Source organism: Ranitomeya variabilis, chromosome 1 (assembly GCF_051348905.1).
Source record: "Ranitomeya variabilis isolate aRanVar5 chromosome 1, aRanVar5.hap1, whole genome shotgun sequence".
NCBI classification, from domain to species: domain Eukaryota; kingdom Metazoa; phylum Chordata; class Amphibia; order Anura; family Dendrobatidae; genus Ranitomeya; species Ranitomeya variabilis.
The window spans coordinates 743,723,303-743,867,481 of NC_135232.1; the positions used below are offsets into that span (position 1 = coordinate 743,723,303).

The 144,179-nt window shown below is 46.1% G+C and overlaps 1 protein-coding gene across 2 annotated transcripts; it reads right to left on the minus strand.

The window, feature by feature from the left end:
* Positions 1–47,988: 47,988 nt before the first annotated feature.
* On the minus strand, positions 47,989–101,636 carry DDHD1 (DDHD domain containing 1). 2 transcript variants are annotated; one of them, XM_077269801.1, is made up of 14 exons: positions 100,864–101,636; positions 78,540–78,713; positions 76,053–76,154; positions 68,506–68,634; positions 67,543–67,690; positions 67,100–67,209; positions 62,272–62,378; positions 60,691–60,944; positions 59,447–59,513; positions 59,149–59,298; positions 51,097–51,340; positions 49,790–49,978; positions 48,613–48,782; positions 47,989–48,380 (listed from the first exon to the last, which is right to left on the minus strand). In XM_077269801.1, exons 1-14 carry the CDS (start codon positions 101,459–101,461, stop codon positions 48,279–48,281), a joined length of 2,544 nt encoding a protein of 847 aa, XP_077125916.1. In that variant the 5' UTR covers positions 101,462–101,636; the 3' UTR covers positions 47,989–48,278. The 2 variants fall into 2 exon arrangements, with proteins under 2 accessions (XP_077125916.1, XP_077125920.1); XM_077269805.1 differs by lacking the exon at positions 76,053–76,154 and having other exon boundaries at positions 47,989–48,782; positions 100,864–101,633.
* Between the last annotated feature and the right edge of the window lie 42,543 nt (positions 101,637–144,179).

Consider the following 144,179-nt stretch of genomic DNA (forward strand, 5'->3'; position numbering starts at 1 on the left):
GTGAAGTTTCAATATAAATGTTTCTATTTCTTCAAACTGACTCATCAAGTCTATTTTAGCACCGGGGCTGACACCCACAATATGAACTGCACATTGGGAACGGGAGACATTCATGTGACTGGTCGTGTTACGCAGCAGAACTTTCATCACATAGGAAAGCTTAATCATGGCTTACAAGGGGCGGAGGTCTTAGCTGTAACTAAGGGGAACATAACATCAGGGCAGATAACCAATGTACACCCCTGCCAGACTGATACACTTGTGCTCAAAAGTTTACATACCCCAGCAGAATAGTTTTTTTTTCTTTGCTCTTTTTTCAAAGAACATGAATAACACCAAAACTTTTTCTCCACTCATGGTTAGTGGTTGGGTGAAGCCATTTATTGTCAAACTACTGTTTTCTTTTTTTAAATCATCAAAACCCAAAACATCCAAATGACCCAGATCAAAAGTTCACATACCCCATTTCTTAGTACCATGTATTGCCCCCTCTAACATCAATGACAGCTTGAAGTCTTTTGTGGTAGTTGTGGATGAGGTTATTTATTTTCTCCGTTAGTAATGCTGCCCACTCTTCTTGGCAAAAAACCTCCAGTTCCTGTAAATTCCTGGGCTGTCTAGCATGGACTGTGCACTTGAGATCTCCCCAGAGTGGCTCATTGATATTGAGATCAGGAGACTGAGATGGCCACTCCAGAACCTTTACTTTGTTCTGCTGTAGCCAATAACAGGTCGACTTGGCCTTGTGTTTTGGATCGTTGTCATGTTGGAATGTCCAAGTACGTCCCATGCGCAGCTTCCATGCGGATTGCAAATTTGCCTCCAGTATTTGCTGATAACATGCTGCATTCACCTTTCCTTCAACTGTGACGAAGTTTCCTGTTCTTTTTTAATTCACACATCCCCAAAACATCAGCGATCCACCTCCATGCTTTACAGTAGGAAAGGTGTTCCTTTCATCATAATCCTTGTTGACCTCTCTCCAAATGGAACATTCATGGTTGGGGCCAAAAAGTTCAATTTTGGTTTCATCACTCCAAATTGCCTTGTTCCAGAAGTTTTGAGGCTTGTCTCTGTGCTGTTTTGCATATTGTAGGCTAGATACTTTTTGGCATTTGCACAGCAATGGCTTTCTTCTGGCGACTCAACCATGCAGCCCATTTTTCTTCAAGTGCCTCCTTATTATCCATCTTGAAACAGCCACACCCCTAGTTTTCAGAGTCCTGTATTTCAGTTGATGTTATTTGTGGCTTTTCCTAGTAGTCGTGGACGACATTTTTGTTGGTCTACCTGATCGTGGTTTTGTTTTTATAGAGCCCCTGATTTTCCATTTGTTAATCACAGTTTCAACGCTGCTGACTGGCATTATCAATTCCTTGGATATCTTTTTGTATCTCTTTCCTGTTTTATACAGTTCAACTATCTTTTCCCGTAGATCCATTGACAATTCTTTAAATGTCAGTGGCTGGATGAAACATGCAAGAGTCTGTCTGAATCCCAGAAACTCACTCAGCTTTTATGCACACAGATTACACGAAAACAGATCACAGGTGAGGATGGTACCTTTAGTAGCCATTCAAACCAATTTGTGTCAACTTCTGTGCATGTTATCAGGCCAAAATCACCAGGGTATGTGAACCTTTGATCAGGGTCATTTGGATGTTTTGGGTTGTCATTATGATTTAAAAAGAGAAAACAGTCGTTTGACAATAAATGGCCTCACCCAACCACTAACCATGAGTGGAGAAAAAGTTCTGGCGCTATCATTCATATTCTCTGAAAGAAGGCCAAGAAAGTAAAAATTCTGCTGGGGTATGAAAACTTTTGAGCACAACTGTATGTCATGTTCATTACTATCTGTGATCAGTCTGTTAGATCAGACTCCGATGCTTCTCACAGGCAGGAAACAATGTTATCTTTGCCGAATTCAGAGTCACAAGATAGATACAAATATTGTTATATAACGCAGGAAAAATATTCCTGATGTGGAGATAACATGACACCTCAGGGCTTTTGCCATTGAGAAACTGTAAGTGAAACCATTGGGACTTATAAAAGATAAAGATGGTTGCAAAAGTAACTTAATAAAAACAATCTACCTACCTTTTTGTTAACCGCTCCTCTGCAGTCGTGCCTCCATGGTAACAGACTACAAACTCTGTGTAGTCTGAACTGTAATTTTGTGGTATTTAAATGTTTGTCTTTGTCAATCCACTGGCAACAAAACGATGCACATGGAAGAAATTACAGGGGTTGTCCAGGACTGACATAATCATGACCTATGCAAGGATGATATGTCATCAATATCGGATCAGTCGGGCTCCAACAACTATTACTCACCCTATATGCCGAGGAAGTATCAAGTGCCTCCACAGCTCCAACCATACACAGCAATACCTAATAAAGGTCAATATACAGTGGTCTTGGCTTTACAAAGGGGTAAGATATAGATGATGTGGGGATGCTGTGCGGGGGACCACCACTAATCAAATATTGATGAGCTTGGGATAGTTCAAAAATAGAGGGGTTGTCTAGGACTTAGTTCACATTTAGAAGATCTGACAGCACACAGTTGTAGTATGTAACCATAAGACAAGTAGGTTTGCCTGGAGTTATTCAGGTAGAATATTTTCAATTAAGACCAAGTTTCTTCATTTTATTATGTTTCGATTGAAGCCTGCTACATGTATGTGTCAGTATTACGCAGTGAAGAATATCCTGTGTGCAGCATCCACTAGAGGCAATGCCAGCGCCTGATCTATATGTTGTCATCACACATACTTTGCTGCCTTGTAATCAGAATACATTTGATCCCCGAGTGGAGCTGATGTGCTCATCAGTAACCTTCCTAAAGGTACCGTCACATTAAGCGACGCTGCAGCGATAGCGACAGCGATGCCGATCGCTGCAGCGTCGCTGTTTGGTCGCTGGAGAGCTGTCACACAGACCGCTCTCCAGCGACCAACGATGCCGAGGTCCCCGGGTAACCAGGGTAAGCATCGGGTTGCTAAGCGCAGGGCCGCGCTTAGTAACCCGATGTTTACCCTGGTTACCAGCGTAAAAGTTAAAAAAACAAACAGTACATACTCACCTGCACGTCCCCCAGCGTCTGCTTCCTGACACTGACTGAGCTCCGGCCCTAACAGCACAGCGGTGACGTCACCGCTGTGCTTTCACTTTCAGTTTAGGGCCGGCGCTCAGTCAGTGTCAGGAAGCAGAGGCTGGGGGACGCGCTGGTGAGTATGTGCTGTTTGTTTTTTTAACTTTTACGCTGGTAACCAGGGTAAACATCGGGTTACTAAGCGCGGCCCTGCGCTTAGTAACCCGATGTTTACCCTGGTTACCAGTGTAAAATATCGCTGGTATCCTTGCTTTTGCTGTCAAACACGGCGATACACGGCGACCTAGCGACCAAATAAAGTGCAGACCTTCTAGCAGCGACCAGCAATTTCACAGCGGGATCCAGATCGCTGCTGCGTGTCAAATACAGCGATATCGCTATCCAGGTCGCTGCAACGTCACGGATCGCTGGCGATATCGCCTAGTGTGACGGTACCTTAACACTGAAACCACACAATGATGAACTGAATCTTATTGAACTTGTAGACTTAGGAGGTTAAATGTATTTATTAACATAATAGTTGTAACAAATCTGCTTTGCAAGGAGATACAGTTGTGCTTAAAAGTTTACATACCCAGGCAGAATTTTTGCCTTTTTGGCTTTTTTTCAGAGAATATGAATAACACCAAAACTTTTTCTCAACTCAAATTTAGCGGTTGGGTGAAGCCATTTATTGTCAAACTACTGTTTTCGCTTTTTAAATCATAATGACAACCCAAAACATCCAAATGGCCCTGATCAAAAGTTCACATACTCCATTTCTTAATACCGTGCATTGCCCCCTCTAACATCAATGACAGCTTGAAGTCTTTTGTGGTAGTTGTGGATGAGGTTCTATATTTTCTCAGACAGTAAAGCTGCCCACTCTTCTTGGGAAAAAGCCTCCAGTTCCCGTACATTCCTGGGCTGTCTAGCATGAACTGTGCACTTGAGATCTCCCCAGAGTGGCTTATTGATATTGAGGTCAGGAGACAGATGGCCACTCCAGAACCTTCACTTTGTTCTGCTGTAGCCAATGACAGGTCGACTTGGCCTTGTGTTTTGATCATTGTCATGTTGGAATGTCCCAGTACTTCCCATGCGCAGCTCGTGGGCTGAGTGCAAATTTGCCTCCAGTATTTGCTGATAAGGTGCTGCATTCATCTTTCCTTCAACTTTGACCAAGTTTCCTGTGCCTTTGTAGCTCACACATCCCCAAAACATCAGCGATTGACCTCCGTGCATTACAGTAGGAATGGTGTTCCTTTCATCATAGACCTCTCTCCAAATGTAACGTTTATGGTTGTGGCCAAAAAAATTCAATTTTAGCCTCATTGCAACAAATTACCTTGTTCCAGAAGTTTTGAGGCTTGTCTCTGTGCTGTTTTGCGTATTGTAGGCGACATACTTTGTGGCATTTTTGTGCAATAATGGCTTTCTTCTGGCGACTCGCTCATGCAGCCCATTTTTCTTCAAGTGCCTCCTAATTGTGCACCTTGAAACAGCCACACAACTGGTTTTCAGAGTCCAGTATTTCTGATAATTTTATTTGTGAGTTTTTCTTTGCATCCTGAACAATTCTCCTGGCAGTTGTGGACAACATTTTTTTGGTCTATCTGACTGTGTTTTGTTTTCACAGAGCCTCTGATTTTTCAATTGTTAATCACAGTTTGAACGCTGCTGACTAACATCAATTCCTTGGATATCTTTTTGTATCCCTTTCCGGTTTTATACAGTTCAACTACTTTTTCCCGAAGATCCATTGACAATTCTTTTGCTTTCCCCATGACTGAATCCAGAAACATCAGTGGCTGGATGAAAGATCTCAAGAGTGTGTCTGGATCCCACAAACTCACTCAGCTTTTATGCACACACACTGATTACAAGCAAACATGCCACAGGTGAGGATGTTACCTTTAGTAGCCATTCAAACTAATTTGTGTCAACTTCTGAACATGTTATCAGGCCAAAATCACCAGGGTATGTGAACTTTTGATCAGGGTCATTTGGATGTTTTGGGTTGTCATTATGATTTAGTTTCAAAAAGTTTTATTGAAATTTCAACTTCAACAATTATAAAACGAAATTTAAATGTGAGTGTGCTACCCCCTCGCAGGGGAGTCTATAACTGAAAAATATAAGAACACATACTTATTATGGACGCAAGGGGGAACAATACAAAGACAACATAAGGAAAGAACATGAAGAGAAAGGGGAACTGTATTTACATTTTAATGTATAACAAACATTATCCCCACAGAATCGGGTCACTATGGGGATAAACATAGAGTCTGACTCAAGAGTAAATTAGGCTGCAGATCCATCCATGGGCTCCATATCTTAAAGAACTGATCCCACATATCATTTCTAGAAGCCTCAATGCGTTCATATAGCATGATGTTAGTCATCCTTTCCTTAACCATTCGTATCGACAACGTGGGGGACCTCCATTTCGAAGCAATGTGTATTTTAGTAGCCATAAAAAGAAAAGTAACCAACTTAAATAGGTTTTTAGGAAGAGTCAGTTGTCTCGCCCCAAGGAGAAAAACAGAGGCATCCAAATTGGTTTTTCCCCCAGCCAATTGGTCTACTATCAGATTTATCTTTTGCCATAAGTTGGACACCACTGGGCATGTCCACCATATATGTTTCATATCCCCGGGTAAGTTACATCCCCGAAAGCATAAGTTTGAGACATTCGGGAATATGCTATGGAGTTTAGTTGGCACCAGATATGTCCTGTGAAGGACTTTGATCGAGGTCTCTACTAATGATGATTGGTGACTGCAGTTGGATAGCGTGTCGCAGCACCTCAACCAAGCCTCCACCGGCAGCTCGACACCCAACTCCTCCTCCCATCGTCTCATGAATCCCAATTTCTCCTGATCGTGGGGTGGGTTTATAATTGAATAAAGCAAAGATATTGTCCCTCTTCCCATTGGATCAGAAAGGCACTTTTGTTCATAGCTGGAGACAGGAACGGGGCGCCTACCCTGGGTCAGACTACCCGCAAAGTGTAAAACCTGATTAACGTGCATTGTTTCTCTAATCGGGGGTTCAAACTTCCTTACAAATTCTACCCTGTCCATCAGGACACCGAAAGGGTCACACAAATGTTTTATTGTGGTAATCCCTCTCAATATCCACCATGCGAACAAATGTGAATCTAGACCAGGGGCGAACATCGGGTTACCTAATATAGAGATCAATGGTGAGGGATCGGATTGCAGTGAGTGTTTGAATCTAACTCTTCTCCACAAACTGAAAGAGTGGGCTGTATAAGGTGCTGTTATAAAAAGTTGTTTAGGGATTTTTCCCGTAGACCACATTAGGCCTGGTAATGAGAGCGGCTTAATAAGATGTGATTCTAAGTGAACCCACCTTGGTTTGTTATTTTGGGCGCAGATATTTGTTAGTTGTGCTATTTGTGCCGCTTTATAATATAGGGATAGATTTGGGAGCGAAACTCCACCATGTCTTCTGTGGAAGAACATAAATTTTTGGGGGATTCTGGCCCTTTTGTTTTGCCATACAAATTTAGAGATCGTAGCGTGGAGGCCTGAGAACGTTTTAGCTGAAATCGGTATTGGGAGGGATCTAAAAAGGTACAAAAACCGTGGAAGAGTCACCATTTTTATTGTATGGATCCTACCCAGCCAAGACAGATTCAGTGATGCCCATCTAGATAAGTCAGTGTGGAGGTTCTGGATAAGTGGCGTGTAGTTCCACTTGTAAAGGTTCGCTCTGTTTGTTGTAATATTTATTCCCAAGTAGGTTAGACAATTGTCCCTCTTTGTAAATTTAAATTGGGAAGTGATATTGTCCTGCATAGCTTTACTAGTATTGATAAAGAGTGCTTCTGATTTATCTATATTAATTTTAAGTCCCGAAATGTCTTCAAATGTATTGAGCAGAGAAAGGAGATTGGGAATTGTTGTATGGGGGTTGGTAATAGCCAAAAGGAGGTCATCTGCAAACAGGCTTACCGTGTATTGTTCACCTAGGTTAGTTAATCCAGTAATGTTCTGGTTTGTTCTAATGGCTTCTGCCAAAGGCTCCATGGCTAGAGCAAATAGCGCCGGGGAGAGTGGGCATCCCTGTCTGGTACCACGCTGGATAGATATGGGCGAAGGGTTTAACGTCGGGAGTTTTAAAAATGCTGTGGGATAGTCATAAAGTAATTTAATACACTCTACGAACTCCTGGGAGAAACCAAATTTAGATAGGACATGGAAGAGGTAATTCCAGGAGAGTGAGTCGAATGCCTTCTCAATGTCTAAGGCTAATATTAAAAGTTGTTCCTTGCGGGAATTTGCTGTGTGGATAAGGTTAATATTGCGTCTGATATTGTCCGGGGCCTGCCTAGACGGTATGAACCCCACCTGGTCTCTGTGAATAAGAGAGGGCAATATGCGATTTATTCTACTTGTAATAATTGCAGTGAATATTTTGAAATCCATGTTTAGTAAGGAAATAGGCCTAAAGTTCTTGGTCAATAAATGGTCTTTTTTTTGGCTTGGGTAGAACTGTAACATGGGAAACCAGGAACTCTGGGGGCATTTTTGAGCCATGAAGGAGAGCATCTCCAAATTTTTTGATATGGGGTGAGAGAATTTCAACAAATTTTTGGTAATAAATGGCCGTGAGTCCATCAGGGCCAGGGGCCTTCCCGTTTTTCAGCGTTTTAATAACTGATTGAATCTCTATAGATATTTCGGAGTGGAGTTGTTTAGCTAATGTGTCTGTGATTTTAGGTAGGTGGAGGTTTTGTAAAAATTGTTGTATCGGGTGAGGAGATAAGGGTCTGGGCGTATAAATTTTGATAATATTCATGGAATGTCCTATATATATTATCTGGATGGGATGAAATCCTCCCCGAGCCATCTTTTATCGAAAAAATCGTTTTGATCATTTCCCTAGAACGTAACTTGCGGGCTAATAATTTACTCGGCTTATTAGCGAATTTATAAAATTTGGCTTGTGTCCACATCAATGCCTTCTCAGTCCTATTGATGAGGACGGCATCTAATTGTGTTTTAGTTTCTTGAATTTGTTTGGAGAGGTAGAGTGAAGTGGACATTTGGTTGGCCTGCTCTAATTTTGCTAATTTGTTTTCTAATCTAGTTTGAAGTTCGGTTCTTGCTTTTTTCCTTTGAGCTGCCAGCTTAATAAGTGAGCCCGTTATGTATTTCTTGTGTGCCATCCAGACAATTCCGGGGGATACGTCTCCTGAACTGTTAAATTTAAAATATTCAATTAATTCATCCTTAATTGTATTTGTGATCACAAGATCGGTAAGAAGTGATTCGTTAAGTCTCCATTTGTATAAGCTAGAGGTGGACACATTGAATTTAAATACTGAGAGTACAGCATCATGGTCAGACCATGCTGAATGTACGTGGCGTGAGAATAGGACTGTGGGAAGTGAGGTGGTTTTTGTCAGCTGAAGATCTATCCTAGAGTATGTTTTGTGTGCGGGGGAGTAGTACGTATAACCTCTATTATTGCCATTCATCTCTCTCCACAAGTCTGCTAGATGATGGTCCTTCAGTAATCAGAGAACTTTTTTCCTCTCATTTTTAGTGATGTCAGTGCATCTTATGGCGTTGCTGTCTAATGTTGGATTTATCGTGAAATTGAAATCCCCGCACCAGATCAGGTGCTGGAATGAGTAGGTATCTAGCTTGTTTAAAATGGATGTAAAAACCAGAACCTGAGAGGAGGCCGGGAAATACCTATGTACTATACAAAGTTTTTGCCCTTGTAATGTGCCTAGAAGAATTAAGAACCTACCCTCATCATCTGATAGAGAACTTGTAATCTGTATTGGAAAATTGTTTTTGAGGAGAATTGCTACTCCTTTTGTCTTGTTTGGGCCTGAAGATGTAAATACGCGGGAATAGTTCTGGTCAAAGTATCTTGGGCATGATGAGGTGGAGAAATGCGTTTACTGGAGACAAAGAACATCAGGATTTTTTTTTTGTAGTCCAGGAAGGCCTTTTTACGCTTGATGGGGGAATTAAACCCCCTCACCAGGGCCGTATTTAGAGTTTCTGCTGCCCTAGGCACTTTTAGCGCTGCCCCCCCATTGGTGAGTATGACACTATCGGCAGTGACTTTGGCAAGAATCGCTGTTGCGAAAATAGCCTTTTGCAGCAGATCGGGCAGTTTTTTTGCATCTGCCACGTAACGGATCACTTACAACGGATCACTTACGGCAACACTGCGCTTGGCTTCATTCATTCCCTATGGGATTTGTGGCACTTGCTGTGATCTGGCAAATGCGGTACCATACCTCCCAACTCTTGAAGGGAAAGAGGTATAAAAGGTTGCGGCGCACGTAGTGCGCCGCGGCAAATTTTAGGCCACACCTCTGACCACACCCATTTCACAACTAGTCACACCCATATCCAAGTCCCAACCACACCCATTTAGCACTGCTGATCACAACTGTTTCATATACAATAATTATAACCAAAAAAATATGGCCACACATGATGCTCCATACTGTATAATGACCGCACATGATGCTCCATACACTGTATAATGACCGCACATGATGCTCCATACACTGTATAATGACCGCACATGATGCTCCATACACTGTATAATGACCGCACATGATGCTCCATACACTGTATAATGACCGCACATGATGCTCCATACACTGTATAATGACCGCACATGATGCTCCATACACTGTATAATGACCGCACATGATGCTCCATACACTGTATAATGACCGCACATGATGCTCCATACTGTATAATGACCCCACATGATGCTCCATACACTGTATAATGACCGCACATGATGCTCCATACACTGTATAATGACCGCACATGATGCTCCATACACTGTATAATGACCGCACATGATGCTCCATACACTGTATAATGACCGCACATGATGCTCCATACACTGTATAATGACCGCACATGATGCTCCATACACTGTATAATGACCGCACATGATGCTCCATACACTGTATAATGACCGCACATGATGCTCCATACACTGTATAATGACCGCACATGATGCTCCATACACTGTATAATGACCGCACATGATGCTCCATACACTGTATAATGACCGCACATGATGCTCCATACTGTATAATGACCCCACATGATGCTCCATACACTGTATAATGACCGCACATGATGCTCCATACACTGTATAATGACCGCACATGATGCTCCATACACTGTATAATGACCGCACATGATGCTCCATACACTGTATAATGACCGCACATGATGCTCCATACTGTATAATGACCGCACATGATGCTCCATACTGTATAATGACCGCACATGATGCTCCATACACTGTATAATGACCGCACATGATGCTCCATACACTGTATAATGACCGCACATGATGCTCCATACACTGTATAATGACCGCACATGATGCTCCATACACTGTATAATGACCGCACATGATGCTCCATACACTGTATAATGACCGCACATGATGCTCCATACACTGTATAATGACCGCACATGATGCTCCATACACTGTATAATGACCGCACATGATGCTCCATACTGTATAATGACCCCACATGATGCTCCATACACTGTATAATGACCGCACATGATGCTCCATACACTGTATAATGACCGCACATGATGCTCCATACACTGTATAATGACCGCACATGATGCTCCATACACTGTATAATGACCGCACATGATGCTCCATACACTGTATAATGACCGCACATGATGCTCCATACACTGTATAATGACCGCACATGATGCTCCATACACTGTATAATGACCGCACATGATGCTCCATACACTGTATAATGACCGCACATGATGCTCCATACACTGTATAATGACCGCACATGATGCTCCATACACTGTATAATGACCGCACATGATGCTCTATACACTGTATAATGACCGCACATGATGCTCCATACTGTATAATGACCCCACATGATGCTCCATACACTGTATAATGACCGCACATGATGCTCCATACACTGTATAATGACCGCACATGATGCTCCATACACTGTATAATGACCGCACATGATGCTCCATACACTGTATAATGACCGCACATGATGCTCCATACACTGTATAATGACCGCACATGATGCTCCATACACTGTATAATGACCGCACATGATGCTCCATACACTGTATAATGACCGCACATGATGCTCCATACACTGTATAATGACCGCACATGATGCTCCATACACTGTATAATGACCGCACATGATGCTCCATACACTGTATAATGACCGCACATGATGCTCCATACACTGTATAATGACCGCACATGATGCTCCATACACTGTATAATGACCGCACATGATGCTCCATACACTGTATAATGACCGCACATGATGCTCCATACACTGTATAATGACCGCACATGATGCTCCATACACTGTATAATGACCGCACATGATGCTCCATACACTGTATAATGACCGCACATGATGCTCCATACACTGTATAATGACCGCACATGATGCTCCATACACTGTATAATGACCGCACATGATGCTCCATACACTGTATAATGACCGCACATGATGCTCCATACACTGTATAATGACCGCACATGATGCTCCATACACTGTATAATGACCGCACATGATGCTCCATACACTGTATAATGACCGCACATGATGCTCCATACACTGTATAATGACCGCACATGATGCTCCATACACTGTATAATGACCGCACATGATGCTCCATACTGTATAATGACCCCACATGATGCTCCATACACTGTATAATGACCGCACATGATGCTCCATACACTGTATAATGACCGCACATGATGCTCCATACTGTATAATGACCGCACATGATGCTCCATACACTGTATAATGACCGCACATGATGCTCCATACACTGTATAATGACCGCACATGATGCTCCATACACTGTATAATGACCGCAGATGATGCTCCATACACTGTATAATGACCGCACATGATGCTCCATACACTGTATAATGACCGCACATGATGCTCCATACACTGTATAATGACCGCACATGATGCTCCATGCACTGTATAATGACCGCACATGATGCTCCATACACTGTATAATGACCGCACATGATGCTCCATACACTGTATAATGACCGCACATGATGCTCCATACACTGTATAATGACCGCACATGATGCTCCATACACTGTATAATGACCGCACATGATGCTCCATACACTGTATAATGACCGCACATGATGCTCCATACACTGTATAATGACCGCACATGATGCTCCATACACTGTATAATGACCGCACATGATGCTCCATACACTGTATAATGACCGCACATGATGCTCCATACTGTATAATGACCGCACATGATGCTCCATACACTGTATAATGACCGCACATGATGCTCCATACACTGTATAATGACCGCACATGATGCTCCATACACTGTATAATGACCGCACATGATGCTCCATACACTGTATAATGACCGCACATGATGCTCCATACACTGTATAATGACCGCACATGATGCTCCATACACTGTATAATGACCGCACATGATGCTCCATACACTGTATAATGACCGCACATGATGCTCCATACACTGTATAATGACCGCACATGATGCTCCATACTGTATAATGACCCCACATGATGCTCCATACACTGTATAATGACCGCACATGATGCTCCATACACTGTATAATGACCGCACATGATGCTCCATACTGTATAATGACCGCACATGATGCTCCATACTGTATAATGACCGCACATGATGCTCCATACACTGTATAATGACCGCACATGATGCTCCATACACTGTATAATGACCGCACATGATGCTCCATACACTGTATAATGACCGCACATGATGCTCCATACACTGTATAATGACCGCACATGATGCTCCATACACTGTATAATGACCGCACATGATGCTCCATACACTGTATAATGACCGCACATGATGCTCCATACACTGTATAATGACCGCACATGATGCTCCATACACTGTATAATGACCGCACATGATGCTCCATACACTGTATAATGACCGCACATGATGCTCCATACACTGTATAATGACCGCACATGATGCTCCATACACTGTATAATGACCGCACATGATGCTCCATACACTGTATAATGACCGCACATGATGCTCCATACTGTATAATGACCCCACATGATGCTCCATACACTGTATAATGACCGCACATGATGCTCCATACACTGTATAATGACCGCACATGATGCTCCATACACTGTATAATGACCGCACATGATGCTCCATACACTGTATAATGACCGCACATGATGCTCCATACACTGTATAATGACCGCACATGATGCTCCATACTGTATAATGGCCACACATGATGCTCCATACTGTATAATGACCGCACATGATGCTCCATATTGTATAATGACCCCACATGATGCTCCATACACTGTATAATGACCGCACATGATGCTCCATACTGTATAATGACCGCACATGATGCTCCATACTGTATAATGACCGCACATGATGCTCCATACTGTATAATGGCCACAAATTATGTTTAATACAGTATAATGACCGCACATGATGCTCCATACACTGTATAATGACCGCACATGATGCTCCATACTGTATAATGACCGCACATGATGCTCCATACTGTATAATGACCGCACATGATGCTCCATACTGTATAATGACCGCACATGATGCTCCATACTGTATAATGACCGCACATGATGCTCCATACTGTATAATGACCGCACATGATGCTCCATACTGTATATTGGCCGCACATGATGCTCCATACTGTATAATGACCCCATATGATGCTCAATAGTGTATAATGCCGCCCTCCCATCTTGTATGCATGGCTCACCTTCCTCCCATCCCATATGCATGGCTCATATCCCCCCGCGTATGCATGGCTCATAATTCCCCCCCCCGTATGCATGGCTCATATCCCCATATGCATGGCTCATAATTCCCCCCCACCTCCTGTATGCATGGCTCATAATTCCCCCCTGTATGCATGGCCGATATCCACCCCCCCGTATGCATGCCTCATATCCCCCTATGCATGGCTCATAATTCCCCCCCCTGTATGCATGGCTCATATCCGCCCCCATGTATGCATGGCTCATATCCCCCTATGCATGGCTCATATCCGCCCCCCTGTATGCATGGCTCATATCCCCCTATGCATGGCTCATAATTCCCCCCCCTGTATGCATGGCTCATATCCCCCTATGCATGGCTCATAATTCCCCCCCACCTCCTGTATGCATGGCTCATAATTCCCCCCCCCTGTATGCATGGCTCATATCCGCCCCCCCCGCCCCCCTGGCTGTATGCATGGCTCATAACCCCCCCCACCTCTTGTATGCACGACTCATATTCCCCCTATGCATGGCTCATCACTCCCCCCTCCCCCCCCATGCATGGCTCATCACTCCCCCTCCTTCCCCCCCCCATGCATGGCTCATCACTCCTCCTCCTCCCCCCCCATGCATGGCTCATCACTCCTCCTCCTCCCCCCCCCATGCATGGCTCATCACTCCTCCTCCTCCCCCCCCCATGCATGGCTCATCTCTCCCCCTCCTCCCCCCCCCCATGCATGGCTCATCACTCCCCCTCCTCCCCCCCCATGCATGGCTCATCACTCCCCCTCCTCCCCCCCCATGCATGGCTCATCACTCCCCCCTCCCCCCCCATGCATGGCTCATCACTCCCCCCTCCCCCCCCATGCATGGCTCATCACTCCCCCCTCCCCCCCCCATGCATGGCTCATCACTCCCCCCTCCGCTCCTTCTCCCATGGCACGGGCGGCTTACCGTCCTCCTTCAATCCCCCCTGTCCTCTGTCCCTCATACTCACCTGTCAGCTGTCTCACACCAAGCGGGCGCGCCGACATCCCTCCGGCTCTCTGTCCCGACTCCCGGCGCACAGGCGCAGGCTCGCAGCTCCTTCTTCCTGCGTGAGCGGTCACGTGATACCGCTTCATTAAGGGTCATGAATATGCGCATATTCATGAGCCTTAATGAGCGGTACCACATGACCGCTCACTCAGGACGCGCTACAGAAGCTGAGACCAGGCATCGCTGGAGCAAGGTGAGTATCGTCTTCAAGGAGGGCGGGGGGAGGCGGGGGGGGGCGCCGGTCGGAGGGTGGGTGGGAGGCTGGTCCCGGGGGGGGGGGGCTGGGGGGGCGGGGGTTGGGGCGGTCGGGAGGTGGGGGAAAAAAAAAACAAAAAAAAAAAACCTTGCTCACTTGCTCTGGTGCCGCCCCCCCGCATCGTCCCCGCCCTAGGCACGTGCCCTCGGGTGCCTAGTGGCAAATACGGCCCTGCCCCTCACATTGTGGGATAATACCCTACACATAAAGGGATTAAGTTGGTGTTGCATGTAAAAGCTTACCCCTGAATTTTCCCCCGACTCCACACATCTCCCGGTATCGATCCACGTGGAGTCCATGTAAAAAGAGATAAAACGTCCGGAGCAGACATCTACGAACCTGCATAAAGCAAATACAAGGGAAGGGGAAGGAAAGAGGACGAAACAGGACAACACAAAACATACATTTATATTCAAGTGGGCTAAAAGCCCAGACAACTTAGCGAACTGGTGACCCATATTATGTGGGGAAAAACCAGACTTCACCAATAATGGGCAACATGTAAGAACCCCCAACAAGCCCAACCCCTTCATATTGTTATATATCACGAGTACCCATATTAAGGTAATATTATAACTTCATAAAATTATTGGACTTCGTGAAAAGATTTACGCCGACCACCCAGATCCAATTGTATTGTGAGCAGGTGTAAAAAAAAAAAAAAAAAAAAAAAAGGAGATGTAAATGGACTCCTTGGGAGGTACCGAAGTCCTCCAACTCCATCCCGACAGCCCAGACTACACTTTCATGGGTGATACTCCATTCTCATAGGTATTGAGCGTAGAGAGAAACAGAGATTAATAAAGTTAAATAAGACCGCCGCACTGTTCATGATCTTTCAAGTGATATTCACACGTTGGCTTCTTGTCACTCTTGGGACCTCTTTCCACTCCCTACTTGGTCTGGGTTTCCTTTGAGGCAGTGGTTGTGGATCGTCTAGTATCTTGAAGCCCATCTGTTCGATCGTGCGTCTTCCCTCCTCAAATGACCGACATGTGAAGTGCTTGTTGTCATGGAAGACAGAGCGAAAGGGAAGCCCCATCTATACCTTAGACTGTGGAGACCTGGGTGTCGTAACCAGTGCCTTCCCCCCTCCCATCAATCCCGTAATGAATCACACACAGTCCTAGGTGGGTTGAACAGGTCGGTCACAGTTTATTAATTAAATAATCAGAGAAAGGCAATTACATATCGTAACGAGCGGCTCGCGCCGAGCTCCTGTCCGTGATCGACAGGGGAATTGGCCCAACGAGCGGTTACGACCTTTGCCCTCCTCCGCTTCTTCCACTGTGACTTAATAAAATTACTAAGGTTAGTTACATCCACATGCTTATATACACACTTTTTTTTTTTTTTTTTTTTTTTAAATTGCCATAGACTTTACAAATTTACATTATCCCGCGGGTTAGTATCCCCAATAGCCTTTAAAAGGGAGGGAGGATGGGACAAAAGCTTCCAGGTGTCCGCCGGGAGGAAAAGAGGAAGTTCCCGGCCGGACACCTGGATTTAACCCCTGTAGGAGTGGCCGTAGGACCCCTCCCCTCCAGTGACCACTGGCCGGCTGGGGGTCTTCCAATTAGTGCATCACTAAAGGGGAGTGATGCTAGGGGGGAACTGGCACTGACATCCTTTCTGTGCTGCTCTATCTAGGTGCTCCCCAGTCAGAGACGCGCACCTTATACAGTACCGCGTCTGCCAGACTGTGGAGACCTGGGTGTCGTAACCAGTGCCTTCCCCCCTCCCATCAATCCCGTAATGAATCACACACAGTCCTAGGTGGGTTGAACAGGTCGGTCACAGTTTATTAATTAAATAATCAGAGAAAGGCAATTACATATCGTAACGAGCGGCTCGCGCCGAGCTCCTGTCCGTGATCGACAGGGGAATTGGCCCAACGAGCGGTTACGACCTTTGCCCTCCTCCGCTTCTTCCGCCACGGAGGATCCCGTGTATTACCTACGCGGGACTCCGACCCCACCCATCAATGTTAGGGCCTGTTCAACCCCATCCTGTAAACCCAACAAGAATTATCGAGGCCAATGTCCGTTAGGTGAACTCCGTCCGGTCTTAATTGTAGCGTGTTATCCCCTTATAGGTATTGGTGACGAATCACGATACCGCCTTTTCCTCACACATTTTCCAATCCGAGCATTGAATTTACCCCTTGTCCGCTCTATGGCTCTTTTATCTCTTGCTCCTCGCCATAGGTCCCGTGGTGTTCCATCTGACCACACCAGTATCATGTTCCTGAATAGACAGCTGAACCAATCCATATCAGTTGTCTCCCATTTGTACAATTCGGCCACCTTTTGTTTGCCAAGGTCATTGCCACCCACGTGTAAGACCATTATCACCAGGTGCTCCGCCATCCTTGCTATGCCAACCATCTCCTTGAACACCTGCTTCCGCTGGAGGCCTCTGACATCCCTCCAGTTAACGTTTATGCCCGGGAGGTAAAGATTTGTTCCTCCCGGCCGCAGTTTGGCCCTCTCTTCGGCCCAGTATACGTAAGAATCTCCTACAACCCAAACTTCAACCCCTGTAAGAGACAACACATGTTAATTAAGCAAGTCGGGTCTTATGTATCTGGCGAAGCATGCGGACTTCCAAAGACCCATTCTCTGCACTTCGGCCTCTTGACACTCCTGCCTTAGCTGCCTCTGTGGCCGCCCCTATCCGGAACGAATGTGTTCCATACTCCTTTGGATCCGTTTTTTGTTTTTTTTTAAGCATAGCTTGAACTGTGCCTGGAATTGGTACTTGGTCAGAGGGGACCCGTCTGTATGAGTGAAGATTGAGTGAAGAAAAATCTACCAGCGTGTCCTATTACATCGTATCTTTTAACAATTTTCAGCGGGCAAGCTGAGCCCTCTGTAGAGTTAACCGGGACCCATGTGCCCCTACCGGTGGGATCGCATTTGGATTTTCAAACCCTGATGCGCAGGGCGTCGCTGTATATAACTATGTCCTCATTAATTAGGCCTCCTTCCGACGTGTTTTTTGACCGCGGTAGCAATTCACTAATACGCAGTGCTCCGAAAAAGACGGTCGCAAAAGCTGCCGGTATGAGGGCCGCCTCATATTGCGATGAGCAGACTGACGGGGATATCGCAATCAGGTCCTGCAATAGTCTCAGAGAAATGGGGCGGCGACATTCTTGGCTGAAGCCTTTTCCAACCTTTTATGGCTTGTCTTATGCAGAAGGACTTAGTTACATCTACCCATCCCAATAATTGAAAGAAAAAATGCTAGTCCCGTTAATAATTTCCGTTGTGCCGAGGTCCTCGAGGCCCTGCCTTCCCTCATCCGTCACCGCGCTTCGTGTTCCGACGCTTTCGTCAACTGGCCTACCCTGACTTAGTGAGCACCACTCCTCCCAAGCCTTACCATACACTAGCCCGGTAGCTGGGGAAACGGAGGCCCGGAATAAGGGCATCAATGATTGGCCACTGTGTCCCACAGGGACAGTGGACACAGAATACCCCGCGGTTGCGCGTTGGGCTGCTGGATTCTGAAAGCCTGCCAATTGGAAACTAACAGTGGGCTAATGATATTATCGTCAACTTCCGCCACCACGGTGGCTCTACACCAAATATTGTTTTCTAGGCATATCAGCGCTAGCTGGCGCAAAAGAGCGAGTATGGGCAAGGATGAAGAAGACATGTGATTTAATCTCTTTGCTGTTTTCCCATTTTTTTTTTTTTTTTTTTGGAAATGAATGTTCATGTTTCTCAACTGATCGGCCCATAACTCCAATGCCGTTACAACCGCAAACAATTCCCATAGGGCCGGGTCTTGCCCCCACTTTGTTGTCGTCCATTTCCCTGGCCAATCAGATTTGCACCATTGGTTTTTGTAGATTGCTGCAAAACCCTCTGTTTTGTTCCACCCTATTGTCAGCACTAATTCCTAGCTTGTGATCTCTCTAGCCATGACGCACGTGTGACCGTTGTACGATTGCAGGACGTCTGCCATACTAACAGAACGGCTTTTAGCGAACGAGTGAGCCTAATTCTATGGCCGGGCTGCGAAGCGCCTTTTGTTGCCAAAGAAAGTCTGCGCGAGAATGCACTGCCGACCGGCATTACGCGACAGGCGAACGTCAGTAGGCCCAATAATGCCTGCATTTGCTGTAGGGTTACCTTGTTTACTTCACGAAAGCCTTTCAACATTTGCTGGGTTTTTAAGTATTTTATCCTCTGGTAATCGGAAAACCATCGAATTGGTATCTATTTCGATGCCCAAAAAGGGGCAACGCATTACATGGTCCCTCCGTTTTCTCTGGTGACAATGGCACGCCGAATTTGTGTGCGATATATTTGAATTTTTCTAGTAAATCGGGAGCAGAGATTAGAATTTCTGGGGCCGACGAACAGGAAATCGTCGAGGTAATGAATTAGGGATTTACTGCCCGTCTCGCACCGAACTACCCAATCTAGGAAGGTGCTGAATAGCTCAAAATAGTGACATGAGATGGAACATCCCATCGGGAGGCACATGTCGAATTAGTAATGTAGGTCCTCTTTGCAGCCCAGGAAACATTCGGGGTGTGCGGGTAGTAAATGGAATGCCAATTCTATGTCGGATTTGGCTAGCAGGACGCCGGGTCCGGCTGCCCGGACTAATTCTACTGCCTTATCGAAAGACGCGTATGATACGGAAGCTTCTTCTGGTGAAATTGCAGCGTTAACCGAACCGCCCTTTGGGCGAGATAAATGATGGATTAGGCGGTAACTACAGGGTTTCATTTTTGGTATGCCTAGTGATGATATTTTAATGGTTTTGAAGGGGAGCGACTTAAAGGGGGCCTGCTATTCTACCCAGTTCTACCTCATTTTCAATTTTTTGTCTAAGCATTTGGGGAAATTCGCGAGCCGATATTAGGTTATCGGATAGGGTTGGTGTTCTTGTTAGCCTAAAGGGAATAAAAACCCGCTTTCTTATTGGGGTAGAGCTTTAGCCAGGGGGCCAACCATACGTCTGTTGCTTTAACCCCCCAGCCTAGATCGGTCTGTAGGGCCAGACGCCTGCGGAACTCCTTGTCGTACAGACGCCAGGCTGAACCGCCGTGCGACTTGTACGAACTATATATCGTGTCCTGATATATAACAATTCGGAGCAGCGTTCCGGATGTTTCTGGCCCATAATACAGCCCAATACTGCGAAGGCCTGGAGCCAATTATTCATGGCTAATGCAATTTTTTGATCTCCCCCTATCGAAATTCCTATCGTTGGCTTTATCCACTGTTTGTTGGTCCGCTGATATCAGCGACCATATGTCCACATAATCGTTGCTCCAGATTTTCTGTCTAGTTTCCTGATCTATATGTGCGCCTAGCAGGCTGATCCCGCAGAAGAAGGCGTCTTTGTGTAGATTAGCGGATTGTGGTGCTGTATTGTTCACCACTTGTGCGCTAGAGTGTGATAGTTGTAGGATTGACTCCTTTACCGCTGAGGTTAGCTCCATTTCTTGTAACATTTCCTTGCCACCCTTGGAACACTCACCGCTGTGTGACTCTGGACGAGTGTACTCCGATCCTGGAGGACCCCCCGCAGATGATGACAGGGTGATGTCGCAGGATGGGGAAACTCTGGCTCCCGCTACAGCGAGGGATTGTCCGATGTGCTGGCCGATGCACTTTGTATTGTGCGTTGGAGCCCGATTACAACCACGTAGTGGCGGATTGATGGCTCTGTCTTCAGCGACTGCGTGGTGGTTGTTGTGGCTGGAAGCCGCGGGGGATTGTGCTCCCCGGCTGAAAGCCCTAGATGGTGCCCGTGATTTAGAGGATTTGCCATGTGCGCGACTTCTATCCGGGCTCTGCGATACTTCGGACCCCTCGGATGTTGCTGATGACAGCCATCCTGAGGCCCGCGGTCTGCGGCGGCTCCTATGGGAGCTGTGTCTGCGACGGTGACGGGAGGGGTGTTTAGAGGGGTAGCGCGAATGGTGATGGGAGTTGTCCGAGGAGGATTGGGAGGACGTTTGGCGTCTACGCCTTCGTCCACCGTTGCTCAGCGGTGTAATGGGGGGGGGGTTCTAACATTATTACAAGGGGGATTAATGGCAGTGTACGGTTCCGTAGTGCTACTTAGGAGTGTGTGTGTGTGTGGGGGGGGGGTTAGGAGGTAACCGTATTCTATCCCGTTGCTGGAATTTGACAGGGCAGCGGTAAACGTATACTGTTTATTAGGATTTTGGGCAGTGGGGGGAGGTGTAAATATGTCCGTGTTTGGTGCGTTTACTGATCTTTCGCAGTGATTCCCGCTGTGCAGCTGTTGAGCGCCTTGCTCGGTTCTTTTGGACCGAACAATGCGCTCTTCAGCTGCGCTGTAACCTCCACGGCCTGACCCCTGATACCCCCGAGCAGGCATCAGTGCTGCGTCTGCCGGGGGTAGGCTGGAGGTAAGGCCAGGTAAACAATCAGCGCGCTGATCGGTCTGGTGCGACCGATCAGCGCGCTCTGGAGACCGTGTGGCGTTAATGCCAGTCTCCAGGCTACTCCTGCGGGCGGCATATATGTGCCCGCAGGGAAGGTAATGGAGGACTGGCTAGCTAGCGCTGTTTTCAGCGCTTTGATGCGGTGACCGGAAGTATGTGGGCGGGGACCGGAAGTATGTGGGCGGAGCTTGCTCGGAGCGACGGACCGAGCCCGAGGAGGGAGCCGGACGTCGCCGGCAGCTGCGAGGCGGCGAGGCCGCCCCCTCCCCGACCTGGAGCCCGCTCTGGGGCGCGGAGTAAGCGGGCGGTCCGCCCTTCCCCCTGCACCGCCCGCAGCATCACCGGAGCGGTCTGGGAATGGGGCGATGCCTCTAGCCGCCCGGCGCTGCACCTCCACGCTGCGGGGGAAAGTGGCGGCGCCGCCCCCTCCGACGGGGGACTGTGAACATTTTTACGGCGGGTGCGTCGCCCAGCCCGACCCCGCCTCCTCCGGGCAGTCGCCTGCACACCCGCAGCAGGGAGGGCCCCGGACCGCTGCGATGCCGAGAGTGGCTCCGGCGTAGGAATCCGGGCAGACCGCTGCGGTACAGAGAGGGGCTCTGGCGTAGGACACTGGGCAGCTCCGCTCTCCGGACCCCCGGCACACAGCGACCCGCAGCTGGGGTGCCGGTCGGGGGCGAGCCGGACACGCAGGGACCTGGAGGTGCAGGGGAAATGGACCGGGTGAGGGGATTGTGAGCAGGGGGGGAGGAGAGGGGACAGAAAGTTGAGCCCTGACCCTGGTAAAAATGGCCTGAAGCCAGTGCTCACCTTTCTGTGCTGCTCCCTTCAGCAGGGCCTCAACCAGGGAGTCCGACATTATTGCAGGGGTACAGACAAAAGCTTCCAGGTGTCCGCCGGGAGGAAAAGAGGAAGTTCCCGGCCGGACACCTGGATTTAACCCCTGTAGGAGTGGCCGTAGGACCCCTCCCCTCCAGTGACCACTGGCCGGCTGGGGGTCTTCCAATTAGTGCATCACTAAAGGGGAGTGATGCTAGGGGGGAACTGGCACTGACATCCTTTCTGTGCTGCTCTATCTAGGTGCTCCCCAGTCAGAGACGCGCACCTTATACAGTACCGCGTCTGCCATTTTGGCAGCTTGCAATGCTGCAGTGAGTGGTCTGAACTCCCTGCGCCTGTTCAGGGTGGCGGGAGCTATGTCAGCATATAGGTGGACTGAGTTTGGAACGCCTGGAAGATTTGGGGATTCCCGTGCTGCCGTTAAAATGAGATCTCTGGTCTCTTCATAGTGTAGCTTCAGGATTACATCCCGTGGAACATTATCAGACTCTTGGTTTACCCAATGCTCTGTGTATCCTAGTGATGTGCAGCGTGGCTGGGTCTGCCTGTGGAAGAAGGGCAGTGAATAGGCCAGATGCAGTCTCTTTCAGTGTCACTATTGATTCAGGGAGACCCCTTATGCGGAGGTTACTTCTCCTTGATCGATTTTCATAGTCCTCACATTTAATTTCCAGCTCATGTATACGCTCCATATGCTCTTATTTGTTCCTGATCTTCCTCAAGCGCATCTGTCACCGTGTCCATTTTATCCTCTAATGAGGAGGTGCGCTGCAATATTTCCTGCATTTGTACTGTGATTGATTTCACGGCTGAGGCTAGTTCCTGCCTAAACGTCTCCTGAAGGGTTTTTATAAGTACCACTGTGGGGACCACAGTGTCCTCCTGCGCCAGCCTCTCCTCGCCGTCTCCTGCAGCGTCCTGCTGCATGGTGAGGAGATTGGTGACATCTGGAGCCGGCGCCGTGGCGGCCATTTTGGAGCTGCTGGGATCGGTCAGCAGATCCGCTATCGAGCGACTTACCGTCTGAGTGGAGCCTCCTTTCTTCGGCATGGTGGTGTGCCGGTGTCCAGGACAGGTGAGAGAACCCCCGACGTCCTTTTTGTAGTGGTCGGCGTGCTGATAGGGGTGGTTATGGGCTCAACGGGGAGCGGAGCTCACTGCCGCCAAACCGCCGTCATCAAGCTCCGCGCATGTGCCCCGTCATTATGATTTAAAAAGAGAAAACACAATAGTTTGACAATAAACTGCTTCATCCAACCACTAACCATGAGTGGAGAAAAAGTTTTGGTGTCATCATCCATATTCTCTGATAAAAGCCAATAAAGCAAAAATTCTGTTGGGGTAGGTAAACTTTTGAACATAACTGTAGAGTTGATGTAATGGTTATACTAAATATTTTTTTTTAAGATTCTCTCTCATCAACCAATAACTAAGTGACTACTACTCTGACGTTCAGTCTAAAGCCATTTTCACATGTGCAGTATTTTACATCAGTATTTCTAAGTCAAAACCAGGAGTGGGAGAAAAATTCAAAAGTGGTGACATGTTTCCATTATACTTTTCCTCTGATTGTTCCACTCCTGATTTTAACTTACAAATACTCATGTAAAATACTGACCAAATACTGAACGTGTGAATGTGGCCCAAGATGAACAATATAACTACTATAATACTGCCCCTATGTACAAGAATATAACTACTATAATACTGCTCCTATGTACAAGACTATAACTAATATAATACTGCTCCTATATACAAGAATACAACTACTATAATTTTGTTCTTATGTACAAGATTATAACTACAATACTGCTCCTATGTACTAGAATATCTACTATATAATTGTCTATGGGTCACTTCCGTCTTTCTGTCCTTCTGTCTGTAACGGTTATTCGTTCGCTGATTGGTCTCGCCAGCTGCCTGTCATAGCTGCCGCGACCAATCAGCGACACGCACAGTCCGGAAGAAAATGGCCGCACTTACTCCCCGCACTCACTGTCTGGCGCCCGCATACACCCCTCCGCTCATGCAGGGTTAATGCCGGCGGTAACGGACCGCGTTATGCCGCGGGTAACGCACTCCGTTACCGCTGCTATTAACCCTGTGTGACCAAGTTTTTTACTATTGTCGCAGCCTATACAGCGCCAATAGTAAAAACATCTAATGTTAAAAATAAAAAAAAAAATAAAAAATGATTATATACTCACCTACGCCGCCTTTCCTGCTCCTCGCGATGCAACCGCCACGTTCCGTTGGCACGGATGGTCTGGCAGAAGGACCTGCCGTGACGTCACGGTCATGTGACCACGACGTCATCACAGGCCCTGCGCGCCTGCGCGAGCAGGACCTAACGTGACGTCACGATCATGTGACCACGACGTCATCACAGGCTCTGTGCGCCTAGGCGAGCAGGACCTGCCATGACGTCACGGTCATGTGACCGCGACGTCATCACAGGCCTTGCGCGCCTGCGCGAGCAGGCTGGGTCCGGAAGCTGTCGCCTGTACCTCGCACTGGCGACAGAAGTACAAGCATGGTGAGTATGTTAGAACTTCAAGGGGCCCTCGGATCGGAAGGTGAGTATGTTTATTTTTTAACCTGTGACATACGTGGCTGGGCAATATACTACGTGGCTCTGTGCTGTATACTACGTTGCTCTATGCTGTATACTACATCGCTGTGCAATATACTACGTGGCTCTGTGCTGTATGCTACGTCGCTGGGCAATATACTACGTGGCTGGGCAATATACTACGCGGCTGGGCAATATACTACGCGGCTGGGCAATATACTACGCGGCTGGGCAATATACTACGTAACTGGGCAATATACTACGTGGCTGGGCAATATACTACGTGGCTGGGCAATATACTACGTAACTGGGCAATATACTACGTGGCTCTGTGCTGTATACTACGTGGCTGGGCAATATACTACGTGGCTGGGCAATATACTACGTGGCTGGGCAATATACTACGTGGCTGGGCAATATACTACGTAGCTGGGCAATATACTACGTGGGCTGTGCAGTGTACTACGTGGCTCTGTGCTGTATACTACGTCGCTGGGCAATATACTACGTCGCTGGGCAATATACTACGTCGCTGGGCAATATACTACGTCGCTGGGCAATATACTAAGTCGCTGGGCAATATACTACGTGGCTGGGCAATATATTACGTGGCTGGGCAATATATTACGTGGCTGGGCAATATACTACGTGGCTGGCCAATATACTATGTGGACTGTGCAATATACTACGTGGACATGCATATTCTAGAATACCCGATGCGTTAGAATCGGGCCATCATCTAGTAACTACTATAATACTGGCCCTATGTACAAGATTATAACCACAATACTGCCCCTATATACAAGAATATAACTACTATAATACTGCTCCTATGTACAAGAATATAACTACTATAATACTGCCCTTATGTACAAGAATATAACTACAATACTGCTCCCTATGTGCGAGAATATAACTACTATAATACTGCCCCCTATGTTTGGGAATATATGTACTATAATACTGCCCCCTATGTACAAGAATATAACTATTATAATACTGTTCATACGTACAATATAACTACTGTAATACTGCCCCTATGTACAAGAATATAACTACTACAAAACTGACCTTATGTACAAGAATATAACTACAATAATTCTGTCCCTACGTACAATCTAACTACTATAATACTGCTCTTATGTACAAGAATACAACTACTATAATACTGACCCTATGTACAAGAATACAACTACAATAATACTGACCCTATGTACAAGAATATAACTACTATAATACCGTCCCTATGTACAAGAATATAACTACTATAATACTGCCCCCAATGTACAAGAATATAACTACTATAATACTGCTCCTATGTGCTATATGGTTGTGCATTTTATTAATTGCAATTGACCTTTACACAGATGTAAAATGTCACTAATTTCACCCCAAGGACACAACTTTACTGTCAGCCAAAATATCTCCATATTATGCAGGGTGAAATAATATCAAGACTTAGATAAAGAAATATTTCTGCTATTTCAGCACTTGACACACAGATCTCTCAATGACACGTTTCCAGCACTGGATGTGCAGAGATATAAAGCAGCTGTGTAAACGGGAGCAGCATTCCTCACTACTGGTATGTATGTGGGCACAGGAAAGCTTTCACTACAGGACCTCATACTAAACTTTCACCAGAGTGTGTGAGGAGTATTAGGGAAGGGTGGGGGGTAAGAACCTGTTAAAATGTTTATAATGAGATGAAAAAGCTGACAATGCCAAGACTCCCCCAATAGGAAAATGTGTAAACATGGCTAAGAAGGGTTTACAGTCAAATACATTCATGGTCATTTTTTTTATGGTTTAACCCCTTAGTGACAGAGCCAATTTGGTACTTAATGACCAGGCCAATTTTTACAATTCTGACCACTGTCACTTTATGAGGTTATAACTCTGGAACACTTCAACGGATCCTGCTGATTCTGAGATTGTTTTTTCGTGACATATTGTACTTCATGTTAGTGGTAACATTTCTTCGATATTACTTGCGATTATTTATGAAAAAAATGGAAATATGGCAAAAAAATTAAAAATTTAGCAATTTTCAAAATTTTGATTTTTATGCCCTTAAATCAGAGAGATATGTCACAAAAAATAGTTAATAAATAACATTTCCCACATCTCTACTTTACATCAGCACAATTTTGGAACCAAATTTTTTTTTTGTTAGGGAGTTATAAGGGTTAAAAGTTGACCAGCAATTTCTCATTTTTACAACACCATTTTTTTTTTAGGGACCACATCACATTTGAAGTCATTTTGAGGGGTCAATATGATAGAAAATAACCAAGTGTGACACCATTCTAAAAACTGCACCCCTCAAGGTGCTCAAAACCACATTCAAGAAGTTTATTAACCCTTTACGTGCTTCACAGGAACTGAAACAATGTGGAAGGCAAAAATGAACATTTAACTTTTTTTTGCAAACATTTTGCTTCAGAACCATTTTTTTTTTATTTTCACAAGTGCAAAAACAGAAATGTAACCATAAATGTTGTTGTGCAATTTCTCCTGAATACGCCGATACCCCATATGTGGGGGTAAACCACTGTTTGGGCGCACCACAGAGCTTGGAAGAGAAGGAGCGCCGTTTGACTTTTTCAATGCAGAATTGGCTGGAATTGAGATCGGATGCCATGTCACGTTTAGAGAGCCCCTGATGTGCCTAAACAGTGGAAACCCCCCACAAGTGACCCCATTTTGGAAACTAGACCCCTTAAAGGGAACCTGTCACCACGTTTTTGGAAGATGGGATAAAAATAGCGTTAAATAGGGGCAGAGGTGGGCGTTACATTAGTGTGTGTGTTATGCGTTTATTACCCACCTAAGTTGCCGAAATAACTTTGCAAAGTCTCCGTTTTCGCCTGTCAATCAGGCTGGTCAGGTCACATGGGCGTGGTGTCTTCACCCAGATTTGGCGTAGTTTTCCGTTGGTGGCGTAGTGGTGTGCGCATGCCCAAAGTCCGGAATCCTCTTCCAGGGGATTTAAAATAGCGCGGTGTTCGTTATTGCATTGGTGATCGGTGGGCGCGGCCATCTTCCTTTGGCCGCGCGTGCGCAGAAGCGGCGCTCTGCTGGCCGCGGCTTCAGGAAAATGGCCGCGGGATGCCGCGCGTGCGCAGATGGATATCGCGGCGGCCATTTTCCTGAAGCCGCGGCCAGCAGAGCGCCGCTTCTGCGCACGCGCGGCCAAAGGAAGATGGCCGCGCCCACCGATCACCAATGCAATAACGAACACCGCGCTATTTTAAATCCCCTGGAAGAGGATTCCGGACTTTGGGCATGCGCACACCACTACGCCACCAACGGAAAACTACGCCAAATCTGGGGGAAGACAACGCCCATGCGACCTGACCAGCCTGACAGGCGAAAACGGAGACTTTGCAAAGTTATTTCGGCAACTTAGGTGGGTAATAAACGCATAACACACACACTAATGTAACGCCCACCTCTGCCCCTATTTAACGCTATTTTTATCCCATCTTCCAAAAACGTGGTGACAGGTTCCCTTTAAGGAACTTAACTAGATGTGTGGTGAGCACTTTGAGCCCCCAGGTGCTTCTCAGAAGTTTATAACGTAGAGCCGTAAAAATAAAAAAATCGCATTTTTTCTACAAAAATGATCTTTTTGCCCCAAAATATTTATTTTCACAAGGGTAACAGGAGAAATTAGACCACAAAAGTTGTTGTGCAATTTCTCCTGAGTACATCGATACCCCATATGTGGGGGTAAACCACTGTTTGGGCGCACTGCAGAGCTTGGAAGAGAAGGAGTGCCGTTTTACTTTTTCGATGTAGAATTGGCTGGAATTGAGATCGGACGCCATGTCGTGTTTGGAGAGCCCCTGATGTGCCTGAACAGTGGAATCCCCCCACAAGTGACACCATTTTGGAAACTAGACCCCTTAAGGAACTTATCTAGATGTGTGGTGAGCACTTTAAACCCCCAGGTGCTTCACGGAAGGTTATAGCGTAGAGCCGTGAAAATAAAAAGTCGCATTTTTTTTTCAAAAATGATCTTTTTGCCCCCAAATTTTTATTTTGACAAGGGTAACAGGAGAAATTAGACCACAAAAGTTGTTGTGCAATTTCTCCTGAGTGTGGCGATACCCCATATGTGGGGGTAAACCACTGTTTGGGCGCACCGCAGAGCTTGGAAGAGAAGGAGTGCCGTTTTACTTTTTCAATGTAGAATTGGCTGGAATTGAGATCGGACACCATGTCGCGTTTGGAGAGCCCCTGATGTGCCTAAACAGTAGAAACCCCCCACAAGTGACCCCATTTTGGAAACTAGACCACTTAAGGAACTTATCTAGATGTGCGGTGAGCACTTTAAACCCCCAAGTTCTTCACAGAAATGTATAAAGTAGAGCCGTGAAAATAAAAAATCCTTTTTTTTTCCTCAAAAATGATTTTTTAGCCTGCAATTTTTTATTTTCTCAAGGGTAACAGGAGGAATTGGACCCCAAAATTTATTGTGCAATTTATGCTGAGTAGGCTGATACCCCATATGTTGGGGTAAACCACTGTTTGGGCGCATGGCAGAGCTCGGAAGAGAAGGAGCGCCGTTTTGGAATGCAGACTTTGATAGAATGGTCTGCGGGCGTTATGTTGCATTTGCAGAGCCCTTGATGTACCTAAACAGTAGAAACCCCCCACAAGTGACCCCATTTTGGAAACTAGACCCCCCAGGGAACTTATCTAGATGTGTGGTGAGAACTTTGAATGCCCAAGTGCTTCACAGAAGTTTATAATGCAGAGTCGTGAAAATAAAAATAATTTTTTTTTTCCACAAAAAAGATTTTTGAGCCCCCAAATTTTTATTTTGACAAGGGTAACGAGAAATTGGACCCAAAAAGTTGTTGTCCAATTTGTGCTGAGTACACTGATACCCCATGTGTGGTGGGGACCACTGTTTGAGCGCATGGCAGAGCTCGGAAGGGAAGGAACCCCATTTTGGAATGCAGACTTTGATAGAATGGTCTGCGGGCATTATGTTGCGTTTGCAGAGACCCTGATGTACCTAAACAGTAGAAACCCCCCACAAGTGACCCCATTTTGGAAACTAGAGCCCCCAAGGAACTTATCTAGATGTGTGGTGAGAACTTTGAATGCCCAAGTGCTTCACAGACGTTTATAATGCAGAGTTGTGAAAATAAAAATTTTTTTTTTTTCCACAAAAAATTTTTTTTAGCCTCCAAGTTTTTATTTTCACAAGGGTAACAGGATAAATTGGACCCCAAAAGTTGTTGTCCAATTTATCCCGAGTACGCTGATGCCCCATATGTGGGGGTAAACCACTGTTTGGGTGCACGGCAGAGCTCGGAAGGGAGGGAGCACCATTTGACTTTTTGAGCGCAAAATTGGCTGTGGCGTTTAGAGACCCCCTGATGTACCTAAACAGTGGAAACCCCCCAAATCTAACTCCAACCCTAACCCCAACACACCCCTAAGGCTTCTTTCACACTTCAGTTGTTTGGCGTCAGTCAGCTCCGACATAGTGACGGATCCGTCACAATTGTTGAGAAAACGGTATTAACGGATCCGTTTTTTTGACGGATCCGTTACTTGGGGGTTGTCTGGGAAAAGTAGCTACTTTTTGGAGCATGCGCAATTGAAAAAGCGGATTGGGGCGACGGATCCGCCGAAATGACGGTAACAACGGATCCGTCGCCCATAGGCGGCCATTCTATGGAATGACGAACGCAACGGATCCATCGCGGACCGCCACTTCAGCGCAGACAAAAAACGTTACAATAGCCGTCAATGTCTAAATGACGTCCGCCAAATCTCGACGGATCCGTCACATGGCGGATGGAACGGACGACCATCCGCCACAATCCGTTGCTAATGCATGTCTATGGGAAAATAGCGGAACCGCCCCAAAAAATGGCGGATCCGCTATTTGATGAAAATGGCCGTTTCAGACTGACGCCAAAAGACTGAAGTGTGAAAGAGGCCTAACCCTAATGCCAACCCGATCCATAATCCTAATCACAACCCTAAGGATAATCGCAACCCTAACCTCAAAACAACCATAACCCTAATCAGAACCCTAAATCCAACACACCCCTAATCCTAATCTCAACCCTAACCTTAAACCTAACCCTAATCCCAATACACCCCTAATCCCAACCCTACCCTTAACCCTAATCCCAAACCTAACCGTAATCCCAAACGTAACCCTAATGCCAACCCTAATCCAAACCCTAATCCCAACCCTAACTTTAGCCGCAACCCTAGTCCTAACTTTAGCCCCAACCCCAACCCTAACCCTAATTTTAGCCCCAACTCTTCTCTCCTGCCGGCCGATGGCCATTTTCTTTCTATAGGAAGAAGCCGGCCGGCAGGAGAAGACACAGGAGGACCCAGGGACACCGGTAAGTATGATAGGGTCCCCGAATCCCCCTATTTCTCTGTCCTCTGATGTGCGATCACATCAGAGAACAGAGAATTACACATCACTTTTTTTTTTTTTTTTTGCGGTCGCCGGTAAACAGTTAATTACCGGCGATCGCAAAACAGGGGTCGGTGAAAACCGACCCCGATCATGTTCTTTGGGGTCTCGGCTACCCCCAGCAGAGATCTCCCAGGTGCCGGCCAGCGGGCGCACTGCGCGTGCGCCCGCCATTTTTAAGATGGCGGCGCCCATGGGGAACCACGAGGAGCACCGGGGGAGACAGGTGAGTATCGGGGGGGCGACCGGGGACCCCATTTCTCTGTCCTCCGATGTGCGATCACATCGGAGGACAGAGAAATTAAATGGGAAATCGCGTTTTTGTTTTTTTTTTGCGATCGCCGGTAAACGGTTAATTACCGTGGCATGTTCTCTGGGGTCTCGGCTACCCCCGGTAACCGAGACCCCAGAGAAAATCCGACTCTGGGGGGGCGCTATTCACTTTTTCCACAGCGTCGTTAATTAACGGCGCTGTGGTTTAAGTACCCTTAGCGGCCGCCGTTAAAAGGCATATCGGCGGTCGTTAAGGGGTTAACGACTTCTCAGGGATGTATGGCACAAAGCTGCTCTCACATATTTTACAGGTTACACCTGCTTATTACTTTGTATATACTTTGCTTTACTTATTGCAAATAAGGAATAGTAAACCTGTTCGCATAATTTTATAAGTGGAACTAGTGGTATAGGTCCTAGAACAACACTAAAAATGATACTTGTTTGGCTGTAATCCGATGTGCTAAAGCTGAGAAATGAAGCTCTGAAGTATTGCTCAGATTAGAGTGGAAGTGCACTGGGGGTTACAACTCCGCCCCACTGCACTTAGGGTCACATTGCGTTAGGGCAATCCATTAAGCGCATAGCGCTAGCGGATTGCGCTAACGCAATGCTTCTCTAGGGTCTGCGTTCGGCGTCCCCGCTAGCGCAGATCCCCGATCTGCACTAGCGAGGAACGGACCTTGGGCGCGCCGCGGACGCTGCAAGCAGCATCCGAGGTCCGTCACTCAAATGACGGCACATCGCTAGCGCACGCCCAATGTGGGCGGGCGCTAGCGACGCGTTCACCATTACAGGCTATGGCGGCATTAACGGACTACGTTAACACCGCGTTATGCCGCGGTGTAACGTAGTCCGTTAAACGAGGTCACATAACGCAATGTGACCCTAGCCTAAGAGTAATCTGCATGTGGCTTTATTGTTCATGGATATTAGCCGTACCTATGCGGGCACCATACCTGCAGCTTTACAATCCCAGGTCCTGGCACTTGCTATCATTTATGTATTCCAGCAGCAACCCGACATTTTATCAAGTTTTTTGCTTTTTCACATGGTTTTTTTTTTTTATTGTTTCTGCTTGATCCCAATACTTCCCCATGACTGCTGATTTCAGGTCTATCATATCCCGTTTCTGGTGTAACCATAGCAAGAGTAAATTATACAGTAAATGATAGAATTTGAAATTTCTCTATTTTTGAGAACGGAGAGGATTTTGAATAGAAGGTCATTTGCAAAGTCGCTCCTTTTTACAAACCCTTTGAAACTTTACCTATATAACAAGAGACAACCCCTTTAAAATGGTCAGCTTAGTTACATGATCTGATAGTGATTTGCAGATATATCTCCTAACTATAGATTACTTTCCCTTACACCCAAGCAAAACTATCACTTTGAAATGTTGGCCACCGAGCACTTTGTGCAGGGTACAGTCCATGCAAAAGGCGCAGCAACCATATGCATCAGTATTTGGTGCATGAGTGAAGTGGCAGCAGTCCAAGTGCACCATGATGCAAGGAGGATGTTGCAACAGGTCTATTTATTAGCGGAGGCAGCAGGGATGCCAGTAGGCAGGTAGGAGGATTGCAAGACTCTGGTCCAGCATCCACAGACTACTGATGTGTCCGCTGAAACATCAGGCCATGGAAATCTCTGAGAAAAGTTGTGGCTAAGTAACAATAATTTGCATTTTATTACACTCTTTAGTTTATTTCTTTATATACAATATTTAAAACTTTTAATTATCTCCTGCACCATCTGATTTGCAGATATATAGGCTGCAGTCCAGTAAGTCACAGCATTGACGCGAAATGGCCGTTGTCCTTCATGTCTATTTTTCGCTCGTAAAATCCCTGCACCTGCATTGATTGCACTACCGCACTTTACACCATGTTCCAAATTATTATGCAAATTATATTTTTCTGGGATTTTCCTAAATGGTCAGTGCAAATGACAGTCAGTCTAATAAAAGTCATCACCTGTTAGAGTACACAGAATTTTATTGAAGAAACCTCCCAATGATAACAGTATAATCTCCAAAATGAATAAAAACTCAAAATGCACTGTTCCAAATTATTAGGCACAGTAGAATTTCTAAACATTTGATATGTTTTAAAGAACTGAAAATGCTCACTTGTGGAATTTGCAGCATTAGGAGGTCACATTCACTGAACAAAAAAGCTATTTAACTCCAAAACATCCTAACAGGCCAAGTTACATGTTAACATAGGACCCCTTCTTTGATATCACCTTCACAATTCTCGCATCCATTGAACTTGTGAGTTTTTGGAGAGTTTCTGCTTGTATTTCTTTGCACGAAGTCAGAATAGCCTCCCAGAGCTGCTGTTTTGATGTGAACTGCCTCCCACCCTCATAGATCTTTAGCTTTTTTTTTTTCTTAACTTAAATAAATTTTTATTAAGAATAATATTACAATTGACATGTTACATTCTTGTTTTCAATACAAAGTTTCCCCCCAAACGAACCCCCACATTCTCAACTTATCCCACCCCCTCCCTATAAGACAGCTCACCTCGTTTAATAGCTCTACCATCAAATCTATAGAATGACTATCACCTCATTTAGGATTGCAGGTCTCATGTTATGTTTACACCAATTCAGGTCCTTGACTCACCCGTCCTTTATAACAAACCTATCACATGGCAAGCCACGAAGACCACAATTTATCAAGCGTTTCGATTTTCCCTCTTTTCTGATAAAACCCCTTTTCCAGTATCAGGCCCTGTTTCACATAGTGGAGGAATTCTCTTCTTGAAGGCGGCTCATCCTTAATCCAATTTCGTGCTATTACCTTCCGGGCCATATACAGCAATCTGGCAATAGCTGTCTTCAGGTTGTCATCCACTCCAATCTTGTCCACGTATCCCAACAAGCACACCATCGGGTCCCTTGGCACCGTGCATCTGTACGCTCCTTCCACACGACTCAAAACTACCAACCAAAAAGCAGCCAGTCTCGGACACGTCCACATCATATGAAATATATTATCATCCGTAGACCCACACCTCGGGCACCCAGAATCATCATGCAAACCTGCCTTATATATTACCTTAAGAGATTTGTAAACTCTGTGTATTACATAAAGCTGTGACAGCCTATACGGTTCGCTCAGTGACAGCCGTGGAACCCACTCCAGCACCGACTCCCAAGTTTCATTCTCCATTGGGCTCAAATCGCTCTCCCACTTAGCTCTCGCCATTATCGGAAACCCTAAAAGGTAAGTATGCAGCAAGTCTTTATAAAGAGTGGAAATAACTCCCCTAGTAGTCCCTTCTCCACACACATACTCCAACACTATATCCCTTTGAATTCTGATGTCTCCGTCCCTATTCTGAGCTCCAAATGCGTGTCTCATCCGCAAATACTGATTTTCCCCCGCAGGCCCGAGACCAAATTCCACCTGCAATTGGGAAAAGGATTTCAACTCTCCCTGCTCAATTATCCGATACACGTATTGAATCCCTTTGGCCTGCCATTCTGGTAGTACCCCCAGTGCCACAAACTCCGGTAAATTATTATTATGCCATAGCGGGGAGAATCTGGTCAGACCCGTAATCCCACGTATATGTTTCAGTCTACCCCACAGCTTATATATCAATAACAGTCAGATACAATTTCCCCAAAGCCCCCAGGGAGCCATCCTCCAGACACTGTATTGCTGGCCTTCTTTTTGTCACCCTTTCCATCAATTGTTGTACCGCACTGGACGACCCCTCATGCGCCCAGCCCTTTAAATGCTGACTCTGGGCCACAAGAAAATATACTTCAGGGTTAGGCAATGCCAATCCCCCATCTTCCTTGGGTCGCTGAAGTGTCTCCAGTCTGATACGTGGATGTTGTCTCCCCCATACCAAATTCCTGAACAGGGAGTTAATCTGCCTGAATTTCCCGCGCGGTATCCAAACTGGCGCATTATGAAGAACATATAGAATTTTCGGCATCAAAATCATTTTGATGAGATTCACCCTGCCCACCACAGATAAATGCAGCTTAATCCAAGCATCCACTTTTGTCTTAAGAACGCCTAAGATCGGAGTCAGATTCCTATGTATGTAATCCGTAACAGGCATAGAGACCCATATCCCAAGGTATTTAAATTGACTTACCACCTTCGGTCGCCCATCCTCCAGCGGCTCGCTCCCCTCCTCGCCTATGTCATCCACTTGAAACAAAATAGACTTAATCCAGTTTATCGTCAGTCCTGACAATGAGCCAAATCTTTCAATAAGCCCAATGCCCCCCCCCCAAGGAAGCAACCGGGTCAGCCAGAAACAGTAAAATATTGTCCGCATACAGCGCCACCTTCTCTTCAATCATCCCATATTTAAACCCAGAAATCTTGTCATACTGTCGGAGTTTAGCAGCCTATGGCTCCACAGCCAGGGCAAACAAAAGAGGAGAGAGTGGACACCCCTGCCTCGTCCCTCTAGCTAATTGTATCGTCCGTGATAACTCCCCATTCACCCTGACTAGCCACCGGCTACAAGTACAGAAGCCGAATCCAGGACACAAACCGCGTGCCAAATCCCATACACTGCAACACCTGCCAGAGATATCCCCATTCCACGCTGTTGAATGCCTTATGGGCGTCTAAAGATGCAATAAGTCTCTGGCCACAGTTGTCGGACCTAAGCTGCAGATTCATAAATAGCCTCCGTAGGTTGACCACCGTGGATCTATCAGGCATAAAGCCAGATTGGTCTGGGTGCACCAGACTGGAGATGACACTCGTCAATATCGTCGCCAACACCTTGGCCAGAAGCTTGACATCTATAGTGAGCAAGGAGATTGGCCGGTATGATTCAGGATGCCCCAAGTCTTTCCCTTCCTTAAGAATCACCGCTATTATGGCTTCTCTCATGGATGCTGGCAGAAACCCTCTACTCTTAGCCTCCTCTAGGACCGCCTTTAATCTGGGAATTAGCACCTCCCCCATATGTTTATAAATCTCAGCAGGAAACCTATCCACTCCAGGCACCTTCCCATTACCCATAGACTGCAATGCCCGACCCAGCTCCTCCTCCGTGATGGGAGCCTCCAAGCCCTCTCTATCTGCATCACTCAACCTCGGGAGCTCCAGTCCCTCAAGGAACGCCACTGTGTCTCGCACCGACTTGTCTACCCGAGAGGAATATAGGTCCGTGTAAAAATCCGCAAAAATCTCTGAAGTTTCGGAGACACTCGTACCACTCCCGGAAACCAGAGAATGGACAAACTAAGTACTTCTCTGGGCAGAAGCCACCAGCGACAGCATGTGACCGACAGTCTCACCCTCCTGATAGTAAGCCTGCTTCAGGAATTCCCGCTTCCTCTCCGCCTTACCAAACAAATGTTTTTCCAGATTACTTTGAGCTGCCTTTAATCTCTTCCCAGCTTCAGGAGTACCCATTGTTACCATCTCATCCTCCGCCGCCCTCAGCCCGTCAATCGCTGTCTCCTCTGCCTCTCTCGTCTTCCGCTTACATCTACTAATATCTCTAAACAGCAGTCCTCTTAAGTACACCTTCATGGCTTCCCATACAGTCAGAGCATCTACCCTCCCATCATTCAGCACAAAAAAATCCGCCAGCTCCTGTTTTATCTTATCTAAATCTATACTGTGCAGCCAATTAGGGTGAAACTTCCACTCTCTCCTGTTCGCGGCCCGAATCCCCATCAGTCGAAACTCCACCTCAATTGGACTATGGTCCGAGAGGGCCCTAGGTAAATATCGCACATCCCCAACCATCGTGTCCAACAGACGATTGCCCAGTGCTAGATCAATTCTGGATAGAGTACTATGAGCCGGTGAATAACGAGTACCCCCTTTCCCCAACATGTCTAACTCTCCATAGGTCAGTCATACCTACTTCACGAATATAAGTCCCAAACGTAGTAATGTGTCCCTCTGTCCTATTTTGGGAGTTTTTATCCCAAAAGTCATCACATATATTAAGATCACCATTAGAAATGGTATCGGGCCCCAGCGTTCCACCTGTTCCAACACCTCTCTAATTTTCTTGAGTATGGGGGCGGAATATACATTGCCGCTATACACATCAACACTCCATTTATTTTACATTGCACCACCACATACTGACCATCCACATCCACCTGTACCACCACTTCCTCATACTGCACTCCCACGGGTACCAACACTGACACGCCCCTAGAGTACACAGAGAAGGTAGAATGGTATGCCTTCTGTATCCAGCGCCTATTCAATACATCCACCTTTTCCCGCACCAAATGCGTCTCCAGCAGACATATCATTGAGACTCTCTGTTCTCAAACATACTGCAGACTCGCCGCCCGCCGGGTCTTATCCGCTAGGCCTCTTACATTCCAACTCAATATTTTAATGCGGCCCCCCCATCATGTGGCTCATCATCCTTCATAGTATCCTCTTTTCCAAGTATGAGCTGTCTAATCCCTCCCACCCCCCCGCCAACCCCCAACTTGCCCCCCTAACCCACCCAATACAACACATTCAACCTCTTATCAAGAGTGGGGCTCCACCGCCCATTGCGAAAACTCTCCCTTACTTTGCCCTCTCCACTCGCCTCCCGCTGCCGTAACAATCAGAATTTCCCCCAATTTTTATTTTCCCAACATTTCAACTTATATAAACATGTAGAGAAACTACCAAACAAATTTGCAGTACCCCGCATAACCCTCCTCCCCCATACCCATGACTCAGAGGTATTCTTTGCGGCATGAGATGGTGCATTGTCATGCATGAAGATGATTTTGCTCCTGAAGGCACGTTTCTGCTTCTTAAACCATGGAAGAAAGTTGTCAGTCAGAATCTCTATATACTTTGCAGAGGTCATTTTCACACCTTCAGGAACCTTAAAGGGCCCCACCAGCTGTTTCCCCATGATTCCGGCCCAAAACATGACTCCTTCCCCTCCTTGCTGACATTGCAGCCTCGTTGGGACATGGTGGCCATCTACCAACCATCCACTACTCTATCCATCTGGACCATGCAGGGTTGTTCGACACTAATCAGTAAACAAGACTGTTTGAAAATTAGTCTTCATGTATGTCTGGGCCCACTGCAACCGTTTCTGCTTGTGAACACTGTTTAGGGGTGGCCGAATAGTAGGTTTATGAACCAAAGCAAGCATTTGAAGGATCCTACACCTTGAGGTTCGAGGGACTCCAGAGGCACCAGCAGCTTAAAATAACTGTTTGCTGCTTTGTAATGGTATTTTGGCAGCTGCTCTCTTAATCCAATGAATTTGTCTGGCAGAAACCTTCCTCATTATGCTTTTATCTGCATGAACTGTCTGTGCTCTGTTTCATTCACAAATCTCTTCACAGTATGATGATCACTCTTAGGCTATGTGCACACTTTGCGGGGTCCTCTGCGGGTTCTCCCGCAGCGGATTTGATAAATCTGCAGGGCAAAACCGCTGCGGTTATCCCTGCAGATTTATCGCGGTTTGTTTTGCGGTTTCCGCTGCGGGTTTACTCCTATACTATTGATGCTGCATATGCAGCAATATGCAGCATCAATAGTAATGTTAAAAATAATAAAAAATGGTTATACTCACCCTCTGACGTCCCGATCTCCTCGGCGCTGCATGCGGCGGTCCGGTTCCAAAGATGCTGTGCGAGAAGGACCTTCGTGACGTCACGGTCATGTGACCGCGACGTCACCGCAGGTCCTGCTCGCACACCAACCCTGATACATGACGGCCGCGTGCAGCGCTGAGAGGTGAGTATATCATTATTTTTTATTTTAATTCTTTTTTTTTTTTTTACACAAATATGGTTCCCCCCAGGGCCTGGAGGAGAGTCTCCTCTCCTCCACCCCGGGTACCATCTGCATATGATCCGCTTACTTCCTGCATCGTGGGCACAGCCCCATGCGGGAAGTTAGCGGATCAATGCATTCCTACGGGTGCAGAATCGCAGCGATTCCGCACAAAGTGACATGCTGCGGAATGTAAACCGCTGCGTTTCTGCGCGGTTTTTCCCGCAGCATGTGCACAGCGGATTGCGGTTTCCATAGGGTTTACATGTAAATGTAAACGCTATGGAAACTGCTGCTGACCCGCAGCATCAAAATCGCCGCGGATCCGCGGTAAAACCCGCAAAGTGTGAACATGGCCTTAAAGGGAATATGTCACCCCAAAATTCGCCTATAAGCTAAGGCCAATGGCATCAGGGGCTTATCTACAGCATTCTGTAATGCTGTAGATAAGCCCCTGATGTAATCTGCAAGATGAGAAAAACAGGTTAAATTATCCTCACCCAGGGGCGGTCCGGCGCCTCCCATCTTCATACAATGACGTCCTCTTCTTTTCTTCCTGCTAAGGCTCCTGTGCAGGTGTACTTTGTCTGGCCTGTTGAGGGGAGAGCAAAGTACAGCAGTGCGCAGGGAAAGGACAGAAAGGCCCGGCGCCTGCGAACTGCAGTACTTTGCTCTGTCCTCAACAGGGCAGACAAAGTACGCCTGCGCAGGAGCCACGGCAGGAAGAAGAGGACGTCATCGTATGAAGAGGGGAGGCGCCGCACCTGGACCGCGACGCCCATCGGACCGGACCGCATCTGGGTTAAGGTACCGTCACACTAAGCAACGTCGCCAGCGATCTGTGACGTTGCAGCGTCCTAGGGAGCGATATCGCTGTATTTGACACGCAGCAGCGATCAGAATCCCGCTGTGAAATTGCTGGTCGCTGCTAGAAGGTCTGCACATTATTTGGTCGCTAGGTCGCCGTGTATCGCCGTGTTTGACAGCAAAAGCAACCATACCAGCGATATTTTACACTGGTAACCAGGGTAAACATCGGGTTACTAAGCGCAGGGCCGCGCTTAGTAACCCGATGTTTACCCTGGTTACCAGCGTAAAAGTTAAAAAAACAAACAGCACATACTCACCAGCGCGTCCCCCAGCCTCTGCTTCCTGACACTGACTGAGCGCCGGCCCTAAACTGAAAGTGAAAGCACAGCAGTGACGTCACCGCTGTGCTGTTAGGGCCGGAGCTCAGTCAGTGTCAGGAAGCAGAGGCTGGGGGACGCGCTGGTGAGTATGTACTGTTTGTTTTTTTAACTTTTACGCTGGTAACCAGGGTAAACATCGGGTTACTAAGCGCGGCCCTGCGCTTAGTAACCCGATGCTTACCCTGGTTACCCGGGGACCTCGGCATCGTTGGTCGCTGGAGAGCGGTCTGTGTGACAGCTCTCCAGCGACCAAACAGCGACGCTGCAGCGATCGGCATCGCTGTCGCTATCGCTGCAGCATCGCTTAATGTGACGGTACCTTTAGTATAATATAACCTGTTTTTCTTATCTTGCAGATTACATCGGGGGCTTATCTACAGCATTACAGAATGCTGTAGATAAGCCCCTGATGCCAGTGGCCTTAGGGTACCGTCACACAGTGGCATTTTCATCGCTACGACGGCACGATTCGTGACATTCTAGCGATATAGTTACGATCTCGCAGTGTCTGACACGCAGCAGCGATCAGGGACCCTGCTGAGAATCGTACGTCGTAGCAGATCGTTTGAAACTTTCTTTCGTCGCTGGATCTCCCGCTGTCATCGCTGGATCGTTGTGTGTGACAGCGATCCAGCGATGCGTTCGCTTGTAACCAGGGTAAACATCGGGTTACTAAGCGCAGGGCCGCGCTTAGTAACCCGATGTTTACCGTGGTTACCAGCGTAAAAGTAAAAAAAAAAAAACCGTACATACTCACCATCTGATGTCCGTCAGGTCCCTTGCCGTCCGCTTCCCGCTCTGACTGTGACTGCCGGCCGGAAAGTGAGAGCAGATCACAGCGGTGACGTCACCGCTGCACTCTGCTCTCACTGTACGGCGGCACTCAGTCAGAGCGGGAAGCAGACGGCAAGGGACCTGACGGACATCAGATGGTGAGTATGTACGGTTTTTTTTTTTTTACTTTTACGCTGGTAACCACGGTAAACTTCGGGTTACTAAGCGCGGCCCTGCGCTTAGTAACCCGATGTTTACCCTGGTTACCAGCGAACCTCGGCATCGTTGGTCGCTGGAGAGCGGTCTGTGTGACAGCTCCCCAGCGACCACACAACGACTTACCAACGATCACGGCCAGGTCGTATCGCAGGTCGTGATCGTTGGTAAATCGTATAGTGAGACGGTACCCTTAGGGTACTGTCACACTCTGCAACTTTCCAACGATCACGACCAGCGATACGACCTGGCCGTGATCGTTGGAAAGTCGTTGTGTGGTCGCTGGAGAGCTGTCACACAGACCGCTCTCCAGCGCCCAACGATGCCGAAGGCCCCGGGTAACCAGGGTAAACATCGGGTTACTAAGCGCAGGGCCGCGCTTAGTAACCCGATGTTAACCCTGGTTACCATCGTAAAAGTAAAAAAAAACAAACCGTACATACTCACCTTCCGGTGTCCGTCAGGTCCCTTGCAGTCTGCTTCCCGCACTGACTGAGTGCCGCCGTAAAGTGAAAGCAGATCACAGCGGTGACGTCACCGCTGTGCTCTGCTCTTACATTCCGGCCGGCAGTCAGTCAGAGCGGGAAGCAGACTGCAAGGGACCTGACGGACACCGGAATGTGAGTATGTACGTTTTTTTTTTTTTTTTATACTTTTACGATGGTAACCAGGGTAAACATCCGGTTACTAAGCGCGGCCCTGCGCTTAGTAACCCGATGTTTACCCTGGTTACAAGCTAACGCATCGTTGGATCGGTGTCACACACACCGATCCAACGATGACAGCGGGAGATCCAGCGACGAAAGAAAGTTCCAAACGATCTGCTATGACGTACGATTCTCAGCAGGGTCCCTGATCGCTGCTGCGTGTCGGACACAGCGATATCGTATGGATATCGCTGGAACGTCACGGATCGTACCGTCGTAGAGACAAAAGTGCCACTGTGTGACAGTACCCTTAGCTTATAGGCGAATTTTGGGGTGACAGATTCCCTTTAAGTTTTCGTAAAATATCTAATGTTTTCGTACTTTATCCAAGGCATTGCACTATTTAACGCTTTTCAGCAGCAGAGATCCTTTTTATTTCCCATATTGCTTGAAACTTGTGGTCTGCTTAATAATGTGGAACATCATTTTTAAGTAGTTTTCCTTTAATTATTAGAATCACCTGGAAAACTAATTATCACATATGTTTAAGATTGATTTCAGTGATCCATTGAGCCATGAGACACAATACCATCCACGAGTTTATTTGAAAAACAAAACAATTAAATCTTTATGACACAAATCCAATTTGCATAATAATTTGGAACACAGTGTATGTGAAAATCCAAGATGAAATAAGAATAAAAATGGACTGATTTTACCTGCAGATGGGGTGAGTGCTGGCATTTCTTTTTCTTCCTGAAAGTTAGGCTGCGAGTTCAGCCTCTACTAGCTGCAGTCCAGTAAGTCACTCTGTAAACCCATCACTCTGGTCTATTTTTCTTTGGGATTTAAGGCTTTAGTGGCATTCAGTAGCTCAGCACATTAATACGGTGTCACAGGAGGAATGTGCTTGTCTACGATGTCTGCATGTGCTTCTAATGTCTTCCATATGGTGGACCTACAATTAGCGGTCAACAGCAGTATCATCTCAAGAGGAAGAGCACCCGAAGCAGTTAGTGACAGAATTGGAGGGTTTCAAGAATAACAGAGCGTTTACCCCACATTATTGGCCACCCCCTGCGTAGGCAGATCATCACATTCCCAGAGACTGGAGTCAGCACTTACCTCTTTTCTAGCAGTCCAGATCTAATCTGACCAATGTGACGAGCAGAAATAATTATTTTTTTTAGGGTAGTATGAAAGTAGTATGAGAAGCCTATGAGTCAGCTGTTATAGCAATTTATTAAGATACTACCCAGCTTTCTCAGAAACAGATACTACCACTAAGGCCACATTCACACGTTCAGCATTTACATTAATATTTGTAAACAAAAAACAGGAGTAGAACAATCCAAGGAAAAGTATAATAGAAAAACGTCACCACTTCTACATTTTTCACCCACTCCTGCTTTTGGCTTGGAAATATTGATGTAGAAAATTGGCCAAATACTAAAAGTGTGAACATGGCCTAATAAATAGATGGACTGAACTGAACCCTTACCGGACAGTGAACTGACTTACCATCACTATTGATTGCAGCTGTGTCTGAAGCTATTGCTGTTGGTGCGAATTAGTCACTCACAAGTCCTGGTAAAATGACAATCTCAACACCAGCGTATGTCACAGGCAATTTATGACAACATGAATTCTTTCCCTTTGTAGGAAAACACTGAGGTCATGACATGGCAGCAACTTTAAAAAAACTCATTAGCTGGGAATTGCAGCCTTACCCACTACTTGCTGTAAGTGTATGTCCTGGTGAGTGGATTACACCCAAGAACTACTGTACTATCATAGCACAGTGATGCTGCAGGCACAGGAGAGTGGAAAAATCACTCATGGATGGCAACCGAAATATACAGATGCAACTCCGTACAGACTGGGACCAGAGAACGCCAATCCCAACCATTTAATGCTATGGACAATAGCTGCTAAACCCAAGTGATTTTACAGGGGGAGTCAGCTATAGACACTATATAGACATTGTTATAAGTGGGATAATCATTCCAAGTTGGTGCAGTGACACTCTTCACTAGATGATGCCCCAGAATGGCACAAAAAAAAACAACCTAGAAAACCTTTTATATACACACACATACACTGCTTAAAAAAAATAAAAGGGAACACTTAAACAACAGAATATAACTCCCAAGAAAATCAAGCTTCTGTGAAATCAAACTGTCCACTTAGGAAGCAACACTGTTTGACAATCAATTTCACATGCTGTGGTGCAAATGGAATAGACAACAGATGGAAATTATTGGCAATTATCAAGACACGCTCAATAAAGGAGTGGTTCTGCAGATGGGGACCACAGACCACATCTCAGTACCAATGCTTTCTGGCTGATGTTTTGGTCAATTTTGAATGTTGGTTGTGCTTTCACACTCGTGGTAGTATGAGACGGACACTACAACGCACACAAGTGGCTCAGGTAGTGCAGCTCATCCAGGATGGCACATCAATGTGAGCTGTGGCAAGAAGGTTTGCTGTGTCTGTCAGCGTAGTGTCCAGAGGCTGGAGGTGTTACCAGGGGACAGGCCAGTACACCAGGAGACGTGGAGGGGGCCGTAGGACGGCAACAATCCAGCAGCAGGACCGCTACCTCAGTCTTTGTGCAAGGAGGAACAGGAGGAGCACTGCCAGGGCCCTGCAAAATGACCCCCAGCAGGCCACAAATGTGCATGTGTCTGCACAAACAGTTAGAAACAGACTCCATGAAGATGGTCAGAGTGCCCGACGTCCACAGATGGGCGTTGTGCTCACAGCCCAACACCGTGCAGGACGCTTGGCATTTGCCACAGAACACCAGGATTGGCAAATTCGCCACTGGCGCCCTGTGCTCTTCACAGATGAAAGCAGGTTCACACTGAGCACATGTGACAGACATGAGAGTCTGGAGACGCCATGGAGAGCGATCTGCTGCCTGCAACATCCTTCAGCATGACCGGTTTGGCAGTGGGTCAGTAAAGGTGTGGGGTGGCATTTCTTTGGAGGGCCGCACAGCCCTCCATGTGCTCACCAGAGGTAGCCTGACTGCCATTAGGTACCAATATGAGATCCTCAGATCCCTTGTGAGACCATATGCTGGTGCACTTGGCCCTGGGTTCCTCCTAATGCAAGACCTCATGTGGCTGGAGTGCGTCAGCAGTTCCTGCAAGATAAAGGCATTGAAGCTATGGACTGACCCGCCCGTTCCCCAGACCTGAATCCGATTGAACACATCTGGGACATCATGTCTAGCAGCATCCACCAACGTCATGTTGCACCACAGACTGTCCAGGAGTTGGCGGATGCTTTAGTCCAGGTATGGGAGGAGATCCCTCAGGAGACCATCCGCCGCCTCATCAGAAGCATGCCCAGGTGTTGTAGGGAGGTCACACAGGCACGTGGAGGCCCACACACACTACTGAGCATCATTTCCTTGAGGCATTTCCACTGACGTTGGATCAGCCTGTAACTTCATTTTCCACTCTGATGTTGAGCATCATTACAACTCCAGACCTCCGTGGGATATTAGTTGTGATTTACGTTGATCATTTTTAGGTTTTATTGTTCTCAACACATTCCACTATGTAATGAATAAAGATTTACAACTGGAATATTTCATTCTTTGATATCTAGGATGTGGGATTTTAGTGTTCCCTTTATTTTTTTTGAGCAGTGTACATACAGAGGGGGAAATAATTATTTGATCCCTTGCTGATTTTGTAAGTTTGTCCACTGAGAAAGACATGAAAAGTCTATAATTTTAAGTGTAGGTTAATTTTAACATTGAGAGACAGAATATAAAAAATAAAATCCAGAAAATAAAATTGAATCAATTATATAAAAGTTATTTGCATTTTGCAGTGAGAAATAAGTATTTAAGCCCTCTGCCAAAAAAAGACTTAATACTTGGTGGCAACACCCTTATTGGCAAGCACAGCAGACAGACTTTTTGTAGTTGATGATGTTTGCACACACGTCAGGAGGAATTTTGGTCCACTCCTCTTTGCAGATCATCTCTAAATTAAGTAGTCGCTTAGTAACTTGGAGCTTCAACTCCCTCCATAAGTTTTCTATGGGATTCAGGTCTAGAGACTGGCTAGGCCACTCCATGACGTTAATGTGCTTCTTTTTGAGCCACTCCTTTGTTGCCTTGGCTGTATGTTTTGAGTCATTGTCTTGCTGGAAGACTCAGCCATGACCCATTTTTATTGTCCTGGTGGAGGGAAGGAGGTTGTCACTCAGGATTTTACGGTACATTGCTCCATCCATTCTCCCATTGATGTGGTGAAGTAGTCTTGTGCCCCTTGCAGAAAAACATCCCCAATACATAATGCTTCCACCTCCCTGCTTGACAGTGGGGATGGTGTTCTTTGGGTTATAGGCAGCATTTTGTCTTCCTCCAAAAACTGTGAGTGAAGTTGATGCCAAACACCTCAATTTTTGTCTCATCTGACCAAAGCACCTTCTCCCAATCACTCACAGAATCATCCAGGTGTTCATTGGCAGAATTCAGACGTACCATCACATGTGCCTTCTTGAGCAGGGGGGCCTTGCGGGCACTGCAGGATCTTAAACCTTTATGGCATAATGTGTTACCAATGGTTGTCTTGGTGGCTGTGGTTCCAGCTGCCTTGAGATCATTAACAAGTTTCCCCAGTGTAGTTTTAAGCTGATCTCTCACCTTCCTCGTGATCAAGGATACCCCACGAGGTGAGATTTTGCACGGTGCCCTAGATCGATGTCGATTGACAGTCATTTTGTATGTCTCCATTTTCTTACTATTGCACCAACAGTTGTCTCCTTCTCGCCCAGCCTCTTACGTATGGTTTTGTAGCCCATTTCAGCTTTGTGCAGGTCTATGATTTTGTCCCTGACATCCTTACAAGGCTCTTTGGTCTTGCCCATGTTATAGAGGTTAGAATCTGACTGATTAATTGACTCTGTGGACAGGAGTCTTTTATTAAGGTTACTGCAGGTAAGGAGTTGATTAGGAACGTCTAACTGGTCTGTATGAGCCACAACTCTAAATGATTGGTAGGGGATCAAATACTTATTTCTCACTGCAAAATGCAAATAAATGTATATAAATTTATGCAAGGTGATTTTCGGAATTAAATTTAAAACGTAAATTTAAACGTAATTTATAAGTGCAGTGAATGACAATATAAAAAAAAGTGTATTTACCCTCCTCATTCCAAAAAACAAAAAAGATCCTGCAAAAAAAAAAAATCAAGGCTTCACACAGTGACGTTCATGCAGAGCAAATGCAAATAAATAAATACATACAACAAACCACAATCTAAATCAATTCCTAAATCTCTGAGCATTGGTTAGGTTCTACAATACTCTGGGCATCACTGAGATTTACTGTGCTTTTTCCTACGCTCAGCCTGAAATCCAATGCCACATACTCTATTAATTAAAATCAGATGTTGACAGTAATATTTGGGGGTCTCGATATCTTGGTCATCCCCCCACCCCCCGGCGGATCAGATATCAGTAGCTGTTATGACACATTCTCGCCATTTCTTAAATAACTCTGTCCACGCTCTTGTATGTGAAACCACAAAGATTTATTGACTTTTTTGTAATGAAAATATTACTGAGAGTGCGCCAGAGTCCACAATTCTTTTAGTACAAAGATATGTATTTTGGGAAATCAACTCCAAAATATGTAGAAAATGAATATGACTTCTTTAAACCCCCACACTCCCCACAAAAAAAAACAAAAAAAAAAAATAATAGTACAAAAGAAAAAAAAAATTAAACTACAAGAGGCATTAATAAAGCTAAACATAGGCCACGCTACTCTGAAGCTTTTTGAAGTTTTATTACTTCTGGTTAGGCAGAACACAATCTTGAATAGCTCTCCAGGTGAGCACGTCTCACCATCGACGGGCGATAGAAACGTGGTGGTCTCCTCCTGCCATGCCTAAAGGTCACCTAAAGAGATGGTGATGGTGTTAGGCACTCGCATACACAAACTATGCGCTGCATTAGGCAACTACGGAAGTGTCTATTGCTCTAATGGATGGGGTTAATAAGGGGTTAAAGGAACTGATAATTAGTAAATGATAATGATTAAGGTACGTTCTATAAAACGAAATGAAAACATTCGCTCATGCATCATCAATGCCTCAAACAGTCTGCCATCACCCCTCTACAGTTCATCTACACCTAGCTTGTCTTCTTCGTCGATCTGGCCGTCTTTGTATAAGAATGTTAGGAGGAAGAGAGCCACGTCCATGGAGGACCAGTATGCCGTGTGAGACGTCATGGCCGACCAGTATCTACTTTCTACCAGCCCTTCTCGTAGCTCAAAGTCGATTCGGTTCTCCAGGTCCACTGTGATATCAGTATAAAAGAAAAAAAATGATCATATAGTAATTCTGGGCTAGAAATATATCTAATATAACCATGTTATTATGCTGGTAACCTCAGCTATTAGAACGACTTTCGGGTGCACCATGGGGGACAGCAGTCTTTAGGACAGCGAACCCCTGGTACAGTTTGGATTGTGTGCATGGGACTTAATACAGTATATTGCAATGATGTAATGAAGGTGCAGTAGTGGTCAGCTGTGCAAATACTTAACATAGTCGCCCCTCTGTGGACAATCTACAAGAAAAAAAATCTAAGTGTAAGTGGACCTTCAAAAGCTATAGGGATTAAAAGGAAGGAAGCAGGGAACCCTGTTTTTCATTAGTCTCTACTTTCTTATTGTAGATGTCCGCGTGCAGAGAGGTCGGGATGAATGACTTGCATTTCTGACGTCTTGAATGAAGAGGCATTATTGGTGTTTGTCCAAGGGCTGAGATCATTTCCTTCAGTAGAGGAACAGGCCGGGAATAACAATGGGGTGATGCCGTGCGTATGTAGTGGCAATCACAGGGAGTAATGCAAACTATTAGTGCCGCCGATCAATTAATGAGTCTCAATGATGAGCATTACACATAGGAAAGTGTAAAACAAGCAGATGTCAAATTATTTACACTGCACAGATGGATCAAAGGGGCTCGGGTAATATTTGCTTCCTTTATGATATTCCTAGTATTAGGAAATAAGCTCAATGAAGGACAAGTTACGGTATATAATTGAAGGCTTTTGCTAAAAGAATATTAGCAACAACGCTTCATGTAGGCACTGATCCATCTCCACACTTCTCTTCATCAATAAATGCATGTCTATGAAAGAAGGTCAATTATCCAGGAAGCGAACCAATATTAGTTAGAAATACTCCTCTGAGCATTCATCAGCCTGCAGACATTGCACTAAACAGGGACTATATATACCCAACGGTGGGCTGCATTTCTTCTCAAAGCCAGTGACATGGAAACGCTAATGACCCTTACCTGTGTCCAGTGAGCCCGAGATGCTGTGTGGAATGGTTTGGGATGCCGCAGTACTTTGACTCTGTGCTGATTTTTTGTCTTCCCCGTCAGCTGAGTCTTTTACTTCACAACCTTGAGATGTAGTTGCACTAGAACGTGCAAATCTTGAGAACAACATTCCCCCCAGGCCTTTTCCGATGCTCGCGGCACCTGAAAAAGTGTAAGACTCACAATGAGCAGGGCTAGGAAGGAAAATCCTATAACTTTGCTGCCATCTAGTGGCTGGTTCTTAAGTTTACATTCTTCAAAGATTTTTCCCATAACATTTAAGTTTTCCTTTATCTATTGGATAGAGAATAACTTGCAAATTTGCTGGAGGTCCCTCAGCAACGCAGAGCATGGGGTGTTCTGCAAAGTACTGTCTTGAATGGAGCTGAGGTACACACATTCAAACTCTGCCGCATGCACTCACTATGGAACTGCCTGAAAGAGTGGTGCACTAGACCTGCCCCCCCACAGTCCCGTAGACAAGGTCAAGAATGGACGTGAAGTATTGACACCTCAGCTCCATTTAAGAGAGGGAGTCCCATTTTCACTTGTGGAGGGTATGTTTGGTTGGACCCCAAGCAATAAACAAGTTATCCCATATTCGATGGATAGGGGATAGCTTCTTATTTTGGGAACAACCCTTTAACCTGATAATCAAGAGTCAAATTTACAGCGCTCGGTAGTAGAGCATTGTAAACTTAGAGAAAGGCACTTAAGCTCTGGCAATTTAGCAGGCCGCCCCCGGAGTCAGGCAGAGAAGTGGACCCCAAGGTGTTTATTAACGCCTCTGTCTTCTCTTTTGGAGGCAACATAGTGCTCAGTAAATGATGCCGATGCTTCTGTAGGATCTGACGATCACATGACCTCTGGCTGCGGGACATCATAAACCCAGATCAGCTCTGCCAGTAGCGTGTGTCATAGCACTGGGCTCTATTCTCCTGTATCTGGAGCTTCTATAGATGCCTCAGTCACAGTGGAAAAAAACCCCCACAATAATAATAATAAGAAAAAAAAAAGAAAAAAAAACAACATGCTCCCCAGATTGTATGACTGTTGTCATAAAAAAATAGGAGTACATAAAAAAAGTACAGGAATTAGTTATCCACATGACCATAATAACCTGTTCAATTAATTTCTCAAATGTTATTTCTTGCGAAATGAGAACGGAAGAAAAATAAAAAAAGGTATGATTACTGAAATGGGGAGAGGCAAAAACAAAAAAAGCTTGCTGGTAATGAAGGGGTTATCGTAAATCCGATAAAGGTGGGCATTACCATTACCTAATATGCTTGCTTTGCCGATATTTGTTATGGATTCTCCATAGTGTCTTCGAGGCAGGACCGGTGACGTACTCGGGCTCGGGATGCTTTCTGTATCGGACATTGAGGTAGTATCTTTGGACGGGTTGATGAGACACGGTCTCAGGTGTTTGTATGGAATGGGATTTGTGGTGTTGGAGGAGTGGATCTGGACTGGTGCAATGTTGCTGTAGTGCTTCAATATTAATGGCTCAAGTCTGTAGGCCTAAAAAGGATTAAAGTAGACAGAAATATCAAACTTCGGAGGGAATCTGGTCCCAGGTGGAGAATGCAGGATCACATGAAGATGGGGAGATATGGAACATACTCCATGACCTCCATACAACTCGTTCACTTTTTTTTTGGACTTCTATTTCGACAATAAAGGGGTTGTCCACTACCAGGACAACCCCTTCTGAGTCTGTTTCCCCACAGTAAACCTAAGGTACCGGAACCATTCCAGCAGTGGCAACGCAGGCTCTTCCAGCTGAGCTCCGTGCAGCGGCTGTTCTCAGTGCTGTGAGGTGCACGTGTTCAGTATCATAGCCAGAATGCGACCTGATCTAATAGTATCAAAGATAGCAATGATACAGCAATGTGAATGCGCTTTATATTCGCTCTACTTTGCCGCTAACACTTGAAGTGAAAGCATCTGTACAAATTGGTTACCGTAATTAAGTTTCTAATATTGATAAATTGCCATTTTTCTCTTTAGTCGGAGCAGCAGTTTTTAAAAATAGGAACTGCAGTCATATTAGTTGTTACGGAAATGGTTTCACAACACCTGATGGTAAAATAGGTTAGTGACATAATGGCGACCAATCGTTGGCTCCAATAAAGATGGATATATAGCACACTCACAATGTGGTGCTCAAGTTAGGGTTCCACTCCGTATGACCAGTAATGTCAAGTGAGGAGTACTTTACAATCTTTAGCTACAGTTAGGGCAGGGGTGGGGAACCTCAGGCCCCCGATGACCTTTCATCAGGCCCCCGGGCAGATTCTCAGGGACCGCATTCTTAGGCAGGGAGGTGTATTTTGATTACAACCAGCTCATTAAATTTCTTCTTGCTCTGTTCGCACACACATGCAGTGCTCACTACTGAACACTGAAGGGCATGCAATGAAAGATTACGTCCTGACACCAGTGCCAGAGTCAGGATGTACTTTGTGGGAGGAGATTGTACAGCCCCCAAAGGATGGTATAAATATCCCATCGTGCATCAAAGCACCTAATTATTTCTCTGTATCTTCTTATCACAATTCTGGCACAGGGCCCAACCAATCTGCCCCTGGGTTAAGTTTAACACGACAGGGATTGTCACTTAAAGAGAAAAGCGTGGATGCAAAGATGCTCCCAATCTGTGCTTCAAGTAAAATATGGATTTTAGTGTTACTCACCGTAAAATCCTTTTCTCTGAGACGCTCATTGGGGGACACAGGAATGTGGGTGTATGCTACTGCCGCCAGGAGGCTGACACTAAGTAAACGTAAAAAAAAAGTTAGCTCCTCCTCCACCGTATACACCCTGACACTGGCCGCAGGCTAATCCAATTTGGTGCAGAAAAGCAGTAGGAGAACAAAAAAAATAAATCAGCTTCAACACAGGTGCAACATGTCTAGAAACAAAAAACAACGAATAATAAAGAAGAAGCCATCTGACTAATAGGGTGGGTGCTGAGTCCCCCAATGAGCGTCTCGGAGAAAAGGATTTTACGGTGAGTAACACAAAAATCCATATTTCTCCTTCGTCTCATTGGGGGACACAGGACTGTGGGACGTCCTAATGCAGTCTCTGGGTGGGAAACCAACTCCACGGTATAATCCCTGAGCACTTATTGCCTATAGATGTGCTACTGCTGCCTGGAGAATCCTTCTACCCAGACTTGCATCCGCTGAGGCCTCAGTATGGATATTATAGTGTTTAGAGAAAGTGTGTAGACTGGATGAGGTCTCCGCCTTGCAAACCTATTCTGCTGATGCCAAAGAGCCCAGGAAGCGCCCACTGCCCGAGTGGAGTGTGCCCTGATCCCAGCGGGAACGACTGTGCCTCTGATGCGGTAGGACTCCTGGATAGTCAAACGTATCCACCTGGCTATGGTCGATTTTGAGACCGCGATTCCCTTCCTGCGACCCTCGGGGAGGACGAACAGTGTGTCTGCCGAAAGGCTGCTGTCCGAGACACATATCTCCTGAGAGCTCTCACTAGATCTAGCGTATGGAGAGCCCTTTCCACACGGTGCGTTGGCGCCGGGCAAAACGAAGGCAAGACAATGTCCTCGTTCATGTGGAACGAGGAAACCACCTTTGGCAAAAAAGGGGGTGCTGGCCTAAGCACCACCTTATCCTGATGAAAAAGCAAAAACGGAGCTCGGCAGGACAGAGCCGCCAGCTCTGAGACCCGCCTGATGGATGTTATGGCCACTAGAAATACTACCTTCCAGTAAAGGTATGTCAAGGAAATGTCCTGAAGAGGCTCGAATGGAGATTCCTGCAGGACCCCTTGGACCAGGTTAAGGTCCCATGCGTCAAGGGGGGCCTTGTAAGGCGGTACCATGTGAGCAACGCCTTGTATGAAGGTCTTCACCTGCAAATTGGTAGCGATCTTGCGCTGAAGAAGGACAGACAAGGCCGATATCTGTCTTGAGGGTACATGGTGCTAGACCTGAATCCAGGCTGACTTGGAGGAACGCGAAAATATTGGGGATAGAGAAACGAAGCGGGGAATAACCGCGCTCTCTGCACCGTGCGAAGAAGACCTTCCAGGTGTGATGGTAGATACGTGCTGAGGCGGCCTTCCGGGTACTAATCATAGTAGCGGTCACCTTCTGGGAGAACCCGGCCTGGGTTAGAATCCAAGATTCAACGACCAGGCCGTTAAACACAGGGCCCCTGAGCTCTGGTGGTAGATCGGGCCCTGGGAGAGAAGGTCAGCGCGCTCTAGCAGCCGCCAGGGAGTCTCGGTGAGCAGCTGTACTAGGTCTGCGTACCAAGACCGCCGAGGCCAATCTGGAGCGACTAGAATTGCTGGGACCCGCTCTTGATCTTTTTGATGACCCTTGGGAACAGTGGTAGCAGAGGACACTGGTATGGGAGGTGAAACTGGTTCCAAGGTAGGACTAACGCATCTACGGCCTGTGGATCCCGGTATCGGGTGACAAACTCAGGCACTTTGGTGTTTACCCTGGAGGCCATCAGGTCCACGTGTGGGGTCCCCCAGCGTTGGCAAATCTGTTGAAAAAAATCGGGGTGAAGCGATCCCTCCCCAGACGTCAGACCCTGTCGGCTGAGGAAATCCGCCGCCCAGTTCTCCCCGCCCAGAATGTGGACTGGCGAAATCACAGAGTAGTACTTCTCGGCCCAGCAGAGGATCTGTTTTACCTTGTGCATGGCCGCCTTGCTGTGGGTACCCCCTTGATGATTTATTTACGCCACGGCCGTGGCATTATCTGATTGGATCCGGACGGAGCGTCTTGTCAGGAGATAATGAAAGTGCTGTAGAGACAGCCGAATAGCCCGAATCTCAAGGTTGATCGGGAGGGCTGACTCCCGCGAAGACCAGCGTCCCTGGACTGTATGTTGGCGAATCACCGCTCCCCATCCGAGGAGACTGGCATCGGTCGTGAGAGCACCAGCCATTGGACTGAGGGAAACATTTTCCCATGTTGAAGGGAGGAACTCACCACCATGTAAGCGCCTGTCTGACCAGAGTGGACAGACGGCACCAGAGATTGAGAGAGAATGGGTTCCTGTCCCAAGCTGCCAAGAGAGCATGCTGTAGGGGACGATGGAGTTGCGCAAATGGAATTGCCACTGTCGCTGCCATCATTCTTCCTAAGACTCATGCAAAACTGGATGGTATGAGGGACCGACTGGCAAAGGACCCACACTTCCTGCCGGAGTACTAGGACCTTGGCCCGGGGGAGTATTGTGAGCCCTCGGGAGGTGTCGAAGATCATCCCCAGAAAGGTGTTTCTCTGAGATGGCACCGGAGACGACTTTCTTAAATTCACCAGCCATCCCAGGCAAGCAAGAGTATCTAGCGTGATGCTGACACTTTCCTCGCAGGCCCAAAAAGATGGACCCTTGACCAGGAGGTCGTCTAAATATGGAAGATGACTATACCCCGGGAATGTAGGATGGACACCACGGCCGCCATGAGCTTTGTGAACCCCCTGGGGGCAGAGGCCAGCCCGAAAGGCAAGACTGTGAACTGGAAATGCAGATTGCGGATGGCAAAACGAAGAAACCTCTGATGAGGGGGGAATATGTGGATGTGAAGATAGGCGTCTTGGATATCTATTGACACCAAATATTCTCCCTTTTCCATGGCAGCAGTGATCGAGCGGAGAGATTCCATTCGGAAATGACGAATGCTGACAAACCTGTTCAGAAGCTTCAGGTCCAGAAAGGGCCTTACCACTCCATCCTTTTTGGGGATTATGAACAGGTTGGAATAGAAGCCTTGAAACTTCTCATCCGGTACGGGGACGATAACTCCGCTGAGCCGAAGAGACTCAACAGCCTTGAATAAGGCCCGTGCCCGGAATTCTGAACTGGGAAGACGAGACAGAAAAAAAATGACTTGGGGGGCAGCTGATAAATTCTATCTTGTACCCTGAGGACACCAGCTCTCTTACCCATCTGTCGTGTATGAAGGCGAGCCAGACTTGACGAAACCAGATTAGGTGGCTGGCCACTTTGCTGGCAACGACCGGAGACTGCCTCCAGTCATTTGGATGAGAATCTGGAGGGCCTAGATCCTCTAGATCTTGGCTGGTGGGACCGCATCCTGCCCAACAGGTTGGTTCAGTATGAGATCCGACGATCCCTCTTCTGATTAGGCTGACCTGAACTGACGGGATCGTCTGCCGCGGTCCACACCGGGTTTCGAAAGGACCTAAACCATGCCTGAAACTGGTGACGAAATTACTGCTGAATCCTTTGCTGTGGGAGGAAGTTGCTCTTCCCCCCTGTAGCGTCAGAATTTAGTTGATCTAATTTTTCGCCGAATTATCGGCCCCTCTGATAGGGCAAAGAAATAAGGGACTTTTTTGAAGTTGAATCTACCCGCCATGTCCTCAACCATAGAGCCCACCTAATGGAAATTGCGTTTGCTGCAGCCAGTGCTGCGCAGTTCGCCGCATCCAAAGATGCGTTAATCAAAATAGTCTCCCGCTAGAGCGATCTGATTTGAAATTTCGGCCACCTCGGATGGCAGGTCCTTATCCTGCAGGGCTCTATTTAATGACTGACCAGGATATCATGGCCTTAGCTACCCACTTGTGTTCAGGGCCCTCTGACCAGAGAACCGCTTGCCTGGTCGCTCCCTGTGATGTTGCACTATATCCTCAAACTCTGGGTGAGTGCAAAATACTCTATGAGACTGTTTTGTCCATTTAAATGACACCTTATGACCCAAGGCCAAGGTGGATTCATCGTTTATACTCAGGGTTTGGTTGACGGCCTCAATGAGGCTGTCGATTATCTCCTGGTAATTAGGTGCCTCTAAATTGAGGGACCCTTCGGAATCGCAATCCGAGTTTTGTTCACTAACCTCTCCTGGAGAGGGAGAGCGAGAGACAGAACTCAGATGCCGAGGCACCAGATGGACCAGAGGACGCTGTGTGGGTTCGTTCCCCCAGCGTTTGCTTAGAGAGAGAGCGGCCCCTGCAAGCCGGAGGTTCCTGTGAGATGGAGGATTCCTCCAAGACAGGCAAACCACTGTTCCTGCCCCTATCTGGGGCCCGAAGGGCCTCGATTGCTCTAGTTAGCGGCACCATAGATTGCGACAGAGACAGGGCCCATTCCGGGGGACCCGACACACTGGGCTCAGTCGCAGGGGAGGGCTCCTGAGCGCGCTCGGAATTGCAGGCCTCACAATCAATTGCAGGCCGACAGGTAAAACATCAGGTATATAATACCGTATGGGTCTTGGTCCTTCTAGACATGGTGGGCCTGCTGCCGAAAGAATCCCCAATCTAGGTTAGATGCAGCAGTAGAGTGGGAGAAAGCAAGAGAGGAGCTGCCAGACTGGGGGGTGGGGGGGGGGGGGGAGTAACACTTACCCCAGTCCTGTGTCCCTGGATCCTGTGGAACAACGTAGAAGAAACAGATCCTCCGAGATGCCGAAGCTCCCTATCTTCATAAAGGCGCGCTCAGCCAGTGGGAGTGCTCGTAGGGGCAGGACCGGAAGCAGTCGAGCTCTGGATGCGAGATTTTCACCTGCGGCCTAGTACCAGCAAAAGCCGGGAAAACCCACCGAAAGCCGAATTTCCAGCGCCTGCCGACCCGGAACTGCCGGATGATACAGGGGGAGAGGTGTGCGCATGGAAGAGCGCTGTAGCAGGAGCCCTCCCAGCCCCCTACTCCTGCAATGGATTCCAGCTTCAGGTTAGAGAGGGGGCTGCGTAAAGGACGGTGCAGGCATCCTAGCTCCATCTTTCCTTCAGGGGATGAGAGGGACCATCCGCCTCCTTCCATCACCGCAGTCTTAGCATTGGTGATGCAGTGGGGGCCGCACGGACTGCACACATGCACCTCTACAGTCTAGGGTTTCAATACTTTAGGGTGGTCAGGGCTGAGTCAGGCATCTTGTCCCACGTTGTGGGAGAGGATACGTGGAGGAGACACTCCACGTGCTCCCCCGTTGTTGGTTTGGGGAGATCGGACCCCTTTAAAAGGGGTCCGTCGCCCCTGTTTCATCTTCATGGTAAAAAAGAGAAAAGAGGTCTGGGAAAAACCAGACATGTGCCTCCTAAAGACAAAAAGCATGAACTGGATTAGCCTGCGGCCAGTGCCAGGGTGTATACGGCGGAGGAGGAGCTAACTTTTTTTATGTTTACTTAAGTGTCAGCTTCCTAGTGGCAGTAGCATACACCCACAGTCCTGTGTCCCCCCAATGAGACGAAGGAGAAAATCCTCTTTATACAGAGCTGGATGGCATCAGGTTATTGGGATATTACAGGAAACGAGAGGAAAAGTCATGATTCCAACAGAATGAGACACAGACGGGTGAGCTGGAATAACCATGCCGCGTGCAGCTCCCTGATTAATGGCTCTTGCAAGGTATAGAAGGGGGTGTCCAAATGAGTAGGATCTGAGCTGCTATTGTGGGAAGCTACAGTGTACAGAGCCATGCTGTTTCCAGGTCTGTTCACATCAAGCCGGTGTGATGGGTGCACCCTTAGTGTAAGCTCAGAGCGCCTTTCCACCTACTTGTTTTGCACCCATCTTTGCTCCCCCTCTTCCTTGATTGACAGCTCTGGCTTTACAGGAGCTAGAGGAGGGTTAAGATACATAGGTAGGTCCCCTGACCTGCTCAGTGTACCCTTGGTGTGTACTTGGTGTGACCAGTCATTTTGTACTCACAGACTACATTCTGTATTCTGTTCTAAGCAAGTTATGACCTATTCACAACTGTGAGATTGCTGTGGGTCATCAACTACCTCACCGGTGAGCCCGGCAATCTCTGCATGCATCCTTCAGTGCTGAACTTACACAGGTGACCCTTGTAGTCAATCTTTGGCATCAGCAGGCCTGTGCCATACCTGCCAGCACTACCACTGAGGACCATGATGGACGGTAGTGATCACTTGTGCCCGGACGGGCACGTTATTGCTACAGGAAATAAGTACAGACTGGCAGAGACCACTGGAGTAGTGAAACTCAGCAACCCTTAAGCTATATAGTATGTTCCTTATTGAGTGAGGCTCTCCTAGACTTGTATTAAAAATAGAACTCTGCATAGCTTCATGAAACAGTGGAGCTGCAGGCAGGTCACTTTTTGGTGGAAACCGACAGAAGAGACTCTGGAAAACGATGAAGGCGGGGGAAGGTGAGTATCGGATAGGTGTCAGGGGACTTACATGAAAGCACCACTTCAGAGGAGAAATTTACAAAAAAAACAAAAAAAAAAACCAAACAGCTGGAGTGGTGCCTTAAGGTACAGGTAAAACCCTGCAAATTGGTGCATGTTGTACAGATATTGCAGGGGTTATTTTCTGTAAGTCCACAGGACGAGCAGAGACTTACCACAGGATCTGCAGGGTGGAAAACATTAAACAAACGATTACAAATAGCTCTAGGTAAAATATGATCTTGAGTTCCGCGATTTCCTGGACGAATTCCACGTAATGCCAAAAATACTGCCAGGGGCGAACCCATGCAGAAAAAGTTCTCCACCTAAAGGGTACATGCAGGTAAATGGTAAGTCAAAGTATAATTGTGCTATGAGTAAACTGCATTGACCACTCTCCACAAAAAAAAAAAAAAAAAAAAAAACACAACTGTTAATACCCCTAATTAACCTCATTTCCAGAAATCTACTTGCCTTAAATTTTAAAACAGGGGTATTAGAACTCTTAAGTCCATTTAGTCTGTCTTCCAATTCTTTTAACCTGCAAAGAACAATAGAATTATATTTTCAGTTTTTATGCAAACATCTCTATTGTGTAAGTAGTAAACCGGGGAGAACAGACAGTAATTTTAGCAGTTTTCTGTTGTAATGTCAGCCTGAATTATGGCATGTGGATTATGTCGCCTCACGCCCACAGAAACCGAGACAATCTGCTGACCAGGGCAAACTTACTAACAGATGCCAGCCTTGGAGCTGCGGCCAAAGACGTTTAACCCCTTCACAACCTTGCAATTTTTCAGGTTTTTTTTTGCCCCCCTTCTTCCCAGAGCCATAACTTTTTATTTCTCCGTCAATATGGCCATGTGAGGGCTTGTTTTTTGCAAAACAATTTGTATTTTTGAATGACACCATTGATTTTACCATCTAGAACAGGAAAAAAAATCCAAGTGTGGTGAAATTGCAAAAAAAATATATATATATATTTTTTTTTTTATTTACCATGTTCACTAAGTACTAAAACTGACCTGCCATTATGATTCTCCAGGTCATTACAAGGTTGCAGATACTAAACATCTATATGTTCTTTTTTATTTCAGTGAAAAAAAAAAATGGCACCATGTCCCGAGACCCACAATGTCTCCATTCTTTGGGATCTGGGGCTGGGTGAAGGCTTATTTTTTTCCACGCTGAGTTAACATTTTTATTTATACTATTTTGGGGCAGATACTATGTTTTGATTGCCTGTTATTTAAATTTTATTGTAATGTTGTAGCGACCAAACAAACGTAATTCTGGCATTTTTATTTTGTTTCTTGCTATGTCTTTTATCAAACGGATAAATTCTTTTTATATTTTTAGATACTGGTCTAATAGATGGCTGCACATATGAAAGCATCTGCAAAAGGAAAGGGGTCCTCAGACCCACCTTGATAGTCATTTGTTGCTCCATCCAGTTGTAAACTCAAGGGAGAGTTGGCTGTAAGGCTCAATCCCCGATCACTTCTATTTGAGTTATGGAAAGAGCTGAACAGACTGGCATCATAACCCGCAAGATAATCTGTCACATTTTACTCCACAATAGAGTCTAACAAATTCTAATAATTGTGTCCCATCTCATAGCATCCAACCGTCACCTCTGGCATTCACTTAAGTCAATGAGCTAAGCCTATAGTAACCCAAAGTAACTGAACACGTTTTATCCCCACGATGCTACGTACCGTTGCTTGGTCAAGCAAAGCTCTCGAAGTAGATGCTGTTCTTCATAACTAATCCACTGGTCCTCGGTCTCCTCCTGATCCAGCTGTTCACAAACGTGGACTGGATTCCACCCAGTCATGATGTCGAAGGTTATCACACATCCCAGGGAGTGGGACACAATAGACACTTTGCCGCCTCTGTCTTCAAACTCTGGGTTTCGGGAGCAGAACAAGTTGTAGAGACGGTTCAGTTCTTGCAGTAATCCTTTCACTAACTGATAAAGGAAAAATAAGCTTCTTATTGCTAATGAACGCTGCAAAAGCACAATATATAATTTAAGACATAGGTACAATAAGGTAGGCAATTTGCTACTTTCGCAGTCAGAAGAATGCAAACATCTATTAGTGGCAGTCTGTATTCTGCTCATGTTCCTACTAAAACCTTAAAACAAACTTAAAAGGGGCATATCTCTGTCAGGCCTCATTTCCATCACCCAATGCCAGTTTAGTTGATGTGGACTGTCATGTGTCTGAGTGTGGAGGAGGACAGTTATACAGCTGATGACTATCTTAAGTGTGCAACCGGCGTGGAAGCGCCAGCCAACAAAGTGGGTGTGGGTGACAGACACATTTTAACAGCCTTACAAGGTCTCTGTGACTCAGCGAGGATTTTTCCAGCAAATTCTGGCACACGATGCCTAAAGCTCAATAATTGATGAATTACAAGGTTGAGCAGGTGACACAGATACTCTTTAATAAGAAATTGCATTGTTTTTGTCCAACTAGCAGAACAAGAGCAAACATCCATTGACATAAGCTTTCTGGTCCACTTATTATAGCGGCCATGTAATGAATGTCAGCATTGTTGTAGAAAATTAGAACATGGGAAATAAAAACCCTCAGTCGGCACCTTCTCTGTGCCATGTCCTAACAAGCTGTGATCCGTGGTGACATTACAGATACAGGACTGGCACTACGGACTGCGAGCATGAGGGAAGCATAGACTTTTTATAAATTGCCCTGCTAAAGTCAGTTTTGGAAGCTCGATCGCATAAACACTTTGTTTTTGGCTTTGTCAAATAAGTGAGGGCCTTTGAATATGTTTGCTTTACTGGCACATGGCGGTGCATATACACATGTTGTGCCAAGATTGTACGCCATAGACAGAAGTTATGGAAACTGGAAAGAGGTTGACTAGTGAAACTTAGATAGAACAGCCATCTGAGCGACTGAAAGACGCTCAGATGTTCTGTAAATCACAAATGGTCGCAGAGCGTTTAAAGGGCATTTTCCAGTAAGTGGACGCCAAACACTCTAAAACACATAAAATAACAAACAGCAGGTTGCTCACCCTTCTTAAGTCCAGCACTGGTTCCCAGGTCTTGACATCACGTTCAACAGCGCACATCAGACCTAAAGTTCGGTGGCTGGCTACAGCAGCTGGGAGCGGCACTACTGGAGAACCTGTTCCCTTTGTTATTTTACAACATTTGAGGTTCACTTTCCTAAAGCCACTTAAAAGATTTCTCCGTAGTAACTGAGAAAACACGTCAGGTGGTGAACACACGTTATATAGTTTTGTCACAACTATGTGTCACTCACCTCATCTCTGTAGAGAGGGCTGGTATAGTACATAATGTCCATTGCACTGCTGTTTAGCATGTCCCGAATGCCACGAACCTTATCTGGAGTAATAGAATCTACTGTATCTGCAAAAAAGGAATAACAGCTACCAATAAATACTACAAGACAATACTACTAAATAACTAGCATCGACATACAAATCATCTGCACTTTGCTCTCTCCCATCCTCTTAATAGCTTCACATATCACAGTGTCTAACAAGAAGACAGATTTGCAGCATTGAGCCACTATCTTTTCATTATTGTAACAGTCGGCATATAGGATTCAATCTTCGCTGTGTTTGATGCAGTGGCACAATGGAAATTTAGCAGCTATCTGCAGAACAGACGATACTTTTTTTTTTTTTTTTTTTTATTGGCGGGGCTCTATGATCACTTGAATAATGGGTGTCCGGGAAACCCTGTTCATTCTCATAGTAAATGCTTTGGAACCCCCTCCATTCTACTGAAACATGAAAATGATCATCTATCCACATGTCCATTGTGCAAAACTGTGACTGTAAATTAAAAACTAAAAACTGAAATCTGAGGTGAGGACCCAAATCCCCATTTCTATATGTACTTGTCTGAGGCCCATTAGAAATATCAGATGAAAAGTGTTTTAACCCCTTAACGACCGCCGATACGCCTTTTAACGGCGGCAGTTAAGGGTACTTAAACCACAGCGCCGTTAATTAACAGCGTTGTGGAAAAAGTGAATAGCGCCCCCCAGAGTCGGATTTTCTCTGGGGTCTCGGTTGCCGGGGGTAGCCAAGGCCCCAGAGAACATGATTTGGGGGTTTTTTACCGACCCCCAAGTTGCGATCGCCGGTAATTAACCGTTTACCGGCGGTCGCAACAAAAAACAAAACAAAACACGATTTGCCATTTAATTTCTCTGTCCTCCGATGTGATCACACATCGGAGGACAGAGAAATGGGGGCCCCGATTGCCCCCCGATACTTACCTATCTCCCCCGTTGCTCCTCGTGGCTCCCGATGGGCGCCGCCATCTTTTTACGGGAAAAAAAAATGGCGGGCGCATGCGCAGTGCGCCCGGCACCCGGAAGATCTTTGGGGTCTCGGCTACATGAACATGATCGGGGTCGGTTTTTACCGACCCCTGTTTTGCGATCGCCGGTAATTAACTGTTTACCGGCGACCTCAAAAAAAAAAAAAGTGATGTGTAATTCTCTGTCCTCTGATGTGATCGCACATCAGAGGACAGAGAAATAGGGGGATTCGGGGACCCCGTTATACTTACCGGTGTCCCTGGGTCCTCCTGTTTTTTCCACAGCATGGGCACAGCGTTTTATGTTTCCCATAGGTTTACATTGTACTGTAAACTCATGGGAAACTGCTGCAGACCCACAGCTGCGGAAACACTGCGGATCCGCAGCAAAATCCGCAACGTGTGCACATAACCTTAGGGTTAGGGCTTGGGTTAGAGCTAGGGTTAGGGCTAGGGTTGGGGCTAAAGTTAGGGTTAGGGCTAGGTTTAGGGCTAGGGTTGGGGCTAGGTTTAGGGATAAAGTTAGGGTTTGGGCTAGGGTTGGGGCTAAAGTTAGGGTTAGAGTTGGGATTAGGGTTGGCATTAAAGTTACATTTGGGATTAGGGTTAGGTTTGGGATTAGGGATAAGGTTAGGGTTGGGATTAGGGGTGTATTGGGATTAGGGTTAGGTTTTGAGGTTAGGGTTGAGATTAGGATTAGAGGTGTGTTGGGTTTAGGGTTTTGATTAGGGTTATGGTTAGCTTTGGGATTAGGGTTAGGGGGTGTTTTGGGGGTTAGGGTTGTGATTAGGATTATGGATCGGGTTGAGATTAGGGTTAGGGGTGTGTTGGGGTTAGGGTTGGAGTTAGAATTGGGGGGTTTCCACTGTTTAGGTACATCAGGGGGTCTCTAAACGCCACAGCCAATTTTGCGCTCAAAAACTCAAATGGTGCTCCCTCCCTTCTGAGCTCTGCCGTGCGCCCAAACAGTGGTTTACCCCCACATATGGGGCATCAGCGTACTCAGGATAAATTGGACAACAACTTTTGGGGTCTAATTTCTCCTGTTACCCTTGTGAAAATAAAAACTTGGGGGCTAAAAAATCTTTTTTGTGGAAAAAAAAAAATGTTTTATTTTCACGACTCTGCATTATAAACTTCTGTGAAGCACTTGGGCATTCAAAGTTCTCACAACACATCTAGATAAGTTTCTTGGGGGGTCTAGTTTCCAAAATGGGGTCACTTGTGGGGGGTTTCTACTGTTTAGGTACATCAGGAGCTCTGCAAATGCAACATGACGCCCGCAGACCATCCCATCAAAGTCTGCATTCCAAGCAGCGCTCCTTCCCTTCCGAGCCCTGATGGGTGCCCAAACAGTGCCCCCCCCCACATATGGGGTATTAGCGTACTCAGGACAAACTGGTCAACAGATTTTGAGGTCCAATGTCTCCTGTTACCCTTGAGAAAATAAAAAATTGCAGGCTAAAAAATCTTTTTTGAGGTAAAAAAAAAGGATTTTGTATTTTCACGGATCTACGTTATAAATTTCTGTGAAGCACTTGGGGGTTTAAAGTGCTCAACACACATCTAGATAAGTTCCTTAAGGGGTCTAGTTTCCAAAATGGGGTCACTTGTGGGGGGTTTCTACTGTTTAGGCACATCAGGGGCTGTCCAAACGCGACATGGTGTCCGATCTCAATTCCAGCCAATTCTACATTGAAAAAGTAAAACGGCACTCCTTCTCTTCCAAGCTCTGCGTGCGCCCAAACAGTGGTTTACCCCCACATATGGGGTATCGACGTACTCAGGAGAAATTGCACAACAACTTTTGTGGACTAATTTCTCCTGTTACCCTTGTCAACATAAAAATTTTGGGGCAAAAATATCATTTTTGTAGAAAAAATGCGACTTTTTATTTTCACGGCTCTACGCTATAAACTTCCGTGAAGCACCTGGGGGTTTAAAGTGCTCACCACACAGCTAGATAAGTTCCCTAAGGGGTCTAGTTTCCAAAATGGTGTCACTTGTGGGGGGTTTCCACTGTTTAGGCACATCAGGGGCTCTCTAAACATGACATGGCATCCGATATCAATTCCAGCCAATTCTGCATTGAAAAAGTCAAACGGCGCTCCTTCTCTTCCAAGCTCTGAGGTGCGCCCAAACAGTGGTTTACCCCCACATATGGGGTATCGGCGTAATCAGCAGAAATTGCATAACAAAATTTATGGTTAAATTTCTGTTTTTACACTTGTGAAAATAAAAAAAAAATGGTTCTGAATTAAAATGTTTGCAAAAAAAAGTTAAATGTTCATTTTTTCCTTCCACATTGTTTCAGTTCCTGTGAAGCACGTAAAGGGTTAATAAACTTCTTGAATGTGGTTTTGAGCACCTTGAGGGGTGCAGTTTTTAGAATGGTGTCAAACTTGGTTATTTTCTATCATATAGTGTAGACCCCTCAAAATGACTTCAAATGTGATGTGGTCCCTAAAAAAAAATGGTGTTATAAAAATGAGAAATTGCTGGTCAACTTTTAACCCTTATAACTCCCTAACAAAAATTTTGTTTCCAAAATTGTGCTGATGTAAAGTAGACATGTGGGAAATGTTATTTATTAACTATTTTGTGTGACATATCTCTCGGATTTAAGGGCATAAAAATAAAAAAAAGTTTGAAAATTGCAAAATTTTAAAAATTTTCGCCATATTTCCATATTTTTCATAAATAATCGCAAGTAATATCGAAGAAATGTTACCACTAACATGAAGTACAATATGTCAAGAAAAAACAGTCTCAGAATCAGCGGGATCCGTTAAAACGTTCCAGAGTTATAACCTCAAAGTGACAGTGGTCAGAATTGTAAATATTGGCTCAGTCATTAAGTACCAAATTGGCTCTGTCACTAAGGGTACCGTCACACAGTCACACTTTGATCGCTACGACCGTACGATCCATGACGTTCCAGCGATATCCATACGATATCGCTGTGTTTGACACGCAGCAGCGATCAGGGATCCTGCGGAGAATCGTACGTCGTAGCAGATCGTATGGAACTTTCTTTGGTCGCTTGATCACCCGCTGACATCGCTGGATCGTTGTGTGTGACAGCGATCCAGCGATGTGTTCGCTTGTAACCAGGGTAAACATCGGGTAACTAAGCGCAGGGCCGCGCTTAGTAACCCGATGTTTACCATGGTTACCAGCGTAAAAGTAAAAAAAAACAAACCGTACATACTCACATTCCGGTGTCTGTCCTCCGGCGTCTCAGCTTCTCTGCACTGTGAGCGCCTGCCAGCCGGAAAGCGAGCACAGCGGTGACGTCTGACGTCACCGCTGTGCTTTCCGGCTCTGCTGCTCACACAGTGGAGAGAAGCAGAACGCCGGGGGACAGACACCGGAATGTGAGTATGTACGGTTTGTTTTTTTTACGTTTACGCTGGTAACCAGGGTAAACATCGGGTTACTAAGCGCGGCCCTGCGCTTAGTAACCCGATGTTTACCCTGGTTACCCGGGGACTTCGGCATCGCTCCAGCGTCGTGATTGCAACGTGTGACCGCAGTCTACGACGCTGGAGCGATAATCATACGACGCTGCGACGTCACGGATCGTGCCGTCGTAGCGATCAAAATGGCACTGTGTGACGGTACCCTAAGGGGTTAATGATTATACACATTGTTTTGTTTTTGTTCCCTGTTTGCTCTGGGGTTGCTATGGTAGCTTGAACAGAAACCATTGATGTCACCGTGGCAACTACAGTGCAACCAGGAACGTGAAAAATTAGGACATTTCCATGTCTTTTAATAGGAGAACGTCAGGTTACCTCCGTCCAGAGCAAGCTTGGATCGCCATTCCACAGGAAGGAACTCAACATGCTCTGACATCTGATTGGAAAAGTGCTTCTCGTCAATCTTTCTTGCAGTTTCTCTCATCCTGTAATCACACACAGATAAAAATAAAATAAGCCTTTAAATGGATGAAGACTAAAAAATGTTTTTAGATTTTTTATTACCCAATTTTAATATTGGCGATTTCTGACAACTAGACAAGCAATTCACCAGTCACTATTATTCATTGGGCGAATTAGTCAGCAAGGCTTGACTTTCACTTGTCAATTCTCTGTGTATTCTATATACTTGCATTCATGAGCATAGGCCAAGAGTCATGACCTAGACAACAAATGGATTATCTCTAGTCACAGCTATATTAGTTTGCCAAGAGAGATTTTAACTAGAATATAAAATCAGAAGGAAAAAAAATACTTACATGGCGGTATTTTTGATAATTCTTCCTTGATCCATTTTCTGTCCAATACCATGAACGACAAAAACTATGTGGGTTGTGTCGACAGGCTTGTCCTCATATGTAGCTTCTTCAACATAACCTCTATGGAGCCTGGTTCCACTGCTCGAAGCTGCAATGATATCAGACACATAAAAGCCAATACATTGTGTACCTGTACGGGTGGCTATATATGTTGACAGCTAAAAAAAGATCCAACCATCAGAATAGCATTTTTTCTGCAGCATGAGCATGGATTTCTGAAAGGTACAAGGGACAGTCATGTGAAACAAACCTGTCACATGTGAATATAGTTTCATTAGATCATGGGCTTGCGTTCAGGGATTTTCCTATATTGTGGTGCCCTCAGTAGCCCACTATATAGAGGCATGCAATACAATCCCATTTCAATGGATGGGGATGCATTGAGAATCCTACCAGAGTGACGACTTGGGATCAGCAGTGCAGGGAAAAACAAGAAGTGTATGTGTTGCAAGTCATTCACCGCACTGGTGGTGTTACAGAGGTCAGATTGGTCACAACGAAATGGCATATGCTAGTAACATACCATTCATTTCTGCCATTTAACCCATGGAAATACCAGCTCAGCCTGAACAGGATCACCCTATGGTTGTTAAAGGAGTTGTAAGATTGATGACTCAAGTACTCAGCATCAGATTGGTAGGGGACAAAAATCCGTCAACCCAAACAATCATCTGCGTACAGGTCCTGTGAAACTCAGTGTGCAGAATAGGAATCCCACAGCGCCACAATGAATTGGGAGCAGAGTTGTAGGACACAGTATGGAGTTGTGATGGACATGAAAACATCTGACCGGTAGATGTGATGGATGTCAGATTCCCATCGAACTGATTGATTACCTATCGCAGGGACAAGTCATCAATACCCAAGTCCTGGACCTCTCCTTTAGTCATTAGATGATCTTACCCTTGGAGAATCCCAACTTCTGAGTAACAGTCCTTGCTATTTTAGAAGTAGTTGCATCGCTGTAGAGATAGACTTCATCCACGCTATGCCAATCCACGTGGCTGCGGCTTAACTTCAGACTGTGGACAGCTGCAAAACATAATAATTACAGTCAGACCGCAAACGTCTCTCTATCACTGACGTCCGATAACATACTGACAGGCTTTCATCTACTCAAAATATGGAATTGTGACTGTACAATGTACAACTACTTAATATCATATGATGCAATTTGACTTAGAATTGGTAACAAACTTATAGGTTTCCATCCAAGAAATCAAGTTACAGTGCGTAAATAGCAAAGATCCACAGGATTCCTGCCTATGAGCTTAAGATATCTGGAGACTATACAAACGTCTGCAAAAAGCGGCGATTATTCATTAAAATTGGAAAAAGGAGATCAAACTGGAACAAAACTGGAAAATAAACAGCTGGGTCTGGTTAATAGATCCCAATAGAAGCAAAATGACTGCTCTCTAATTATAGGGGTTTTTGGGGATCAGAGTATTGAAGCTCTTTTGTTAGAGTAGGTCAGACCAACGGGGTTGTCTGGGGTGACCTGTGTGAAGGTCATCAATGTTTGCATTGCACCATCTAACCAGTAGTTTTATTCCTAGTATGGCAGCGTTAAACCTGATCACTCCAATATGACAACACTACAATCCCCAACACAGCCACTGCTAACTAGATGGTGTGCAGGTAGACGGTCCATGCAGAGGGATGATCAACTAAACGACTATTTGGATCCCATCACCCTTGCTCAAAAAAAAAAAAAATCCTGTTCAGAAAGTTGAAGGGAGATTTCCATTTCTAAAGCTATGACATGACATTATCATGAGTAGGGTTTTGAACTATGGGGCCTCTCCGTCTGACCCCAGAGTGAGGGGGGAGCAGAATTCAATCAGCGCTGTGTCCCCTTCATTGTTCTTACCCGCAGAGGCGACACTCCCAGTCACAACTGTTGAGGATGGCTGCAGCTCCCTGTGTCATCAGGTGGACATGAGTGCCAGAAACAGGGAAGGCTGCGGGGTTAAACTAGCACTACACAGTTTTCATCTCAACATCAGTGGGGGAGGGGGATCTTACATTTTCGTACAAACGGCCAATCATAAAGAGATGGAATATCCTAGTGATATGCAATCACTTTACAAGATGATATATGCCCCTTTACCAGATATCCATAATATGCATTTAGTCACAGGCTGAGCAACATTATAGCCACATTGCTGTGCAGCTGTAATCAGATAATCAATTATCAAATTCAAGACCTAAAGGGGTTGTCACATTTTCTTAAATGGGTAAAGTAGCAAAGTGATTGTAAAAACAAACTTTACAAATTTACTTCTTATTAAAAAAAAAAAAAAATCCTCTCCGGTCTCAGGACGGCTCAATGCCTTGGCTACCAGCTACCTCTGCAGTTTTAAAAGCAAGAAGCGCACACCGCTCCCCACCTCTGGGCTTTAGGGCCGGCATGGGCCGCTCAATCTGACACTAGCTGGATATGTTCAGCTTCAGCGTCCCCGTGCTCCAGTGAGACCATGTCACTTGTCCGAACTGTCAATCTTCAGTAGCCCCCTACCCAGGCAGAAGAGCAGTGCGCTCCTGAAACAACCTAAGAAAACCCCTTTAAGTAATTGCTGGGATGGCGATAATCAATAGGCAGCAAAAAAAAAAAAACAAAAGAAAGAAAAAGTGGTGGAAATTGAGCATTGTTGGCTGCAAAAAGGAGATTTTTGTTTACTTACCGTAAAATCTTTTTCTCCGAGCCAATCATTGGGGGACACAGACCGTGGGTGTTATGCTGCTTGCCACTAGGAGGACACTAAGTGATACAAAGAAAGTTAGCTCCTCCCCTGCAGTATACACCCTCCTGCTGGCCCTCAGCTAACCAGTTCGGTGCAAAAAGCAGTAGGAGATCAGTAACAACACATTAGCTTACAGCATGTCATATTATATATGAGAGTATAGCATATCGGATTGTAAAAACAAGCATAAGCCAATACTAGGGTGGGAGCTGTGTCCCCCAATGATTGGCTCGGAGAAAAAGATTTTACGGTAAGTAAACAAAAATCTCCTTTTCTCCTACGCCTCATTGGGGGACACAGACCGTGGGACGTACCAAAGCAGTCCCTGGGTGGGGACAACGTCAGATCAGGCTCTGTGTAACTGCTACTTACAAGTGCGTCACCGCGGCCTGCAGAGTCCGCCTGCCCAGAGTCACATCTGTGGAAGTCTGGGAATTATAATGCTTCAAGAATGCATGCGGACTGGACGAATCCGCAAACGTGCAGGCGTGTCTTGTTGACGCCTGGTGCCTGGAACCCACGATAGATGGGGAGATAGGCTGTCATCTAACACGGAAGGACTACTGGATGGTGAAAGAATACACCAGGCTAAATGGCCGATGGAGACGGCCAAACCCTTCCTGTAAAAGTCAGGAAGCCTTCCTCTTACCGGTAGGAAACCCAAGATACAGTGTCCAACCTTCGGAAGGACGCCGTCCTCAAGACATACCTACTCAGAGCACTTGCTCTGTCCGGAATATGGGGACCTCATTCCATTTTGTGGAGTGGTGCCAAAAGAGATGAGGGAGGAACTATGCCCTCATGACAGTAGTAATACAATACCACCTTGGTAACTAGGGACAGGGAAGGCTTGAGGACAACCTTGCCTTGAAGGAAATAAGAGAAAAAAGACTGAAAAAGACCCGTTAGCACCGAAGACTCGTCAGGATGAGGATATAGCCGAGAGAAAAGGGGGCAACCTTCCCTAATAGAATAGATCCCAATGATCTAACGGTATGCAATAGGGAAGAATTACATGTGAAAAACATCCTGCGAGGTGGTCCCTACTTGCAGTTTTGTTGCAGAAATACAGAAAGCTACCAGCTCCGCAAGTGAACTGACGTGGTCAGTACGGATGTCCGAGGATCACTGGGGCCCTTTCTGCTTCTGAAAAGTTTTCGGAAGTGGAAACTGGTACCACGGAATAACCGGAGCATGCAGTGCGAAGGGTCCTGGATCTCGAGGCCGAACAACCAACTCCAGTACGCCGGCGATCAGTCAGGACGCTATCCGAGCTACAACTGTAGAGCTCCAGTGAAGGCGGGTCTGATGGAATACTTCCGGTGAAGTTCCCACTCACTTGAGGGGAAACCCTGACGACTAAATATGTTCGCAGCCCAGAGTTCTACTTCTGGGATATGAACTGCCAAGATCACCGAGTGATAGATCTCGGCCCATGTGAGGTACTTTGGCCATGGTGCTTGAACGTGGGTACTCGCTAGATGATTGACGTATGACACAGCCGTGGCGTTGTCCAATTGAATTCGGATGGGTTGACCCGCCATAAGGAGTGGACCTACTATAGGACTACCCTTGAGATCTCCAGAGCAATGATCGGGAGAAGAGGACTGGCATTGGAAGTTACTAGTAACCATGGAACCGGGAGAAAAAACTCCGGATGAAGAAGGAACTCAGAGACTATCGTCTGAAAGGCTGCTTGACTTGCTGAAAACTAACGGAGCAAAGGAAACTGTTTCCATTGTCGTCTCAGTTTTTTTTTTTTTTTTTTGGAACCCTCCCAGCAAATCGAATGAAATGAGGGGATGAGTGAGCAAGAGCGCGAGCTCCCGTTGAAAAACCATGACCTTGTCCGGAGGGAGATTTACCACCCTTCTGGAGGAATACTGGATCATCCTCAAAAAGGATATCTGCTGGACTGGAAATGAGGAGTTGTCTAAGTCTAGCCACCAGCCCAGGTGAGAGGGTATCGCAAGAGATATAGACGACTTAGCGTAGTCCTGCAAGGGTGGGTAAACAGTCGGTCAAACAGGATAGGACGACCACGCCTCTAGGTGCAAGATGACAGCCACCATGACCCTTGCGAACACCCTGGATGCGGTAGCAAGGCCGAAGAACAAGGTCGTGACTTAAATGCTATTCACGAATGGAAAAGCAAAGGAATTTTTGAAGAGGTTAGGCATCCCGAATGTCGATGGATGCCCGAAACTGCACCTTTTTTGTTGAAGTAATGGCTGAGCGGATGAGACTCCATTCGAAGAAGAAGAAGAACCTTGTGAAAAGATTGTTAGAAGTTTGAGGTCCGGAATCGGTCCTACTTATCGTTCCACCTTTTAGTAACCAAGATCCCTTAGATCTAGACTGTCCTGGACAACCCTTTCACTGTTGGTCGGGGCTGCGGAAACGTACGATTGTTCGTTAGTCTCCCGCTCAAGAATATGATTGACCAGCTGAACTGTCTTCAGGAAAGGGATACTGGTGTGAATCAAAGTAGTTAAGGGCTCTAAGCAGGAGACCGTTGCTCTAGCATCCATGCGGCGGATAGGGAGGTTAAAGGGCTGGACCCGTAGTTGCCAAACGGAACAAACCAGATGTGCTATTTGACAGATCGTGGCATTTTTAATTAAGGACATATCGGGCAGGGATACTGGTAGGTAACCCACAGGAGATTGTACCCGGTTAATCTGCCGAGTGGCAGAATGCGCCGCTGCTTCCAGCAGGTCATTGCAGAGTTAAAAAATTAGGAGCCTCGATCCACCATCCTCTTAACAAGGAAGTGGAGAGGGAAATTCGCCTACTTGCATCTTCTGTTAAATAGTGGTGATGCAGAGGGGGGTGCTCAGACGCCCGAAAAAAAGGATGCCTCTGTACATCCACAGAGTGCAGGTCTCCGGGTGGACAGGACAGGCTGTCTGGCGTTAGGCCTGGACCTTCGAGTGCCCGTCTGTTGATGGTGTGGGGAGACCGGCGCCCTTTAAAATGCCTGTCGCCCTTAAAAATCAGACCAGGCATAGCGTCCCGCGTAGAGGCTTCTGTCCAGTGAATCGCATATCCGGACTGGATGGCAAAAGCTCTACGAGGGAGTTTAGGCTGAGGGAACTAGTTACACTGGGATAAACTGGGCTCGGCGGCAGAGGGCTCCTCAATTATGACCAGTTTCGGATTGGTCATGGTGCCCTCAAGACCAGGGAATACTGGTCGTGTGCCGTTAAGACCAGGGAAAACTGGTCGTGTGCCTTTAAGACCAGGGAAAACTGGTCGTGTGCCTTTAAGACCAGGGAAAACTGGTCGTGTGCCTTTAAGACCAGGGAATACTGATCGTGTGCCTTTAAGACCAGGGAATACTGGTCGTGTGCCTTTAAGACCAGGGAATACTGGTCGTGTGCCTTTAAGACCAGGGAATACTGGTCGTGTGCCTTTAAGACCAGGGATTACTGGTCGTGTGGCTTTAAGACCAGAGAATGCTGGTCGTGTGCCTTTAAGACCAGGGAATACTGGTCGCGTGCCTTTAAGACCAGGGAAAACTGGACGTGTGCCTTTAAGACCAGGGAAAACTGGACGTGTGCCTTTAAAACCCCGGAATTCTGGTCACGCGCCCTTAAGACCAGGGAATACTGGTCACGCGCCTTTAAGACCAGGGAATACTGGTCACGTGCCTCGAGCCTTTAAGACCAGGAAATACTGGTCACGTGCCTTTAAGACCAGGGAATACTGGTCACGTGCCTTTAAGACCAGAGAATACTGGTCATGCGGGTTTAGGTAAAATCTCGCAGCGAGCGAGAAGCGCCAATTTAGGGGACGGAGCTACAGGCACGACGTGGGCGGAGCCTCGAAACTTCCATGATAGGCCCCAGCCGGGGCGTAAATTTCTGCAGCCGGCGTCAGCGTAAGAGTTAGGGGTGGTCACCCGTTGCTCGAGAAAATTGAGCGCTTCCGCGTCAGGCGCTAAGCGCCAGGAAAAAAGGCTAAGCCGCCTTGAGGCGACACAGTGCGCTTCTGGAGGTGCGGACTACACATCGGCCGAAGCCGGGAGCTAAATTTGTTAGCCGGCTGGAGCGTTACCTCAGGGAGGTGGTCACAGGGAAGTCTGAGACTGCCTGTCAATATCCCGCTGCAGAAGCCCATTGCTGGCAGGATCCACTTACCAACGGTGCGCGTCCCGGCATGGAGCCGCCGCGGATGTCGGGTATTGCAGCGTGGACGGTGCAGGGGTAGAGAGATAAACCTCAATCCATCATCCCTTTGTTAGGGAGGTGGAGAGGAACCGTCCGCCTCCTTGTCCGCTTTCACAGTGGTGGAGGCTGCCCGGACCATGGAGGGGGGCTTCTTCCACGAAGTTCAGCCCATCGGGACCATGAAAGCACCTCCGCTCCTGAAAGGTATTTCACTGCGGCCTAGTCTGGCTGCAAAAGCCGGGGACTAAATTTATGGAGCCTGCCGGTGGAGCGCGTCGGCGGGCCGCGCGCCGAATGATTGCCGCTGGCGTACCGGCCAGTGGCACCCCCAAGACCGCATCTTCCAGTCAGGCAGGGTGAGGAAGCATGGCCCCCGAGATCTGCAGGGCGCCTCTCGTCCCAGACGAGAAGCGCCGATATAGGGGGCGGAGTTACGGCCGTGGGAGGGATCTGCCCACTGCGGCCTACTCCAGCTGAAAAGCCGGGTACTAAATTTCCAGCCTGCCTGGGGATGCGCGGCGGCCGCACGGAGCGACGCTAACCGCCGCAGTTCCCGACCGCCGGCGCCTGTCCCCAGGGGCTCTGCCGGTGTACCGCCGGCGCCTACCCCATAGAGGCCACTGCGGCCTACTCCGGCTGAAAAGCCGGGGACTAAATTTCCGGCCTGCCCGGCGGTGTGAGGTGGCGCGGCCGCAAAGCGATCTGGAGCGCAGGAGGGGAACTCCTGATATACTCACAGTCCTGTAATGCAGGTCCCCCTGTACCTGCGCGCTCCATCCTCTTCCCTTTGGGCTCTAGCCGCAAGTATGCAACGCCGTGTAATGTGGGCCTTGTATGTCGGGCCCCCGGAGAGGAACATGAGAGCCAGGCTCTATGTGCTCGCCGTCTTGCAGGGGGAAGGGAAATCGGGACCAAAGATGGAAACCCGTTGCCCCAGTAAAAATTGGCGTGCTCCAACGTCGCAGGAGAGGGACGGGGAGGTATACTCGCCGTGCTCGCCTGTTGCTGGTTCGGGGGAGAGCGGGTCCCATAAAAAAGGATCCGTCGCCCCCTTCACTCCGTTGAATAAAAAATAAAAGTTTACAGAAAAATAAAAATTAAAATTAAAATAAGAAAGTTGGGGTCTGAAAACAGACCCAAGAGCCTCCTACAGACACTAAGCAAGAACTGGTTAGCTGAGGGCCAGCAGGAGGGTGTATACTGCAGGGGAGGAGCTAACTTTCTTTGTATCACTTAGTGTCCTCCTAGTGGCAAGCAGCATAACACCCACGGTCTGTGTCCCCCAATGAGGCGTAGGAGAAACTAGAGATGTTGTATCTATTTAGCCCAGGTAGTACACTGAGACATGTGGTTAAAATGCTTAAAACAAAACACTAAAAACTACTAGAAATCTATACGGATCTTGTTACAGTTTGCCCAAAAACTACCGTGCCCACATCAGCAAAAAGCAGGAGAGGCAACATCTACGCTACTCTAGTGAGAGCGTCTAAGGCCAGAGAGCCTTCTACTAGGCAGAGCTCGGTTACCGTACCTTCGTAACGCTTTCTTTTAGCGCATGGGGCATCTGTGCTCTCGTTATATCCTCTCCAATTGAACGGGAAAGGGAGGGAGAAGGGAGCAAGGTGGTAGATAACTAGCAAAGTGAAGACAGGGAACTTTACTTTGGCTTTCAATGGAAAACTTCTCAGTATCACATTGTTAAAAAGAACATAGCATGCATAGCAAAATTTTAATACATTTTTTTTTTTACTTTACATACCCCTCTTGTCGTGCAAAGTCTGTAGAAAATGCTGCTATATCCGACACCGACCTATAAGACGGGTCAGTTTTCTCATTTTTTTAATTTTTTTATTATTGGGGCATTGGTTATTACCGGGGGCGCTCTGCATGTTAGATTACTTACAATCTGTACGGTTTTCCCTGTGGCAATGTTGCTGATGGAGTTTCTCGTGTGATTATTGATTACCTGCTACAATTGTGGTGTCTAATCAATAACTTGTAATGAAAACGCATAGCAAGTCTCCGTCTGTTGTGATGGATGGAACAGGTTGTTCTTCCAGCGAACGCACAAAATCGTGCATCTGAGTAGCAGCGCTCTTACGTGCCTGAGCCCTACTATGGAAAACTAAAAAGCCGGAGTCTCGCAGTGTCTGTCCAGGTGCCGCACGTCATTTTTGGAAAGCCGACACTTAGGCCTTGACCGAGAGGAAAGACTTTTAGCTGAGCTAAGCACTTTGTTGCTTAAATTAACCCATCATCGATCAGTTCTATTTGGGCCTTAATGACATTCTCCATTTTTTTTACGTTTTTGAGTCTTCAAAGGATAAGTGCATGCTTGATCGCACCACCAAAAGGCTCTTGAATTCAGTGTGGATCCCAGTTATTAGATGCAAGTATCCTGACATTAATTCCCTGATGATTATGGATGATAAATAATAGTGGGTTAACCACCCCAATATACCAGTAATCAATCAATAGTAATCAATGGCTTATAGCGAAGTAATGAAGACTTTGCATGACAAGAGGACATACTGGCTTCCATGTTAACAGGAATTAGTTTGTGGATACAAAACCAGAGGATCATAATGATACCCAAGAACAAATCATTACACCCCAGGTAATTATATATTGACACAACATCGGAAAAATCATAGGCAAATAAGAAATACATTGATTCCGATCACGGCAAAGGAAACACTGTTTTGGGGCGGCGCAAACCCTATGGCTCACAAGCAGTTGCAAAACAAGTCCCAGCCTGTACTGAAGGCCGAAGACTGGGAGTGGTCGTTTGTACAGCTGGAGAGTCACAAGATGGAAATTACTGATTTAATGCATAAAACATGTGATTAGTTAAACGTTAGATATTATTGCGTCAAACACAAAAGCGCTGTAGAAAAATGTAAAAAGGGTTTTGTGGCTCTGCACACTTCCTCATCAAGAGGGGAGTTGTCCTCATGATATTGTTGATACTGACCAGGGAAATGAATTACTAGGACTGGTCCTATTCATTATCTCAGTTTACCTTTAGATGTAGAAGTGATTAGCGAGCCAGATCCCACCTTTAAAGGGAATACGTCGCCTCGGAAAATGCTATATGTACCCCCAGATATAGGGTTAATCTTCAGGTTAATAGCGTTACAATGCTGTCCAGCCACATTACAGAAAGCAAGGCTACTGGGAGAAAATGCACTGATTTCCTTCCAGAAGCCGCAGACTTTCCGTCATTGCATGGAGTGGCTACAGCCAACGCTAACAGCACCAATGACTATTCTGAGGAGGCTTTAAGCATGGTCCGACACGGACAGCAGCCTCTGCAGCACTTCTGTGCACAGTGAGCAATCAAAGTGCCGGGGAGCGTTTACAGCCGCGGTTCACAATATAGTCAGCGGTGACTGTAGCTGTTCGTGCCCCCATGACTGAAAGCCGGTGAGTCCTGGGAGGAGAAAAGTACATTTTCTCCCAGTACCCGCATTGTCAGTAAGGCTAGTTTCACACTAGCGTTTATCCCGGCTGCGGACTTCCTCCGTGAAGCCCCGCCCACTGCCATGCCTCTTCGTTCAGCTCCGCCTACGGCTGCATGCGGCGTGCGCACCCTATCTTTAACATTGGGTACGCAGGCCATGCCGCTGCATGCGGATGCCGCTGCATGCGGATGCCGCTGCATGCGTCGTTTTGACGGTGCGATGACCTGCTCCGAACGCAACATGTTGCATTTTCGTGCAGATGCTGCACCGTCAAAATGACGCATGCGGCGGCATCCGTATACAGCGGCATGGCCTGCGTACCCAATGTTAAAGGTGAGCACGCCACATGCAGCCGAAGGCGGAACTGAACGAAGAGGCGCGACAGTGGGCGGGGCTTGACGGAGGAAGTCCGCATCCCTCCGCAGCCGGGATAAACGCTAGTGTGAAACTAAAGCAGCCCAGCACCATTTACATGCAGATTTACCACGTGTGTAGGTAAATAATGTTTTTCCGAGGTGACAGTTTTCCTTTAAGTTTTAAATAAACGCTCTCACCGTCCTTGTGGTCCACGGGCTTCGCCACTTCCAGGTCAAAGTTGTCGTGCATTTGTTGACCCCTAAAGCAGGCGAGATGTTCCTGTTCTATTAAGTTGCTCTCGTCTTCATCGAGAGGTTGCCACGTGCCATCAATGAACCACTGCCCTCGCATCACAGGGATTTTATCGCTCTCTGCAAGAAAAACCAACAGCTAGGATATGGAATCTAGAAAAACTGTGTGTGACTTTTATATACAGGTCCTTCTCAAAAAATTAGCATATAGTGTAAAATTTCATTATTTACCATAATGTAATGATTACAATTAAACTTTCATATATTATAGATTCATTATCCACCAACTGAAATTTGTCAGGTCTTTTATTGTTTTAATACTGATGATTTTGGCATACAACTCCTGATAACCCCAAAAACCTGTCTCAATAAATTAGCATATTTCACCCGTCCAATCAAATAAAAGTGTTTTTTAATAACAAACAAAAAAACCATCAAATAATAATGTTCAGTTATGCACTCAATACTTGGTCGGGAATCCTTTGGCAGAAATGACTGCTTCAATGCGGCGTGGCATGGAGGCAATCAGCCTGTGACACTGCTGAGATGTTATGGAGACCCAGGATGCTTCAATAGCAGCCTTAAGCTCATCCAGAGTGTTGGGTCTTGCGTATCTCAACTTTCTCTTCACAACATCCCACAGATTCTCTATGGGGTTCAGGTCAGGAGAGTTGGCAGGCCAATTGAGCACAGTAATACCATGGTCAGTAAACCATTTACCAGTGGTTTTGGCACTGTGAGCAGGTGCCAGGTCGTGCTGAAAAATGAAATCTTCATCTCCATAAAGCATTTCAGCCGATGGAAGCATGAAGTGCTCCAAAATCTCCTGATAGCTAGCTGCATTGACCCTGCCCTTGATGAAACACAGTGGACCAACACCAGCAGCTGACATGGCACCCCACACCATCACTGAATGTGGGTACTTGACACTGGACTTCAGGCATTTTGGCATTTCCTTCTCCCCAGTCTTCCTCCAGACTCTGGCACCTTGATTTCCGAATGACATGCAAAATTTGCTTTCATCAGAAAAAAGTACTTGGGACCACTTAGCAACAGTCCAGTGCTGCTTCTCTGTAGCCCAGGTCAGGCGCTTCTGCCGCTGTTTATGGTTCAAAAGTGGCTTGACCTGGGGAAATGCTGAAATGCTTTATGGAGATGAAGATTTCATTTTTCAGCACGACCTGGCACCTGCTCACAGTGCCAAAACCACTGGTAAATGGTTTACTGACCATGGTATTACTGTGCTCAATTGGCCTGCCAACTCTCCTGACCTGAACCCCATAGAGAATCTGTGGGATATTGTGAAGAGAAAGTTGAGAGACGCAAGACCCAACACTCTGGATGAGCTTAAGGCCGCTATTAAAGCATCCTGGGCCTCCATAACATCTCAGCAGTGTCACAGGCTGATTGCCTCCATGCCACGCCGCATTGAAGCAGTCATTTCTGCCAAAGGATTCCCGACCAAGTATTGAGTGCATAACTGAACATTATTATTTGATGGTTGTTTTGTTTGTTATTAAAAAACACTTTTATTTGATTGGACGGGTGAAATATGCTAATTTATTGAGACAGGTTTTTTGGGTTATCAGGAGTTGTATGCCAAAATCATCAGTATTAAAACAATAAAAGACCTGACAAATTTCAGTTGGTGGATAATGAATCTATAATATATGAAAGTTTAATTGTAATCATTACATTATGGTAAATAATGAAATTTTACACTATATGCTAATTTTTTGAGAAGGACCTGTACATAGCAAATAAACAGTGAAATGTCTCTCTAATTGGGGACCTAGGAGGATAGGGGAAGGTCCCACATCTAGCAAGAACAGGGTCATGTACATCATCACTGGGGATGGAGACGTGGCCATGGGTGCAATCTTTCCCTATTCACTTGTTTGGGAGAAAGCGAAGCACAATAATTTACATAACTTTGTTTAACATTCACTACTCTATTACTGGCAGAGCACAAGTTATTAGAACTGGAAGAGAAAGATGGGGAAACAAATTTATATATTTATTATGTGTCATCTAAAAGGGACAAAAATGGTCTGGTCCTGTATGGGTTAAAAGTCCAACCAACCAAACACGGACACACGTGGCTGCACTTTTATACTGGATCCTGATCAGTTGACTAAAAGCAAAAAGTGACTTACAAATGTGAGGACATAAACAAATAAGATGAATGTAAAGTCATTTGAATTTCAAATCGAAAAAAAATCACATGAAAACGATCAATTTCCAGTTACAAGGAAACCCTATACTGGCTGATAACCCTTTAAGGCCTGCATTATTTTGGAAAAAAAAAAAAATCCTGTACACTTAGCAAAGGGAATAACTGGGGCTGCAACAGCTACTACTCCAGCAATACTGAAATCAGGGCTTTGCAGCTCCGCCGTCCTCTTTACTCTGTCTATGGAACTGGCAGAAACAGAGAAGAGCTGCCGACCCATAGACCATGAATAGAGCAAGGGCACCCATGCTCCAATCACATCACGATGGGCTCCAAATCAAGATCTCGGGACCGCTGGGAGTCCTAGTGAATAGAAAGTTATCTCCTATCTTATAGGTAGGGGATAACTTTTTACTGGGAAGGGGGTGTGAATATCACTGTAAATAGTATGATGCTAAAATGAGAGAAAAAAAAAAAAACACACTTACAGGAGGCACTGATTCTTTCATGAGAGAAAGGAGAGTGTAGGAAACAGTCTACTGACATTATGGTTTGTATGAGACAAAAAGACACATGAGAATGGTGGCAGCAGGGTACACAGGTAGTCAGGCCATAGTCAAAAATTACCCTTAAATGAGAAGAACCAGATCTTTGGTGCTAAAATCTAAATGCGATAAGACGGGATCTACACAGAGTCACAAGCAATAGGAATAGTCATGTGAAAAGTTATGACATGTCTCACGACAAAACCCACATTACAACTGTACCCATAGAAACAGCTATGAAAGTGCTATAACTAATCCTATGAAAAGCCTCATTGTGGTCTCCCATGACGCGCCCTGCAAGAAATGTAATGAGGACTAATGTCATGGTCACCCTTTGTGGACTTTTTATTTAAAATGCATGCCTTTTTTTGCTAAAAAGTTGTTTTGCAATAGGGTTTTGTTACAAGTTTTACTCATTTTACCTTCTGCATCCTGTATTTATCACAGTCAAACAATGGAATGAGTTACCAGTGATCAGGGATTATTTTCTGGTCTAAAGCCTTTATTTCTCATATCCTGATGTGTTTTCTAAGTATGTTAAGGCACACGTTTCGGATTTTTCCACATAGTTTTTGCAAAATCCGAAGGTAAACGCACTGCGGATTACCTGTGGATTCCTATTGTGGAGCAGGTGTAAACCACTGCGGAATCCGCACAAAGAATTGACATGCTGCGGAAAATACAACGCAGCGTTTCCGCGCGGTACTTTCCGTACCATGCGCACTGCGGATTTCTTTTCCATACATTTACATGGTACTGTACAACACATGGAAAACTGCTGCAGATCCGGAGCAAAATCCGCAACGTGTGCACATAGCCTAATGATGACCATAATAATGATAAACTGGTCATAAATCACCTTAGAAGACGGTTCAGGAGAAGAGACCAGAGATGAGATGACTAAAACACCGGGCTCTAAATTAATATGCAAATTACATTTAAGTGTCATAAAGGTGTACATTTTTTGTTTTTCACATAAATGCATTAACTTTTTGTGTCTTGGTGGTCTTTGGATCACTGCAATCAATCTTAAACACCTGTGATAATTAGTTTGCCAGGCACCAATTAAAGGAAAACTACTTTAGAAGGATGTTCTACTAGTACTACGGAGGCTGCATCTCTTCCTTTGATGCGGGCTCCGGCAGTGAGCCCGCATCAAAGCCGGGACATGTCAGCTGTTTTGTACAGCTGACATGTGCCCGCACTAGCGGCGGGTGGACTCGCGTTCCACCCGCCGCTATTAACTAGTTAAATGCCGTTGTCAAACTAACAGTGGCATTTAACAAGCGCTGCCAACCGCACGGCCGGAAGTACGTGCACCGCTGCCCCCGTCACGTGATCGGGGTCATTGGTGCGTTGCCATAACAACCAGAGGTCTCCTCGAGACCTCTATGGTTGTTGATAGCAGATTGCTATGAGCGCCACCCTGTGGTCGGCGCTCATAGCAAGCCTGTAATTCTGCTGCATAGAGGTGATCTGTGCATCACCTCTATGTAGCAGAGGCAATCGCGCTATGGCAGCGTCTAGCCTCCTATGGAGGCTATTGAAGCATGCCAAAAGTTTAAAAAAGTGTTTTAAAAAATATGAAAAAAAATATAAAAGTTTAAATCACCCCCTTTCCCCCATTCAAAATAAAACAAACGATAATAAAAAAAAAATCAAACCTACACATTCTTGGTATCGCCGCATTCAGAATCGCCCGATCTATCAATAAAAAAAAGGATTAACCTGACTGCTAAACAGTGTAGCGAGAAAAAAAAATTAAGTTTTTTCGGTGGCCGCGACATTGAATTAAAATGCAATAAAGGGTGATCAAAAGAACGAATCTGCACAATCGTGGTATCATTAAAACAGTCAGCTCTGCACGCAAAAAAATAAGCCCTCACCCGACCTCTGATCACGGAAAATGGAGACACTACGGGTAACAGAAATTGCGCTTTTTTTTTTTTTTTTCTAAGCAAAGTTTGGAATTTTTTTTTCATTACATAGATAAAAAATATCCTAGACATGTTTAGTGTCTATGAACTCTTAATGACCTGGAGAATCATAATGATAGGTCAGTTTTAGCATCTAGTGAACCTAGCAAAAAAGCCAAACAAAAAACAAGTGTGGGACTGCACTTTTTTTTTTTGCAATTTCACCGCACTTGGAATTTGGTTCCCGTTTTCTAGTACACAACATAGTAAAACCAATGGTGTCGCTCAAAAGTACAACTAGTCCCGCAAAAATTAAGCCTTCACTGGCTTTGGGAAGAAGGGGAGCGAAAAACGAAAACGCAAAACCAAAAAAAGCTGGGGTCATGAAGGGGTAAAGCAGCCACAGGTTTCAAGCAATATTTGAAAGAAAAGTGTCAATTAGTGCAAAGCTTTTGACAATGTATGAAAATATTGGATAGTTCAGGAAAACAAGCGTGATCACTGTACTGTGAAGCGATTTGTGGCTGATACAGAGCACAGACGGGCTTGTGCAGGTAAAGGCATTATGAGGAAGGTTTCTGCTAGACAAATTCATTGGATAAAGAGAGCAGCTGCTAAAATACCATTACAAAGGAGCAAACAGGTATCTGAATCTGCTAGTACCTCTGGAGTCGGACTAACCTCAGGGTGCAGGATCCTCCACATAACCTAGACAGTGCTCACAAGTAGAGCCGGTTGCAGTGAGCCCAGACAAGCAAAGACTAATTTTAAAACCAGTCTTGCTTACTGATGTGTGCCGTGCAACCCTAGATGGACCAGATGGATGTAGTGGATGTCCAGCTTGTCCCATCAATGCTGCAATGCCAGCAAGGATATGGCAGAGTCATGTTTTGGCCGGAATCATGGGGAGAGATCAGTAGGCCCCTATAGGTGTGACAATGATCTTTGCAAACTATATAGAGTTCAGACTGACCACCTTCTTCCATGGCACAAAGAGGAAGAAAAATGCCATCCGTAACAAAATCTTCATGCTGACAATGCCCATTCTCATACTGAAAGTAACCTGTGAGTCATTGGCTGTTATTGATATTAAAGGGAGAGAAACTCATAGTGTAACAACCATCCTCCACTGACCACAACTATTGAGAACCTCTGAAGTATCCTCAAGCAAAAGTTCTACTTAAGTGGGAGGCAGATCACATCAAAACAGCATCTCTGGGAGGTGATTCTGACATCCAGCAAAAAAATTCAAGCAGAAACTCTCCAAAAACTCACAATTTCAATAGATGCAATAATTGTGAAAGCTGGGCTCCTATTTAAACATGTAACTTGGCCTATTAAGATGTTTTTGATTGAAAATGCTTTTGATTTCAGTAAATGTGACCTCTTAATGTTGTATATTCAACGAATGACAATTTTCAATACTTTACAACCTATACAGGTCCTTCTCAAAAAATTAGCATATAGTGTTAAATTTCATTATTTACCATAATGTAATGATTACAATTAAACTTTCATATATTATAGATTCATTATCCACCAACTGAAATTTGTCAGGTCTTTTAATGTTTTAATACTGATGATTTTGGCATACAACTTCTGATAACCCAAAAAACCTGTCTCAATAAATTAGCATATCAAGAAAAGGTTCTCTAAACGACCTATTACCCTAATCTTCTGAATCAACTAATTAACTCTAAACACATGCAAAAAATACCTGAGGCTTTTAAAAACTCCCTGCCTGGTTCATTACTCAAAACCCCCATCATGGGTAAGACTAGCGACCTGACAGATGTCAAGAAGGCCATCATTGACACCCTCAAGCAAGAGGGTAAGACCCAGAAAGAAATTTCTCAACAAATAGGCTGTTCCCAGAGTGCTGTATCAAGGCACCTCAATGGTAAGTCTGTTGGAAGGCAAAAATGTGGCAGAAAACGCTGTACAACGAGAAGAGGTGACCGGACCCTGAGGAAGATTGTGGAGAAGGACCGATTCCAGACCTTGGGGAACCTGAGGAAGCAGTGGACTGAGTCTGGTGTGGAAACATCCAGAGCCACCGTGCACAGGTGTGTGCAGGAAATGGGCTACAGGTGCCGCATTCCCCAGGTAAAGCCACTTTTGAACCATAAACAGCGGCAGAAGCGCCTGACCTGGGCTACAGAGAAGCAGCACTGGACTGTTGCTAAGTGGTCCCAAGTACTTTTTTCTGATGAAAGCAAATTTTGCATGTCATTCGGAAATCAAGGTGCCAGAGTCTGGAGGAAGACTGGGGAGAAGGAAATGCCAAAATGCCTGAAGTCCAGTGTCAAGTACCCACAGTCAGTGATGGTGTGGGGTGCCATGTCAGCTGCTGGTGTTGGTCCACTGTGTTTCATCAAGGGCAGGGTCAATGCAGCTAGCTATCAGGAGATTTTGGAGCACTTCATGCTTCCATCGGCTGAAATGCTTTATGGAGATGAAGATTTCATTTTTCAGCACGACCTGGCACCTGCTCACAGTGCCAAAACCACTGGTAAATGGTTTACTGACCATGGTATTACTGTGCTCAATTGGCCTGCCAACTCTCCTGACCTGAACCCCATAGAGAATCTGTGGGATATTGTGAAGAGAAAGTTGAGAGACGCAAGACCCAACACTCTGGATGAGCTTAAGGCCGCTATTGAAGCATCCTGGGCCTCCATAACATCTCAGCAGTGTCACAGGCTGATTGCCTCCATGCCACGCCGCATTGAAGCAGTCATTTCTGCCAAAGGATTCCCGACCAAGTATTGAGTGCATAACTGAACATTATTATTTGATGGTTTTTTTGTTTGTTATTAAAAAACACTTTTATTTGATTGGACGGGTGAAATATGCTAATTTATTTAGACAGGTTTTTTGGGTTATCAGGAGTTGTATGCCAAAATCATCAGTATTAAAACAATAAAAGACCTGACAAATTTCAGTTGGTGGATAATGAATCTATAATATATGAAAGTTTAATTGTAATAATTACATTATGGTAAATAATGAAATTTAACACTATATGCTAATTTTTTGAGAAGGACCTGTAAAATGTTTGCAATCTCTGTTGTGCAGAATAATTTGGTGCATTTTGAGTTATCATTGGGAGTTTTATCCAATGAACTGCGATTTATCCTCTAACGGTTGATGATCAGAACATTGTATTAACTCATTTGTGTCGACCGTTTAGGAGAATCAGAAAAATAGCATTTGCATAATAGTTTAGAACACTGTGTAATTCATTCAGCAGTGATACATAGGAGCTTGAAGGAGACAAACGATCCACAATTTTTCTTGAAACACACCGGTAAAAATGTCTAGTCATGACATTGACCATTTCAGTATCTGAGAAAAAGGGAACGAAGGATGATCTGTAGGTTTTAAACGACCGCAGACTATTAGGACATGAGACTATGGACAAAACATTTGTTTGGCCATTAAATATAATCCTTGCTTAAGAGGATCTGCACTGAAGACACTTTCCACGTTAATTCTTGACATATGGCCCAGGGAGTATAAAAGTGAGTTCTAGGTAGACTGTGTGAATAAATTGAAAGGACTCGGACGCGAAGTCCTATATATAAAGAATGACATTAGTTAAAGGATATGAGGCTAAAGAGATAAAGCTTAAGGATAAAGCAGCTCAGGGAGCCACCAGAGCAGGGGAAGGACTAAACCCGTTGATCTGCGGCTGCTGTTGTATGCCATCCGGTGTGTTACCGCTTATCACTAAAACAATCAAACGATCATTCCTTCCACGATAGCGGGTGATAGAAGCATAGAAGCAGAAGAAACGTCCATAGCACATACAGTGGGGAAAATAATTATTTGTTCCACTGCCAATCTTGCAAGCTTTCCCACCTACAAAGAATGGAGAGGTCTGTAATTTTTATCGTAGGTACACTTCAACTGTGAGAAAAAGAATCTTATAAACCTCGCCCCCCCCCCAAAAAAAAAAAAATCATATTGTATGATTTTTACATAATTAATTTGCATTTTATTGCATGAAATAAGTATTTGAAACAACAGAAAAACACAATTAAATATTGGTACAGAAACCTTTGCAGTTAGAGGGGTGAGACGTTTCCTGTAGTTCTTGACCAGGTTGTGCAAACTTAATCAAGAACAGGAAACCTCTGACCCCTGCAGCAGGGGTTTTGGCCCTTTATTCCATACAAATCTTCTTCAGATCTTTCACATTTCAGGGCTGTTGCTGACACTTCAGCTCCCTCCAAAGATTTTCTATTGGGTTCAATTCTGGAGACTGGTTAAGTTAATACAGGACCTTGAAATGTTTTTTATGTAGCTACTCCTTAGTTACCCTGGCTGTGTGTTTCGGGTCATTGTCATGCTGCAAGACCCAGTCATGACCCATCTTCAATGCTCTTACTGAGGGAAGGAGGTTGTTGGCCAACATTTTGCGATACATGACCCCATCTATCCTCCCTTCAATACGATGCAGTTGCCCTGTTCCTTTGCAGAAAAGCACCCCCAAAGCATGACGTTTCCCCCACCATGCTTCACGGTCGGCCGCCTTTTTTCGGGGTTGTACTCATCCTTCTTCCTCCAAACACGGTGAGTGGAGTTGGTATCAAAAAGTTGTGATCACATGATCATCTCCCATGCCTACTCTGTATCACCCAGATGCCACTGGCGAACTTCAAATGGGCCTTGGACATTCCTGAGCTCTCAGACTCATCCTTACCCCATGAGGCAAATACTTGCATGGGGCTCCTTACCGAGGAAGATTGACAGTTATCTTGTGTGTCTTACATTTTCTAATAATTGCAACAACAATTGTTGCCTTCTCACTAAGCTGCTTGCCTATTGTCCTGTAGCCCATGCCAACCAGGTCTACAATTTTGCATCTGGTGTCCTTAGACAGCTCTTTGGTCTTGGCCATGGTAGAGGTAGTGGTCACACCCAGGACCAATCATCCAAAAACACTAGTATCAGACGCTACATCGTTAGGCAGGGAAATTGTCACAGATTCTGCACTGGGGTCTAGAAGTTTCACCTCCGGCACCATGATGGGCGCCTTATTAGGCAGCTATGGGTATGAAATAGCTAAAGTTAAACTACATTAGCTGGCTTAGTCTTAAAGGGATGCAGCATTATCTTTCTTCACGGGAATACCGATCCATTGACTCCATCTTGCTGCGGTCAGTGGAGTCCAGAAGTTTGACAGCTTGGTCCAAACTTAGCGCTCTCCCATGCTGCAATCACTGCTTAGCTTCTGCAGAATGGGAGAAGCTCAAGGGCAATAAATGGTGGCTGGATGTAGCAATAACCCCTTTAAAGACACTTACCCAGGGTCATGCAGATAAGCGTAAAAATCAAACATGTGCCATTGGATTTTTAATCGGACATTACACTGACCAATGTTATACTAAAGGGCTGTTTAGATTAACTATTTTTTTCAAGTCTCAGATGAGACTTATGCATTGAAGTCTCCCACGAGGAACATCCAAGTGACACCCAATTTTTACCGGATATTTATCATGAGCCTAGATAACTGTATTTGATCAAGTACATTTTTTAGACTAGAAATATGAAATTGTACGTCACACGGAGATAAAAAAACGGACACATTGTTTGCACACGACTCAAAATTGGATGAAAATTAGAAAAACAAATCATCTGAGTTCAGTATTAAACATGGATTATTGTTCATATGCTTGTCTGCAGCCACCCTAAAGCTCACAAGCTCACATTATACTAGTGATCAGAAGCAAAAATAATAAATAAAATTATAATATCTATCTACTGTATATTGGCACTGTACAAATACATATATACAAAGAAAGAAGAAAATGTGGCACTCATGAGCTTGTGACACACCTGGACCCGTTGAAACAGCCGTCGTCCTCGGTCACCTTGCACCCTCGCATATACCTGCAGTTGTTATTATGATGTCCTCAGTCCACGCTATGGCGCAATAAAGGACTTTTTTATCGCAGCACAAGCTGGTGAGTGCCACATTTTCTTCTTTCTTTGTATATGTTGCTCTTGGACTGCTAATCAATGTTGAGCACCACAAAGCCAGTGCAAGATACCACCTGATAGTGTACAGGGAACTTTTGCTGCTGCAGCCACAGAAAACTGCAGGTGTAACCTAGTGCCGTTCTACTTTTTTTTTTTTTTTCTCTCTCTCTCTCTCTCTCTCTCTATATATATACACATATATACACACACACACACACACACACGCACACACCTTGTACTCTGCCAAGCACATAGATGATATTAGATAAATGCTTGACGTCCCAAGGGGTTAAAGAGTTGTTCTAACTTTCTGTCTGCAAGAGCACACTGCACCATGACCTTCCATCTTTCTATTTGCAAGTATGTAAGCTCCTGAAACCTGACAGCTTGGACTAGCAGCATGGCTACTCTGCTTTAGAGATGAGCGAATTTGCTCGGGTTCCCTCTTATTTGGCAAGCTGCAGAGGGAACCTGGCTTCCTGGATACTACTGGCCGATCAGCGCCGCGGCTGCATGTGTCATGGCTGTGTCACAATCACAACACATGCATGGAGAGCCCAAGAAGCAGACACATGCAGCTGCGGTGCCGATCAGCTGATCGGCCAATAGTATCAAGGAAGCCAGGTTCCCTCTGCAGCTTGCCAAATAAGAGGGAACCCGAGCAAATTCGCTCATCTCTAAAGCAGAGTAGACATGCTGCTAGTCCGAAATGAGAGCTCTCCAATCCTGCTACCAAAGCTAGCTCTGCTTCTGCAAATAGAGGAGAGAAAGAGGATTGAAGCATAGTTCATGCCAGCTCACGATCCACAGGTAGGAAACCATCCACTTCAGAGACTGCAGAAGGTAGTGGTGGAGAGGATTTTTATTAAGAGGTGAATTGCAAAACCTCTTACTTTTATATTTAAATATATATACGGTAATTATTTGCGCTATAGTGCACTTCCAGAATAAGACAAAAAGGATATAAACAATTGTCAGCAGGGACTGGGGAGGTTCACAAAAAAATCCACAAGAGAAGTATTGGAACTACGGTGGTTTATAGGTCCACAGGCAGATGCATCAACCACTTACCGTAATCTGTGCAATAAATGATCCCAGAGAATAATATCCGTAGGGTGATAATGTATCAAGAGAGAGTTACCTCATAAGCCTCATGGCGGTATTAGGCTGTGATATACTTTACATGGATGGACATTTGGATACTATTCTCTGGGACCATTTATTCTACTGATTAAGTGGTTGATGCATCTGCCTATGGACCTATAAACCACCCTAGTGTCAATACATCTAGTGTATTTTTGTGTGAACCTCCCCGCTGACAACTGTTTACATCCTTTTTGTCTTATTCTGAAAGTGCATTATAGCGCAAATAATTATATATATTTATTTTATATCCTAAGACAACTGTGGCTGTGGTTCTGTTTTTCAGCTATTTCTTTTCCCTCTTATACCAGCGCCACTAATTGCAATTGATTTTTACCTTTATATTTATTTATACCCATTTAAGGTTAGACAACCCCTGTAAAGAGACTGACTCATGGAAAAGGTCATGTTACAATTGTGCAAAGTAGCAAAAGAAATTAAACAGTTACACAACTTATTTTTTTTAGATACACATATAAACCCCCCCTAAGATAAATGTCTATTTTCCAGCATGTATAATGAGCCTTGCACTCTGACCCATATCACACAGATGGTGCTGCATACGCTCCGCGTCCCTAGAGTATAAGTGGTAATTATGGAGACTGAGTTGCACACATGTAATCAGAGCACAGGGGGCAATTCACTAATAGTCACTGATAGATACACAAGGAACAATACAGATAATCTTAACTGGAGATTCCCTGCCTATAATGGATTTCAAGCATGAGTTAAGGCCCCGTCTCACATAGCGAGATCGCTAGCGAGATCGCTGCTGAGTCACAAGTTTTGTGACGCAACAGCGACCTCCATAGCGATCTCGCTATGTGTGACACGTACCAGCGATCAGGCCCCTGCTGCGAGATCGCTGGTCGTGTCGGAATGGCCTGGACCTTTTTTTGGTCGTTGAGGCCCCGCTGACATCGCTGAATCGGTGTGTGTGACACCGATCCAGCGATGTCTTCACTGGTAACCAGGGTAAACATCGGGTTACTAAGCGCAGGGCCGCGCTTAGTAACCCGATGTTTACCCTGGTTACCAGCGTAAATGTAAAAAAAAACAAACAGTTCATACTCGCCTTCTGATGTCCGTCAGGTCCCTTGCCGTCTGCTTCCTGCTCTCACTGACTGCCGGCCGTACAGTGAGAAGTGAGAGCACAGCAGCGACGTCACCGCTGCGCTCTGCTCTCAGTGTACGGCGGCTCAGTCAGAGAGCAGGAAGCAGACGGCAAGGGACCTGGACACCGAAAGGCGAGTATGTAGTGTTTGTTTTTTTTGGTAACCAGGGTACACATCGGGTTACTAAGCGCGGCCCTGCGCTTAGTAACCCGATGTTTACCCTGGTTACCCGGGTGCTGCAGGGGGACTTCGGCATCGTTGAAGACAGTTTCAACGATGCCGAAGTCGTTCCCCTGATCGTTGGTCGCTGGAGAGAGCTGTCTGTGTGACAGCTCCCCAGCGACCACACAACGACTTACCAACGATCACGGCCAGGTCATATCGCTGGTCGTGATCGTTGGTAAATCGCTTAGTGAGACGGGGCCTTAAAGTAATGTCCCCTTGGTGTGTGCTCGTCTATCAGGTGAGGGTGCACAGCATGTTGTAACAGGATCTAACGCAGATGCTGAATGGATAAAGCAGAAACTAGTGCCAAACAACCGGTAGTGTCACCCACAGTGACCAGACATCCTGCATATAGAAAATGTGCAGTATGTGCCCTTTAGCCACAGATGCCAGTCTTCTGGTTCAGGGAGATATAATTGGGAGACTGTAACAAACTTGCAACCTGAGCAATTTGCCAACATTTTATACAAAGTTTTTTTTTTGCTGGAATATTAGAGTCTATGTCAGCGATGGAGATATATATATATATATATATATCTATATCTATGAAAATTGTACATTCACACTGAAGGCATCAAAACTATGAATTAACTCATGTGGAATTATATTCTTAACAAACAAGTGTGTAGCAACTGAAAATATGTCTTATATTCTAGCCTCTTCAAAGTAGCCACCTTTTGCTTTGACGACTGCTTTGCACACTCTTGGCATTCTCTTGATGAGCTTCATGAGGTAGTCACTGGGAATGGTTTTCACTTCACAGATGTGCCCTGTCAGGTTTAATAAGTGGGATTTCTTGCCTTATAAATGGTGTTGGGACCATCAGTTGTGTTGAGCAGAAGTCTGATGGATACACAGCTGATAGTCCTACTGAATAGACTGTTAGAATTTGTATTATGGCAAGAAAAAAGCAGCTAAGTAAAAAAAAAAAACGAGTGGCCATCATTACTTTAAGAAATGAAGGTCAGTCAGTTTGAAAAATTGGGAAAATTTTCAAAGTGTCCCGAAGTGCATTGGCAAAAACCACAAGCGCTACAAAGAAACTGGCTTACATGAGGACCGCCCCAGGAAAGGAAGACCAAGAGTCACCTCTGCTTCTGAGGATAAGTTTATCCGAGTCACCAGCCTCCGAAATCGCAGGTTAACAGCAGCTCAGATTAGAGACCAGGTCAATGCCACACAGAGTTCTAGCAGCAGACACATCTCTACAACAACTGTTAAGAGGAGACTTTGTGCAGCAGGCCTTCATGGCAAAATAGCTGCTAGGAAACCACTGCTAAGGACAGGCAACAAGCAGAAGAGCCTTGTTTGGGCTAAAGATCACCAGGAATGGACATTAGACCAGTGGAAATCTGTGCTTTGGTCTGATGAGTCCAAATTTGAGATCTTTGGTTCCAACCACCGTGTCTTTGTGCGACGCAGAAAAGGTGAACGGATGGACTCTACATGCCTGGTTCCCACCGTGAAGCATGGAGGAGGAGGTGTGATGGTGGGGGGGGGTGCTTTGCTGGTGACACTGTTGGGGATTTATTCAAAATTGAAGGCATACTGAACCAGCATGGCTACCACAGCATCTTGCAGCGGCATGCTATTCCATCCGGTTTGCGTTTAGTTGGACCATCATTTATTTTTGAACAGGACAATGACCCCAAACACACCTCCAGGCTGTGCAAGGGCTATTTGACCAAGAAGGAGAGTGATGGGGTGCTACGCCAGATGACCTGGCCTCCACAGTCACCAGACCAGAACCCAATCGAGATGGTTTGGGGTGAGTTGGACCGCAAAGTGAAGGCAAAAGGGCCAACAAGTGCCAAGCATCTCTGGGAACTCCTTCAAGATTGTTGGGAGGCCATTCCCGGTGACTACCTCTTGAAGTTCATCAAGAGAATGCCAAAAGTGTGCAAAGCAGTCATCAAAGCAAAATGTGGCTACTTTAAAGAACCTAGAATATAAGACATAATTTCAGTTGTTTCACACTTTTTTGTTAAGAATATAATTCCACATGTGTCAATTCATAGTTTTGATGACTTCAGTGTGAATGTACAATTTTCATAGTCATGGAAATACAGAAAAATCTTTATATGAGAAGGTGTGTCCAAACTTTTGGTCTGTACTGTATATACATATATATATATATATATATATATATATATATATATATATATATATATATATATATATATATATATACATATATACATACATATACACACACATACATATATATATACAGACACATATACGATGGCCTATCCTTGACATAGACTCTAATAAACAAAAGACGCAAGGCGCCTTGGAATTAATCTGGTGTAAACAGCATGCTCAAATAAGGATGATGTTGAACTGGCTTATTCCTGATCCATGGCTACATTTTATTGCATCCCAATTACGAAACCTTCATGGATGGGGAGGTAGAGGTGACATGGGCAAGTTGGGTGCTTTTATTTTACAGAATACGAAATGAACCTCACGTCTGTCTTCTGGAGTCTGGGATTTCTCCTGGAGGGAATCGTCTTACTCCCACATTAGTGTAAGGGTACCGTCACACATTGAAATTTCCATCGCTACGACGTTACGATTCGTGACGTTCTAGTGATATCGTTACGATATCGCAGTGTCTGACACGCTACTGCGATCAGACACCCTGCTGAGAATCGTACGTCGTAGCAGATCGTTTGGAACTTTCTTTCGTCGCTTGATCACCCGCTGACATCGCTGGATCGTTGTGTGTGACAGCGATCCAGCGATGTCTTCGCTTGTAACCAGGGTAAACATCGGGTAACTAAGCGAGGGCCGCGCTTAGTAACCCGATGTTTACCCTGGTTACAAGCGTAAACGTAAAAAAACAAACCGTACATACTCACCCGTCGGTGTCCTTCAGGTCCCTTGCCGTCTGCTTCCTGCTCTGAGTGCCGGCCGGAAAGTGAGAGCAGAGCGCAGCGGTGCTGCGATCTGCTCTCACTGTACGGCTGCACTCAGAGCAGGAAGCAGACGGCAAGGGACCTGAAGGACACCGACGGGTGAGTATGTACTGTTTGTTTTTTTACGTTTACGCTGGTAACCAGGGTAAACATCGGGTTACTAAGCGCGGCCCTGCGCTTAGTTACCCGATGTTTACCCTGGTTACCCGGGGACTTCGGCATCGCTCCAGCGCCGTGATTGCAACGTGTGACCGCAGTCTACGACGCTGGAGCGATGCTTATACGACGCTGCGACGTCACGAATCGTGCCGTCGCAGCGATGAAAATTTCAATGTGTGACGGTACCCTTAGTGTATAAAGTGAGAGACAGAGACAAGAAACTTATGGGTATTGAGGGGTTCACCAAATACACACCACTATGACATAAACCCAATTTGGGTGAAGTATCAACGTTAAAGGGTTTTTCTGATTCAGAGCAAAAAAGGGATCTGGTCGAATGCTAGAATGGAAGCCTATGGTGACGGATTGCGTTTTTTTAACTGAGCATGCTCCGATTTTTTTAGGATTCAATTAGCTGTATCAGGTAGCCGGATGTAGCAAAAAATCGGATCCGTCGCATCAGTTTTTCCACAATCTGCGACGGATCAGTTTTTTTTTTCAACATTCGACGGATTGTGACTGATGGCAAAAAACTGATGTGTGAAAGCAGCCTTAGATCTGTCAACCTTCGAGCAGCAGGTTACATTAGAGCTGGCACAAGTTGTCCACATGCAACACCCATGCGAAGCTCAGGTGCCCATCAAGGACAAGTGAAGACTCCTGAAGGGAGCAAAGCACCAAGAACAGAAAAGTTACAATAAATAAATCACGTAACAGTTCAACAACGTTTCCATACCTGAAGTTAATGACTGGAAAAATAGCTCGGGATACAAAATAACATTTAAGACCTGTTCACATGAGTGTATGGATCAGATGAGAGGTTTCTGATGTCTTATGGATACAGGGCAGTGCTGATCAGTAGTGATGAGCGAACGTGCTGGGATAAGGTGTTATCCGAAGCATGCTTGGGTGCTAACCGAGTGACTTCGGCGTGCTCGAATAATATGTTCCAGTCCCTGCACCTCTCGCATCTGTTCGACACACATTACGAGACCTTCACTACGCCAGGAATACAGTATGATTCCCCAAAGTGCTCACAATACCCACAGTGCTCCCAATTAGTGATGAGAAAATGTGCTCGGATAAGGTAATATCCAAGCATGCTCGGGCACTAATAGATTATCTTCGGCGTGCCCCAATACTACGTTCGAGTTGTCATGGCTGCACATCTCGCGGCTGTTTGACAGACGAAACACATGCAGGGATTTCTTAACAAACAGGCAATCCCTGCATGTGTTGCGGCTCTCAAACAGCTGCGAGACATGCAGCCATGGGGACTTGCACATTTTTCGAACACACCAAAATCACCCAGTCAGCACCAGATTATGCTCAGGTAGCACCTTAGGGTACCGTTACACAAAACGATTTACCAACGATCACGACCAGCGATACGACCTGGCCGTGATCGTTGGTAAGTCGTTGTGTGGTCGCTGGAGAGCTGTCACACAGACAACTCTGCCGCTGTGCTCTGCTTTTACTTTCCGGCCGGCAGTCAGTCAGTGCGGGAAGCAGACGGCAAGGGACCTGACGGACACCGGAATGTGAGTATGTACGTTTTTTGGTTTTTTTTACATTTACGATGGTAACCAGGGTAAACATCGGGTTACTAAGAGCGGCCCTGCGCTTAGTAACCCGATGTTTACCCTGGTTACAAGCGAACGCATCGCTGGATTGGTGTCACACACACCGATCCAGCGATGACAGCGGGAGATCCAGCGACGAAAGAAAGTTCCAAACGATCTGCTACGACGTACGATTCTCAGCAGGGTCCCTGATCGCTGCTGCGTGTCAGACACAGCGATATCGTATGGATATCGCTGGAACGTCACGGATCGTACCGTCGTAACGACAAAAGTGCCACTGTGAGACGGTACCCTTATCCAAGTACGTTTGCTCATCACTACTGATCAGCTTCTTTTTTTTTTTTATTTAATCATGCCAGTTCCCTATGAGAAGAGAAAACAAATATTGCAACATGCTGCGTAAATCAGATCAAGCACACCCATTCAAGTCTATGGGTCCATGGAAACCACTGGACTACACTCGGGTAATATCCGAGTGTAGTCCAATTTCCGCTGACTCACACAATGGAAAAATTTTGTTCTCCATCTTCTCCTCACCTGTGCTACGATTCACTCATCCAAGAGAATCGGATCATACTAAGAAGATACCGATCAAACTTTGAACAGAGTGTCATTTACATAATAGATCTGATTCTCTCCGCTTGTGTGACCCCAGCCTTAGGGCTCATACTCACATGCAAGAAACTCGGATGAGTCTCGCAAGTCAATACCCGGCACTCCGGAGCGAAGCGTGCGGGTGCATGTACTGCTATGCGGCTGCACGCTCCGATCTGAGTGCCGGGTATTGACATGCGAGACTCATCCGAGTTTCTCGCATGTGAGAATGAGCCCTTATACTGAGGTTGTAATTAGCGATGAGAGAATGTGCTCAGAAAAGTTTGTTCGTTAGGCTTCTTTCACACTTCAGTTGTTTGGCGTCAGTCTGCTCCGACATAGTGACGGATCGACGGATCCGTCACAATTGTTGAGAAAACGGTTCTAACGGATCCATTTTTTTGACGGATCCGTTACTTGGGGGTTGTCTGGGAAAAGTATCTACTTTTTGGAGCATGCGCAATTGAAAAAGCGGATTTTGGCGACGGATCCGCCGAAATGACGGTCGCGACGGATCCGTCGCCCCAATCCGCTTTTTCAATTGCGCATGCTCCAAAAAGTAGATACTTTTCCCAGACAACCCCCAAGTAACGGATCCGTCAAAAAAATGGATCCGTTAGAACCGTTATCTCAACAATTGTGACGGATCCGTCGATCCGTCACTATGTCGGAGCAGACTGACGCCAAACAACTGAAGTGTGAAAGAAGCCTAACGAACAAACTTTTCTGGGGGGAGTGATGAGGCGTACGCACACTGGATGTTGGGGGGGGGGGGGAAGGTAACACTGGATGTCGGGGGGGGGGGGGGGGGGGGGAGAGTCAAGAAGCACATGCACTGGATGTCGGGGGGAGTCGAAGCGCACGCACTGGATGTCGGGGGGGGAGAGTCATGAAGCGCACGCACTGGATGTCGGGGGGAGCCATGAAGCGCACGCACTGGATGTCGGGGGGAGCCATGAAGCGCACGCACTGGATGTCGGAGGGAGTCATGAAGCACAAGCACTGGATGTCGGAGGGAGTCATGAAGCGCAAGCACTGGATGTCGGGGGGAGTCATGAAGCGCACACACTGGATGTCGGGGGGAGTCATGGAGCGCACGCACTGGATGTCGGGGGGAGTCATGGAGCGCACGCACTGGATGTCGGGGGGAGTCATGAAGCACACACACACTGGATGTCGGGAGAAGTCATGAAGCACACACACACACACACTGGATGTCGGGGAGAGTCATGAAGCGCAGGCACTGGATGGGGGGGGGGGGGGGGGGGGGGGGGGAGTCAAGAAGCACATGCACTGGATGTCGGGGGGAGTCGAAGCGCACGCACTGGATGTCGGGGGGGGGGAGAGTCATGAAGCGCACGCACTGGATGTCGGGGGGAGCCATGAAGCGCAGGCACTGGATGTCGGGGGGAGTCATGAAGCACACACACACTGGATGTCGGGAGAAGTCATGAAGCATGAAGCACACACACACACACACTGGATGTCGGGGAGAGTCATGAAGCGCAGGCACTGGATGGGGGGGGTCATGAAGCGCACACACTGGATGTCGGGGGGAGTCATGAAGCGCACGCACTGGATGTCGGGGGGAGTCATGAAGCGCACGCACTGGATGTCGGGGCACTGGATGTCGGGGGGAGTCATGAAGCGCACGCACTGGATGTCGGGGGGAGTCATGAAGAGCAAGCACTGGATGTCGGGGGGAGTCATGAAGAGCAAGCACTGGATGTCGGGGGGAGTCATGAAGAGCAAGCACTGGATGTCGGGGGGAGTCATGAAGAGCAAGCACTGGATGTTGGGGGGAGTCATGAAGCGCACGCACTGGATGTCGGGGGGAGTCATGAAGCGCACACACACACTGGATGTCGGGGAGAGTCATGAAGCACAGGCACTGGATGTCGGGGGGGATTAGTCATGAAGCACACACACTGGATTTCGGAAGGAGTCATGAGGCGCACGCACTGGATGTCGGGGGGAGTCATGAAGCGCACGCACTGGATGTCGGGCGGAGTCATGAAGCGCACGCACTGGATGTCGGGGGGAGTCATGAAGCGCACGCACTGGATGTCGGGGGGAGTCATGAAGAGCAGGCACTGGATGTCGGGGGGAGTCATGAAGCGCACGCACTGGATGTTGGGGGGAGTCATGAAGCGCACGCACTGGATGTCGGGGGGGGGGGGGGGGAGTCATGAAGCGCACGCACTGGATGTCGGGGGGGGGGGGGAGTCATGAAGCGCACGCACTGGATGTCGGGGGAGTCATGAAGCGCACGCACTGGATGTCGGGGGGAGTCATGAAGCGCACGCACTGGATGTTGGGGGGAGTCATGAAGCGCACGCACTGGATGTCGGGGGGAGTCATGAAGCGCACGCACTGGATGTCGGGGGAGTCATGAAGCGCACGCACTGGATGTCGGGGGGAGTCATGAAGCGCACGCACTGGATGTCGGGGGGAGTCATGAAGCGCACGCACTGGATGTCGGGGGGAGTCATGAAGCGCACTGTGATGCAGTGACCCCTGTAAAAGGTAGGGGGCGCTGTATGGTCTCCCCGGTATGTGCACGGAGTTGTATTGAGGCCGTGAGAATAGACCTGCAGTGATGTCAGGATCACGTGACCAGCCATGTGATCCATTACTGTGGGTGTGGTTACAGGTACATAACGTGACCAGGGTGTGGGTCACATGGTCCCTGGGTTCCTGTGTGGTTCCAGTGAGTGGACCTGAGTGGTGAGGTTACAGGGGGTTCCTGAGCGCTGTGTGTGGGCTGTGTATGCCCCTGTGCTGGAAGACCTGGTAGGAGGCTTCCTGGAGAGCACATGCTAGCGTGAGAGGTCCTGGGAGGTGTACCAGGACCCCTGAGCAACACACAGTGGAACTTGGGGAAGCTACAGTCCTTCGGTGGCTCTGGACTGACTGATGTGTGCCGGCCAGGCAAGTTGGTGAACCCCGTAAGGCAGTTTCCCCAGGAGAGAGGACTGACAAGGAGTCAGCAGACGGAGCAGGAGCTCCCATAAGGTACCTCCACAAGCTGTTGGTGCTTGTAACCTGGACTGTGTGGTAACCCACGGCAACTGGTCAGTGAGGACCAGCATGTTTAGTGTCCGTGAGTCAAACCTGTAGTTAAAGTGTTTGAAGAGGCAAGTTAATATCACCAGTTGGTGCCTGTGATGTTCTATGAACTGTGCATAACCCGGTTATGAGGCTTAATAAACCGTATGGACTGCCTTGTTTTAAAAACCCGTGCGCTTGAAATATCGCAGCCAAGCGAGTGTCCCCCAACACACTCAGCAAGAATAGTCTTACAGCACGCACTGGATGTCGGGGGGAGTCGTGAAGCGCACTCACTGGATGTCGGGGGGAGTCGTGAAGCGCACTCACTGGATGTCGGGGGGAGTCGTGAAGCGCACTCACTGGATGTCGGGGGGGGGGGGGGGGGGGGAAGTCATGAAGCGCACACACGGGATGTCGGGGGGCACACACACGGGATGTCGGGGGGCACACACACGGGATGTCGGGGGGCACACACACGGGATGTCGGGGGGCACACACGGGATGTCGGGGGGCACACACGGGATGTCGGGGGGCACACACGGGATGTCGGGGGGCACACACGGGATGTCGGGGGGCACACACGGGATGTCGGGGGGCACACACGGGATGTCGGGGGGCACACACGGGATGTCGGGGGGCACACACGGGATGTCGGGGGGGGGGAGTCGGGGGGCACACACGGGATGTCGGGGGGGGGAGTCGTGGGGCACACACGGGATGTCGGGGGGGGGGGGGGGGGGGGAGTCGTGGGGCACACACGGGATGTCGGGGGGGGGGGGGGAGAGTCGTGGGGCACACACGGGATGTTGGGGGGAGTTTTGGGGCACACACTGAACGTTAGGGCACTTGTCACTTACGGTTCCAGTACACCGGGTAGCACTCCCCCTCAGTGACGTCCACCTCGTACAGGCCGCTCCGCACACACACTGGCTCGATCTTTCCCATGGCACCGATGGTGATGAGGTCCAGGCCAGCGGCCCCCGGCTCAGCCTCTGCCTCCTCCGCGGTGGCTTCCCCCTCCGGGGCGGCGCTCAGCTCCAGCAGGCGGCGGTAGGCCAGCTCGATGCGCAGGGAGTCGTACCCGATGAACGGCTTCCAGCTCTTCTTCTCCTCCCGGTAGAACCAGCGCACCTCCTCCGCGCCCAGCTCCGTCACTACCTCATAGCGGTGCCGGGAGCTGCTGGAGCGCGTCCTCCGCCGGCCCGGGATCTGCAGCCGCTCCTCCCCGTCCTCACCCTCTGAGGGGGACCCGGCCAGCCCCGGTACCGGGGGGAAATCATGGCCGGTCAGGTGCAGCTCCAGGCCCCGGGACATGGGAGAACGGCAGCGCCGGCGGGAGGAGGGACACCGGTGGTCCTGCCCTTCCTCTCCCCCGGCCTCCCCGTCCTCCTCTTCTTCTTCCTCCCAGTCACACTCGCCGTTCGCCTCCGGTGACCGAAGCCCGGAGAGACTCATACCGGCGACGCCCCGCTTCTCTCACTGTTCATGAAGCCTCTTGGGTGCCGGCATGGAGGCCGTTACGTCCGCTGAAAGCGTTGACTCCGCCGCCCCCTCAGGAGCGCGGCTTCTCCTCACACACCGGCTGCCGGGCGCGCCTCCACCATCTCCTCTGACGTGCGCGCCCCCGCCTGCTGGCTGTCACGTGATCAGCACATGTCAGGTGACTGAAAAGATGCCGCGGCTGTCAAAAAGAGAATCGTATTCATTTATCCTGAGCCGTTTTTGAGGAGACTTGTGAAGCTGATCTAGACCTTGTATGCTTGGGGCTTGTTCTACTCCGAGCGCGGAGAGGTGGGCTTGTTGTGCCCCGAGAGTGGAGAGGTGGGCTTGTTGTGGCCCAAGCGTGGAGAGGTGGGCTTGTTGTACCCCGAGAGCGGAGAGGTGGGCTTGTTGTGCCCCGATAGTGGAGAGGTTGGCTTGTTGTACCCCGAGAGCGGAGAGGTGGGCTTGTTGCACCCCGATAGTGGAGAGGTGGGCTTGTTGTAAACCGAGCGCGGAGAGGTGGGCTTGTTGTAAACCGAGCGCGGAGAGGTGGGCTTGTTGTGCCCCGAGAGTGGAGAGGTGGGCTTTTTTGTGCCCCGAGAGTGGAGAGGTGGGCTTGTTGTGGCCCAAGCGTGGAGAGGTGGGCTTGTTGTACCCCGAGCGCGGAGAGGTGGGCTTGTTGCGCCCCGAGAGTGGAGAGGTGGGCTTGTTGTGCCCCGAGAGTGGAGAGGTGGGCTTGTTGTACCCCGAGAGTGGAGAGGTGGGCTTGTTGTACCCCGAGAGTGGAGAGGTGGGCTTGTTGTACCCCGAGAGTGGAGAGGTGGGCTTGTTGTACCCCGAGAGTGGAGAGGTGGGCTTGTTGTACCCCGAGAGTGGAGAGGTGGGCTTGTTGTACCCCGAGAGTGGAGAGGTGGGCTTGTTGTACCCCGAGAGTGGAGAGGTGGGCTTGTTGTGGCCCAAGCGTGGAGAGGTGGGCTTGTTGTACCCCGAGCACGGAGAGGTGGGCTTGTTGTACCCCGATAGTGGAGAGGTTGGCTTGTTGTACCCCGAGAGCGGAGAGGTGGGCTTGTTGCACCCCGATAGCGGAGAGGTGGGCTTGTTGTACCCCGAGAGTGGAGAGGTGGGCTTGTTGTAAACCGAGCGCGGAGAGGTGGGCTTGTTGTAAACCGAGCGCGGAGAGGTGGGCTTGTTGTGCCCCGAGAGTGGAGAGGTGGGCTTGTTGTGCCCCGAGAGTGGAGAGGTGGGCTTGTTGTACCCCGAGAGTGGAGAGGTGGGCTTGTTGTACCCCGAGAGTGGAGAGGTGGGCTTGTTGTACCCCGAGAGTGGAGAGGTGGGCTTGTTGTGGCCCAAGCGCGGAGAGGTGGGCTTGTTGTGGCCCAAGCGCGGAGAGGTGGGCTTGTTGTGGCCCAAGCGCGGAGAGGTGGGCTTGTTGTACCCCGAGCGCGGAGAGGTGGACTTGTTGTAAACCGAGCGCGGAGAGGTGGGCTTGTTGTACCCCAAGCGTGGAGAGGTGGGCTTTTTTGTGCCCCGAGAGTGGAGAGGTGGGCTTGTACCCCGAGCGCGGAGAGGTGGGCATGTTGTGCCCCGAGCGCGGAGAGGTGGGCTTGTTGTACCTTGAGCGTGGAGAGGTGGGCTTGTTGTACCCCGAGTGCAGAGAGGTGGGCTTGTTGTACCTTGAGCGTGGAGAGGTGGGCTTGTGCCTTAAGTGCAATTACTTTCTTATATAATTGACATATCTGCATAATTTGTATCATTCATTGATGCCATTGTTTGCGATAGGAATGCACAGAATATATGATGGCCCCTAAACCTACAAATATCGTACATATTTTCCCTTTAGGCTGTGTTCACACAAGATTTCTTGTACTGAAATCAGTGTTTTTTGTGTGTCTTGTTAACATTTCTCTGTAAATTATTTGTCCTGTTTCTTAAGGTTTTTTATTGGAATTTCCTCACATTTTTTAAATCAAATAAATAAATATTTTTTTTCTTAAGGTTAAAAAACGCAAAAAAACTCAAATGTCTTTGTAGCTTTTTAATTGAATTCAATTGTAAATTATGGAGCGGCTTCATGGAAAAAATGACTGAAAAATGGATTTCTGAGTATTTTTTCTTTTGGTTAAGCAATTACTGATGAGCGACCGTGTTCGGATGTTATCAGGCTCGGGTGTTACCGAGTACCTCAGGCGTGCTCGTATATTATGTTCCTGTCCTGCGACTGTTAGACACCTGCGGGGAACGTTATCTGCGCACATTCGCTCTTCACCAAAGGCAATGTTTAGAGCAAATCCACAGAAAAAATGCCTGAGGAGATTAAAAAAAAATAAGAAAACGTAATGTGGACATATCCTTTAGGTCTCATTAATGTGTACCAGACATGATGTTGTAATTACTCACGTTTTCTAGTGAGATTGAGGGAATAAAATGTTCCCAACAGGGTCTGAAATTACCTCAGCTGTTGGAAAACTACTACTCTCAATATACTCTGTCAGCCTTCAGTTATTTATATATATATATATATATACCCCAATTCCATTAGAAAATAATGGGAGAAGTAAAAATCATCTGAAGGGGAACGTTTTCGACACTTGGTGAGGAAAATGGGTGACAAAAGGGTGTCTGAGAACAGCTGTGACGTCAAATTTGTGCACACGTTGCAGATTTTGATGCGGTTCCGCAGCATTTTTGGACCCATGGAATTGCATCAGATCTTCATGTGTAGTGCACAACCAATGTTAATCAATGGGAAATCCAGAATTGGTGTGCACATGCTGCAGAAAAATCAGCGCGGATTTGCAGCGTTTTATATTCCGCAGCATGTCAATTCTTTTTGTGGATCTGCAGTGTTTCTGCACCCAATGACTACCATGGAGTCAGTCAAATCTGCAGCTAAACTGTGTGTGTGTTTGTAGGCAGGCATCGTCCAATGGGACTATTAGTCCCACCTGGCTATGTCTGCTCTCACATAGAACAGTGACCGCATTAGCTCTTGATGGGATAGTAGTCCCATCATCCGGCTACTGTGTTGAATAGTAAAATAGTAAAAAAAAACAACACATATACACATACAGTACATACATATACACATACAGTATATACTCACCAAACAGCTAATCCCCGACCCCCTCGATCGCATGCAAAAAAATAATAATAAACCAACAGTATACTCCCTGTTCCGATGTAATCCATTTAATAACGACTGTCCCACGATGATCTCCTGTGTAGAGCTGTCACATCGGGAGATGTGACTGCTCTACACGGCTCCGGTGACACAGTGACCGGAGGTGATCCTCCCGCAGTGGATCACTTCGCCACCCAGAAGTCACCAGAGTTCATACTGTTACTTGCGGCACCGCTGCATGAGAAAATTCTCACGCAGCTGTAGTACCGTAAAGTGAGAGCACGAACTCCAATGAACTACACTGCGGGAGTATTATCTCCAGTCACTGTATCATCGGAGGTGCCTGTAGAGCGGTCACATCTCCCGATGTCACTGTTCTACAGGAAAGATCGTCATGGGTATTTGTGTTGGTTTTTTAAAAAATTTTTTGCAGGAGAACGAGGGCTTAGCAGGAATTAGGCATATAATAAATATGGAAAACTGTGTGGTGTTTTATTTCATTAAAATACTTTATTCTGGCTGTGTTTTTATTTAACCTATAACAACTATAGGATTAGTAATGGATAGGTGTCTTATTGACATCTCTCCATTACTAAGTCATGGGCTTGTCACTTTACAATACAAAGGTGACATCAACTCCACAACTATTACCCCACTTGCCACCGCTACAGGGCAAGTGGGAAGAGAGAGGCTAAGTGCCGGATTTAGCACATCTTACAGATGCGTGTTTGTAGCCGGGGGTGGGGGGGAATATCCATGGCCCCTTCATAGGCTATTACTATCAGCCCGCAGCTGTGTGCATAGCCTTTTCTGGTTATTAATTATGGGGGGGACCCAACGTCATTTTTTGGGGGGCTCCCCTATTTTAATAGCCAGTAAAGGCTAAGTATACAGCTGTGAGCTTATATTAATAGCCTGAGAAGCTCCATGGGTATTACCCCCTTCCCAGGCTGTAAACATTTTCCCCTAGTCGCTGGCTTTCCCTCTCTGGTTTGGAAAAATCTGTGAGAGGCCACGGCATTTTTAAAAAAAAATTAAACAATGCGCTTAAGGCCGGGGTCACATTTGTGAGAAACTCGCACAAGTCTCGTATCTGGGACTGGAGTGTGCAGCTGCATGTATTTCTATTCAGCTGAACGCTCTGGTTCGAGTGCCGACGGCAGTGTCAGGTATTGAGGTGCGAGACTTGTGCGAGTTTCTCGCAAATGTGACCCTGGCCTAATGCAGATTTTGTGTGTGTGTGTGTCTTTATTTAACTCTTTATGTACCATTTTATGTTTATTACTAAACATCGGGCTTGGTATTATCTATCTATAGATCTATCAGGAGAAAATTTATTCTACAGGGTGGACCATTTATACGGATACACCTAAATAAAATGGGAATGGTTGGTGATATCAACTTCTTGTTTGTGGCATATTAGTATATGGGAGGGGGAAAACTTTTCAAGATGGGTGGTGACCATAGCGGCCATTTTGATGTCAGCCATTTTGAATCCAACACTATTTTTTCCAATCCAGTGGGAAGAGGGTCATGTAACACATCAAACTTATTGAGAATTTCACAAGAAAAACAATGGTGTGCTTGGTTTTAACGTAACTTTATTCTTTCATGAGTTATTTACAAGTTTATGACCACTTATAAAATGTGTTCAAAGTGCTGCCCATTGTGTTAGATTGTCAATGCAACCCTCTTCTCCCACTCTTGACACACTGATAGCCACACCGCGGAAGAAATGCTAGCACAGGCTTCCAGTATCCGTTGTTTTACATGCTGCACACCTCATATCTTCACAGCATAGACAATTGCCTTCAGATGACCCCAAAGATAAAAGTCTAAAGGGGTCAGATCGGGAGACCTTGGTGGCCATTCAACTGGCCCACGACGACCAATCCACTATCCAGGAAACTGTTCATGTAGGAATGCTCGGACCTGACACCCATAATGTGATGGTGCACCATCTTGCTAGAAAAACTCAGGGAACATGCCATCTTCAATGCATAAAGAGGGCAACACATCATCATGATAGTCGTCATGGGCCAGTTGAATGGCCACCAAGTTCTCCCGATCTGACTCCCTTAGACATTTATGTTTGGGGTCATCTGAAGGCAATTGTCTATGCTGTGAAGATACGAGATGTGCAGCATCTGAAACAACGGATACTGGAAGCCTGTGCTAGCATTTCTTCTGCGGTGTTGCTATCAGTGTGTCAAGAGTGGGAGAAGAGGGTTGCATTTACAATTCAACACAATGGGCAGCACTTTGAACACATTTGATAAGTGGTCATAAACTTGTAAATGACTCATGAAAGAATAAAGTTATGTTAAAACCAGCACACCATTGTTTTTCTTGTGAAATTCTCAATAAGTTTGATGTGTCACATGACCCTCTTCCCTTTGGAAAAAATAAAGTTGGATCCAAAATGGCCAACTTCAAAATGGCCGCCATGGTCACCACCCATCTTGAAAAGTTTTCCCCTCCAATATACTAATGTGCCACAAACAAGATGTTGATATCACCAACCATTCCCATTTTATTTAGGTGTATTTATATAAATGGCCCACCCTGTATTATTGGAAACCATTGGATTATTGGTTGGGAAAACTTTGCATTACATCTAAGGCATGTCCACTTTTTTAAATTTTTTTTTGTGTTTTCCTTTTTTTTATTCTATCTATCGATATATCTATCTATCTATAGATTATCTATCTATCATCCATAAAAATGAAGGCAGAACTCCAATAGAAAAAATATGTGTAAGGCCGGTTTCACACGTCAGTGATTCCGGTATGTGAGGTGTCAGTTTTCTCACGTACCGGAGACACTGACTCACGTAGACACATTAAAATCAATGTGTCTCTGCACATGTCAGCGTGTTTTCACGGACCGTGTGTCCGTGTGCAAAACACTGAGACATGTCAGTGTTCGTGGGAGCGCACGTATCACATGGACCCATTAAAGTCAATGGGTCCGTGTAAAACCTATGGGAGGTGGAGCCGCATATTCATCACTGTAATAAGCGGTACCATGTGACCGCTCATACAGGAAGAAGCTGCGGCGTGGAGAGGAAGCGTCGAGGGAGCCGGGTGAGTATAATAAAGTATAAAGGCTCGCATATAGCCCTCCAAATATTATAATGCCCCCCACAGAGACCTCCATATATTATAATAGCCCTCCATATAGTTACATTGGCCCCATAGGCCTCCATATAGTATACGGCACCCCATGATTCTCCATATCGTTTAACCCCTGGGCCATTTTCTGGTTTTGCGTTTTCGTTTTTCATTGCCCTTTTTCCCAGAGCCATAATTTTTTTTATTTTTTGGTCAAAATGGCCATGTGAGGGCTTGTTTTTTGCGGGACGAGTTGTACTTTTGCATGACACTATTGGTTTTAACATATCATGTACTTGAAAAAGGGAAACAAGTTCCCAGTGTTTTGAAATTGCAAAAAAAAAAAGTGCAGTCCCACAGTTTTTTTTTTTAAACCATTCATTATGATTCTCCAGGTCATTACAAGTTCATAGACACCAAACATGTCTAGGTTCTTGGATGAAAAAAAAATTCCAAACTTTGTTAGAAAGAAAAAAAATTGAGCCATTTTACCCGATACCCGTGGGTGAGGGCTTATTTTGTGTGCTGAGCTGATGTTTTTAATGATACCAATTTGGTGCAGATACGATATTTTTATCGCCCGTCATTGCATTTTAATGCCATGTTGTGGCGACCAAAAAAAAAAACGTAATTCTGGAGTTTTGACTTTTTTTTCTCATTAGGCTGGCGTCACACTAGCGTTTTAAATGGCCGAGTGCAATAAGATAAAAAATCGCTTTGCACTTGGACCAGTGTTAAGCTATGGGGCAGCTCCCAGCAGCCGACTTTTTGTCGGCCGTTTTCCTAGGTCCGAGACAATCGCAGCATGCTGTGATTGTCTCGGACCGAGGAAAACTCTGGGCTCACTCGCATCCATAGAAGCCTATCGGTGCGAGTGAGACAATGCACACCACTCGGATATCATCCGAGTGATGTGCGTTATAAGCAGACCCCAGCAATGGAGGAGATGGAGAAATTCATTTCTCCGCCTCCTCCGCAGCTGTGCTCTGATCCTCCCTGTGCGAGAGAATAGGAGCACAGACACATGACACTCGGCTCCTGCTCTGCTGCGAGCAGGAGCCGAGTGTAATTAGCATATCGCATCCGATGTTCTCACATCGGATGCAATATGCCAGTGTGACGCCGGCCTTACGCTGTTTCACGATCGGGTTAATATTTTTTATATTGATAGATCGGTCGATTTTGAACGCAGCGATACAAAATATGTGTATGTTTGATTTTTTTTATTTTGAATGGGGCGAAAGGGGGGGTGATTTGAACTTTTATATTTTTATTTTTTAAATATTTTTTAAAACTTTTTTTTTCACTTTTGGCATACTTCAATAGTTTCCTTTGCTAGGTGAAGAGAATGGGGCATCAGACTGCGCTGCTCGCCTGTCAGGATAATGTACCAGAGAAGTCCAAGTAGATGTAATAGAGAATAGACTAATGTAATTCTCTATTACATCTACTTGGACTTCTCTGGTACATTATCCTGACAGGCGAGCAGCGCAGTCTGATGCCCCATTCTCTTCACCTAGCAAAGGATCATCACATCGGGGCTTGCAGCAGCCGCCAATGCGAAGTACAGTGGTTGTGTCGCTCACAACCATAATAGGTGAGTGAATTTATATTATCTCTCAAGAATATTCCCTTTATCTCGGATAAGACCCTATGTGCGCTCTATATTCCTTCTAGCTACCTTGTCAATAGTTTCCATGGGAGATTAGAAGCTGCTATAATCCGATCGGCACTGCTACATACAGGCGATGATCAGATCGCCTGTATGTAGCAGAATTGCTCACTTGCATAGCAATCCGGCATTGACAACTATAGAGGTCTGTTATGATCTGGTGGCCTAGGAGCAGCATGGACGAGCTCTGGAGTAGGTGGCCTCTATACTGACCGCAGACCCTGAACTTAACACCGCAACTATAAGTAGCCGTGGGATGTTCCTGTCACTCCCTCGACACCTCGTCACAGCCGGAGGACTAATTACCCCTAAAGAAAGAAACAGGAAAACTATCTTGCCTCAGAGAAAATCCCCAAAGGAAAGACAGCCCCCCACAAATATTGACTGTGAGAGGAGAGGGAAATTACAAACACAGACTGAAAACAGAATTTAGCAAAGGAGGCCACGCTACCTAGAAAGAAAAGACAGGACAGAGTACTGTGCGGTCAGTATTAAAATACTACAAAAATCCACCACAGAGAATACAAAAATCTCCACACCTAACTAAAGGCATGGAGGGTAACTCTGCGACTCCAGAGCTTCCAGCTTGGCTGAATAAATCCTTACACAGACAAAGCTGGACAAGAAAAAACATAGCAATTCACTGAACTATAAAGTCCACCGCATGTGGACTGCAAAAACAAAGCCAGGACTTATCTTTGATGATTTGGACAATCCAGCAGGAGAAACCAAGCAGAGATGTGAATCCTCCAGAAAAACAATGGACAACTGGCACTCACTAAAGGGGGAAGCCAGACTAAATAGTCCCGTCCGAAGTGGAAGCACCTGATGACTGCTGTGAAGAACGAACAGCAGCACTACCACTTATAACCACCGGAGGGAGCCCAAGAGCAGAACCCACAACAGAATTCACAACAGAGGTCTGCTGGAGACCTCTGGTTGTCATGCTATTCTATCGTTGACTGGCGATCACGTGACAGGGTCACGAGTTTAACTGGTTAAGAGCCGCAGGTGGACTGCGATTCCGCCCAGGGCTGTTGAGGTCACATGTCAGCTGTTTATATCAGCTGACATGTGCCCAGAAAGGTGTGGGCTCCGGCGGGGAGTCCGACATCAGTGTACTATTACGCCCGATATCGGAAAGGGGTTAATGCACTGCCCATAGTCCTCCATATAGTATAATGTGTTGACCACGCTCGCTGGTGGTGTATGTGGTTCGTCGACCCATTGTGCCACGGGGCTGGGCTCACCTAGGAGGGGTGCAACTAAGTGGTTACCTGGTGTTCACAGGATCTCCTGAAGGTGAAATCGGGCTTGAGCTGCACGTAGCCGCCGGGTAGCACACCTAGTCAGTGTCCTGTACTGCAGCTGCTGATCCCAGTGGTCGGGTCCACTGGATTGGAACACGGGAGCAGGGTCACTGACAGGAAGGATTAGAAGACTAACAGACAGTACGGACAATGTGTACTTCGGGGATAGGTTCTCGTGCAGACCCAGAGGTCTCGGGCAACGGTTCAGGTACTGCCGACTCGGCTACAGGGTTCAGATACCACCGAAGTCGCTTCAGGGACACATATAAACTACACAGGACTACAGTAACAGTACAGAAGAGGGAAATAACTAATTTAAACTAAGGACAAGTGACCTGGCAACATACTGTTGCCCACACAGACTGCTTCTAACAAACTATAAGGGTTGCTCAGGCACCTCCCTATTGGGGGGGTGCATTTTACACAAGATGCCTTCCAGTCAGTGTAGCTACAGGGGGGGCAGAGGGTGCGGGTGCCCCGGGCCCGGTGCTCAGAGGGGGCCCACCCGGAGCTACGCTACTGTAACTGTATCTGCGCACAGCGCCTCGATACAGTTGCCTTCTGCGGCCCTGCTCTGCCACTATGGGGCCCCCGAGCAGGCGAGGGGGTCCGGTGCCAGCAGTGCCCGCCTTTCATCGCAGGGTCAGCTGTACCGGCATTTAGCCGATACAGCTGACCGCAATGATGAGGGAAGGAGCGCTGCGCTCCTTCCCCCATCATTCTCCTGTCAGCGTCTGACGTTGGTGACGCTGACAGCGGGCACGATGAGTCACTGCCTGGCGCCAGGAGACGAGCGGGAGCTCAGAGCAGTGCAGAAACCAGGAAGAAGAGAGGTGAGTATTTTTTTAAGGGGTGCTGCCTTATACTACAGAATCTGCCTATGGGGGGGTGCTGTCTTATACTACAGGGTCTGCTTATGGGGGGTCTGACTGATACTACAGGGTCTGCCTAAGGGGGGGTCTGCTTAACCCCTTCATGACCTTGGGATTTTTCATTTTTCCTTGTTCGTTTTTCACTCCTCTCCTTCCCAGAGCCATAACTTTTTTATTTTTCTGTCAATTTGGCCATGTGAGGGCTTATTTTTTGCGGGACAAGTTGTACTTTTGAACGACATCATTGGTTTTACCATGTCGTGTACTAGAAAACGGGAAAAAAATTCCAAGTGCGGTGAAATTGCAAAAAAAGTGCAATCCCACACTTGTTTTTTGCTTGGCTTTTTTGCTAGATTCACTAAATGCTAAAACTGACCTGCGATTATGATTCTCCAGGTCACTACGAGTTCATAGACACCTAACATGACTAGGTTATTTTTTACCTAAGTGGTGAAAAAAAATGCCAAACTTTGCTAAAAAAAAAAAAAAAAAAATTGCGCCATTTTCCGATACTCGTAGCATCTCCATTTTTCATGATCTGGGGTCGGTTGAGGACTTATTTTTTGCGTGCCGAGCTGGCATTTTTAATGATTCCAATTCGGTGCAGATACGTTCTTTTGATCGCCCGTTATTGCATTTTAATGCAATGTCGCGGCGACCAAAAAAACGTAATTCTGGCGTTTCGATTTTTTTTCTCATTACGCCATTTAGCGATCAGGTTAATGCTTTTTTTTTATTGATAGATCGATACCAAATATGTGTAGGTTTGATTTTTTTTTTATTGATTTATTTTGATTGGGGCGAAAGGGGGGTGATTTAAACTTTTATTTTTTTTTTTATTTTTTTCACGTTTTTTTTTACTTTTTTTTTAACTTTTGCCATGCTTCAATAGCCTCCATGGGAGGCTAGAAGCAGGCACAGCACGATCAGCTCTGCTACATAGCAGCGATCTGCTGTTCGCTGCTATGTAGCAGAAAATCAGGTGTGCTGTGAGCGCCGACCACAGGGTGGCGCTCACAGCTGCCGGGGATCTGTAACCATAGAGGTCTCAAGGACCTCTATGGTTACAATGGAGAAGCATCGCCGACCTCCGATCATGTGACGGGGGTCGGCGATGCGCTCATATCCGGCCGCCCGGCCGGATGCAGTAGTTAAATGCCGCTGTCTGCGTTTGACAGCGGCATTTAACTACACAACACCTAATAATATCCATGCATATAAGCCATGAAGCATATATCAGAAAAACACCAAATAGTAGGCTTCACACTAGGCAATTGAATATGAATAATTTTATTGAATACAAGAAAACATCTTTATAATAGCAGTAAGGGCATACTTCCAAGTACAGGAACATGGGGGGCTATCCAAACAGGGATTACCATTATTATAATAGTATCATGATACAGACATAAGAATGACCATGTGATAAGGTCACTGTGCCAGTAATCACATGTAATACCGCTAAATAGCAACATACATAGATATGAACAGAAGAAGGTAATGGTATAGTTACCAATGGAAAACACTGCAGGACGGCCCACCAACACCCGACGCGCGTTTCGCACCGAAATGCTTCGTCTGGGGGATGGTTTGGGCACTGGCCAGATGGTATTTAAATATAAGAGACCCAATCAGAAACTGCCTGCCAAAGGACTGATAGGAATCTGCTGTGCGCGCATGCGAAGAAGCACTAGACCGACTTTGGCAGGCAGTTTCTGATTGGGTCTCTTATATTTAAATACCATCTGGCCAGTGCCCAAACCATCCCCCAGACGAAGCATTTCGGTGCGAAACGCGCGTCGGGTGTTGGTGGGCCGTCCTGCAGTGTTTTCCATTGGTAACTATACCATTACCTTCTTCTGTTCATATCTATGTATGTTGCTATTTAGCGGTATTACATGTGATTACTGGCACAGTGACCTTATCACATGGTCCTTCTTATGTCTGTATCATGATACTATTATAATAATGGTAATCCCTGTTTGGATAGCCCCCCATGTTCCTGTACTTGGAAGTATGCCCTTACTGCTATTATAAAGATGTTTTCTTGTATTCAATAAAATTATTCATATTCAATTGCCTAGTGTGAAGCCTACTATTTGGTGGGGTTTTTTTTAGCGGCATTTAACTAGTTAATAGCGGCGGGTGAATCGTGATTTCACCCGCCGCTATTGCGGGCACATGTCAGCTGTTCAAAACAGCTGACATGTCCCGTCTTTGATGCGGGCTCACCGCGGAGCCCTGCATCAAAGCAGGGGAGCTGACCTCGGACGTACTATCCCGTCCGAGGTCAGTAAGGGGTTAATACTACAGGGTCTACCTATGGGAGGTCTGCCTAATACTACAGGGTCTGCCTATGGGGTGCTGCCTTATACTACATAGTCTGCCTATGGGTGCTGCCTTGAGCTATAGAGTCTGCCTATGGGGGGTGCATTATACAATATAGAGTAGGCCTATGGGGAGTGCATTATACTATATTGAAGACTATCTCGTACATTATATTATATTGAGGACTATCTGGTGCATTATACTATATTGAGGACTATCTGGTGCATTATACTATATTAAGGCTATCTAGAGGGGCATCATACAGTGTGGGGATTACAGTGTTGGAGCCATCAAACAGTTTGGAGGCTACTAAGGGGTCAGTATACTGTGTATACTGTGTATATACATGGGCAGCACGATGGCTCAGTGGATAGCACTGCAGCCTTGCAGCGCTGGAGTCCTGGGTTCTAATCCCACCGTGGACAACATCTGCAAGGAGTTTGTATGTTCTCCTCATGTTTGCGTGGTTTTCCTCTGGGTACTCCGGTTTCCTCCCACATTCCAAAGACATACTGATAGGGAATTTAGATTGTGAGCCCCATCGGGGACAGTGATGATAATGTCTGGAAAACTGTAAAGTGCTGCAGAATATGTTAGCGCTATATAAAAATAAAGATTATTATTATTATTATAAGAGACAATCATACTGTGTATAGGGTAGCTGTACAGGGGGCAGACTTGGGACATTATTAAATGTAAAGTGGGCATTTATTGTTATAGGGAAACTCAGGTTACTGTGACTATCAAAGGAGCACACAGGACAATATTACTTTCTAGGGGACAAAATATGGGCACTGTTTTCTAGGGCACTTGCACCTGGCATTGCTATATTTTAGAGGGTTGCCTTAGAATTTAGAGGGCACACAGAACCATATAGCAGGTGCAGTAATAGGGACACATACGGCAGCAGCAGCTCAGTATTGGGATATCAGGGGCAGTAATAGGGACACATGCGGCAGCAGCGGCTCAGTATTGGGGTATCAGCAGGATGAGGAGTTTGTGCAGGTTGTGAATAGATGGTGAGGGGGCTGGAATATGAGAAGTGAAATGTGTCTTTGTTGTATTCTCTGCAGCCGAGTCATTGCTGGAAGAAGTTGTCATGTTGGTCTGGGCCAGATGGAAAAGTGACGACTCCATCATAATACAGTATAATGCACTTTGCATAGTCCCCCATACAGTATAATCCATAATGAAGAAGAATGGTGGAGGAAGCGTCAGCTGATGCTCCCTCTTTCTTCATTGGTTTAAACTTTATTGGCATCCAGGATGCCGATACAGTTGAACTTGTGATAACGGTGGGGGTGGTGCTGGCTCTTGCAACTGGCTATATTACTGGGTGAGTATCAGTATAGGAGAGTAAACACCTACTGTCCTTGCTATACACTACCCCAACCTAATGTAGGATTAATTCAGATAAGTAGCAATAGAATGAAATATATGTCTATACCTACCTCATCACAATTCATAGCATAGCACAGTGTATTTGGAAATTAATTTTTATCAAATATGAATCAAAGTTTTGTTATTGTATTATAGTATAATGCGCTCCTCATAGCCTTCCATATAGTATAATGCACTCCCCATAGCCCTCCGTACAGTATAATGCACTACCCATAGCCCTCCGTATAGTATAATGCACTCCCCATAATTCTCTGTACAGTGTAATGCACACCATAGTCCTCCATAGAGTATAATGCACACCCCATAGTCCTCCATACAGTATAATGCACTCTCCATAGCCCTCCTCCGCATAGTCCTCCGTACAGTATAATGCACTCCCCATAGTCCTCTATACAGTATAATGCACTCCCCATAGTCATCCATAGAATATAATGCACTCCCCATGGTCCTCTGTACATTATAATGTACTCTCCATAGTCTTCCTCCGCATAGTTCTCCATACAGTATAATGCATACCATAGTCCTCCATAGAGTATAATGCACTCCCCATAGTCCTCCATACAGTATAATGCACTCTCCATAGTCCTCCATACAGTATAATGCACTCTCCATAGTCATCCGTACATTATCATGCACTCCTCATAGTCCTCCGTACATTATAATGCACTCCCACAGTCCTCTGTACATTATAATGCACTCCCCATAGTCCTCCGTACATTATAATGCACTCCCCATAGTCCTCTGTACATTATAATGCACCCCCCATAGTCTTCCGTACAGTATACTGCTCTCCCCATAGTCCTCCTCTGCATAGTCCTCCGTATAATATAATGCACTCCACATAGTCCTCTGTACACTATAATGCACTCCCCATAGGCCTCCATACAGTATAATGCACTCCCCATAGTCCTCAATACATTATAATGCACTCTCAATAGTCCTCCATACAGTATAATGCACTCTCCATAGTCCTCCATACAGTATAATGCACTCTCCATAGTCCTCCTCTGCATAGTCCTCTACAGTATGATGCACACCCCATAGTCCTCCATACAGAATAATGCACTCCCCATAGTCCTCTGTATAGTATAATGCACTCACCATAATCCTCCGTACATTATCATGCACTCCTCATAGTCCTCCGTACATTATAATGCACTCCCACAGTCCTCTGTACATTATAATGCACTCCCCATAGTCCTCCGTACATTATAATGCACTCCCCATAGTCCTCTGTACATTATAATGCACCCCCCATAGTCTTCCGTACAGTATACTGCTCTCCCCATAGTCCTCCATATAAGTATAATGCACTCCCTATAGTCCTCTATACAATATTATGGCCACCACAATGTACTCGCTAATTAAAAAAATAAATTACCTCTCCTCCTCGTTACCCTGCTGCTCCATTCTATGCAGTTAGCGCTGTGAAGGGGCGCACATCTCAGGGCAGCGGGCGTCATGTAGTGCGCTGAGATGTGAGATACCGAAGAAGAATGATGGAGGAAGTGTCAGCTGATGCTCCTCTTTCTTCATTGCTTTAAACTTTATCGGCATCCAGGATGCCGATACAGTTGAACTTGTGATGACGGTGGGGGAGGCGCTAGCTCTTGCAACTGGCTATATTACTGGGTGAGTATCAGTATAGGAGAGTAAACACCTACTGTCCTTGCTATACACTACCCCCACCCTAATGTAGGATTAATTCAGATAAGTAGCAATAGAATGAAATATATGTCTATACCTACCTCATCACAATTCATAGCATAGCACAGTGTATTTGGAAATCAATTTTAGAAAAAAGATCATGGACCGCACCTCCAAAAATCATACACTGATCTAATGCCGCTAGGCAAAAATATATATAACTGAACATGAGGTTCTTAGGCTAAATGCACACGACGCGGATTTGCTGCGGATCCGCAACGTTTTTTTCACGCAGAAACGCTGAAGATCCACAAAGTGATTTACAGTTCAATGTAAATCAATAGGAAAAAAAAATGCTGTGCTAATGGTGCGGAAAATTCTGCATGGAAAATGCTGCGGATCAAAAGAAGTAGCATGTCACTTCTTTTGTGCGGATCTGCAGCGTTTCTGCACCATTCCATTATAGAAATCCACAGAAGTAAAAAACGCAGTAAATCTGCACAAAATCCGCATAAAAACGCATCAAATCTGCACCTGCGTTTTCTGCCAGGAGATGCAGATTTTGTGCAGAAAATTCTGCACCCCAATCCGCAACGTGTGCACATAGCCTTAGTGTAACATTCTGATCAGACTGTATGACACCCACTGCCACGTCATGGCGAACCTCTAAGTAGGTCCCTATTGCCCTAACACCAAGGGTAAGGAGCACTGAAACTCACCTTCCTCAAGCTCTCTAGGACCCTCATCTTTGCAGTCTCCTGCTAATTTAAAATCACCTGTGCCAAATGGGAGGAGTGCTGGTCCAAGGAAGGGGAAAGAACATGCTATACACCAAAAAAAACCAATAATGCTCTTTTATTATTGTTTGCCACTTTTTTGTGACTTTTAAAGGTCAGAAAGTTGCAAACTTGTGTGCTCCATTAAAATGTCTTAAAATTTGCGCAGAAGAATTCAGATGTGCAAAAAATGACTTCAGGGTAGGACTGGAGCATATATGTGCAAAAAATGTAGTAATTGTTTTTAAAAACCTGTAATTCATGAAGCAGTCAAACACATTTGGAAACCACAATCAGTGCCCACAATGACCAACATAAAACAGGCACCAAAAAAGCGGGAATATACTGTATAAAAATGTAGACTTTCAAAAAGGTACAAATTTAAAAGAATAAGGCACAAAAGAAAAACTAGCCCCCCAAAAATGCACAAATGCAATAACGAATCGGGCCCTTTAATTTTTGCATACATGATTTTTGGAGAGAAAAAAAGTAACAAAAAAATCCTAGAACTGTTCTCTGTAATGTGGAGCGCCCCCAAGGGCTATGGGATACTCGGTAACAGGCCCTTTGGTTCTCAAGGGGGATGTCACGGTGGCTGACCCGGTCCGTGGCCCTCGGGAGGTCCGTTGTAAAAGGGAAAGGTCTTTAAAGGGGAAATGTTCGTGACGCCACCTGTGGTATTCGGTCAGGGTGACCGACGCTGCTTTAAGGGGTCCGCTGGGGTGATGTTGTGGCAGCTAGATGGTATACCTTCCCACAGGTGAAGTATGTCCCCAGGGCTTCCCAGTGTGTAGATGGTGGATGATGAGAGGCCCAGTGAAGAACGAGGACACAAGGGTGCAGTCTCTCTACCTTTACTGAAGGCTTCAGCATCCACACTCCAGAGCACCAGATCACAGGGTAGGTAGAGTCCGGCCGGTCTGGAGGCAAATCCAGAGTCCCCTTATCCAGGTGGAAATCAGTAGCCTTCCTCTAGCGCCTGGGTGTTGTAGTTCCTTACTGCTGAGCCTCTCATAAGGTCCTCACAACTGTTGTAGATGTTCTAGATGTTATGTCTCTTTCTCTGTCCCCCGGAAGGTTAGGACAAACCCGTATGACTGGTGGCCTGAGGCTTTTTACAGGGACTCTAGCACGCCCCAGCCCCCACAAGTTGCCACCGTGCCTCCTGGGTATAGGGCGGATCAGTAACTTGAAATTAGCTATCCTGCCGGTCTCTGGAGCAAGGCATAAAGGACTGTTGTTCCCTCGGTGTTCAGGCTACCGGATCCTGCTCCTCAGAAGGAGTCAGCCTGTGCAGGGCAGAACTCCTTCTGGTTTCCTCTCCTTTTGCTATGACTTAGTTTCTCACCCTCTACAATACAGTTCTCTGTTCGTGTCCTTTCTTGGGAACTGCTGCACGTGGGGCAGGCACAGCTCCGTGTCTTTCTGTCTAGGCCTCTGACAGGATCCCACCCCTGTCAGGGACCCACTAACTGAGCGGAGCTCAGCTAGCAGCTGCCTGAGTGAAGCTCAGCCAGCTTCTGTCTGCCTAACTTTCTATCCAGACCACCAGTTTTACCTAATTGTGAAGAGTGCCCTAATAAATAGGAGCATAGCTCCCCCTAGTGGACTGAAGTATGAAATGTGTTGCATGTTTGTGATACCTGGTAAAGAGATCTCCTTTATTGCCTCCAAACGTAACATCACTCCCCCCTAGAGGAGAATGATATTATTGCAACGACCAGGCCCGCGCTGCATAATTCATTTTGTGTTGCTTGACCCATGTGACCAGCATTGAATGGCGGTTGTATAGGGTGAGGACTCATGATGTGTTATCTAATGAATTATTGATGCCTGTAGTCATTTGGAAGCATTATGCTTTCTTTCCAGATCTAAGTACGCTCTGTCGTCATGGCAGTGGGAGATCACTATGGTACAGCTGACGTATGCATCTGCAAAGAACCTGTAATTTATGGACTAATGAAGTCACTGTAGGATCAATACACACGAGCTTCCAGGAGCAGAAATAATGTTACCAGGAGGATATGTTATGGCTGATAACCACTGCTAGAGAGCAGCTCATTAGATTGGACTCCAGCAGTGACTGGTTCTAGGTTATGTGGGCTTATTATGTGCCCTGTGTTATACATATAGAATATCATGAAAAAGTTAATTTATTTAAGTTCTTCAATACAAAAAGTGAAATTCATATATTATATAAAGTCATTACAAGCTGTTTGAGGTCTAGTGTGAAGTTTCCACAGTCAGTGATGGTTTGGGGAGCTGGTGTACGTATGTATGTAATAACTCAGCACATGGTGGGTCGGTGAGTGGGCACTAATAACTCAGCACATGGTGGGTCGGTGAGTGGGCACTAATAACTCAGCACATGGTGGGTCGGTGAGTGGGCACTAATAACTCAGCACATGGTGGGTCGGTGAGTGGGCACTAATAACTCAGCACATGGTGGGTCGGTGAGTGGGCACTAATAACTCAGCACATGGTGGGTCGGTGAGTGGGCACTAATAACTCAGCACATGGTGGGTCGGTGAGTGGGCACTAATAACTCAGCACATGGTGGGTCGGTGAGTGGGCACTAATAACTCAGCACATGGTGGGTCGGTGAGTGGGCACTAATAACTCAGCACATGGTGGGTCGGTGAGTGGGCACTAATAACTCAGCACATGGTGGGTCGGTGAGTGGGCACTAATAACTCAGCACATGGTGGGTCGGTGAGTGGGCACTAATAACTCAGCACATGGTGGGTCGGTGAGTGGGCACTAATAACTCAGGACATGGTGGGGCAGTGAGTGGGCATTCCAAGTGTGATGCTGCACCTTGCTCTGGAGGACACATCTCGGGCCCATTTTTCAGCCATGTCTCTCGTCTATTGTATGTACGTGGCGTGACTGACTGGGATACAGACCTTGCAGTCTTCTGCACATCCACCTATGGCTGCATTTGCCTAATACTTGACCTACATATTATATTTCTTACTATTTATGTGCAGCTGGTGATTTGAGAGCCATGTCTGTCTGTAACTGCTGTAGAGGAGCAGGAGGCTTCTCATTCATTGTTACAGCATTGCCTATCACTGACTATATCTGACCTTTTGATGGGATATTTTCCAGTCTCAACCTGTTGTATACCTTGATTGTAAACTCTAACTTATATGTAGATACATGGTGTTTCATCCTCACTTATCCCACATCTTATACATTTCAGGAACTGAATAAAAAAAAACTGGTTGTGGGGGTAATGAGTTCTCAAAATTAGTGTTTAGTGAACGATACATACCTTTTTTTCCGGCGTATAAGACAACTTTTTAACCCCTGAAAATCTCAAAAGTCGGGGGTCGTCTTATACGCCGGGTACGGCATGTGCGGAGCTCTGAGGTTGCCGCATATGGTGCAGGGAGCGGTCCCGGATGGTTCCCAGGGTCTGGAGGAGAGGACACTCTCCTTCAGGCCCTGGGATCCATATTTATGTACTTTTTCAATTAAACTTCACAATAAGCTTTCATGTGGATACACTTAATGGTCATTATATGTATCTATACAAATATATATATATATATATATATATATATATATATATATATATATATATATATATATATATATATATATATATATAAAATAGCAGTTATTTGTTTTTCCTTTTTAGTGGGTCCTTGAAATTACTTATAATTTGTTCAGTAGGAGTAACCATCTCGGGTATGGCCCCCTGGTTTGGAGGGGTGTCCATCACAGTGTGACCCCCTGGTAAGGAGGGGTAACCACTCCGGGCATGGCCCCCTGGTTTGGAGGGGTGTCCATCACAGTATGGCCCTTGGTGTGGAGGGGTAACCATCTCGGGTATGGCACTCTAGTGTGAAGGGGTAACCATCTCAGGTATGGCCCCCTGGTGTGGAGGGGTAACCATCTCAGGTATGGCCACCTGGTGTCCAGAAGCATTTATATCTTATAAGACCCTGTTAGGGTAAAGTCCCTAGGGTCATGGCAATCATATTTTGCATGCCTAAAGAATAAATTTTTCTCCACCGAGCTAGAAACAGCGGCTGGACGGAACAAGAAAAAAAGGTAGGCATGCTTTTCAATACAATCTGCAGCTTCAAGGACCCTCTTTTTTCATGTGACTTGAGAATTCAGAGGCACAGATTTTGACTGTTTATATTGACCAACTTCTGTTTCTTCCAAGGTTGTCATCTGGACAATGCAGTAACCTAATGCATTAAATTGCTTCTTGAAGAAGAAGAAGGGCGAAACGCGCGTCGGGGCGTGGAGGGTTACTGGTGGACTAGGAGACATCACCCCCATTTCTTTTCCCCTAACCACTGAGGTAATATTATATATGCACTTTTGTATGATATACTTAGCACGGGCAATTTTATCCTTGGTGGTTGAAGCTTAGACTTTTTCTATGGTTGATAATATGATATAGCACAGATATAGGCATGTATACAGGGATTATTTGCTAAATTAATATAGAGGATGCTTTCCAGCACCTGGCAAAGGGATTAACAGTATAATTAATGTTTAAGTGCATATCCTTTAGGTGATTATTTGGGTATAAATATTGTTTAAATGTTATTCTATATTAATTGACTTGCCAGTGTTGCCCTCCCCTGGGGTAAAAAATAATTCGTGAGTTAATGAATATGTGGTTCCTTTTTTTAAAAAATGTTTTCTTAAAACTTTTGTAATAATAAATATTTAATTTTAATCATTATGGTTTGCTTCATTTAAGTGATGGTTTACAGTATACAGTTTACAGCAAGGGGCAGTGAAGCCCCTTTTGTGAGTTGTACTGTACATAATAGTGGTTTCTAGAAAGAAAACCTGTGAATTTGTGAATTTCACAGGTCTACAAAAAATATTTTTTGTAATCATCGCAGGTGACTTTGTACTTTTCTAAATCATCTTTTTGCCCTGATTTAAAAAATGTATATAGTTTTTCTGTAACACATATAATTTCCATGGAGCAGCATCATTATTATAAGGTATAGGAAATATACTGGCGACATTAAAGGGAACCTGTCACCCCCCTCAGGCGTTTGTAACTAAAAGAGCCACCTTGTGCAGCACAAATGCTGCATTCTGACAAGCAGCATTATCGTCCCCGGTGCCTGCGCATTAAGTTTTTTTTTTTCGGGCGTGCGCAGTTGCGCTGCCCTTTGTACTTACAGAGCAGGCGCCGGGGACGATAATGCAGAAAGAGGAGGCGGCGCCTGGCGCGCACAGGCCCGGAGTGACGGCTGTGCTGCGTCTGATTAAGGAGGAAAGACCCGCCTCCCTGGCGATTTCAGGGTATGAGGGGGCACATTTTATAAACGTTTATTTCAGCATGTGCAGGCATCATAACTAAGAGAGCCACCTTGTCAGAATGCAGCATTTGTGCTGCACAAGGTGGCTCTTTTAGTTACAAACGCCTGAGGGGGGGTGACAGGTTCTCTTTAAGAAAACATTAATCTACATATCAGAAAAAAATGCTTTACCTTACAAAACAGTTTTTATTGTTCCAAAATAATTTCACATGCAAAATAGAACCCAAAATATGAGCAGAAATTAAAAGTGCTTGACATTAGACTGTCGTTGATAAGATTTTTCAGGGTTATCCCTATACAGTATAACATCCAAAAGTAATCTGCCATCACTGAGTTATTCCAAAAACCCTGGTAGTGGTGTTCCATTACTTTAACCCCTTAGGCTAGTTTTCACATTTGTGTTGGAATCCGCATTGTTTAATCCGCATCCGCAAGTGCTGGAAAAAACACATATAAACGCGTACAAACGCGGTGTTTTTTAGACGCATGCGGGAACGCATGCGGTTTAAAAAACGACGCGTTTGCTTGCTTTTCCATGCGTTTTTTTCAGCATTTGCGTTTTTGGTGCGCATGATGACAAATTTTACAGGAGAAAAATCTAGATAACCAGACACCGCCAAAGGGACTACAGAGGGCGTGTATTATAGGATATCTTTATATAGACCCTTGAACAGCTGAAATCTTCAGATTTTGCTCCTGTATCCTGTGTCAAGATGGATCTTCGCATGGAGAGCTTTTATTTCAACCTGGATTTAAGCATCAAAGCTTGGGAGCAAGACAGAAATCGCGAAAGATGGAGAAGGAGACGGCGTAGGCGTTTTTGGAGACACCCCATTATTGAACTACGTGAGAGCCTACCACATGCTATATGGCGAGCTTAACGCCAACCCGGACAAATTCCCGGAATATACAAGGATGTCGCAAGACTCGTTCTGGGATTTGCTTGCATTGTCCAAGGAGCCATACGGAGACAGGACACACAGCTCCGTAGAGCGATTCCACCAGAGGAACGTCTGCTGGTTACATTAAGGTACGTAAGAAATGTAAACAAATGCCAGTGCTAATTTTGGGTGTACTAAACATGTTTTTTTTTTTTGTTTGGTAATTTCCTTTCTGTCTTTAGCATAACCACACCTTAAATAGAACTGATTGTAATTTTTCTTTAATTCTTTTCTTCCAGATTTCTGGCAACCGGAGAGAGTTTATCATCCCTCCATTTCCAATACCGGCTTGGAATATCCACCCTGTCGGGAATAGTTGCGGACACCTGCTGGACTTTGTGGAATGTACTCCGGGATGAGTTTATACCCCTACCCACCTTGGACATGTGGATTGGAATTGCGGAAAAATTCTGGAGTGTGTGTGATTTCCCCAACTGTTTAGGAGCGATGGATGGAAAGCACATCCGCATTATCAAACCAGCCGGAACAGGATCGGAGTACTTCAACTATAAAAAATATTTTTCTGTTGTGCTCATGGCAATAGCCGATGCGGACTGTCGCTTCATCGCCGTGGACATTGGAGCTTTTGGCCGTAGCAACGATTCCCAGACTTTCAAGAACTCGGATATGGGCCGCCGTGTGTATGGCAAAATTTTTTATTTTCCACGGCCACAACCTCTCCCCAACACTCAAGGTCCACCGATGCCATTTGTTATGGTTGGGGATGAGGCCTTTCAGATGTGCGAAAACCTACTGAAGCCATATTCCAGTCGTGACTTGAACCACACTAAAAGGATCTTTAACTACAGACTGACCGGGGCACGCAGAACTGTAGAGTGTACCTTTGGGATTCTAGTCTCAAAATGGCGCATTCTTGCATCAGCCATTAATCTAAGAATGGAGACAGTTGACGAGGTGGTCAAAGCCTGTGTGGTTCTGCACAATTACATTATGTCTAAGGAGCGGCCCAACATTGAACTGGATGAACCAGTTGCACACCCACTGCCCGATTACCAGCATCACCCGCTGCGGTCAACAGCTGAAGTTGGCCACATGCAGGACCAATTTGCTGCCTTTTTTTATTCGGATATTGGACGTGTGTCATGGCAGGACAATGTTGTGTAAATGTCCTGTTGTTATTTTATCTGTACCAGTTATTTTCTTACATGTTACTAATGTTTCTTGTTAATAAACTTTTTTTTGTTGTCTTGACCGTGTTGTCCTCACACTAGCAGTATTTGGTCTGTATTTATTATCAGTATTTGTAATCCAAAACCAGGAGTGGGTGATGAAGGCTGACGTGCTAGATATGCTAATATTATACTTTTACTCTAATAGTTCCACTCCTTGTTTTGGCTTAGAAATACCAATATAAAGTAGTGACCACATACTGCTAGTGTGACGGCAGCCATGTGGTTTTAGTGATAAGGTTGTTGACGTCATTGCGTCCTGATTCAGTTCTGCTATGCAGTATCCATTGGACACAGACTGAAGAGACAATGGCTGTCATACAAAACAGATCAATACTCATCAAGTCAGGTGTCAGAAATAATGAATTCATGATGCACATATAACAGCCTCATGAATTCACTATTTCTGACACATGCAGGTGAGCATAGATATGCCGTGTATGACCGCCATCGTCCCTTGAGTTTGTGTGAAATAGATTATGTACGCAGAAGAGAAAAAAGAGGCTATACAATGCACAATGTGAAAGACACAATAAACCAAACATAATTGGGGCAAAAAACTTGTATTTATTTTTTAACAACCAAAATATTTATTTAACTGCGCCAGCTTGGGGTAGAGTGATGTAAACGGGGGGTGTGAAGCACTGAGGCCTGGCTAACCGTGGACGACGCAGAGGTGGCAGGAGAAGGGGCAATGAAACTAGTGGGGTCTGGTAGTTCGGGGATAGGGCTTGACACATGAGAGGCTTGAGACGCACTGGAAGGGTGAGACAAACCTGACATTACAGACACACTGGGAGGTGAAGGGGGAGGAATACTAAGAGTCCGCTGTTTTTTTTTTTGTTTTGTTTTCTGTAATTGCCGGGTTCTGGTAAGCCTCGGTGGGCTCATATGTCGTGGCATGGTCGTGGTGTCCGGCTGCACTGTGTCAGAGTCCATAGTGCTCGTAGAGCGTGCAGCCATGGCAGAGTCCATAGTGCTCGTAGAGCGTGCAGCCATGCCAGAGTCCATAGTGTTCGTAGAGCGTGCAGCCATGCCAGAGTCCATAGTGCTCGTAGAGCGTGCAGCCATGCCAGAGTCCATAGTGCTCGTAGAGCGTGCAGCCATGCCAGAGTCCATAGTGCTTGTAGAGCGGAAGGCCATGCCAGGGTCCTGCTGCATCGTGGTGGTGGCGGTACGGAAGGCCATGCCAGGGTCCTGCTGCATCGTGGTGGTGGCGGTACGGAAGGCCATGCCTTGGTCCTGCTGCATCGTGGTAGTGGCGGTACGGAAGGCCATGCCTGGGTCCTGCTGGATCGTGGTGGTGGCGGTACGGAAGGCCATGCCAGGGTCCTGCTGCATCGTGGTGGTGGCGGTACGGAAGGCCATGCCAGGGTCCTGCTGCATCGTGGTGGTGGCGGTACGGAAGGCCGTGCCTGAGTCCTGCTGTATCGTTGTGTCAGTGGAGGAGGTCCAAGCAGGAGCAGCGGTTGTCATGGTGGTGGCGGTGGGCTGTCCAACAGCACTCGGCATCGTGGTGGTGCTGTACTGGTGTCTGGCAGTGCTAGGAATAGAGATGGCCGTGCAGTGTTATGCAGCAGAGGTCGGCATTGAGGTTAATCGTGACAGTGAAGGCACAGGTGGATATGCCGCCATTGTCTGCTGAAAATACTGACTCTGCTGCATAGCCTGCACGTAAGCAGCATTGCAGGCCTGCATGACACTCAGCTGGAGATCAGGAGTAAGGTGTTCCGACATGCCCTGCTCAATTTGGTTAAAAAAATGATGTGCTGGCCTCTGGAGGTCGGCTTTTACTTGGTCAAGGCTTTTGGTGACCTCCTGGATAGGTGTATTCATGTGGCTAAGTGAAATATCCATTCGGTCACCCAAAGCCTTGAGTCCTTCGTGAAAAACTGAGCTCAAGTGCAAAAACTCGGGCATGAGGGACCTGTCCTATGCCCTCTGCCGCTGCCGGGAGGAGCCCCCCAAAAAAGGGGCAGTGGCAGAGGACTGGGAAAGGGGAACACCTGATGGACCAGCTTCCTGGTCTCCAGTTAGTGTGGCAGGCCCACTTGCTGCAGCGCTGCTGGATGGCTGGGACGGGTCCGTGGCTGTCTGATGAAGGATCGCTCCAGAACCTGGGCCAACAGTGCTGCTCCATGTGCTGTGAAAAAAGGAAAAAGAAAATTAATACCAAGAATTAACCAGACGCAAAATCCTGTGGAATAGAAATATACAGATTATGGCAATACAATACAACCTAATGCACGGGAGAAATACTTAAGTTCTCTGGGCAAGGACCGGTCTTAAAAATGCCAGAACACGATGGTATTTGTATTTTCTGATCCTTGCTCCTGAACCACTGGGAACACGGCTCTCTTGACGCAGGTCCTTGTTGAAGCGGTCCTTCATCGAACGCCAACGTGTTTTGACTCTGGCCACTATTGAAAAAACAAAACATAATGGTTAGACAATGGACTTTTGGCCGTGCTCACACAACTGTGTGTGATGAGAGAAACCTCTGAGAGTTTATCTCATCACACACAGTTGTGTGAGCACGGCCAAGGTCTCTGCTGCTTCACACTGCATTGCAATACTTACCAAAAGCATTTTGGACCCGATTCGGGGCATTGTCCCAGCCATCCCACATCTCTTTGGCCACCTCATTCCATAGGCGCCGGATCATGACGTTGTCCGAGTGCTGTGGATCCCGGGTGTCCCACAACGGGACTCGCTCCTGGACCAGGTAGGTGAGGGTATCATTGCCAATGAGGTCCTCATCCTGTTCTGGAACCTAAAACATAAATGAAGACATTAAATGTTGTATACATTTAAAAAATGAGTCCAGAAGAAAATTATAAAGAAAGAGGAAAGGAAAGAAAGGAAGATTCAAGAATACTAAAGTGAGGATACAGTAAACAGTCAGCCTTGTATACTTACACGCTGCCGCCTTGACACTCGACCTTGACCCCGCTGCTCCTGCCCAGCCTCTGCCGCAGTAGAAGTGCTCTAAAAAAAGGAAAAAAAAACAAATTGTCATATGTGTAGATATGACAGTGAGTACTCACTTCACTGACATGTTCTACTTCAGAAGGCCCAGGACGTTGCTCCTCATCAGAAGAAGAAGACATTCTGATGCATGCAGAAAGAAAAAAATGGCAGAAATTAGGACATGTTTAGACAGAAAATAGAAAATAAAGGCATTGGATAGGATATACTCACATTTTTCAGTGTCTTGTTTTCCTCCAAGGATATAGCCTGCGTCTCGTCTGCTTCAGTGTCTGCTGAGTAGTGACCTGCAAATGTCTACTCCCTCCCTTTATCACCTTGTATGTGGGGGGTGGCTTATCAGTGTCTAGACATGTTTTTCTCTTGTGGAACGCATGCATTCACGAACGCAAGCAAACGCATGTGCTGGTGAACTCATGGGTTCATATAGACAGCAATGCGTTTTTTTGGCACATTCCTTACGCAATCGACCGCATACGTTTCCAGGCGGCAAATTGACGCCTCTAAAAATTACTACATGTTGCATTTCCGCAACAAGCCGCAGATGACGAAACGACGCATGCGTCGTCAAACGTGGCAAAACGCGAACGATCGCAGACACATGCATCCCTAATGTTAAATATAGGAATACACAATGCATGCGGATATTTGCGGAAGAAACGCTGCGGACACAACCGCAAATGTGAAACCGGCCTTAGTGACAGAGCCTCTGGAACACTTCAACGGATCCCACTGATTCTGAGACTGTTTTTTGTGACATATTGTACTTCATGTTAATGGTAAAATTTCTTCGATATGACTTGCGTTTATTTTATGAAAAAAATGGAAATATTGCGAAAATTTTGCAATTTTCAAAATTTGAATTTTTAAGCCCTTAAATCAGAGAGTGGTGCCACACAAATACTTAATAAATAACATTTCCTACATGTCTACTTTACATCAGCACAATTTTGGAAACAATTTTTTTTTTGTTAGGAAGTTATAAGGGTTAAAAGTTGACCAGCGATTTCTCATTTTTCCAACAAAATTTACAAAACCATTTTTTTACGTCACTGAGGCTGTGCTTGCAGCATCTCATTCACCAGCGGTTCTCAGCCTAGACGGTGGCATCTTGGCACCGTACAGTTTGAAAACTAATTCTCCCCCAGATATGGATTACGGCATGGGACAGGACGACCTACAGGTATGGTATATTGTTAGTTTTTTTTACAGGAGATCGAGGGCTTCGGTGAAATTAGGCGAGGTCGTAAGTATGGTTTAATTGAGCTTGTTAAAGGAGTCTGTGCCTTTCTTTCAATTAAAATACTTCTTTTCTGGGTGTCTGTGTTTTTTTTCAATGTGACTATGGGGTTAGTAATGGGGGCGTCTTATTGACGCCTCTCCATTACTAACCTTGGGGCTTGATGTCACCAGACAATACAAAGGTGACATCAACCTCCCCAACTATTACCCCACTTGCCACCACTACAGGGCAAGTGGAAAGAGCGAGGCTAAGTGCCAGAATTTGCACATCTTAGAGATAAACCTTTTCTGTGGCGGCTGAGAGCTGATGTTTTTAGACAGGGGGGCAGTATTCATGGCCCCTACCTAGGCTATTAATATCAGTTAATACACAGCTGTCTGCATAGCCTTTGCTGGTTATTAATTACAGGGGGACCCCACATCATTTTAATACCCTATTTTAATAGCCAGTAAAGGCTAAGTATACAGTTGTGAGCTGATATTAATAGCTTGGGAAGCTCCATGGGTATTACCCCCTTCCCAGGCTAGAAACATCTACCTCAGTCTTCGGCTTTCTCTCTGCTGGTTACGAAAATTGCATGAGAACCCACGCTATTTTTTCCGATAAATAATCTAAGTAATTAAATACATTTACAGTAATTTGCATACATGCTGTACTAATTGTATTTGTCACAGACATCTACAGTGCCTTGCGAAAGTATTCGACCCCCTGGAACTTTTCAACCTTTTCCCACATATCATGCTTCAAACATAAAGATTACAAATATTTTTGTTGAAGAATCAACAACAAATGGAACACAATTGTGAAGCTGAACGAAATTTATCGGTTATTTTACATTTTTGTGGAAATTCAAAAACTGAAAAGTGGGGCGTGCAATATTATTCGGCCCCTTTAATGTAATACTTTGTTGCGCCACCTTTTGCTGCAATTACAGCTGCAAGTTGCTTGTGAACCATTCCATTATAGATTTTGCTTTATGTTTGGGATCATTGTCTTGTTGGAAGACAAATCTCCGTCCCAATCTCAGGTCTTTTGCAGACTTAAACAGGTTTTTTTCAAGAATGGTCCTGTAGTTGGCTCCATCCATCTTCCCATCAATTTTAACCATCTTCCCTGTCCCTGCTGAAAAAAAGCAGGCCCAAACCATGATGCTGCCACAACCATGTTTGACAGTGGGGATGGTGTGTTCAGGGTGATGAGCTGTGTTGCCTTTATGCCAAACATATCGTTTGGCATTGTTGCCAAAAAGTTCAATTTTGGTTTCATCTGACCAGAGCACCTTCTTCCAAATGTTTGACGTGTCTCCCAGGTGGCTTGTTGCAAACTTTAAATTACACTTTTTATGGATATCTTTGAGAAATGGCTTTCTTCTTGCCACTCTTCCATAAAGGCCAGATTTGTGCAGTGTAAGACTGATTGTTGTCCTATGGACAGACTGTCCCACCTCAGCTGTAGATCTCTGCAGTTCATCCAGAGTGATCATGGGCCTCTTGGCTGCATTTCTGATCCGTCTTCTCCTTGTTTGGGTTGAAAGTTTAGAGGGATGGCCGGGTCTTGGTAGATTCGCAGTGGTATGATACTCCTTCCATTTCAATATGATCGCTTGCACAATGCTCCTTGGGATGTTCAAAGTTTTGGAAATCATTTTGTATCCATATCCGGCTTTAAACTTCTCCACAACAGCATCACGGTCCTGCCTATTGTGTTCCTTGGTCTTCATGATGCTCTCTGTGCTTCAATCAGAACCCTGAGACTATCTCAGAGCAGGTGCATTTATACGGAGACTTGATTACACACAGGTGGATTATATTTATCATCATTAGGCATTTAGGACAACATTGGATCATTCAGAGATCTACAATGAACTTCTGGAGTGAATTTGCTGCACTGAAAGTAAAGGGGCTGAATAATATTGCACTCCCCACTTTTCAGTTTTTGAATTTCCACAAAAATGTAAAATAGCCTATAAATTTTGTTCAACTTCACAATTGTGTTCCTTTTGTTGTTGATTCTTCACCAAAAATTTACATTTGGTATCTTTATGTTCGAAGCATGATATGTGGGAAAAGGTTGAAAAGTTCCAGGGGGCCGAGTACTTTCGCAAGGCACTGTATATACTACCTATTTTATTTGTATTTACATGTATGTAATCCATCTCTTCTATCCTGTCGGCTCCTGCAGTGATTCTACAGAACCCAGCAGATGATTTACCGGCTTTTCTTCTATCTCTCTATGCAATATAACTACGTTATGTATATATGTGTCAGATATATATATCTAAGTATTCTATATGTATATACAGTGGGGCAAAAAAGTATTTAGTCATTCAGCAATAGTGCAAGTTCCACCACTTAAAAAGATGAGAGGCGTCTGTAATTTACATCATAGGTAGACCTCAACTATGGGAGACAAACTGAGAAATAAAAATCCAGAAAATCACATTGTCTGTTTTTTTTATCATTTTATTTGCATATTATGGTGGAAAATAAGTATTTGGTCAGAAACAAACAATCAAGATTTCTGGCTCTCACAGACCTGTAACTTCTTCTTTAAGAGTCTCCTCTTTCCTCCACTCATTACCTGTAGTAATGGCACCTGTTTAAACTTGTTATCAGTATAAAAAGACACCTGGGCACACCCTCAAACAGTCTGACTCCAAACTCCACTATGGTGAAGACCAAAGAGCTGTCAAAGGACACCAGAAACAAAATTGTAGCCCTGCACCAGGCTGGGAAGACTGAATCTGCAATAGCCAACCAGCTTGGAGTGAAGAAATCAACAGTGGGAGCAATAATTAAAAAATGGAAGACATTCAAGACCACTGATAATCTCCCTCGATCTGGGGCTCCACGCAAAATCCCACCCCGTGGGGTCAGAAAGATCACAAGAACGGTGAGCAAAAATCCCAGAACCACGCGGGGGGACCTACTGAATGAACTGCAGAGAGCTGGGACCAATGTAACAAGGCCTACCATAAGTAACACAATACGCCACCATGGACTCAGATCCTGCAGTGCCAGACGTGTCCCACTGCTTAAGCCAGTACATGTCCGGGCCCATCTGAAGTTTGCTAGAGAGCATTTGGATGATCCAGAGGAGTTTTGGGAGAATGTCCTATGGTCTGATGAAACCAAACTGGAACTGTTTGGTAGAAACACAACTTGTCGTGTTTGGAGGAAAAAGAATACTGAGTTGCATCCATCAAACACCATACCTACTGTAAAGCATGGTGGTGGAAACATCATGCTTTGGGGCTGTTTCTCTGCAAAGGGGCCAGGACGACTGATCCGGGTACATGAAAGAATGAATGGGGCCATGTATCGTGAGATTTTGAGTGCAAACCTCCTTCCATCAGCAAGGGCATTGAAGATGAAACGTGGCTGGGTCTTTCAACATGACAATGATCCAAAGCACACCGCCAGGGCAACGAAGGAGTGGCTTCGTAAGAAGCATTTCAAGGTCCTGGAGTGGCCTAGTGTTGTGAAATTGGATTTTGGGCTCCCCCGGTGGCCACTGGTGGAATTGAACTGGTGTGCATCATCCTCTCTGTTCACCTGTTTCCATCAGGATGTGGGAGTCGCTATTTAGCCTTGCTCCTCTGTCACTTCCATGCCGGTCAACATTGTAATCAGAAGCCTTTCTGTGCATGTTCCTGCTGCTAGACAACTCCCAGCTAAGTTGGACCTTAGTCCTTGTTTGTTTTTGCATTTTGTTCCAGTTCACAGCTGTAGTTTCGTTTCTGTGTCTGGAAAGCTCTTGTGATCTGAAATTGCCACTCTGATGTTATGAGTTAATACTAGAGTCTTAAAGTAATTTCAGGATAGTGTTTTGATAGGGTTTTCAGCTGACCATGAAAGTGCCCTTTCTGTCTTCCTGCTATCTAGTAAGCGGACCTCAATTTTGCTAAACCTATTTTCATACTACGTTTGTCATTTCATCTAAAATCACCGCCAATATTTGTGGGGGCCTCTGTCTGCCTTTCGGGGAAATTTCTCTAGAGGTGAGCCAGGACTATATTTTCCTCTGCCAGGATTAGTTAGTCCTCCGGCCGGCGCTGGGCGTCTAGGGATAAAACGCAGGCTACGCTACCTGGCTACTGTTAGTTGTGCGGCAGGTTTAGTTCATGGTCAGTTTAGTTTCCATCCTTCCAAGAGCTAGTTCTTATGTTTGCTGGGCTATGTTCTCTTGCCATTGAGAACCATAACAGTTTGACCGGCCCGAAAGGGTTAAATTAATTGACAGAGAAAGGAGAGAAAAGAGAAGTCTGCTGAAGATTTTTTTTTTTTTTTTCAGTTCTGAGTGTGCTTGTAATTGAATCCCTTGCAAGTCTGCCTATATTGCAGCCTTTCTCTCTCTCTCTCCTTCTAATCCTGGAATGGCTCTGTGTTCACCTGTTTAAAATGGATATTCAGAGTTTAGCTGCAGGTTTGAATAATCTCACCACGAAAGTTCAAAATTTACAAGATTTTGTTGTTCATGTTCCTATATCTGAACCTAGAATTCCTTTGCCTGAATTTTTCTCGGGGAATAGATCTTGCTTTCAAAATTTCAAAAATAATTGCAAGTTGTTTTTGTCCCTGAAATCTCGCTCTGCTGGAGATCCTGCTCAGCAGGTCAGGATTGTGATTTCCTTGCTCCGGGGCGACCCTCAGGATTGGGCTTTTGCATTGGCTCCAGGGGATCCTGCGTTGCTCAATGTGGATGCGTTTTTTCTGGCCTTGGGGTTGCTTTATGAGGAACCTCCGTTAGAACTTCAGGCGGAAAAGGCCTTGATGTCCCTATCTCAGGGGCAAGACGAAGCTGAAATATACTGCCAGAAATTCCGTAAATGGGCTGTGCTTACTCAGTGGAATGAGTGCGCCCTGGCGGCGAATTTCAGAGAGGGTCTCTCTGATGCCATTAAGGATGTTATGGTGGGGTTCCCTGTGCCTGCGGGTCTGAATGAGTCCATGACAATGGCTATCCAGATCGATAGGCGTCTGCGGGAGCGCAAACCTGTGCACCATTTGGCGGTGTCTACTGAGAAGACGCCAGAGAATATGCAATGTGATAGAATTCTGTCCAGAAGTGAACGGCAGAATTTTAGACGAAAAAATGGGTTGTGCTTCTATTGCGGTGATTCAACTCATGTTATATCAGCATGCTCTAAGCGTACTAAGAAGCTTGATAAGTCTGTTTCAATTGGCACTTTACAGTCTAAGTTTATTCTATCTGTGACCCTGATTTGTTCTTTATCATCTATTACTGCGGATGCGTATGTCGACTCTGGCGCCGCTTTGAGTCTTATGGATTGGTCCTTTGCCAAACGCTGTGGGTATGATTTGGAGCCTCTTGAAACTCCTATACCCCTGAAGGGGATTGACTCCACCCCATTGGCTAGCAATAAACCACAATACTGGACACAAGTAACTATGCGGATTAATCCGGATCACCAGGAGATTATTCGTTTTCTTGTGCTGTATAACCTACATGATGTGTTGGTGCTTGGATTGCCATGGCTGCAATCTCATAACCCAGTCCTTGACTGGAAAGCTATGTCTGTGTTAAGCTGGGGATGTAAGGGGACGCATGGGGACGTACCTGTGGTTTCCATTTCATCATCTATTCCCTCTGAGATTCCTGAATTCTTGACTGAATATCGTGACGTTTTTGAAGAACCTAAGCTTGGTTCATTACCTCCGCACCGGGAGTGCGATTGTGCCATAGATTTGATTCCGGGTAGTAAATACCCTAAGGGTCGTTTATTTAATCTGTCTGTGCCTGAACATGCTGCTATGCGAGAATATATAAAGGAGTCCTTGGAAAAGGGACATATTCGTTCTTCGTCATCTCCCTTAGGAGCCGGTTTTTTCTTTGTGGCTAAGAAAGATGGCTCTTTGAGGCCGTGCATTGATTATCGGCTTTTGAATAAAATCACGGTTAAATATCAATATCCGTTGCCACTGCTGACTGATTTGTTTGCTCGCATAAAGGGGGCCAAGTGGTTCTCTAAGATAGATCTCCGTGGGGCGTATAATTTGGTGCGAATTAAGCAGGGGGATGAGTGGAAAACCGCATTTAATACGCCCGAGGGCCACTTTGAGTATTTGGTGATGCCTTTTGGTCTTTCAAATGCCCCTTCAGTCTTTCAGTCCTTTATGCATGACATTTTCCGTGATTATTTGGATAAATTTATGATTGTGTATCTGGATGATATTTTGATTTTTTCGGATGACTGGGACTCTCATGTCCAGCAGGTCAGGAGGGTTTTTCAGGTTTTGCGGTCTAATTCCTTGTGTGTGAAGGGTTCTAAGTGCGTTTTTGGGGTTCAAAAGATTTCCTTTTTGGGATATATTTTTTCCCCCTCTTCCATCGAGATGGATCCTGTCAAGGTTCAGGCTATTTGTGATTGGACGCAACCCTCTTCTCTTAAGAGTCTTCAGAAATTTTTGGGCTTTGCTAACTTTTATCGTCGATTTATTGCTGGTTTTTCTGATGTTGTTAAACCATTGACTGATTTGACTAAGAAGGGTGCTGATGTTGCTGATTGGTCCCCTGCTGCTGTGGAGGCCTTTCGGGAGCTTAAGCGCCGCTTTTCTTCCGCCCCTGTGTTGCGTCAGCCTGATGTTGCTCTTCCTTTTCAGGTTGAGGTCGACGCTTCTGAAATCGGAGCTGGGGCGGTTTTGTCGCAGAGAAGTTCCGATTGCTCCGTGATGAGACCTTGTGCTTTTTTCTCGCGTACATTTTCGCCCGCCGAGCGGAATTATGATGTTGGGAATCGGGAGCTTTTGGCCATGAAGTGGGCTTTTGAGGAGTGGCGTCATTGGCTTGAGGGGGCTAGACATCAGGTGGTGGTATTGACTGACCACAAAAATCTAATTTATCTTGAGTCCGCCAGACGCCTGAATCCTAGACAGGCGCGCTGGTCGTTGTTTTTCTCTCGGTTTAATTTTGTGGTGTCCTACCTGCCGGGTTCTAAGAATGTTAAGGCGGATGCCCTTTCTAGGAGTTTTGAGCCTGACTCCCCTGGTAATTCTGAACCTACAGGTATCCTTAAGGATGGAGTGATATTGTCTGCCGTTTCTCCAGACCTGCGGCGGGCCTTGCAGGAGTTTCAGGCGGATAGACCTGATCGTTGCCCACCTGGTAGACTGTTTGTTCCTGATGATTGGACCAGTAAAGTCATTTCTGAGGTTCATTCTTCTGCGTTGGCAGGTCATCCTGGAATCTTTGGTACCAGGGATTTGGTGGCAAGGTCCTTCTGGTGGCCTTCCCTGTCTCGAGATGTGCGAGGCTTCGTTGTTATGACCCCAATGGCGAGGGTCTCAGAGGTACGTGGAAGTCTGCAGAATACAAAAATCCAGCTCATAGGGCAGTGGTAACTGGGTTGACCATATATCTACTCCTAACGCCAACACTAGAAGTAGCCGGGGATCATTCCTACGTTGATTCTAGATGACACGCTTCAGCCGGAGAATCTAGCTACCCCTAGTAGAGGAAAACAAAAGACCTTTCTTGCCTCCAGAGAAGGGGACCCCAAAGCTGGATAGAAGCCCCCCACAAATAATAACGGTGAGGTAAGAGGAAATGACAAACACAGAAATGAACCAGGTTTAGCACAGAGAGGCCCGCTTACTGATAGCAGAATAAAGAAAGGTAACTTATATGGTCAACAAAAACCCTATCAAAATCCACACTGGAAATTCAAGAACCCCCGAACCGTCTAACGGTCCGGGGGGAGAACACCAGCCCCCTAGAGCTTCCAGCAAAGGTCAGGATATAGATTTGGAACAAGCTGGACAAAAATACAAAACCAAAACAAATAGCAAAAAGCAAAAGGCAGACTTAGCTGATATAACTGGAACCAGGATCAGTAGACAAGAGCACAGCAGACTAGCTCTGATAACTACGTTGCCAGGCATTGAACTGAAGGTCTAGGGAGCTTATATAGCAACACCCCTAACTAACGACCCAGGTGCGGATAAAAGGAATGACAGAAAAACCAGAGTCAAAAAACTAGTAACCACTAGAGGGAGCAAAAAGCAAATTCACAACAGTACCCCCCCCTTAGTGAGGGGTCACCGAACCCTCACCACGACCACCAGGGCGATCAGGATGAGCGGCATGAAAGGCACGAACTAAATCGGCCGCATGAACATCAGAGGCGACCACCCAGGAATTATCCTCCTGACCATAGCCCTTCCACTTGACCAGGTACTGAAGCCTCCGCCTGGAGAGGCGAGAATCCAAGATCTTCTCCACCACGTACTCCAACTCGCCCTCAACCAACACCGGAGCAGGAGGCTCAGCAGAAGGAACTACAGGCACAATGTACCGCCGCAACAAGGACCTATGAAATACATTGTGAATAGCAAACGACACAGGAAGATCCAGACGAAAAGATACAGGATTAAGGATTTCCAATATCTTGTAAGGCCCAATAAAACGAGGTTTAAATTTGGGAGAGGAGACCTTCATAGGAACAAAGCGGGAAGAAAGCCATACCAAATCCCCAACGCGTAGTCGGGGACCCACACCGCGGCGGCGGTTGGCAAAGCGCTGAGCCCTCTCCTGTGACAACTTCAAGTTGTCCACCACATGATTCCAGATCCGCTACAACCTATCTACCACAGAATCCACCCCAGGACAGTCAGAAGGCTCCACATGACCCGAAGAAAAGCGAGGATGGAAACCAGAGTTGCAGAAAAAAGGCGAAACCAAGGTGGCGGAACTAGCCCGATTATTAAGGGCAAACTCAGCCAACGGCAAGAATGTCACCCAATCGTCCTGATCAGCAGAGACAAAACACCTCAAATAAGCCTCCAAAGTCTGATTGGTTCGCTCCGTCTGTCCATTAGTCTGAGGATGGAAAGCAGACGAAAACGACAAATCAATGCCCATCCTACTACAAAAGGATCGCCAGAACCTAGAAACGAACTGGGATCCTCTGTCTGACACAATATTCTCAGGGATGCCGTGCAAACGAACCACGTTCTGGAAAAACACAGGAACCAGATCGGAAGAGGAAGGCAGCTTAGGCAAAGGAACCAAATGGACCATCTTGGAGAAGCGATCACATATCACCCAGATAACGGACATGCCCTGAGATAGCGGAAGATCAGAAATGAAATCCATGGAGATATGTGTCCAAGGTCTCTTCGGGACAGGCAAGGGCAAGAGCAAACCGCTGGCACGAGAACAGCAAGGCTTAGCTCGAGCACAAGTCCCACAGGACTGCACAAATGACCGCACATCCCTTGACAAGGAAGGCCACCAAAAGGACCTGGCCACCAGATCTCTGGTGCCAAAAATTCCCGGGTGACCTGCCAACACCGAGGAATGAACCTCGGAAATGACTCTGCTGGTCCATTTATCCGGGACAAACAGTCTGTCAGGTGGACAAGACTCAGGCCTATCAGCCTGAAATCTCTGCAACACACGTCGCAGATCCGGAGAAATAGCTGACAAGATAACTCCATCTTTAAGAATACCAACAGGATCAGCGACTCCAGGAGCATCAGGCACAAAGCTCCTAGAAAGAGCATCGGCCTTCACATTCTTTGAACCTGGTAAATACGAGACAACAAAATCAAAGCGGGAGAAAAACAATGACCAGCGGGCCTGTCTCGGATTAAGGCGTTTAGCAGACTCGAGATACATCAGATTTTTGTGATCAGTCAAGACCACCACACGATGCTTAGCACCCTCGAGCCAATGACGCCACTCCTCAAATGCCCATTTCATGGCCAACAACTCCCGATTGCCCACATCATAATTTCGCTCGGCAGGCGAAAACTTCCTGGAGAAAAAGGCACAAGGTTTCATAACAGAGCAACCAGGGCCTCTCTGCGACAAAACGGCCCCTGCTCCAATCTCTGAAGCATCCACCTCAACCTGAAAGGGAAGTGAGACATCGGGCTGGCACAAAACAGGCGCCGAAGTAAACCGGCGCTTCAACTCCTGGAAAGCCTCCACGGCAGCAGGAGCCCAGTTAGCTACATCGGAGCCCTTCTTGGTCATATCCGTCAACGGTTTCACAATGCTAGAAAAATTAGCGATAAAACGACGGTAGAAGTTAGCGAAACCCAAGAACTTCTGAAGACTCTTAACCGACGAGGGCTGAGTCCAATCAAGAATAGCTCGGACCTTGACTGGGTCCATCTCCACAGCAGAAGGGGAAAAAATGAACCCCAAAAAGGGAACCTTCTGTACACCAAAGAGACACTTTGAGCCCTTGACAAACAAAGAATTTTCACGCAAAATTTTAAAGACCAACCTGACCTGCTCCACATGCGAATCCCAATCATCAGAAAAAACCAAAATATCATCCAGATAAACAATCAAAAATTTATCCAGATACTTCCGGAAAATGTCATGCATAAAGGACTGAAAAACTGAAGGCGCATTGGAGAGCCCAAAAGGCATCACCAAGTACTCAAAATGACCTTCGGGCGTATTGAATGCGGTTTTCCATTCATCACCTTGCTTAATGCGCACAAGGTTGTACGCACCACGAAGGTCTATCTTGGTGAACCACTTGGCACCTTTAATCCGGGCAAACAAGTCAGACAACAGCGGTAAAGGATACTGAAATTTGACAGTGATCTTATTTAAAAGCCGATAATCAATACAAGGTCTCAAAGATCCGTCCTTTTTTGCCACAAAAAAGAATCCCGCACCAAGGGGGGAAGAAGACGGACGAATATGTCCTTTCTCCAGAGACTCCTTGATATATGAACGCATAGCGGTATGTTCAGGTACCGACAGATTAAACAGTCTTCCCTTAGGAAACTTACTGCCTGGGATCAAATCTATAGCACAGTCACAGTCCCTATGAGGAGGCAGTGCACTGGACTCAGACTCACTGAAGACATCCTGATAATCAGACAAATACTCCGGAACTTCCGAAGGCGTAGAAGAAGCAATAGACACAGGCAGGGAATCCCCATGAATACCACGACAGCCCCAACTTGAGACTGACATAGCCTTCCAGTCCAGGACTGGATTATGGGTCTGTAACCATGGCAGCCCTAAAACAACCAAATCATGCATTTTATGTAAAACCAGGAAACGTATCACCTCGCGGTGTTCAGGAGTCATGCACATGATAACCTGTGTCCAATACTGCGGTTTATTTGCTGCCAATGGCGTAGCATCAATACCCCTAAGAGGAATAGGATTTTCTAATGGTTCAAGAGTAAAACCACAGTGCTTAGCAAATGACAGATCCATAAGACTCAGGGCAGCACCTGAATCTACAAACGCCATGACAGGATAAGACGACAGTGAGCAAATCAAAGTTACAGACAGAATAAATTTAGGTTGCAAATTACCAACGGTGACAGGACTAACAACCTTAGCTATACGTTTAGAGCATGCTGAGATAACATGTGTAGAATCACCACAGTAGTAGCACAAGCCATTCCGGCGTCTATGAATTTTCCGCTCATTTCTAGTCAGGATTCTATCACATTGCATTAAATCAGGTGTCTGTTCAGACAACACCATGAGGGAATTTGCGGTTTTTCTATCACATTGCACCGAATTAGGTGTCTGTTCAGACAACACCATGAGGGAATTTGCGGTTTTGCGCTCCCGCAACCGCCGGTCAATTTGAATAGCCAGTGCCATAGTATCATTGAGACCTGTGGGAATGGGAAAACCCACCATAACATTCTTAATGGCTTCAGATAGGCCATTTCTAAAATTAGCGGCCAGTGCACACTCGTTCCAATGTGTCAGCACGGACCATTTCCGAAATTTTTGGCAATACACTTCAGCCTCGTCCTGCCCCTGAGACATAGCCAGCAAGGCCTTTTCTGCCTGAATCTCAAGATTGGGTTCCTCATAAAGTAAACCGAGCGCCAGAAAAAACGCATCAATATCAGCCAATGCCGGATCTCCTGGCGCCAGCGAAAAAGCCCAATCCTGAGGGTCGCCCCGTAAGAACGAAATAACTATTTTTACTTGCTGAGCAGAGTCTCCAGATGAACAGGGTCTCAGGGACAAAAACAATTTACAATTATTCACAAAATTCCTAAACTTAAACCTGTCTCCGGAAAACAGTTCAGGAATCGGTATTTTAGGTTCTGACCTAGGATTTCTGATAACATAGTCTTGTATGCCCTGCACACGAGTAGCCAGCTGGTCCACACTTGTAATCAAGGTCTGGACATTCATGTCTGCAGCAAGCATAGCCACTCTGAGGTAAAGGGGAAGAAGAAAGAAAAAAAAAAAAAACTCAGAATCTTCTTTCTTATAATCCCTCTTCTGCAACGCATTAAACATTTAATACTGGCCTGGCAAACTGTTATGACCCCAATGGCGAGGGTCTCAGAGGTACGTGGAAGTCTGCAGAATACAAAAATCCAGCTCATAGGGCAGTGGTAACTGGGTTGACCATATATCTACTCCTAACGCCAACACTAGAAGTAGCCGGGGATCATTCCTACGTTGATTCTAGATGACACGCTCCAGCCGGAGAATCTAGCTACCCCTAGTAGAGGAAAACAAAAGACCTTTCTTGCCTCCAGAGAAGGGGACCCCAAAGCTGGATAGAAGCCCCCCACAAATAATAACGGTGAGGTAAGAGGAAATGACAAACACAGAAATGAACCAGGTTTAGCACAGAGAGGCCCGCTTACTGATAGCAGAATAAAGAAAGGTAACTTATATGGTCAACAAAAACCCTATCAAAATCCACACTGGAAATTCAAGAACCCCCGAACCGTCTAACGGTCCGGGGGGAGAACACCAGCCCCCTAGAGCTTCCAGCAAAGGTCAGGATATAGATTTGGAACAAGCTGGACAAAAATACAAAACCAAAACAAATAGCAAAAAGCAAAAGGCAGACTTAGCTGATATAACTGGAACCAGGATCAGTAGACAAGAGCACAGCAGACTAGCTCTGATAACTACGTTGCCAGGCATTGAACTGAAGGTCTAGGGAGCTTATATAGCAACACCCCTAACTAACGACCCAGGTGCGGATAAAAGGAATGACAGAAAAACCAGAGTCAAAAAACTAGTAACCACTAGAGGGAGCAAAAAGCAAATTCACAACATTCGTGCAGTCTTGTGACGTTTGTGCTCGGGCCAAGCCTTGTTGTTCTCGGGCTAGTGGATTGTTGTTGCCCTTGCCTATCCCGAAGAGGCCCTGGACGCACATCTCGATGGATTTTATTTCGGATCTTCCTGTTTCTCAGAAGATGTCTGTCATCTGGGTGGTGTGTGATCGTTTCTCTAAGATGGTCCATTTGGTTCCCCTGCCTAAGTTGCCTTCTTCTTCCGAGTTGGTTCCTCTGTTTTTTCAAAATGTGGTCCGTTTGCATGGTATTCCGGAGAATATCGTTTCTGACAGAGGTACCCAATTCGTGTCTAGATTTTGGCGAGCATTCTGTGCTAGGATGGGCATAGATTTGTCTTTCTCGTCTGCTTTCCATCCTCAGACTAATGGCCAGACCGAGCGGACGAATCAGACCTTGGAGACATATTTGAGGTGTTTTGTGTCTGCAGATCAGGATGATTGGGTTGCTTTTTTGCCTTTAGCGGAGTTTGCCCTCAATAATCGGGCCAGCTCTGCCACCTTGGTGTCTCCCTTTTTCTGTAATTCGGGGTTTCATCCTCGATTTTCTTCTGGTCAGGTGGAATCTTCGGATTGTCCTGGAGTGGATGCTGTGGTGGAGAGGTTGCATCAGATTTGGGGGCAGGTAGTGGACAATTTGAAGTTGTCCCAGGAGAAGACTCAGCTTTTTGCCAACCGCCGGCGTCGGGTTGGTCCTCGGCTTTGTGTTGGGGACTTGGTGTGGTTGTCTTCTCGTTTTGTCCCTATGAGGGTTTCTTCTCCCAAGTTTAAGCCTCGGTTCATCGGCCCGTACAAGATATTGGAGATTCTTAACCCTGTGTCCTTCCGTTTGGACCTCCCTGCATCTTTTTCTATTCATAATGTTTTTCATCGGTCATTGTTGCGCAGGTATGAGGTACCGGTTGTGCCTTCCGTTGAGCCTCCTGCTCCGGTGTTGGTTAAGGGCGAGTTGGAGTACGTTGTGGAAAAAATCTTGGACTCCCGTGTTTCCAGACGGAAACTCCAGTATCTGGTCAAATGGAAGGGATACGGTCAGGAGGATAATTCTTGGGTGACTGCCTCTGATGTTCATGCCTCCGATTTGGTCTGTGCCTTTCATAGGGCTCATCCTGATCGCCCTGGTGGTTCTGGTGAGGGTTCGGTGCCCCCTCCTTGAGGGGGGGGTACTGTTGTGAAATTGGATTTTGGGCTCCCCCGGTGGCCACTGGTGGAATTGAACTGGTGTGCATCATCCTCTCTGTTCACCTGTTTCCATCAGGATGTGGGAGTCGCTATTTAGCCTTGCTCCTCTGTCACTTCCATGCCGGTCAACATTGTAATCAGAAGCCTTTCTGTGCATGTTCCTGCTGCTAGACAACTCCCAGCTAAGTTGGACCTTAGTCCTTGTTTGTTTTTGCATTTTGTTCCAGTTCACAGCTGTAGTTTCGTTTCTGTGTCTGGAAAGCTCTTGTGATCTGAAATTGCCACTCTGATGTTATGAGTTAATACTAGAGTCTTAAAGTAATTTCAGGATGGTGTTTTGATAGGGTTTTCAGCTGACCATGAAAGTGCCCTTTCTGTCTTCCTGCTATCTAGTAAGCGGACCTCAATTTTGCTAAACCTATTTTCATACTACGTTTGTCATTTCATCTAAAATCACCGCCAATATTTGTGGGGGCCTCTGTCTGCCTTTCGGGGAAATTTCTCTAGAGGTGAGCCAGGACTATATTTTCCTCTGCCA

Excerpts from the sequence above, each read along its gene's own strand:
- DDHD1 (XM_077269801.1), bottom strand. The coding sequence starts at position 101,461 with ATGAGTCTCTCCGGGCTTCGGTCACCGGAGGCGAACGGCGAGTGTGAC. Across the intron at positions 78,714-100,863 it reads CTACCCGGTGTACTGGAACC|AGAGCGATAAAATCCCTGTG; the intron begins GTAAGTGACAAG and ends TTTTTCTTGCAG. Across the intron at positions 59,514-60,690 it reads CTTTGCTTGACCAAGCAACG|GTTAAAAGAATTGGAAGACA; the intron begins GTACGTAGCATC and ends TGTTCTTTGCAG.